General features: G+C 44.7%; 3 protein-coding genes across 7 annotated transcripts; 2 read left to right on the forward strand and 1 right to left on the reverse strand.

The window, feature by feature from the left end:
- Positions 1 to 9677: 9677 nt before the first annotated feature.
- Positions 9678 to 68041, forward strand: kcp (kielin cysteine rich BMP regulator; the record flags this gene model as incomplete). Its single annotated transcript, XM_084169260.1, has 60 exons — positions 9678 to 9774; positions 13013 to 13557; positions 13716 to 13788; positions 17296 to 17591; positions 17734 to 17902; positions 18616 to 18734; positions 21040 to 21835; positions 25506 to 25909; positions 26053 to 26781; positions 26869 to 27311; positions 27428 to 27616; positions 27856 to 27886; positions 29561 to 29654; positions 29767 to 29846; positions 30014 to 30099; positions 30187 to 30265; positions 30439 to 30538; positions 30631 to 30716; positions 30920 to 31013; positions 31128 to 31274; positions 31370 to 31476; positions 31569 to 31662; positions 31759 to 31932; positions 32054 to 32136; positions 36036 to 36129; positions 36224 to 36406; positions 36587 to 36757; positions 36891 to 37064; positions 37180 to 37262; positions 37632 to 37722; positions 37900 to 37982; positions 42989 to 43162; positions 43367 to 43546; positions 43718 to 43848; positions 43992 to 44158; positions 44279 to 44361; positions 44455 to 44548; positions 44663 to 44836; positions 45114 to 45196; positions 45305 to 45425; positions 56827 to 56909; positions 57227 to 57326; positions 57422 to 57510; positions 57612 to 57714; positions 57820 to 57962; positions 58286 to 58458; positions 58564 to 58675; positions 58778 to 58879; positions 58961 to 59133; positions 59248 to 59346; positions 59435 to 59628; positions 59759 to 59965; positions 60199 to 60292; positions 63682 to 63735; positions 64606 to 64725; positions 66264 to 66448; positions 66730 to 67004; positions 67573 to 67677; positions 67770 to 67831; positions 67939 to 68041. 60 exons carry the CDS (start codon positions 9678 to 9680, stop codon positions 68039 to 68041), a joined length of 9777 nt encoding a protein of 3258 aa, XP_084025386.1.
- Positions 68042 to 68337: 296 nt separating this feature from the next.
- Positions 68338 to 83460, reverse strand: LOC311134687 (dnaJ homolog subfamily A member 2-like). Its single transcript, XM_084168441.1, has 9 exons — positions 83245 to 83460; positions 82316 to 82375; positions 81539 to 81774; positions 81366 to 81446; positions 74892 to 75025; positions 74594 to 74790; positions 71185 to 71329; positions 70069 to 70196; positions 68338 to 69942 (listed from the first exon to the last, which is right to left on the reverse strand). Exons 1-9 carry the CDS (start codon positions 83320 to 83322, stop codon positions 69754 to 69756), a joined length of 1248 nt encoding a protein of 415 aa, XP_084024567.1. The 5' UTR covers positions 83323 to 83460; the 3' UTR covers positions 68338 to 69753.
- On the forward strand, positions 83423 to 107459 carry LOC311134686 (serine/threonine-protein phosphatase 6 regulatory subunit 2-like; the record flags this gene model as incomplete). Of its 5 annotated transcripts, XM_084168438.1 has the most annotated exons (26): positions 83423 to 83500; positions 83824 to 84040; positions 84345 to 84481; positions 84777 to 84915; positions 85038 to 85136; positions 85218 to 85404; positions 86368 to 86505; positions 86591 to 86656; positions 86735 to 86847; positions 86966 to 87079; positions 87221 to 87341; positions 89109 to 89300; positions 89379 to 89690; positions 89789 to 89853; positions 92068 to 92183; positions 92280 to 92365; positions 100437 to 100514; positions 100618 to 100715; positions 100802 to 100856; positions 101004 to 101128; positions 101476 to 101639; positions 101830 to 102151; positions 102248 to 102333; positions 102723 to 102945; positions 106974 to 107084; positions 107175 to 107459. In XM_084168438.1, the coding sequence occupies 23 exons, from the start codon at positions 84788 to 84790 to the stop codon at positions 107206 to 107208; spliced, it is 3033 nt and encodes a 1010-aa protein (XP_084024564.1). In that variant the 3' UTR covers positions 107209 to 107459. The 5 variants fall into 5 exon arrangements, with proteins under 5 accessions (XP_084024564.1, XP_084024565.1, XP_084024563.1 ...); XM_084168437.1 differs by having other exon boundaries at positions 83454 to 84040; XM_084168439.1 differs by lacking the exon at positions 84345 to 84481 and having other exon boundaries at positions 83451 to 84040.
- Between the last annotated feature and the right edge of the window lie 36720 nt (positions 107460 to 144179).

Genomic DNA, 144179 nt, shown 5'->3' on the forward strand with positions numbered 1-144179 from the left:
TTTTCTCCTTTGTTTTGTGGGTTATTGTTTCCGTGTTGCTGTTAGTCTGTATCAGTATTTGAACTTCACGTATCGTCATTTGTTGTTTTCTTCGTGGTTGCTTTAAATAATAAAGTCATCATGTTCACTCCACGCGCTGCGTATTGGTCCGCTCCTTCAGACGATCGTGACAGAATAACCCACCACAAAAGGACCAAGCAGCGTAACAAGCGGCAACAGGACCTACCTACACAGGAGTTATGGACGCCTCCTAAGGTCTGGACATGGGAAGAGTTATTGGACGGAAAGGATCCTTGGGCACAACCGGGAGAATATCGCCTCCCTCGTGAAGAGCTGGAGGCAGCCAAAGCCGAGAGGAGGTGGTACGAGGAGGCAGCGCGAAGGCGAGGCTGGAAGCCCGTGGAAGAGAGGCAACCCCAAGAAATTTTTGGGGGGGGGCACATGGCTTGGGCAGCTGGGCAGCAGGAGGCTGCCACAGGGAGAAAAGGAGAGAAGGCTAACGGAGTTCGGGAGCCATTGGCGAGTGGAAGGAGGGAAGTTGTTGTGGCACGGCATGAGAGACTGAAGTGTGTTCCCAGTCTGGTCCGGTCCGTTCTTGATCCCCAGTTAAGGCCAGTGGTGGGTGTTCCCGGTACGGACCGGTCTGTTCCTACTCCACGCACCAGGTCCACGATGTGCGTCGCCAGCCCGGCCCGGCCTGTTCCGGCCACTCGCACCAGGGATAAGGTGCGCGTCGCCAGCCCAGCCCGGCCTGTTCCTGCTCCACGCACGAATCCTACGGGGTGCGTCACCAGTCGGCCAGAGTCTGCCGTCTGCCCAACGGCGCCTGAACTGGCCGTCTGCCCAACGGCGCCTGAACTGCCTGTCGGCCCTATGGCGTCTGAACTGCCCGTCTGTCAAGCGCTGCATAAGCCGCCCGTCTGTACTGAGCCTGCAAAGCCGCCCGTCTGCCATGAGCCTTCAGAGCCGTCCGCCAGATCGGAGCCGCTAGTGCCTTCCGCCAGACAGGAGCCGCTAGAGCCTTCCGCCAGACAGAATCATACACCTGCTATGGAATCAGCAGGAGCCGACGCAGCCCATATCAGACTGGAAGCTCAGGTTCGGAACCAGAAAGAGCAGCTCCTGCAGATGGGAGCCGCCCTGCTGGAGGTGATGACTGCAATCCGAGGCTGGGGTCCGCCTCCACCGCCAGCCTCCCAGCCAGCACCATCAGCCAGCCATGAGCAGCCAGATCTGTCAACCAGCCATGAGCAGCCAGACCCGTCAGCCAGCCATGAGCAGCCAGACCCGTCAGCCAGCCATGAGCAGCCAGATCTGTCAACCAGCCATGAGCAGCCAGATCCGTCAGCCAGCCATGAGCAGCCAGATCCGTCAGCCAGCCATGAGCAGCCAGATCCGTCAGCCAGCCATGAGCAGCCAGATCCGTCAGCCAGCCATGAGCAGCCAGACCCGTCAGCCAGCCATGAGCAGCCAGATCCGTCAGCCAGCCATGAGCAGCCAGATCCGTCAGCCAGCCATGAGCAGCCAGATCCGTCAGCCAGCCATGAGCAGCCAGATCCGTCAGCCAGCCATGAGCAGCCAGATCCGTCAGCCAGCCATGAGCAGCCAGATCCGTCAGCCAGCCATGAGCAGCCAGATCCGTCAGCCAGCCATGAGCAGCCAGATCCGTCAGCCAGCCATGAGCAGCCAGACCCGTCAGCCAGCCATGAGCAGCCAGATCCGTCAGCCAGCCATGAGCAGCCAGATCCGTCAGCCAGCCATGAGCAGCCAGATCCGTCAGCCAGCCATGAGCAGCCAGATCCTTCAGCCAGCCATGGGCAGCCAGATCCGTCAGCCAGCCATGGGCAGCCAGATCCGTCAGCCAGCCATGAGCAGCCAGATCCGTCAGCCAGCCATGAGCAGCCAGATCCGTCAGCCAGCCATGAGCAGCCAGATCCGTCAGCCAGCCATGAGCAGCCAGATCCGTCAGCCAGCCATGAGCAGCCAGATCCGTCAGCCAGCCATGAGCAGCCAGATCCGTCAGCCAGCCATGAGCAGCCAGATCCGTCAGCCAGCCATGAGCAGCCAGATCCGTCAGCCAGCCATGAGCAGCCAGATCCGTCAGCCAGCCTGGATCCGCCAGAGCCGTCCCGCCAGGATCCGCCAGAGCCGTCCAGCCTGGATCCGCCAGAGCCGTCCCGCCAGGATCCGCCAGAGCCGTCCAGCCAGGATCCGCCAGAGCCGTCCAGCCAGGATCCGCCAGAGCCGTCCAGCCAGGATCCGCCAGAGCCGTCTAGCCAGGATCCGCCAGAGCCGTCCAGCAAGGATCCGCCAGAGCCGTCCAGCCAGGATCCGCCAGAGCCGTCCAGCCAGGATCCGCCAGAGCCGTCCAGCCAGGATCCGCCAGAGCCGTCCAGCCAGGATCCGCCAGAGCCGTCTAGCCAGGATCCGCCAGAGCCGTCCAGCAAGGATCCGCCAGAGCTGTCCAGCCAGGATCCGCCAGAGCCGTCCAGCCAGGATCCGCCAGAGCCGTCCAGCCGGGATCCGCCAGAGCCGACCAGCCGGGATCCGCCATTCAGCCTGGTACTGCCCCTTAGTCCGGTGCTGCCCCTTAGTCAGGTACTGTCCCTTAGCCCGGTGCTGCCCCGTAGTCCGGTGCTGCCCCTTAGTCCGGTGCTGCCCCTTGTCCCGGTGCTGCCCCTTATCCCGGTGCTGCCCCTTATCCCGGTGCTGCCCCTTAGGCCGATGCTGCCCCTTAGTCCGGTGTTGCCCCTTAGTCCAGGTGGGGTTAGTTGGAGGGTGGTCATTGGGAGGAGGCTACCGAAGCAGGTTGTGACTGTGGTGGGGTGGGGATCACGACCGGGGCCAGAGCCGCCACCGTGGACAGACGCCCACCCAGACCCTCCCCTAGTCCTGATGTTGGTGCGCCCGGAGTTCGCACCTTTAGGGGGGGGTACTGTGACACTCTGGCTCTATGGACTTTATAATTGAGCCAGGGTTGTTCATTTTCATGTGTTTGGGTGTATTTCATTTGGTGGTGTTGGGGATGGGTGAGTTTCATTTTGTTTGTGTCTATGGTGATTGGTCTATGACTCCCAATCGGAGGTAACGAGTGTCAGCTGTCGGCTCGTTATCTCTGATTGGGAGCCATATATATTCTGTGTGTTTTCTCCTTTGTTTTGTGGGTTATTGTTTCCGTGTTGCTGTTAGTCTGTATCAGTATTTGAACTTCACGTATCGTCATTTGTTGTTTTCTTCGTGGTTGCTTTAAATAATAAAGTCATCATGTTCACTCCACGCGCTGCGTATTGGTCCGCTCCTTCAGACGATCGTGACAATAACATATAAATGCCTAGTTCAACTGTCTTGTCCCATCAGAACCCAAAATATAAGCTTATTTTACTCCAATGTTTGTAAACAAAGTAAATGTAAACAACCACTGTATAGCCTAAAAACATGGTTAAAACTATAATTTTGATATCATGGATGGTCAGTCCTTGCATCCATAGCATAGTCTATGGATTTGAGAGTGGTTACATTTCTCCAGCCCCATCCCTCAACTTTTTACTGGAACTGTGTCGGTGAAAACACTTTGTTAATGTTTCAATTAAGGATTGCCACTTTAAACACGTTTAATAGGCCTAGAGTAATAGTGTTATTATATGGCGCAATCCTCTATCAGTGAGTTACTTTTGTGCCATTAATATCAAGCAAAAGTCGAGAACAAAATTCTTAGTATTGCAAACAGAAATAATGATATTGAAAGCAAAAAAAAATGTATGTGAAACATTATAAGGGAGCAGGAGAACCTATAAATTGGTTACAATAATTACAACAACTTTTCAAGCACCAAATTGAGGAAATGTCTGATTTTCAATGTAGGCTTATTTTGGTACTTGAATATCTGAGCTCCAAATTCAAGTAGGCTACTTCAAGCCCCTTGTATTGTTTAAAATAGCAGGTTTAACATGGAAAACATAATGTATTTGTCATGTTATTTCATTACCAGATCATATTGTGAATAAGCCCACTAGGCTATTTTTCTATGATAATGTGATTAAATATGCCTCCCTCTTTCTTGCAATTTTTAGGCTTTTTTTACCAGTTGCAAGTTTTGGCACATTCAATCCAGCAGCATAGCACCCTCCATCCCACTGCTGGTTTGCCTCTGAAGGTAAGCAGGGCCAGTCCTGGTCGTTATTCATGTGTTTTTTTTGTAAGGACACACACGCACTTCCATTCACTCTCTCTCACACACAGTTGGCGCGTCTGAAGGCTTCTCTTTAGTAGTTTCTTTAAATCCTCTGTAAGTGGGTTTCTCTTCAGCTTTCCCTGTCTGACAGACCACCTCACTTGTAACCTCCCCTGTCACCCTCCTCTCCCACCTCACCCCTAATCTCCCCCACCTCAGCCCCCCCTGAACCCCTCCCTTGCTTGACAGACAACCACCCCTCACCCTTCCTCTAACCCTCCTCTAACCCAACCTTCCTCTAATCCTGTTTTTTTTTGCTCTAATGCCAACGAACCTCCTTCCAGGTGGCCTAATTCTGGTGCCTATCAGGGTTAGGGTTAGGGAACACTGCATTCCAAATCAACAAACAGGAAACAAAAATGCCAACAAATAAATAATCCATGTGTAAATTTGAAATCACAGTGAAATGCCAGTCCCATTCCATTCAGATCATTAGTCTCTCCTAATAAGGGACCATTATCTAGTCTACTTGCCCTCTGAGAACCTAGAAACACAATCAGCAATACACTAACAACGTACCAGCAATACCACCCCACTATCCAACTACACACACACACACACATGCACTCTGTCACCCCTCTGCTCAAATATTACCCTGCCCACATGAGCCTCTAAAGTAAACACACACACACACCACCTTTACCTGTATTAACTGACCTGTAGGTGTTAGATCCTCAGTGGGTTCTGTTCTTAATGCCTAGAGAACACAACATACCTGCTGGACCGAAGGAACACACACAGCCTTCCACGCAGTCCCAGGGAGTGTGTGTCCTCACAGCGATAAACACAAACTAAGAAACATAAGCAGATACACAAGCAGACACCACCAAACGTACAGAAAGAAACAGGGACGCAAACGCACTCACACACACAGCACTTGAACTCTCACACACACAAAAATCACACACACACACACACACATACACAAACACACACACTAGACAGCAGCTTAAGAGGCGTTTCCTGAGGATAACTGTCGGCTCAGAGGCTAAACCCTGGGGGCAGGATTTACATGGTGACGGGCCGAGAGCCAGTCAGAGTACTTAGAGAGCACTAGCCAATCGAGGTGCCTAGAAAGAATGTACTAAAACAGCATGGTTAGAGACAGGGGTCAAAACTCACCTGACTATTCCCTTTTGACTATCTGCACATACTTCTCTGGAATCCCTGGTGGTTGAGTATGGTTTCCATCAGGCATTACAGGTCTGGGTTGTGGCGTGAATATAAAGATGTGGCCGATCAGACCTATTAATGATCTGGTCACAGTGGAGGTAAGGGACACACATCTTATAAGGGAGTTGTTTGAGCCAGTGTCTGTGTGATTATCAGGCTTTAGAGAGAACATGCTAATCAGGCCTGACAAGGGATTACCAATCATATATTGGCTTTTAACCCTGACATATCTCCCCACCCCCTTCTCAGAGAGAGAGAGCACTGTATTAATGTTTAATTTAATATCATCTTAATGTTGGGACACCAGACCAGTCACTTGTTGTGATGGCTGACTGTAGATCTCTTGCTCTGAATCGCCATGTCCAGGCCTGGATCAAACACTGTTTTTTTTTTACATTTTAGTCATTTAGCAGACACTCTTATCCAGAGCAACTTACAGTTAGTGAGTGCATACATTTTTCATACTTTTTTTTCATACTTTTTTCATACTGGCCCCACATGGGAATCGAACCCACAACCCTGGCGTTGCAAGCGCCATGCTCTACCAACTGAGCTACAGGAGGCCTGCCAGATACATGTCAGAGACTTTCACATACACTTAACTTGAACTTGCCCAGCATAATGGAACCAATGGAATAGTCCTGTCAAGTATCTAACATAATGACCAATGTCTGGGTTGGACATCACTGTCAGTGTTGATTTTATTACCTTCTGTTATGACATGATGTCACCACTAGATGTCGGGCGTATAGCTGTATTCAGAGGTAACAGTCTCTCTTGCTCTCTCGCTCTCTCTCTGTCTCCTCTGTGACCTCTCCACCAGCTGGTGTTTACTCAGGAGTTTCCTTATCCTCATTAAGAGGACATTAGAATAAGTGATCTGTCTGAACCACATAACCTGTAGCAGAGGAAACTGCTGTGACAGTGTAAAGTCAGTTGTCATAAGGTGACAGCACATCTGTTGTCTTTATTGTGACGTTTTATGGAACACACAAACCGGTGTGTGATCACTGTCCGTAACAGTCTGTCTGTCAGTCCGTCTGTTCGTCCATATGTGTGTGTGTGTTTGTGTGTGTGTGTTGTGTGAGAGAGAGAGTGTGTCATCTGTCACTCCGCCCTTAATGCTCCTCTCCGTGTGGTGTTACATTGAAACAGGTCCCCAAACAAACAATCCCCACATTCCAATTGTTCCACTGGTTCCTGCAGTATCCACAGTGACACACGACACAGACCCAGACCAGAGCTGACGACCTGCATAAAGCTAGCTAGCCCAGTGGTTCATGGAGGTCTTGTCTAGGATGTGGTTATGGCTGCATGGGGTAATCAGGTAGACCCACAGCTTTCAGATAGATCAGATGCTGGTCCCTGGAGGGGTACAACTGATAACAATACTTGTGTGTCTGTCTGATCAAACACCATCACTGGAACACATATCCATAACATGTTGAAACACCCACCTCACTGAGAGCATGTGTGTGCCTGTAGCAGTATTTGGGAGCACTATGGGTTCATTCTCTTCCAGAGTATTGTCTTTACTAATGAGAGAGCGAGAGAGAGGGAGGGGGAAAGAGAGAGTGTGGGAGAGGGAGGGAGGGAAGAGTGAGAGAGAGCGCTAAAGGAGGGCAGAGAGAGAGATATGACAGAAGAAAAGTCTGCAGATCAGTCTGTTCAGGCAGAATGTTGGAGGATGCAGGGTTTCAGTACTTCAGAGAAGAAACATGATGACATGAATCACTACATTCGTTTACACCCCTCTCACACCCCCATGCACACACGAACTCACACACACACACACACCGGTCCTTGGCTCCCCTCCAGTCTAAAAGACCGAGCCAGGTTTTAGGTCAACCTGAGCAGGAATCCACAACACTCAGCTGAAGGAGGATAATGTTTTTTTTTAAAGAGGGAGAAAAGAGGGGAGGTACAAAATAAGAAAAGTGTTGTCCCAGGGGCGGGGGCAGCGGAAGTGGGTCTTTGACACTATGAACAAAATAGAATTTCCTGGGCGGATAAAAGTATGGAAAGAGGGATAGATAGACGTATAGAGAGAGGAGTAAATAGAGGTAGTCCATTTAAAGAAGGATATAGAGACCAGAGCAGAGCAAGCCCCTGAGCTGCAGAGTTATTCCACTCCAGTAATTCCCAAACTGTGTTGTGTGCTGTCTGTCTCCCACATCAAGGCTTCAGAGTTATTTGTGATCCTAAAAACAGCCCAAACAAATGTCTAGCCAAATCCTAGACACCAATTATGAAATACTTTTCTCATTGAAAATGTTTATTGGGGGGGCTACTCTAATTCTTCTGCTCTGTGCGAGTTAACCCACACAGTGCTCAGTGTTGCAACTTTTGGTATGCTCATGGTATGGCTAGAAGTTTGAGAGAGTTTACCTTCAGGAGAAGTATGTGTATGTGTGTGAGAGAGAGAGAGGGGAGAGGATTAACGGACACGCCTGGTGCCCAAATTGAGGACTTGTATGTCGTGCAGCTGAGAGCCGAGTGAAAACTAATGGATACGGTTCAGTCAGTCGTCCTGGTGAGCCCTTCCCAGCTAGCTAGTTTATGCTGGCTAGTTGGCAACGACAACAGCGGTGGCGCTAGTTTCAAGTTGTACAGGATACACATGGTATACACGTCCAACGAAATGCTTACTTGCAGGTTACATATTCGAAAAGGTCCATTATCACACAATTTTGATCACAACGCATTTCGTGTGTATTACACGATATTCTTTCTTAATAACGCATTCGTGTACATTACAGAAATTCCCATTTGTTGTGGCTAATGTTAGCTAGGCTAGCTAGGTGGTTAAAATGAAAGTTATTGTTAAGGGTTAAGATTAGGGTTAGGTAACATGCTAGCTAAGTAGTTAAAGGGTTAAGGTTATGAGTTAGGTTAAAGAGTTAAGGTTAGGGGAAGGGTTAGCTAAAATGCAAAGTAGTTGCAAAGTAGCAAAAAAGTAGTAAGTAGCAAAGTTGCTAATTAGCTAAAATTGTTTGTGATGAGATTCAAACACGCAACCTTTGGGTTGCTAGACGTTCACATTCGAACACGCAACCTTTGGGTTGCTAGACGTTCGCGTTATACGCCCACCCATCCTCCGACCAACCTCCCTCCTATTGTTTCTGTTTTAAGTAATCTACTGTCTTTATCTGTGATTGAAATTCACTGTTTACTGCACACAAAGAAATACACTTTTTCGTGTGCCTGTCACGAATTTCCAATAATTTCACAATAATCTGTGATACTGGGTTGACAGTCTACCCACTGGGCACACACTGGTTGAATCGACATTGTTTCCACATTGAAATTACGTTGAACCAATGTGGAATAGACGTTGAATTTACGTCTGTGCCCAGTGGGTAGGCCTACTGGCTACTGCTGCTCAATGGGTAGAGTTTGCGCTGCCGGAAACACAACAACAAGGGGCACAGTGTGTCCTTAGGCCTGTGTCCTGCTTGCTGAGCACTGCTGTCCTACAGTAACTTAGAGGGAAGTACCCACTGGGCAAAAACTGGTTGAATCAACGTTGTTTCCACGTCATTTCAACAACCAAAAAAAATGTGATGACCTTGAACCAATGTGGAAAACTGATTGGATTTGAAAAAAATCATCAATTTAAGGGAGTTTCATCTTATTTTCTCCCAACTTTTAACCTACATCCAATGACATGGTGACTTTTCTGTTGTTGAATTCATGTTGAATTCACATTTGTTGCTTTTGTAGTCTGGTAAAAAGTGCATGAGTCACAACTTCGGCAGACAAGTTTTTAAATTCTAGACTCAAGCATAAACTAGTAATACTACCTAGCTGTGGAGGGCTCATTAGGACGTCTGACGAAACTGATTAAACCGAATCCGTTCGTCCCCACTCAACTCTCGCTGCCCGACATACTTCAAAAATGTTGGGCACCAGGCGTGTCCATATAGCCTCCGCTGAGATAGAGATCCTGCCTGCATCCAGATGTTTCGTGTTTCTGTGACGCGCATCGCTCGGTGACATCAGGGAAGAGGAGTTGAAGTCTAGGGGGACGCAGTTTAGAGAGACCGTGTTGGAATAAGGACATAACTTGTTTGCGCTTCTTTGTTTGTCAAATTAACGTCTCAAATGAACGGTTTTGAATGTCAAATTATCGCATTTAACTAGGCTATTTAAACTCATTGTCACTACTATGGAGTAACTTTTCGTGCGGATTTGAGGCGCGCAAAGTGTAAACTGAAGAGGAACTTTCTTTCTGCGGAGGTGTTCACACACTCTCACAACCAGCTGTGGGGGAATGGAGGTCCGCTGGCTGAAGACCCTGCTGTGTGTGTTGTTGAGTGTTTGTTCGTCCCTTCGAGCCCACCCTATAGATCATGATGACCATGAGAACGGTATGTGTATTCGATATTGGCGCCCGCAAAACTGGTTCTCAGAACAATGGTTAGGTTGCACTTTGTGTGTGTTTGTGTGTGCGTGTGTGTGACATGATTTGATGATCAGATTAAAAGTATGCCTGCCAGCATCTGTTTGTCATTGTATCACATTAATCAGTGACTGTGTTGAAATGTTAGACTACTTTTTGCATTAATTTAGGATCAGTGACATCGTAGGAACATTGACACTGGGTGTAGGCTGCACAGTCTCTATCTCCACCTCTCTGTCCCGATCTGGCACCACAGGGTCAAAAGTGATCTCGTGACCTGGTCAGGTAAATCTCTGGGTCCTATTCGTAGTCTATGAAAAAATAGTATTATTATAAATAGCTCCCTTTTTCATCTGTGCTATGACTATAGGGCAGGGCTTTTTCTTGTCGGGTCATATGAATTGTAAACACTCCTGGCCTAAGGTGGATGAAACCCTTTCAAACTACCACAAACCATGTTATTATTCATTCTGAATCTGATATCAAAAGAGCCAGAGACAACCACTTCAATGGACAACATACAGTACTGTGTAGTTTAGTGAACTACTATAGCATGGCTGAATGTTATGCAAAGAATGGTTACAATGTCACATTAACTCTATACATACACAATGTTAAGCAGTGGATTTGAAAAATAAAAAAGACAGACAGGTTTCAATGTAGAAAAGTCATCTAATTTTATGTCAGAAAACCTATTATTTGTTCATCTGACCACAGTGCTCTTCTACAATTATTAATTATGTAAGCTTTATGTGAGGCAGGGTTACATGTAACACTATACACAGTGGACATTGTAACAAGGCAGGGTTACATTTAACACTATACACTATGTGCACGTCATAAAACCACTAACCATGTGTTGTTGTGCTGGTCTCCATTTGGCCACATATTATCCATTATATTGACCAGATACTCTAGTGGTCACTCTAACAATGAAAATATATAGGCAGTCGGGAGGGGGAAAGATCAGGTGGGACCATTTTAGCTAATGTGTCCTATTTACAGTGCATTCGGAAAGTATTCAGACCCCTTGACTTTTTCAACATTTTGTTACATCACAGCCTTATTCTAAAATGTATTAAATCGTTTTTCCCCCTCATCAATCTACACACAATACCCCATAATGACAAAGCAAAAACTGGTTTTTAGAAACTTTTGCAAATTTATTAAAAATAAAAAACGGAAATATCACATTTACATAAGTATTCAGACCCTTTACTCAGTACTTTGTTGAAGCACCTTTGGCAGCGATTACAGCCTTGATTCTTCTTGGGTATGACGCTACAAGCTTGGCACACCTGTATTTGGGGAGTTTCTTCCATTCTTATCTGTAGATCCCCTCAAGCTCTGTCAAGTTGGATGGGGAGCATTGCTGCACAGCTATTTTCAGGTCTCTCCAGAGATCTATCAGGTTCAAGTCCGGGCTCTGGCTGGGCCATTCAAGGACATTCAGAGACTTGTCCCTAAGCCACTCCTGCATTGTCTTGGCTGTGTGCTTAGGGTTGTTGTCCTGTTGGAAGGTGAACCTTCGCCCCAGTCTGAGGTCCTGAGCGCTCTGGAGCAGGTTTTCATCAAGGATCTCTCTGTACTTTGCTCCGTTCATCTTTCCCTCGATCCTGACTAGTGTCCCAGTCCCTGCCGCTGAAAAACATCCCCACAGCATGATGCTGCCACCACTATGCTTCACCGTAGGGATGGTGCCAGGTTTCCTCCAGACGTGACGCTTGGCATTCAGGCCAAAGAGTTCAATCTTGGTTTCATCAGACCAGATAATCTTGTTTCTCATGGTCTGAGAGTCCTTTAGGTGCCTTTTGGCGAACTCCAAGCAGGCTGTCATGTGCCTTTTACTGAGGAGTGGCTTCCGTCTGGCCACTCTACCATAAAGGCCTGATTGGTGGAGTGCTGCAGAGATGGTTGTCCTTCTGGAAGGTTCTCCCATCTCCACAGAGGAACTCTGGAGCTCTGTTAGAGTGACCATATGGTTCTTGGTCACCTCCCTGACCAAGGCCCTTCTTCTTTGATTGCTCAGTTTGGCCAGCGGCCAGCTCTAGGAAGAGTCTTGGTGGTTCCAAACGTCTTCCATTTTAGAATGATGGAGGCCACTGTGTTCTTGGGGACCTTCTATGTTGCAGACATTTTTTGGTACCCTTCCCAGATCTGTGCCTTGACACAATCCTGTGTCGGAGCTCTATGGACAATTCCGTCGACCTCATGGCTTGGTTTTTGCTCTGACATGCACAGTCAACTGTGGGACCTTATATAGACAGGTGTGTGCCTTTCCAAATCATGTCCAATCAATTGAATTTACCACAGGTGCACTCCAAACAAGTTATAGAAACATCTCAAGGATGATCAATGGAAACAGGAAGCACCTGAGCTCAATTTCGAGTCTTATAGCAAAGACTCGAGTCTAATAGCAAAGTCTGAATACAGTGAGGGAAAAAAGTATTTGATCCCCTGCTGATTTTGTACGTTTGCCCACTGACAAAGAAATGATCAGTCTATAATTTTAATGGTAGGTTTATTTGAACAGTGAGAGACAAGAACAACAAAAAAATCCAGAAAAACGCATGTCAAAAATGTTATAAATTGATTTGCATTTTAATGAGGGAAATAAGTATTTGACCCCCTCTCAATCAGAAAGATTTCTGGCTCCCAGGTGTCTTTTATACAGGTAACGAGGTGAGATTAGGAGCACACTCTTAAAGGGATTGCTCCTAATCTCAGTTTGTTACCTGTATAAAAGACACCTGTCCACAGAAGCAATCAATCAATCAGATTCTAAACTCTCCACCATGGCCAAGACCAAAGAGCTCTCCAAGGATGTCAGGGACAAGATTGTAGACCTACACAAGGCTGGAATGGGCTACAAGACCATCGCCAAGCAGCTTGGTGAGAAGGTGACAACAGTTGATGCGATTATTCGCAAATGGAAAAAACACAAAAGAACTGTCAATCTCCCTCGGCCTGGGGCTCCATGCAAGATCTCACCTCGTGGAGTTGCAATGATCATGAGAACGGTGAGGAATCAGCCCAGAACTACAAGTACTAAGTAATTTTTTGCAGAGGGGTCAAATACTTATTTCCCTAATTCAAATGCAAATCAATTTATAACATTTTTGACATGCGTTTCATGTTCGTATTTTGATTGGCTCGCTTGCTGATCTGTCTGTCAGTTCTGATTCATTGTCTTGTCTGTCCCTCAGTGATTGACCTACTGGAGGCTCTCAACATGTCCCGCCCCTTAAAGGGTGTATCCAAAGTCCAGGGGGAGTGGCCTGGAACCCAGGCCTACAAACTCCGCCCCCGCTCACCTCACCTGACCCTTCCCAAACAATACTCCAACTACCTTGTTTCCTCACTGCAAGGCAGTCTGGGAATTCACCTGGTGGGACGTCAGGGCGCAGACTCCAGTGGCACTCTGCTCTCTTTCTCCTCCTCCTCCTTTTCCTCGCCCCTCCTCCAACTCTACTCCTCTACCCGCTCCAAATCTCTGCGTCTGGACCACCAGGCTGGCTCGGGAGGCCAGGGGCTTGCCAGCGTACTGTTCCCAGGAGGAAGTCCCTTCTCTGGGGGAGGCTGGGTGCGGTTGGCCCTGAACCTGGAAGCTGGCCATGTGTCTCTGTTTGTGGACTGTAGAGAGGCGGTGGTTATACAGAGAGACAAAGAGGAGAGAGTCAAACTACAGCTGCCCCCAGACCTAGTCATCACACTGGCCAGCACACAGGGTGACATGGAGAGCAAGTTCACTGTGAGTAAACACACTCACATACACATATTCACACGTACACACATGCAAGTATGCACTCCATAACGGTTTCTCTTTCTCTCTCTCTCTCTCTCTCACTCGCTCTCTCTCTCTCTCTCTCTCCCCCCCCCTTCTATCTCTCCATCACTCTCTCTTTATAGGGTTATGTGCAGACAGCTGAGATCTCTACCAGAGCGTATCAGAGGCGTCCGTGGCACTGTGACAACATTACAGGTAAAGGATTTTTAACCTGGCTATTGGTTTTATGGCTACTTTGCCATAAAGGCAAGTCCATGTCATTCTCTACGAATGAGGAACTGAGTATACTAATCTACAGTGCATTCGGAAAGTATTCAGACCCCTTGACTTTTTCCACATTTTGTTACGTTACAGCCTTATTCTAAAATGGATTAAATAAAAAATGTCCTCACAATACCCCATAATGACAAAGCAAAAACAGGTTTTTAGACATTTTAGCAAATGTATTACAAATAAAAAACAGAAATACCTTATTTACATAAGTATTCAGACCCTTTGCTATGTGACTCGAAATTGAGCTCAGTTGGATCCTGTTTCCATTGATCATCCTTGAGATGTTTCTACAACTTGATTGGAGTCCACCTGTGGTACATTCAATTGATTAGACATGATTTGGAAAGGCACACACCTATCTATACAATGCATTCGGAAAGTATTCAGACTCCTTCACTTTTTCTAAATTTTGTTACGTTACAGCCTTATTCTACAATTGATTCAATAGATTTTTCCCTCATCAATCTACACACAATACCACATAATGACAAAGCAAAAATAGCTAATTTATTAAAAATATGAAGCTTAAATATCACATTTACATAAATATTCAGACCCTTTACTTAGTACTTTGTTGAAGCACCTTTGGCAGCGATTACGGCCTCGAATCTTTTTGGGTATGATGCTACAAGCTTGGCACACCTGTATTTGGTGAGTTTCACCCATTCTTCTCTGCAGATCCTTTCAAAATCTGTCAGGTTGGATGGGGAGCGTCGCGGCACAGCTATTTTTAGGTCTCTCCAGAGATGTTAGATCAGGTTCAAGTCCGGGCTCTGGCTGAGCCACTCAAGGACATTCAGAGACTTGTCCCGAAGCCACTCCTGCGTTGTCTTGGCTGTGTGCTTAGGGTCGTTGTCCTATTGGAAGGTGAACCTTCGCCCCAGTCTGAGGTCCTGAGCGCTCTGGAGCAGGTTTTCATCAAGGATCTCTCTCTGTACTTTGCTCTGTTCATCTTTCCTTCGATCCTGACTAGTCTCCCAGTCCCTGCCGCTTAAAACATCCCCACAGCATGATGCTGCCACCACCATGCTTCACCGTAGGGATGGTGCCAGGTTTCCTCCAGACGTGACGCTTGGCATTCAGGCCAAAGAGTTCAATCTTGGTTTCATCATTTACATTTTTACATTTTCGTCATTTAGCAGACGCTCTTATCCAGAGCGACTTACAAATTGGTGCATTCACCTTATGATAGCCAGTGGGACAACCACTTTACAATATATCAATTTTGATTATTATAAAAAAAATGTTGGGGGGGTGGGGTAGGGGGAGGGTAGAAGGATTACTTTTATCCTATCCCAGGTATTCCTTAAAGAGGTGGGGTTTCAAGTGTCTCCGGAAGGTGGTGAGTGACTCCGCTGTCCTGACATCGTGAGGGAGCTTGTTCCACCATTGGGGTGCCAGAGCAGCGAACAGTTTTGACTGGGCTGAGCGGGAACTGTGCTTCCGCAGAGGTAGGGGGGCCAGCAGGCCAGAGGTGGATGAACGCAATGCCCTCATTTGGGTGTAGGGACTGATCAGAGCCTGAAGGTACGGAGGTGCCGTTCCCCTCACAGCTCCGTAGGCAAGCACCATGGTCTTGTAGCAGATGCGGGCTTCAACTGGAAGCCAGTGGAGTGTGCGGAGGAGCGAGGTGATGTGAGAGAACTTGGGAAGGTTGAACACCAGACGGGCTGCAACGTTCTGGATGAGTTGTAGGGGTTTAATGGCACAGGCAGGGAGCCCAGCCAACAGTGAGTTGCAGTAATCCAGACGGGAGATGACAAGTGCCTGGATTAGGACCTGTGCCGCTTCCTGTGTAAGGTAGAGTCGTACTCTGCGAATGTTGTAGAGTATGAACCTACAGGATCGGGTCACCGCTTTGATGTTAGCGGAGAACGACAGGGTGTTGTCCAGGGTCACGCCAAGGTTCTTTGCACTCTGGGAGGAGGACACAATGGAGTTGTCAACCATGATGGCGAGATCATGGAGCGGGCAGTCCTTCCCCGGGAGGAAGAGCAGCTCCGTCTTGCCGAGGTTCAGCTTGAGGTGGTGATCCGTCATCCACACTGATATGTCTGCCAGACATGCAGAGATGTGATTTGCCACCTGGTTATCAGAAGGGGGAAAGGAGAAGATTAATTGTGTGTCATCTGCGTAGCAATGATAGGAGAGACCATGTGAGGATATGACAGAGCCAAGTGACTTGGTGTATAGAGAGAATAGGAGAGGGCCTAGAACTGAGCCCTGGGGGACACCAGTGGTGAGGGCACGTGGTGCGGAGACAGATTCTCGCCACGCCACCTGGTAGGAGCGACCTGTGAGGTAGGACACAATCCAAGAGTGAGCCGTGCCGGAGATGCCCAACTCGGAGAGGGTGGAGAGGAGGATCTGATGGTTCACAGTATCAAAGGCAGCAGATAGGTCTAGAAGGATGAGAGCAGAGGAGAGAGAGTTAGCTTTAGCAGTGCGGAGAGCCTTCGTGACACAGAGAAGAGCAGTCTCAGTTGAATGACCAGTCTTGAAACCTGACTGGTATGGATCAAGAAGGTCATTCTGAGAGAGATAGCAAGAGAGTTGGCTAAAGACTGCACGCTCAAGAGTTTTGGAGAGAAAAGAAAGAATGGATACTGGTCTGTTGTTGACATCGGAGGGATCGAGTGTCGGTATTTTGAGAATGGGTGCAACTCTCGCTCTCTTGAAGACGGAAGGGACATAGCCAGTGGTCAAGGATGAGTTGATGAGCGAGGTGAGGTAAGGGAGAAGGTCTCCGGAAATGGTCTGGAGAAGAGAGGAGGGGATAGGGTCAAGCGAAAAGGTTGTTGAGCGGCAGGCCGTCACAAGTCGCAAGATTTCATCTGGAGAGAGAGAATCTTGTTTCTCATGGTCTTAGAGTTCTTTAGGTGCCTTTTGGCAAACTCCAAGCAGGCTGTCATGTGCCTTTTACTGAGGAGTGGCTTCTTCTGGCCACTCTACCATAATGGCGTGATTTGTGGAGTGCTGCGGAGATGGTTGTCCTTCTGGAAGGTTCTCCCATCTCCACAGAGGAACTCTGGAGCTCTGTCAGAGTGACCATCGGGTTCTTGGTCACTTCCCTGAACATGTTCGGTCCCCTCAAGGATAGTAAAAAATATGTTGTGTTTGTGCATGTGTGCTCGTGTGTGTGGCCGCTTGTGCGTGCTCGTGCGTGTGTATGCTCTCTGGACTCTGGGGACTAGTGTAGATATTATCTGTGATCGCCCGGCTACTTCCTATATGTTGTTTATTTATGAGTTCTAAGTTTAGAGTCTGACTGTTAATTCACATTTTCAGACTGATTAACTCTGTTTTTGTATTAGATCAACTGATTACTGGCTTCCTCCTCTCCCTCCGTATTTCACCCCCCCCCCCCCCCCCCCCCGCTCACTCTCTTTCTCGCTGTTCTTCTCCTCTCACCCTTCCCCTCTTTCTCAGATTCTCTGCCCAGCCCTCCCCGTGCCCAGCTTAATAGCTCTGCTCCAGTAGACAGTGTTGACAGTGGACCTGGGCTGGAACCTCAGCAGGATATAGCCAACGACCAGCCACATAACCCCTCTCCCCACCCCCATCATCCCCAGGGCGACCAGCCCCAGAGAGGTGGGGTGCTTCTGGGTCCTCCAGCAACCCAGGGGGTGAAACCTGTCTCTCAGACCCAGGGCGAGGATAGGCTGAGGGGGTTGGAGGAGAGGCTAGAAGGCCTGGAGCGCATGCTGGACATGGTCAAGGCCCAGGTAGCCACAGCAAAGTCATGTATTATAATGTGATGTTTATTTAAAGATTTCAATGGACAATTGAGGTATACTCATCATTATCCACGCAAGACTGACGATTGACTATGTATTTTTGTGTGTGTGTGTGTCTGTGTGTGTGTAGAATGTGGACCTGCAGGCTCGTGTGGAGTATCTGGAGGGGTGTGAGTGTGTGAGGCGTGGGTGTGTGTGGGAGGGGAGACAGGTGGAGGAGGGGCATCGCTGGGAGACGCACCGGAACACGTTCTGTACCTGCACCTCTGGACAGGTCACCTGCTCTGCTTCTACTGACGGTAGGTACCGTACTGCACACACACAAACACAGGCACACCAGTGTTTCCCACTAGTATTTTTTCCAGAAGCGGTGGCAAAGTTAGTGTGGGGGGAGTGGGGAATCTACACATTTTGCCATGGGGCAGAGATACATTTTCACAGTTGTAATGCTAGTTTCCTGCAATTCTACAGATTTTGTCATAGGGCTGAGAGAAGAAAATGCTTTTTTAAAGCTAATTTCCTGCAATTCTACACATTTTGCCATGGTTTCACACTGGGCACAGATGTCAATTCAACGTATTTCCACGTTGGTTCAACGTCATTTCATTGAAATGACGTGGAAACAACGTTGATTCAACCAGTGTGTGCCCTGTGGATTTTGCCATGTTATTATGCTATCTGAGTCACTCAAACATATAACTAAATCAATGCCATGACATTTTTTGAATTTTAAATTCTCCCTGGCTGTCTAGTTTTTATTTTGGTGATTATTATTCTCAAAGATGATCTTATTTAAAAATATATAGCTCCATGATATTTTCTACGTACAGTACTTTATATCTGGTTTTAGGATAATATTTTTTGGGAGTGGTGGCAACGATTTATGAGTATAGGGGAAACACTGTGCACGCACACACACATTCACACACATGCACAAGACACAACCAACACTCACCCACACAAGCATCCAAGGTGTGAAACAAACAGAGGCATTCATTGCTGCCCCCCCCAGAATCCCGCCCCTGTCGTAATGGGGGTGTGTGTGTCTCTTTGACCTCTGACCTTGCTGGGTTCCGCTGCCTCTGCCCCCCCTATACCACCGGGACATACTGTGAAACACAGCTGACACAGGTACTACCACATAGAATAGACATTTAAACTATTCTAGATTAGTGTATTAGATTAAACTAAACTTTACCATACTAGTGGAGTGTGTTGGTGTGATTCTTGTGTGATCCTTGTGGCTGCTTGGTTTATCTGACAGGTCAGAAGAACATTTGACAGGCTTGAGGTGGGTCAGAACTCTGACAGGTTTGGACACCACTTTATAGAGTTTTGTGTTTTCTAGAGTTGTGTGTGTTGTAGAGTTTTGCTGTGTCCTGCAGAGCTGTGCGTTTTCTAGAGTTGTGGGTGTGTGTGTACTGTAGAGCAGCGATTCCCAACTTTTTCCTTTCTGGGGAAATCACTGTCAAAAGCGCTTGAGGACCACCATTCACAGAGTCGCGATTTTTATTAAACATAAAATATCTTAGCAGTCAAATTTAGAGTTCATTTTTACAGCGAATGTAACAGATTAAATGCCTATTATTACAGATGGATGTTTGTTAAATAATTTGCATTGTGATAAGTAATGTAAAATTGTTTATAACATCATTATGTTATTATTTTTGGAAGAAAAACTAATTAAAACAATTGCGGCCCACCTGCAGTACCCCCGCAGACCACAAGTTAAAAACCACTGCTGTAGAGTTGTGTTGTAGAGTTGCTTGTGTAATGCAGAGCTGTGTTTTCTAGAGTTTTGCATTGCTGAGTAGTTAATGTTGTAGATTTTTCCTGAGATGTAAATAGCGTGTAGTGATCTGCTGTGGGGTAGTGCTGTGTAAGAGTTAGAGCTGTGTTGGTAAACAATCTGGGTTGAGTTTCCCAAAAGCTTCATAGCTAAAGTGGTACTTTTCTCTCAAGGACTGAGACCCAAGTTACTCTGAAAGCCGATTTATGGTCTATCCGAGGTCTGCAGTGGCCATACAACATTTACAGCTATGCGGCCTCCGCAGAAGTTAGAGCATTCATACTTCTTACTCTTCGGGGAGCTGTCATACGCATCCAATAAATTGGTCTGCACCGCACCATTCGTAGTGATTCAGGGCTAATCTCTATAGCCATCCAGCTAATTACGAGCAACTGGCTAAATGAAAAGACAAGACCGTACCTCTTCTGAGATGTTGGAGTCCGTGTCCCGGTGCTTGACATAGGTTGCCCAGCCAAGATAGCATGAGGTAAAAAGGCTGCACAGTTTTCCCACCTGCATCTCCATCCCAAATCTTCCAATTGCCCCCCAGCAAAATTAGCATAGATTTAGGCTATTGTTTATATGTGTATTTCACACTATGTTGAGGTAAAAATTGTATAATGCTTGTATGGATGTCAACCCCAATACATGTTCATGTCATCGTTATCAATCAGCTGCAGTACAGTTAAAAACAACTTTGACTACCACTTTTTCTAAACCTGAAAAGGGACAAGATCTAAATGTTATGGAGCGAAAACACCCAAATATATCCAAATGGGATTTTAGTAACCATATTATGGCCCTGTTACAATACATCAATCATGACGGATTTGACAAATATCCAATTTGTTAGATCAAATTTGTTGAATGTGCGCCAATCCAGCAGCCTTCTATCCCCCACTATCTGCATTCCATTGACCTCTTTACCGCATCTAGCCGCATTACCTCCCCAATCTCTTTCCAGGAGTTCAAACTCATTTTCGTGTCTTTGAAATCCCTACACGATTTCAAAGACACAAAATATGTATTTTATTTGTGAACTTGTTCTTATCAGTGGTGAGGGGAGGATGGCTCATAATAATGGCTGGAACAGAGTTCTCCATGTTTGTTCAAAGTTCTCCATGTTTGTTGTCAAGGAAGGTGTCAAGGAAGTGAGTTTGTGTTTATACAGGATGTACCATCCCCACCTACCATCAACCAATCATTTCAATGCGGAGCTATACGGTGCTATGTGGAGCCCTCTGCATTGTTACAACATTTGGGAGGCGCACGGCATCGCCATACGGAGCTCGATTTTGCCTCCGTAAGCCTCTGGATGCTTCGCAATTGTGTCACACCCGCCTTATGGAAACCTCCGGACTGCATTTCGGATCAAGCATAAATTGGCTTTTAAACAAAGTGCTTCATTCATTGTCAAAAATACATTTCGCAATTGTTACTCTCTCACGCCTGGTGCGGCTAGGTTGTTGAGAGAAAAACTTAACGTTAGCTATGAGGCTTTCCGGAAACTCACCCCTGCTTTGTAGTACTTCATGCCTAACATTAGACTAGCATTGTCCTGATGTTTAATGGAGAATGCTGCACTGGGTTAGGGAGGGTAAGAGGCACTGTGTGTGTGATTGTGTGTGTGTGTGTGTGTGTGTGTAGGCATGCTGGCAGCCCCGTCCAGAGGGCAGCTGTAGAGGTCAGAGTTCACCTCAGCGTCGCTGGTTCTTCAGCCCTGCCCACGGCCGCTGTGACCACTTCCTGTTCTGCACAGGAAACAGCAACAACAACTTCCTCTCCCTCGAGGCTTGCCAGGAGCAGTGCATGATGGGAGCCTGCTGCTTCCGCCTGCCCAAACCGAGTCCTCTCATTGGCTACGACAGCCAGGGCAACGGTCGCCAGGGAGATAACACAACCTCTGACCAGGAGCAGAGTGGGAGGGGCCAAAAGGAGGATGAGGCGTGGTTTGGAGAAATAACTGACAAGAGGACATTGGAGGAGGACGGATCTGAGCACTTTGGTTACCAGTGGATCAACCTGACCAAGCCAGACCAGCAGAGAGAAAGAAAGGAGGAGAGAGGGAGAGAGAAAAATGCTAGTGGGTTTGACTCTAGAGGGATGGATACTGATTTCACCTACAGCTGTGAGTACCTGTCTGTGTCGGCCTGTCAGGCCAGGGTCAGGGACCTCCACGGAGAGGGAGAGGCTGTGAGTTTCTCTCCCGGCCAGCGCTGCTCTGATGTGGACTGCGGCCACGCCGGTGGCTGCCTCTACCATAGCCTGCCACAGAGCTACGGGGAGAGGTTCAGGCATGGCTGTGAAGAGTGTTTGTGTAATCAAAGCGGAGCGGTGCAGTGTGGGTGTAGTCAACTGACACAGCGGAAGGAGATACGAGACCTGACCCTGAAAGAGAGACGTCAGTACCAACGAGCCATCAGGAGACTCTACGCACAGCCAGGTACACCTGTGTACAGCTAACTCCCAACTACATTTAGCTAGTTACACCTGTGTACAGCTAACTCCCAACTAGCTAGGTTCACCTGTGTACAGCTAACTCCCAACTAGCTAGGTACACCTGTGTACAGCTATAGTGAGCTCCAAAAGTATTGGGACAGCGACACATTATTTGCTGTTTTGGCTCTTTACTCCATCACTTTGGATTTGAAATGATACAATGACTATGAGGTTAAAGTGCAGACTGTCAGTTTAAATTTATTTTCATCCATATTGGTAGACTGTTTAGAAATTACTGCACTTTTTGTATCATGATGAGTGAGAACGTTACAGACACACACATATCATACCCCCCCAATTATGCTAACCTCCCCTGTTATTGTAATAGTGAGAGGTTAGCATGTAACAGGGGAGGTTAGCATTTTTGTGGGTGTGATAGTTGTGCATCTGTAACTTTCTCACTCATCATTATTCACGATTAATGTAGCATTATCCGTAATCATGGTAGCATCCACATTAATGTAGAAGTGTTTAGAAACAGATAGCTTAGTGGGTAAGAGCATTGTGTCAGTAACTGAAAGGTCACTGGTTCTAATCCCCGAGCCGACTAGGTGAAAAATCTGTCAATGTGCCCTTAAGCAAGGCACTTAACCCTAATTGCTCATGTAAGTCGCTCTGGATAAGAGCGTCTGCTAAATGACAAAAAATATATATATATATTCTATTCTTATTTAACAATAAAAGTTACTCCAAAATGACACAATACATTATTTACCATTCATTTATATTGGGCACAAAATAATCTGAAACATGACCAAAACAAACAGCAAATGCATCCAAGCTTGATGTAGCCATTGTGTGCTATGAATATGGGACCAAATACTTAACTTTTTACTACTTTAATACACATGTAAATGAATTTGTCCCAGTACTTTTTGTCGTCTAAAATGGGGGGACTATGTACCAAAAGTGCAGTTCTTTCTAAACGGTTCAACCGATATAGATGAAAATAACTTCAAATTAAAGCTGACAGTCTGCACATTAACCTCAGTCATTGTATCATTTACAATCCAAAGTGCTGGAGTACAGAGCCAACTACAAAAATTCACTGTCCCAATACTTTTGGATCTCACAACTAGCTAGGTGCACCTCAGGGTTTCCGTTAGCTAGGAATAACCGGCTTTTGGTCCCCCCCAAAAAATGAAAAGCTGATAAATAAAACTGCCGCCGGTCAAATTTGTTTTGCCTATTCATTGATGGAAATACCAGTCAATGGAAATACATTTAACCAGTCATGCTTATCGGTCTATAGGGTCATTTACATAATTTAGTGGAATTAAATTGGTGCGTCGTTATGTTTATCACACATGCACAGCATACAGATACAGAGCCTATGAGTGGAAAATCTGTCAGACAGTGCGAGCTGCTGCTACAGCTCCTCAAACAGCTCATTCGTTACTGCTAGAGTGAAACATGCTTTTATAAGCCCAATCATTGCGCAACAATTCTAAATTCAATCGCGTGTTAAAAACAGTTTTGATGGCCACGATTAAAAAGAGCTACTATTTACATTTCTCAACTGGTAATTGAAGCACGCTTCCCATTCGCTATTCAAGTGCAGACACAACGGTAGGCAGGCTTCAGCACATCACACACCAACTTACAATGTGCTAGAGGCAGTATGCATTTTGAACACATATACTTAATTGTTTGAAACCTGAACATTAATATTATGAGGCATGTCTTGCCTTTCTTCAAACTAAAATCTGACCATAGAAACGTGGAGGCAATTATTTTATAAAGACTTCCATATGCCGTTGACACCAGTAGCCTATTTGTCTCATGTTCTATTGGTTTTCAAATCAACTTTCTTTCATTGTCCGGTAGCCATAGACACAATCCTAGTCATATTAGCAACCAATGCTAGTTGTTGCATCTTTAGATCTCCTGTCTTTCTAAATTTCTAACAGATATTTTCATCTGTCACATAAAACCACTCACATGTGCAGTGAGCTTTTGACAACAGTGTTTTCCTGCAAATTGCATTATGTAAAGAACATTCGCGACTGAAAACAACAAGATAACTAATGTAAAATATACTGTGTCCATAAAGTATATATACTGTAGGTTCAGAACTTTTGTGAAACAGCAGAGATAGATGGGAGGGGTTGACGGTAACTGAAGGATGGGATTAAAAACAAACAAAAGATAACTATTGTAAAATACATTGTGTCCGTAAAATGTACAGTCGTGGTCAAAAGTTTTGAGACACAACTATTGGTCTTCACAAAGTTTGCTGCTTCAGTGTTTTTAGATATTTTTGTCAGATGTTACTATGGTATACTGAAGTATAATTACAAGCATTCCATAAGTGTCAAAGGCTTTTATTGACAATAACATTAAGTTTATGCAAAGAGTCAATATTTGCAGTGTTGACCCTTCTTTTTCAAGACCTCTGCAATCCGCCCTGGCATGCTGTCAATTAACTTCTGGACCACATCCTGACTGATGGCAGCCCATTCTTGCATAATCAATGCTTGGAGTTTGTCAGAATGTGTGTAACCTACTGCCTTGTGTGGATTGCTGCGCTTATAATATGAAGAAATAATAGTTTATCAACATTTTAAGCTAAACGATCTGATCCGTTGCATCAGCCTCATTGCTTTTTCAAGTTTTCTTTTATGTAGCCTAGGCCTACTGATTATATGATTTTGGGATCTATCGTCCCACAACTGTCCCAGAGTCTGTTTGGAATCGGCTATTTCTTTCTCATACAGAACAACAAGCTGACCAATAGAATAGGTAAACTTTTCTCCTATGGGGGATATTAGATCGACATAGGCTAGTGATTTTGCTGTTCGTTACTCATCGTGTTGGCTGAGGAAAAGTAAATGTGGCAGTTATTCTAACATCTTCAAAGTGCTCATCAGAATTCCGTAAGAAGGACACCGCCGTTGCATCTTCTAGTTGCATGTTCTGTTAAGATGAATAAACATAATCTAAATGTGATTTCTGTCATTCTGAGCATCGTGGGTGGACGTCCTAATCAGGTTACGCACCCAATGCATATGGGTCCGGTACAATTCTCAAATGTCTGTTAAATTTAAAATGCTGCCGGTCAAATGTCCGGCGCCACATCTTCCTAACGGAAACCCTGGTACACTTGTACAGCTAACTCCCTAGCTAGCTAGGTACACCTGTATAGCTAACTCCATACTACCCTGGTATATCTTTACAGCTTTTAAATTAAAATGCTGCCGGTCAAATGTCCGGCGTCACATCTTCCTAACGGAAACCCTGGTACACCTGTACAGCTAACTCCCTAGCAAGCTAGGTACACATGTATAGCTAACTCCCTACTAGCTAGGTACACCTGTATAGCTTACTCCCTACTAGCTATGTACACCTTTATAGCTAACTCCCTACTAGCCTGGTATACCTTTACAGCTAACACTAACTCTAATAACCAGCTGCACCTGTACAGCTTACTCTACTAGCTAGATACACTTGTATAGCTAACTCTACTAGCTAGATACACTGTACAGCTTACTCTACTAGCTAGATACACGTGTACAGCTAACTCTCTACTAGCCAGGTACACATGTACAGCTAACTGAGATTTGTTCTCTCTGATACCTTAGATCAGTCTTGTTTTCATGTTGGTTTTTGTGTAGGTGTATGGGACGGTTTCACCAAGCTGAGAGCTGAGTTCTCCCCTCAGGCTGGTGGCCACACCTACTTCCTGCCCTGGCAGCGCTACTTCCTGCGGGTGGTGGAGCAGGAGCTCCAGGCTGTGTCGTCATGCCAACTGGGTGTTCCGTACTTCGAGTGGACGGTCGACTCTGGTGATCTTTTGACCTCAGCTGTCTGGCAGGCCGAGATGTTTGGAGGGGACGGAGAGAGGGAGAGGGATGGCGAGAGGGAAAGGGATGAAGAGAGAGAGAGGGATGGAGCGAGTGAGGGGGATGGAGAGCAAGAGAGCAACTCTGTCTCAGGCTGTGTCCCCCACCACTCCTTCCAGGGCTTGTCTGCACGGTTCCGCTGGTCCCCCTGTCTACGACGGAGCTTCAACACCTCGGTTAGCCTCATGATTTTACAATTTTCCTCATGTTTAAGGCTGTATACACTATGAAAGGATTACTGTATGTCATTGCTAAAGGTCATTAAAGTGATCTTTATTTGTCTGTCATGTTTTCTTCTGATGTTGTCTCTTGGTCTCAGCAGGTGTCTGTGCCTGACGCGGTGAGCGTCCAGAGGCTACTGTCCCAAGGGAACTTCCTGTTGTTCTCCCAGGCTCTGCAGGGGCTGTCTGGGCTATTTAGGCTCTGGGTGGGGGGCCACATGGCCTCTCCTCTGGCCGCCTACGATCCCCTCTACCTCTCACACGCCGCTTTCATCGACAAGCTCTGGACACACTGGCAGGACAGGCACAGAGACGTGCACACTCACGAAGAAGCTCATAGGCACACTCACGTACACACACAGTACCCGGTGAGGCAGCGTCACGTGAAGATGAAGCCGTTCGGCATTGCTCCTGATGATGTGATGTCTTCACGGGAACAACTGTGTGTGGTGTACGTACCCATAACCCTCGGAGCTCCCTGTAATGTGACATCATCACTCCGTGCCGAAAGAGGGAAGGGCCGCCGCAGAGCAGCGAAAGACACTGCCAGCTATCACAGAAAGAGACAAGATACACACAACAACCATATACACAGCACCTATGATTACAACGCACAAGGCTATGATGGCTTTGACCACAGTGGTTACAATCGCAATGGATATGACAGACAAGGTTTCAACCGCATGGGCTGGGACCTGCTTGGTTATAGTAGGGATGGTTTGGACCGTGACCACATCGACAGAGAGGGCTATGACATTTCTGGATACAACCGCTATGGGTTTAACCGCCAAAATGTTACATGGTTCGGGATGCGCTGGGATGGATTGTTTATGAGGGAGGAAGAGAGAGAAGAGGAGAGTCAGGGGGAGAAAGAGAAGGAGAGTGAGGTGAGAGAAGAGGAGAGTGGAGAGAAGGAGGAGAGAGAACGAGAGAAGGTTATGTCAGAGCTCTTTAGCGACAGTGGCTACAGTGTTTATGGTTTTGACCCCTTTGGTTTGGACCGGGGTGGTTTTGATGCGTTTGGCTTTCGACCAGACGGTTACGATAAGGACAGCTGTAACTGGTTCTACAACGGACCGCACTACCTACGGTTCTACTACCACACCCAACAGCAGCTAATTTCAGCCAATCAACACACTCTTAACCACATTACAAGAATCTGCCCTCCAATCACAGCCCTGCCTCAGCACTGGCCTTTGCAGGATTGGATGGCTCTGGACCCAGAGGAGAGCCAAGCCCTGATTGGTCAGCTGGAGCGGGAGTGGGCGGGACAGAAGCGTTCTGATGACGACTACACCCACAAGATGATGTCACAGAGGGGACGTGGCATTTGGCTGCCGATCACCCCAGACAGCAGGTAACCATTGGTCAATTAGAGAGGTGATGTAAACAGTAGCCAATGAGTAGTGAGTAGATCGCTTTACAGTAGAAGTTGTTCTTGTATCTTCTCATAGGTTTGTGTGTGTGTTGTAGGTTTTGTTTTGAACTACACTGGTTCTCCGGTTGTCCTCTTGGCTCTGCCCCCATGACCTGCCCTGACCTCTGCCGTGAAGCACGTTGTCTTGGTAACCCGATGGCTGAGTGTCGTTTGCGGAACTGTGGCTCCTGCTTCACTGAGTGGCTTGACCCAACCACCGGAGCATACGTCATCTGCCAGGGCTGGTAACCAATGCTGACCGGCGCCCATGTCATTCAGCGTAGTGGAAGATGACTAGAAAATGCTTTTTTGTCATGAAAAACCAATGCAGTTCGACATTAGAGCCTTCATGAGGGGTTGTAGTGATAACCACGGCAAGTTACCAAGACTGGTTACCAAGTCTGGAGATAGGACACTTTTCTCTTGCTGGAATACACTTTGTGCTGGATTGGAACTAAAGCCTGCACACCCTGTATCTTTCCAGGACTAAGCTGGAACTAAAGCCCGCATTCCCTGTAGCACTTCCTTTGAACATTTAACTGAAGTAGGATATATTTAGACATCAGGAGGTGTAATCAATGTACCACACTGTATTCGATAAAGCGAGTGAATGTTTCTAGTGTTCTTTGTTGCTGCTTTACACTCTTCATCTATTAAGCTGTTTACCCACCACATGATATCCCCCCCCCCCCCCCCCCCCACACACACACAGTACCCCGGTATTCGTAAAATGTGTCATTGTTCTATCATGTTCTCTACATAAATGAAAAGGTTACTTTTCAAACAAGTTCCATCTCCACACACACACAAATACACACAGTAGGCCGGTATATGTGGAATGGGTCTCTGTTCTGTCATGTTCCCTATAGAAACGACCCTGTTGGAATGTACTGTAAACATGAAATTATGCCTTCAATCTCTCTGTCTCTCCCACCCTCTTTCTCTCTCCGTCTTCTCTTCATTTCTCTCTCTCTCTGTCCATCCCTCACACTCTCATTCCTACCTCTCTCTCTTTTCTCCTGTCTTAATCAGTCTTTTTTTTTCTTTCCCCCGCCTCTCTGTCTACTGTCTTTGTCTCCTCTGGTTTCTTTCCCCCTCTCTCTCTTAATTGTTTCTGATGGCATCCAGCCAACACACACACAGTCAGTCACTTTTATGCAGACACAAACACTCACTCATACACTCTTTGATCTTTCTGCGTTGGCCTGCATGCTCGGATGAGTGGCGGAAATGCTTCCTGGCACAGTTGGTGGGCAGCCTCACACACGCACGCACGCACGTACACACACACATACACACACACACACACACAAACTGTTACTCTGACAAGTCAATCGTGTGTTAATGTACTCACCGGGACAGTCTCTAACTCTGTACCACCGCAGGCCCCTCTGTTTATGGTCACAGCCGTAAAACATCTGTGTGTGTGTGTGTGTGCATGTGTGGGTGTCTATGTGTGTGCTATATGAGCAGCATTCTGTTGTGTCATTACTAAAGAGGAAAGCCAGATGTTCTCCTAACTGACCTGGAGAGGGAGGGAGAGGGAGGGAGGGAGGGGGAGGGAGAGGGAGGGAGGGAGGGAGGGGGAGAGAGAGGGAGGGAGAGAGAGGGAGGGAGGGAGGGAGGGAGGGAGGGGGGGGAGAGGGAGAGGGAGGGAGGGGGAGGGAGAGATAACACACACTCCAGTAACCAGGGTATTATTTCTTCTTAGATAGGTCTGATTGTTTGTCAGATTAGTAGATACAGCTGACAAATAGACTGCTCTGAACAGGAGACACTTCATGGAGAGTGCTGCCCTAGCTGTAGAGGTTTGTATAATTCATACACTCTGTCAGAAGAAATTGTGTGTTCTTATTACTGACATATGCATTTATTTGTGATGGGGTGTCTGTAGGTTGTATCCATACAGGCATCCGTTACCACCACAGAGCTAAATGGAGACCATCAGAAAACCCCTGTAGTCTCTGTTACTGTCTGGTGAGTCTCTCTCTCTCGCTCTTTTTCTCTCGCTCTTTCTCTCTCGTTCTTTCTCTCTCTCTCTTTTTCTCTCTCTCTCATCCTCTCTTTCTCCTTCTTTCTCTCTCTCTTTTGCTCTTTCTATTTCTCATAATCCTCTAGAGATGGCTTCATGTGCTGACAGGAATTTACTTTTACTGTAGATTAATTTCCTGACCTTTAACTTTTGCCAGGAGGGTGTTGTTAAATGTGAGACAGAGAGGTGTAGCCCTCCATGTCGGAACCCCGCCTCCCCACCACCCAATACCTGCTGCCCAGTCTGCCATGGTGAGACACCCGCTTTGCATGTGCGTGTGTGTGTGTGTGCGCGCGCATGTGTGTGTGTGTGTGTGTGTGGAATTGAGTATACAGTGACAGTGTGTGTTTATGTGTGTTTCAGGTTGTGGAATGAATGGCCAGGACTTCCTGAATGGAGCCCAGGTCCCTAGTGTAGACCGCTGTCAGGAGTGTGTGTGTGTGGTAAGACTTTGAGAGAGCTCTGTCTCTGTAAGTCGCTCTGGATAAGAGCGTCTGCTAAATGACTAAAATGTAAATGTAAATGTATGTCAAATATTTGTGCATACAGTATGTCTAAAACGGACCCTGAAGTGTGTGTGCGTGTTTCTCGTCTCTCTCTCTCTCCTCAGAATGGAGATGTCCACTGCTCGCCTCGACCCTGCCCCGCCGTTTCCTGTCCGAACTCTGTCCGTCGCCCCGGAGACTGTTGCCCACGGTAGCACACACATAAAGCCTCCAGTATCATAGCTGTAGTAGCACATGTAGTTAAAAATGCATCACCTTTCGCCTGTGTGTGTTATAGGTGTGAGCAGTGTGAGTATGACTCTCAGGTGTTGATGTTCCCCTCCAGGACAGATCCCTGTCTCCGCTGCCATTGCTCTGTGAGTACTGACTATGTGTGTGGATGTGTTCAAGTCGGGAATCAGTATGGCCACAACAAAAAAGTGACATATTGGAAGTATATGAATAGGCTGTTGAGGTGTCATTTGATGTGTTTCTCTCTCTCCTATAGGCTGGAAAGTTGTCATGTGATATGTTTCTCTCTTACCAATAGGCTGGAGAGGTGTCATGTGAGCGTATGGATGCATCATGTCCTCCTCTGCGTTGTAGCCACCCTGCCAAGCCTAGAGGACAGTGCTGTCCCACCTGTGATCGTGAGTTCAGCCGTCCGCAGTCTTCACACTCTATCTTCTAACCTTCACCACTATCTACCCCATCGGATCTCTTTGTGTGTGTGTCTTTGCAGAATGTGAGTACGAGAGGAGAGTCTACGTTAATGGTAACGTTTTTAACCCAGCTGGAAGTGGACCCTGTGTCCAGTGCAGCTGCAAGGTGGGTCTGAACACACACACAGATATACAGTGGGGGAAAAAAGTATTTAGTCAGCCACCAATTGTGCAAGTTCTCCCACTTAAAAAGATGAGAGAGGCCTATAATTTTCATTATAGGTACACGTCAACTATGACAGACACACACATTCATGCACATACTAATGAACAATATGTAAGTTCTCAGTGTGTGTGTGTGTGTATCAGGGTGGAAATGTGAGGTGCCAAGAGGAGAGGTGTCCTCCGGTCCAGTGTTCCAACCCCATCATCGACCCCCAGTTCTGCTGCCCCATCTGCAATGGTACCACACACAACTGAATATTATTTTGCAACAATAATAACTTCCTATACATACAGAGATAAAGACAGGAATATATCTTAACTTTATCAATCCTTCACCCCCCTCTCTCTATAGTGTGTGTGTTGGAGGGGTTGGAGTATGAGGAGGGTTCTCAGTGGCAGGCTGAGGGCTGCTCCAGCTGTACCTGTCTAAACGGAGAAGTGGTGTGTACACACACACACTGTCCCCCCACCGCCTGCACACACCCCACCAAGACCACCGGTAAGACTGTGTGAGTGTGCATGTCTGTCTGTGTGTATTTATTTGAAATGGCTATCTTTCTTTTCCATTCTATTGTCTTTTTCCTCTCTCTCTAGGTTCGTGCTGTGCAGAGTGTGAGCGCTGTACCTTCAACCAGCGTATCTATAGAAACAGACAAACCTTTACACACCCCGACCAGCCTTGTCATACCTGCACCTGTCTGGTGAGAGGACACACACACAGGCAAACATACACACAAACATAACATACTGCAACATAGAATTGCATAACATGGTCCTACCCCCCACTCCCCAGGAAGGTACAGTGCAGTGTGTGAGGAGAGCCTGTCCCCCCCTGAACTGTTCCAACACACACACACCGCATAGAGAGTGCTGCCCTAAATGCCCAGGTACTCTTCGCCTAAAACACACACACATATATTAACCTTGTAAATGCAAAACACATGGGTTTTCTAAGTGTATTTCTGCCTGTGTGTTTGTTCCAGACTGTTCCTTTGAGAATCGTGTGTTTGTGGACGGCGAGGTGTTCCCCAGCCCGGTGAGTGCGTGTGAGGAGTGTGTGTGTGTGTCAGGGAGGGTCAACTGCCACGCATCAGAATGCCCCCGGCCTCACTGCACCACCCCCCTCCCAGGGACCTGCTGCCAGAACAACTGTAACGGTACACACACACCCACACACACAGACACAGACATACACAGACATACACACACGTGGGCATACACACACACACATATGTATAGTGTCAAAACATGTCTAAGTAAATAACACCCTTTTTGCAGGGTGTAGCTACGCTGGGAAAGAGTACCCCAACGGACAAGAGTTCCCCCATCCCACTGACAACTGCAGGACCTGCCACTGTATAGTAAGAACACACACATCACCACCATCAATGTTGAGGGTTATCCGTAATCCAGTGTTTTGCCCATTCTAAAATTGCCATCCTACTGTAGCTCAAGGTTTGTGTGACAGTCCCGTGTGCCTACAACCATGAAACTGTTAAAATCAAATCAAATCAAATCGTATTTGTCACATGCGCCGAATACAACAGGTGAAATGCTTACTTACAAGCCCTTAACCAACAATGCAGTTTTAAGAAAAATAAGTGTTAAGTAAAAAATAGATAACTAAAAAATAAAAATAACAAGTAATTAAAGAGCAGCAGTAAAATAACAGTAGCGAGGCTATAAACAGGGGGTACCGGTGCAGAGTCAATGTGCAGTGGTTAGTCAATGTAATTGAGGTAATACAGTTGAAGTCGGTAATGTACAAACACCTTAGCCAAATAAATGTAAACTCAGTTTTTCACAATTCCTGACATTTAATCCTAGTAAAAAATGCCCTGTTTTAGGTCAGTTAGGATCACCACTTTATTTTAAGAATGTGAAATGTCAGAATAATAGTAGAGAATGATTTATTTAAGCATTCTTTCATCATATTCCCAGTGGGTCAGAAGTTTACATACACTCAATTAGTATTTGGTAGCATTGCCTTTAAATTGTTTAACTTGGGTCAAATGTTTCGGGTAGCCTTCCACAAGCTTCCCACAATAAGTTGGGTGAATTTTGTCCCTTTCCTCCTGACAGAGCTGGTGTAACTGAGTCAGGTTTGTAGGCCTCCTTGCTAGCACACGCTTTTTCAGTTCTGCCCACACATTTTCTATAGGATTGAGGTCAGGGCTTTGTGATGGCCACTCCAATACCTTGACTTTGTTGTCCTTAAGCCATTTTGCCACAACTTTGGAAGTATGCTTGGGGTCATTGTCCAGTTGGAAGACCCATTTGCGACCAAGCTTTAACTTCCTGACTGATGTCTTGAGATGTTGCTTCAATATATCCACATAATTTTCCTTCCTCATGATGCCATCTATTTTGTGAAGTGCACCAGTCCCTCCTGCAGCAAAGCACCCCCACAGAATGATGCTGCCACCCCCCCGTGCTCCACGGTTGGGATTGGTGTTCTTCGGCTTGCAAGCTACCCCCTTTTTCCTCCAAACATAACGATGGTCATTATGGCCAAACAGTTCAATTTTTCTTTCATCAGACCAGAGGACATTTCTGCAAAAAGTACGATATTTGTCCCCATGTGCAGTTGCAAACCGTAGTCTGGCTTTTTTATGGTGGTTTTGGAGCAGTCGCTTCTTCCTTGCTGAGTGGCCTTTCAGGTTATGTCGATATAGGACTCGTTTTACTGTGGATATAGATACTTTTGTACCTGTTTCCTCCAGCATCTTCACAAGGTCCTTTGCTGTTGTTCTGGGATTGATTTGCACTTTTCACACCAAAGTATATTCATCTCTAGGAGACAGAACGCGTCTCCTTCCTGAGCGGTTTGACGGCTGCGTGATCCCATGGTGTTTATACTTGCATACTATTGTTTGCACAGATGAACGTGGTACCTTCAGGCATTTGGAAATTGCTCCCAAGGATGAACCAGACTTGGGGAGGTCTACAATTTTTTTCTGAGGTCTTGGCTGATTTCTTTTGATTTATTCCCATGATGTCAAGCAAAGAGGCACTGAGTTTGAAGGTAGGCCTTGAAATACATCCATAGGTACGCCTCCAATTGACTCAAATGATGTCAATTAGCCTATCAGAAGCTTCTACAGCCATGACATCATTTTCTGGAATTGTCCAAGCTGTTTAAAAGCACAGTCAACTTAGTGTATGTAAACTTCTGACCCACTGGAATTGTGATACAGTGAATTATAAGTGAAATAATCTGTCCGTAAACAATTGTTGGAAAAATTACTTGTGTCATGCACAAAGTAGATGTCCTAACCGACTTGCCAAAACTATAATTTGTTAACAAGAAATTTGTGGAGTGGTTGAAAAAATAGTTTTAATGACTCCAACCTAAGTGTATGTAAACTTCCGACTTCAACTGTACAGTCGTTGTCAAAAGTTTGGAGAATGACACAAGTATTGGTCTTCACAAAGTTTGCTGCTTCAGTGTTTTTAGATATTTTTGTCAGATGTTACTATGGTATACTAAAGTATAATTACAAGCATTCCATGAGTGTCAAAGGCTTTTATTGACAATTACATTAAGTTTATGCAAAGAGTCAATATTTGCGGTGTTGACCCTTCTTTTTCAAGACCTCTGCAATCCACCCTGGCATGCTGTCAATTAACTTCTGGGCCACATCCTGACTGATGGCAGCCCATTCTTGCATAATCAATGCTTGGAGTTTGTCAGAATTTGTGGGTTTTTGTTTGTCCACCCGCCTCTTGAGGATTGACCACAAGTTCTCAATGGGATTAAGGTCTGGGGAGTTTCCTGGCCATGGACCCACAATTTTGATGTTTTGTTCCCCGAACCACTTAGTTATCACTTTTGCCTTGTGGCAAGGTGCTCCAGCATGCTGAAAAAGGCATTGGTCGTCACCAAACTGTTCTTGGATGGTTGGGAGAAGTTGCTCTCGCTGTGTTCTTAGGCAAAATTGTGAGTGAGCCCACTCCCTTGGCTGAGAAGCAACCCCACACATGAATGGTCTCAGGATGCTTTACTCTTGGCATGACACAGGACTGATGGTAGCGCTCACCTTGTCTTCTCTGGCAAGCTTTTTTCCGGATGCCCCAAACAATCGGAAAGGGGATTCATCAGAGAAAATGACTTTACCACAGTCCTCAGCAGTCCAATCCCTGTACCTTTTGCAGAATATCAGTCTGTCCCTGATGTTTTTCCTGGAGTGAAGTGGCTTCCTCTTAACACCAGGCCAACTGCCCTTCTTGACACCAGGCCATTCTCCAAAAGTCTTCGACTCACTGTGCGTGCAGATGCACTCACACCTACCTGCCTGCTGCCATTCCTGAGCAAGCTCTGCACTGGTGGTGCCCCAATCCCGCAGCTGAATCAACTTTAGGAGACGGTCCTGGCGCTTGCTGGACTTTTTTGGCCCTGAAGCCTTCTTCACAACAATTGAACCTCTCTCCTTGAAGTTCTTGATGATCCGATAAATTGTTGATTTAGGTGCAATCTTACTAGCAGCAATATCCTGGCCTGTGAAGCCCTTTTTGTGCAAAGCAATGAGGATGGCACGTGTTTCCTTGCAGGTAACCATGGTTAACAGAGGAAGAACAATGATTTCAAGCACCCTCCTTTGAGTCTGTTATTCTAACTCAATCAGCATGACAGAGTGATGTCCAGTCTTGTCCTCGTCAACACTCTCACCTGTGTTAACGAGAGAATCACTGACATGATGTCAGCTGGTCCTTTTGTGGCAGGGCTGAAATACAGTGGAAATGTTTTTTGGGGGATTAAGTTCATTTTCAGGGCAAAGAGGGACTTTGCAATTAATTGCAATTCATCTGATCACTCTTCATAACATTCTGGAGTATATGCAAATTGCCATCATAAAAACTGAGGCAGCAGACTTTGTGAAAATTTATATTTGTGTCATTCTCAAAACTTTTGACCTCGACTGTAGGTAGAGTTAAAGTGACTATGCACAGATAATAAACAGTTTAGCAGAAGCGTCAAAAGGGGGGGTTGAGCAGTTGCCATACGCTCTACCCTCTGTAGTGCCTTGCGATCGTAGGTCGAGCAGTTGCCATACCAGGCAGTGATGCAACCAGTCAGGATGCTCTCAATGGTGCATCTGTAGATCTTTTTGAGGATCTGAGGACCCATGCCAAATCTTTTCCGTCTCCTGAGGGGGAATAGGCTTTGTCATGCCCTCTTCATGACTGTCTTGGTGTGTTTGGACCATGATAGTTTGTTGGTGATGTGGACACCAAGGCCCATACCTTGTGTGTGTTGTAGAATGGTAACGTCCAGTGCTTGATGAGGAGGTGTCCACCGTTGGGGTGCTCCAACCCCAACCTGCTGCCTGGAGAATGCTGCCCCCAATGCCCAGGTACGCAACTACAGGCAGGGACAAAGATTGAGTAATTGAAATTAAAAGTAAATGTATTATTTTATGTCATAAATGATTCTATGTGTCTGTGCAGCCCCCCCTGCTGACTGTGTATATGAGGGTCGGCCCTACAGACACACTGAGCGTTTCTATGACCCCGCTGACCCCTGTCGATCATGCCTCTGCACCAATGGGACGTCTCGATGCCAGCGCAAGCCCTGCCCCCTTGCTCACTGCTCACACCCCATACAGCAGGAGTGCTGCAGGACCTGCGACGGTACGACACTTCTACATAACATGACATTATACTTCATACAGCCTGCATAGCATGACATTGCACTTCACACAGCCTACATAACATGACATTGCACTTCATACAGCCTACATAACATGACATTACACTTCATACAGCCTACATAACATGATATTACACATACAGCCCACGTGTGTGTTTCAGGCTGTCTGTATGAGGGTCGGGAGCGGGCCAACGGCGAGTCGTGGGGTGATGTGTCGGACCCGTGTGGAGTGTGTGTGTGTCGCGAGGGTTCCGTCCACTGTGAGAGGAAACGTTGCCCTGCTGTCAGCTGTCCCTACCCCATACAGAGAGAGTGCTGCCTAGCCTGTGATGGTGAGACACCTTGTGGGATACGGTGTGTGTGTCTTTGTGTGTTTGTCTGTGTCTGTTTGTCTAAATCAGTCCCTGATTAGAGGGGAATGATTAAAACCCTTCTCTCCACCCTTCTCTCGCTCTCTCTCTGCAGGCTGTATGTATGGGGGTAAGGAGTATCCTGATGGCTATGAGTTTCTCAGTGGAGAGGACCCGTGTCGAGTGTGTACGTGTTACGCAGGTGATGTGGTGTGTAGCCAGCTACCCTGCTACCAGGACTGCACACACCCCTACAAACCACCCGGCCAGTGCTGCGGAGAGTGTAACCGTGCGTACACACACACACCTCATACCCACACCATATCTCAGTGTTCCTCTAAGTAACATATTTACAATGTTTCTCCTTTAGACATGGTTTCTATGGCAATGTCTTCCTGTGACAGGTTGTTCCCATGGCAATGTGGTCCTCATCAGCAGCCAGTCCATCCCTGACCCCACTGACCCCTGCTCAGAGTGTACCTGCCAGGTAACACACTATTCAGTGTTTAATACACAATGGAAAGAAAGTATACCCAAACAAGCATCAGCTAAGCTTGAACAAAAAGGGATTCAGGTGCTCAACTGAGGGACTTGAAAATCCCCCAAATAAGTATTATCCCAGTACACTTCGACGGGTGACTGTCCAGGAAAATAAAGGAAAAGGAGCACTCTGTTTCTGCATAGATCTGATTATTTATTGACGGGACATACATTCAGGCTTACGTTTCGGCGTAATCGCCTTCATCAGACACCTATTTGTACTTTGTATGTGTAACTGTAACTTTATTTTTCTCTTTCTCTCGCTCTCCCTCCCGCTCTCTCTCCTCTCTATATCTCTCTCTCTCTCTGTCTGTAGGGTGGATCAGTGAGGTGTGTGAAGATGTTGTGTCCTCCAGCCTCCTGCTCTCATCCTGCCACCAGCCCCTGTGGCTGCCCCGTGTGTGACGGTACTCTACCCACTATAACATGTCTGTCTGTCTGTCTTTCTGTCTGACAGTGACATTAATGTTTTTGTTATGTGTGTATGTCTGCCTGCCTGTGTGTGTGTGTGTGTGTGTGTGTGTGTGTGTGTGTGTGTGTGTGTGTGTGTGTGTGTGTGTGTGTGTGTGTGTGTGTGTGTGTAGGCTGTGTGTTCAAGGGCGGAGCTTACGTTGATGGACAGGTCTTCCCTGGAACCAGAGGAACCTGTGATGACTGCACATGCTCAGTAAGTGGTCATGTGTCAGGGTCAGAGTTCAGGGTGGGGTCAAAGTTAAATGGCTGCGTTGCCTAATTCTCTGCAATCCTCTTTCTGCACATGTGCGAGATTCTCTACTTTACTACTCCTTCCGCTGCCGCAGCATATCAAACACAAGCAGGACTCAGACAGGCAGTCTATATAGCGATGTAATGCTCTTTTTTAAAATCATCATTGCAAACATTGCCTAAGCAGGAAGCAGACAGGGAGTCAAAGTATTAGTGTTCTTTTTTCAGTTTTTAACAGTTGTATGTTATTTGTGGTTAAAACGCAGATTGTTTTTGCCCCAAAGCAGTGTGTAGACTGCACTGTAAAGCCGGATAAGTTCTGGCTACTCATTGAGGAAACCGATTACCTAAACAAAAAATAGTTAAGAAAGTGAAACAGCTGAAGTGAGCAGTACTACCTTCATAGTTTTTTGATTAAGGTATACTTAAATTGAATGCCCCCACTAAGCCACGACTCCAATAATTTCCCAGTGTGCTTTGCCTTTTCGATTGAATTGTAGAGTTACCACCCATGACTGTATTTGTTCTTGACAGAGACATGGTTGTTGTATTCGTTCATTTAGTCCTGTGGCCTTCACCAAGTGAGTTCCTAGGTGAATATTATCAGTTTAATTTAACCATTACATATATCATAAGGCCTTATACAGTGGCCTGAAACTCATAGTTTACAGCCCACATCAGGCCTGCAAGTAGGGTTGCAACATTCCACAAACTTTCCCCAAAACTATTCCAGTAATCTTCCAACCAGGAGTTCTGGAAAACCTGGGAAATGTACCATAATTTTGCAACCCTAACTGTAAAACACATTATGCTGGCTTTCAGTAACGGGTGCAAAAATGCAATTATTGGATTAGTTTAGATTTTTTTTGTATCTTTGTGTAGCATAACATTTAATCAATCAATCACTCAATGTACAGTGGGGAAAAAAAGTATTTAGTCAGCCACCAATTGTGCAAGTTCTCCCACTTAAAAAGATGAGAGATGCCTGTAATTTTCATCATAGGTACACGTCAACTATGACAGACAAATTGAGGAAAAAAAATCCTGAAAATCACATTGTAGGATTTTTAATGAATTTATTTGCAAATTATGGTGGAAAATAAGTATTTGGTCACCTACAAACAAGAAAGATTTCTGGCTCTCACAGACCTGTAACTTCTTCTTTAAGAGGCTCCTCTGTCCTCCACTCGTTACCTGTATTAATGGCACCTGTTTGAACTTGTTATCAGTATAAAAGACACCTGTCCACAACCTCAAACAGTCACACTCCAAACTCCACTATGGCCAAGACCAAAGAGCTGTCAAAGGACACCAGAAACAAAATTGTAGACCTGCACCAGGCTGGGAAGACTAAATCTGCAATAGGTAAGCAGCTTGGTTTAAAGAAATCAACTGTGGGAGTAATTATTAGGAAATGGAAGACATACAAGACCACTGATAATCTCCCTCGATCTGGGGCTCCACGCAAGATCTCACCCCGTGGGGTCAAAATGATCACAAGAACGGTGAGCAAAAATCCCAGAACCACACGGGGGGACCTAGTGAATGACCTGCAGAGAGCTGGGAACAAAGTAACAAAGCCTACCATCAGTAACACACTACGCCGCCAGGGACTCAAATCCTGCAGTGCCAGACGTGTCCCCCTGCTTAAGCCAGTACATGTCCTGGCCCGTCTGAAGTTTGCTAGAGTGCATTTGGATGATCCAGAAGAGGATTGGGAGAATGTCATATGGTCAGATGAAACCAAAATATAACTTTTTGGTAAAAACTCAACTCGTCGTGTTTGGAGGACAAAGAATGCTGAGTTGCATCCAAAGAACACCATACCTACTGTGAAGCATGGGGGTGGAAACATCATGCTTTGGGGCTGTTTTTCTGCAAAGGGACCAGGACGACTGATCCGTGTAAAGGAAAGAATGAATGGGGCCATGTATCGGGAGATTTTGAGTGAAAACCTCCTTCCATCAGCAAGGGCATTGAAGATGAAACGTGGCTGGGTCTTTCAGCATGACAATGATCCCAAACACACCGCCCGGGCAACGAAGGAGTGGCTTCGTAAGAAGCATTTCAAGGTCCTGGAGTGGCCTAGCCAGTCTCCAGATCTCAACCCCATAGAAAATCTTTGGAGGGAGTTGAAAGTCCGTGTTGCCCAGCGACAGCCCCAAAACATCACTGCTCTAGAGGAGATCTGCATGGAGGAATGGGCCAAAATACCAGCAACAGTGTGTGAAAACCTTGTGAAGACTTACAGAAAACGTTTGACCTGTGTCATTGCCAACAAAGGGTATATAACAAAGTATTGAGAAACTTTTGTTATTGACCAAATACTTATTTTCCACCATAATTTGCAAATAAATTCATAAAAAATCCTACAATGTGATTTTCTGGATTTTTTTTTCTCAATTTGTCTGTCATAGTTGACGTGTACCTATGATGAAAATTACAGGCCTCTCTCATCTTTTTAAGTGGGAGAACTTGCACAATTGGTGGCTGACTAAATACTTTTTTTCCCCACTGTACATGCAAAACACAGATATTAAAAACAATTCCAAAAATATCAACCTGCAGTATAGCATGTTGTGAGAAAAGTTAATTTGTTATCATATCTTTACAAAATGTAGTTGGTGTGACTTCTCATTTAGTTTTGAGTCAGTACCACATAAACATTTCAAGTAATAATTACTTTTCATTGACTTTGAGTACAACTTACTACAAGTGTTTGAGTAAAAAATGCCTTGGGGTTTACAGTGTTGGTCCTGATTGTGCTACTGCAATATCCTTAGTTACAACAGAAAGAGAAAGTTGAAACCTACATCCTAAATTTGCCTACAAAATATATATATATATTTTTGGAATGTTCGTTCAAATCGCCTCAGATTTATGTCGGCTGATCAGAAATATGAGGCAGAGACGTAGGCTACATCAGGGTTTCCCAAACTCGGTCCTGGAGCCCCACCTGGGTGCATGTTTTGTTTTTTGTCCTAGCACTACATAGCTGATTCAATTAACCAATTCATAATCAAGCTTTAATTATTTGAATCCGCTCTGTAGTGCTAGGGCAAAAAACTAAACGTGCACCCAGGGGGGTTCCCATGACGAGTTTGGGAAATCCTGGGTTACATCATCATGTCGATCAAATTGGTTGATAGGAAGGGTTCAGAAGAGGGTGAGTAATGTGAAGGGAGGGTGATGTTTACAGTGAGGGAAAAAAGTACGTTTGCCCACTGACAAAGACATGATCAGTCTATAATTTTAATGGTAGGTTTATTTGAACAGTAAGAGACAGAATAACAACAAAAAATTCCAGAAAAACGCATGTCAAAAATGTTATAAATGGATTCGCATTATAATGAGGGAAATAATTATTTGACCCCTCTGCAAAACATGACTCAGTACTTGGTGGCAGAACCCATGTTGGCAATCACAGAGGTCAGACGTTTCTGTAGTTGGCCACCAGGTTTGCACACATCTCAGGAGGGATTTTGTTCCACTCCTCTTTGCAGATCTTCTCCAAGTCATTAAGGTTTCGAGGCTGACGTTTGGCAACTCGAACCTTCAGCTCCTTCCACAGATTTTCTATGGGATTAAGGTCTGGAGACTGGCTAGGCAACTCCAGGACTTTAATGTGCTTCTTCTTGAGCCACTCCTTTGTTGCCTTGGTCTTGGGTCATTGTCATGCTGGAATACCCATCCACGACCCATTTTCAATGCCCTGGCTGAGGGAAGGAGGTTCTCACCCAAGATTTGACGGTACATGGCCCCGTCCAACGTCCCTTTGATGCGGTGAAGTTGTCCTGTCCCCTTAGCAGAAAAACACCCCCAAAGCATAATGTTTCCACCTCCATGTTTGACGGTGGGGATGGTGTTCTTGGGGTCATAGGCAGCATTCCTCCTCCTCCAAACAAGGTGAGTTGAGTTGATGCCAAAGAGCTCGATTTTGGTCTCATCTGACCACAACACTTTCACCCAGTTCTCCTCTGAATCATTCAGATGTTCATTGGCAAACTTCAGACGGGGCTGTATATGTGCTTTCTTGAGCAGGGGCACCTTGCGGGTGCTGCAGGATTTCAGTCCTTCACGGCGTAGTGTGTTACCAATTGTTTTCTTGGTGACTATGGTCCCAGCTGCCTTGAGATCATTGACAAGATCCTCCCTTGTAGTTCTGGGCTGATTCCTCACCGTTCTCATGATCATTGCAACTCCACGAGGTGAAATCTTGCATGGAGCCCCAGGCCGAGGGAGGTTGACAGGTCTTTTGTGTTTCTTCCATTTGCGAATAATCGCACCAACTGTTGTCACCTTCTCACCAAGCTGCTTGGTGATGGTCTTGTAGCCCATTCCAGCCTTGTGTAGGTCTACAATCTTGTCCCTGACATCCTTGGAGAGCTCTTTGGTCTTGGCCATGGTGGAGAGTTTGGAATCTGATTGATTGATTGCTTCTGTGGACAGGTGTATTTTATACAGGTAACAAGCTGAGATTAGGAGCACTCCCTTTAAGAGTGTGCTCCCTATCTCAGCTCGTTACCTGTATAAAAGACACCTGGGAGCCAGAAATCTTTCTGATTGAGAGAGGGTCAAATACTTATATCCCACATTAAAATGCAAATCAATTTATAACATTTTTGACAAATGCGTTTTTCTGGATTTTTTTGTTGTTATTCTGTCTTTCACTGTTCAAATATACCTACTATTAAAATTATAGACTGATCATTTCTTTGTCAGTGGGCAAACGTACAAAATCAGCAGGGGATCAAATACTTTTTTCCCTCACTGTATGTAAAGTAACACACGCGCAGCCTCAGTCAAGAAGTTAGTGTGAAAAATAAAATAATAATTGCTCCATGTCAGTTAGACATCTGATCCAATTAAGTATTTGTGTGTTCATGTTTGCATTGATATGTGTGTGACGGCTGTTGATGCGTTTTCTTGTGTTTGTGTGCATTTACATTTGTGTGTATGTGTGTGTAGAGAGGAGAGGTAGTGTGTGTGAAGCGGAGTTGTCCTGCTGTGTCCTGTCCACACCCTGCGCTGGACGGTTGTGTGTGCGGTGTGTGTGATGGCTGTCGCTTCAACGGACGAGACTGTTCCAATGGAGAGCGCTTCCCGCACCCCTCAGACCACTGTCAACGCTGCACATGCCTGGTACACACATACACCACAAACTTCATACACACATACACTGTGTCTGTATGTGACCAACCTTCGATACTCCACTGAGATAAAACTTAAGGCTTAGACAGTAATGGGGGCTAACACAAATCTTCAGGTCTCTGGAGAGACACAATGTTATTACTGTATTTGCTCTAGTTTTGGTACATGTTTCTATGTGTATGTGACTGTGTGTAGAACGGTGGTGTGGTGTGTGTGTCAGGGTCGTGCCCGCCCGTGTTGTGTGCGCGCCCTGTGGTCCCTCAAGGGGAGTGCTGCCCCATCTGCAGAGGGGTGTGTCTTTACCAGGGGGAGGAGTTTCAGTCTGGGACTTCCTTCACCCCCCCCACTGACTCCTGCTCCACCTGCAGCTGTCTGGTGAGAATACAGCTTTAACTCTTCCCCCTGTCCCTCCCTCTATCTCTTTGAAGTGTCTGTCTATCCTCTTATATCACTGTTTCCCAGTTGTTCCATATTGTGCTATTCCATACCTCTGTCCCATCTTTCTCTCCCTCCATCTTTCTCGCTCTCTCCCCTCTCTCTCTCTAGAATGAAGTGGTGACGTGTCATAAAAAGCTGTGTCCTGTTCAATGTTCCCACCCCCTCCCCTCTGAATCATCCAATGGCTGCTGTCCACTGTGTGAGGCCTGCCTCTACGGGGGTGTGGTCTACTCTAACAGGTAGGTCTAATTCCACACACACACCCTCTGACGCCCACACACACACACACACACACTGTTACCCACTCACACACCTTCACTGTTACGTCTCGCTCCTGTGACAAGCTGGATGTCTGTAAACACTCTCCTCTCTCCCCTAACAGACAAACCTTCACCCCAGCAGCCACACCCCTCACCCCAGGGCTAGCCAATCCCTGTCAGCGCTGTACCTGTGTGAGGGGGAGTGTCACTTGCGTGCCCCTCCTCTGCCCCCCCACCTCCTGCCCCCAACCAATCACACTGCCAGGAGACTGCTGCCCCCAGTGTGCAGGTAAACCCACAAACTGAATGAAAACATGGAATATCTCATGTTTTCCATCCAACTATTTTGCAGGTTAGGGTGCATTAGAGAATGTTGCTATTAAAATCCCTGTGTGTTTGTTTCTCTCAGTGTGTGTATACCAGGGTGAGGAGTACAGTGAGGGACAGCAGTGGACTCCCAGCTCCAACTTCTGCACTACATGTGCCTGTCAGGTCAGACTATACCTCCTCTCTCTTTCCTGCGTGTGTGTTTGTGCAGGTGTCTGCGGCGTATGTGTGCGTATAATGTGTGTGTGTTTGTTCCAGACAGGGAAGGTGCAGTGTGTGGGTCCAGAGTGTCCTAAGCTGACCTGTATGCATCAGCTGACAGAACCAGGAACGTGCTGTCCTCGCTGCAGAGGTAACACACCAGCTTGGGCTTTGTAGTTGCCTTCCCATATATTTAACAAGTTATAGATTTACACAATTTAGCGCACTCTGTGGACGTAAAATGTTGTGTGTGTGTGTATCTCAGGGTGTGTGTATGACAGAGAGGAGCATGCTGAGGGCAGTAGCTGGTTTGCAGACTCTACTCCCTGTATGAGCTGTATGTGTGTGGACGGAGTGACCACCTGCTCGGAGGTCCGCTGTCTGTCCCCCTGCATCAACACCATCACTGTACCTGGGGAGTGCTGCCCTGTGTGTGCAGGTAACTATAATACACACACCCTGTTTACCTTCTGTGTTCCTCTGTTTAGTTCAGTGTCTCTGTGTGTGTTTGGTCAGACTGTGATCAGTGTCTCTCTTTGTGTTTGGTCAGACTGTGATCAGTGTCTCTGTTTGTGTTTGGTCAGACTGTGATCAGTGTCTCTGTTTGTGTTTGGTCAGACTGTGATCAGTGTCACTGTTTGTGTTTGGTCAGACTGTGATCAGTGTCTCTGTTTGTGTTTGGTCAGACTGTGATCAGTGTCTCTGTGTTTGGTCAGACTGTGTGTTTGAGGGCAGAGTGTACGGTCCAGGAGACAGCTTCCACCCTGCAGATGACCCCTGTCACATCTGCACCTGCGAGGTACTACACACACACACACACACACACACACACACACACACACACAGCCTTGAGTCTAGATACAGTATTGTAGCAGGTGATGGTGTTGTCATTGTTTCCTGTGTCCAGGTGATGCCGGATGGAGAGCAGCACCTGAGGTGTTACCGTAAGCAGTGTCCCAGCCTGGTGGACTGTCCTAAAAGCAACATTCTGTTCTCTGGACCAGAACCCTGCTGCCCTGTCTGCGCACGTCAGTACACATACACACACACCAGCTTACACACGCACACAAACTCACACACACACACTCTTTCACTCTCTCTCCCTCACTCTAAGACTTCCAGTAACCTGTGTTAGTGATGCGCGGGTTGACTCATAACGGGTTTAGGGTCATGAAATATTGTGTGGATGAAGGGTGGGTGGCGGGCTGGTTGAATAAAGAAAAACAATACCTTAAAAAAATCAGATGTATCAAATGTACAGTTGAAGTCGGAAGTTTACATACACCTTAGCCAAATACATTTAAAAACTCAGTTTTTCACAATTCCTAACATTTAATCCTAGTAAAACTTCCCTGTCTTAGGTCAGTTAGGATCACCACTTTATTTTAAGAATGTGAAATGTCAGAATAATAGTAGAGAATGATTTATTTCAGCTTTTATTTCTTTCATAATATTCCCAGTGGGTCAGAAATGTACATACACTCAATTAGTATTTGGTAGCATTGCCTTTAAATTGTTTAACTTGGGTCAAACATTTCGGGTAGCCTTCCACAAGCTTCCCACAATAAGTTGGGTGAATTTTGTCCCTTTCCTCCTGAGAGAGCTGGTGTAACTGAGTCAGGTTTGTAGGCCTCCTTGCTCGCACACGCTTTTTCAGTTCTGCCCACACATTTTCTATAGGATTGAGGTCAGGGCTTTGTGATGGCCACTCCAATACCTTGACTTTGTTGTCCTTAAACCATTTTGCCACAACTTCGGGAAGTATGCTTGGGGTCATTGTCCATTTGAAAGACCCATTTGCGACCAAGCTTTAACTTCCTGACTGATGTCTTGAGATGTTGCTTCAATATATCCACATAATTTTCCTTCCTCATGATGCCATCTATTTTGTGAAGTGCACCAGTCCCTCCTGCAGCAAAGCACCCCCACAGCATGATGCTGCCACCCCCGTGCTTCACGGTTGGGATGGTGTTCTTCGGCTTGCAAGCAACCCCCTTTTTCCTCCAAACATAACGATGGTCATTATGGCCAAACAGTTCAATTTTTGTTTCATCAGACCAGAGGACATTTCTCCAAAAAGTACGATCTTTGTCCCCATGTGCAGTTGCAAACCGTAGTCTGGCTGTTTTATGGCAGTTTTGGAGCAGTGGCTTCTTCCTTGCTGAGCGGCCTTTCAGGTTATGTCGATATAAGACTTGTTTTACTGTGGATATAGATAATTTTGTACCCGTTTCCTCCAGCATCTTCACAAGGTCCTTTGCTGTTGTTCTGGAATTGATTTGCACTTTTCGCACCAAAGTACGTTCATCTCTAGGAGACAGAACGTGTCTCCTTCCTGAGCGTTATGACGGCTGCGTGGTCCCATGGTGTTTATACTTGCGTACTATTGTTTGTACAGATGAACGTGGTACCTTCAGGTGTTTGGAAATTGCTCCCAAGGATGAACCAGACTTGTGGAGGTCTACAATTTTTTTTCTGAGGTCTTGGCTGATTTATTTTCATTTTCCCATGATGTCAAGCAGAGGCATTGAGTGTGAAGGTAGGCCTTGAAGTACATCCACAGGTACACCTCCAATTGACTCAAATGTTGTCAATTAGCCTATCTGTCACGAGAATTGTGTTATCTCAATGGTTGCAAGCTTTGAATAATTCCCAGAGGGTGTAAGGCTCTGGTTTAATAATGAATTAAACAAAGTCCCGTTCTGCATTAGGTCAGTCTTTTTATTCATGAGAGCTCTGGCGCTAAAAACACACACAGCATTTTATATGCCTTCACACAAAGGAACTTTGCTCCGCCCACCTTTAGGCAGCCTGTGACTTTCCGCAGTATAGCTTTCAGCTGTTTCTAGGTCCCCCCTTACTATGGAATGTTCGCCTCCAACAGTTTCTACCCATCTTCCCTATTAGTGGTTTTATTGTCTTATAACTCTAACACAGTTTACACATTTATACAGTATCGGGATGGAAACACTTTAGTCATAACTTTACACATACAAATCTTCTATCAATCCACCCTTTGACTACATTTTTCACACTCAGGATAAATGTATTTACAAGCATGATTAACCTCAGAGATTAGTTCTATTAACTACTTTCCAATCATAGGTCTTCTTTTTGAGATTTTCCTTATGACCTTCACACGTCAGACCCAATAAAAGTTGTATCTAATTGCAGGTTATCAGGGTCAAAGTCCTCGTTATACACCAAGCCTGGAGGATCGTTTTTCACATTCCACTGGTCAGAGTCTGGAGTCGGTCCATATCTCATCATCTGTTGAGACACTGCATCCTCCAACGCCTTACTGACCAACCCTCGGACACAGGGAATAAGACAACAACCACACAATACAAGCATACCCATACAGGCAATAACTGCCCCCAAAATTGTGGCTACTATGGTTTTCCATTTCCCAAACATTTCATCAAACCATCCGGTCACAGAGGTTTTGATTCCAGAATTCTCAGCCCACTCCTCGCTTAAAGCTGTTAACCCCATCAGAGCTCTTGCCACAGCAACGTCTGGTGCTGTTGTTGGGGATAAATGTGCAACAATGGCCCCCCACCATTCTACAGACACCGCCCTTTTCTGCCAGCAACATATCTAGAGCCAACCTATTTTGCCAAGTCATGAGCGAGGTGGCGGATAATTGATCTGAGATTCCCCTCACTGCATCTCTAGTCTGGTTCACAAACCGTTGTTGGCTGTAATATATATAATGTATCCAATCCACATTTTTATTGATTGTTACCCACCAAAAGAACGTTGTAGTAAATCCTTCCCCTACTTGATTCATAGCTTTGTATTCTTCTGGTAACCCCCTTGGTATCCCAATTGTATCCATCGAAATAGGGCTATTCTCCTTCTGGTCAAAACTCATCCTACGTCTGTTTAACCCTTTCCTTGGTTTCTGGTGACTAATTCTAACTGGCTGAACCAGTAGAACCGGGGCGCAGGTACCTACCCACCCTTTTGGCATTATCTGCCTTATACAGCCTTTACTGGTACACGCCCACCACACATTGGTTACAGGGGCTGTAAGGTTCAGAATTCTCTCCTGTGCTTCCGAACTGAAGTCAGTCACATTACTACTATTTCCAATTGACAATTCGTGATATCTTTGTTTCTCTTTACCCCCCATCTGGATGTCCAGTCCCGCCCGGTCTCATATCCCCGTCCCCAAGTGTATTTAAACACTTGAGTCCAGGAACAATCCGCCGTGGGGCCCGAACACAAATATGATGGGGGTATTATTCCATTCTGTTGCTTGTTGACATGTACCCCACCCGTTGGCTACGTCCCTAACCCTTATTTTGAATCCTACAGTCTGCCCTTCTCTGACACCTATTTTGTAGGTCACTCGTCCTTGACGGTCGGTATGTCGGGTCGTTTCTCTTTTACTTCTTATCAATGGTGGGGCATAGTATAATTGGTACCGGGAGGTGGTGGATCTTGATGTATCAGGAAGATTGTTAGGACTATGATGCAGCTCAGGGTCCCTCATATTCCCAAGAACCGCCACCCCTCTCCTGCCCTGTCTTTCTGCTTGATACCACCCCATACTCACACCCCTAAGAACACATTACAGTGATGATAGGTCGGGGTAGGAGATCTTCGTTATCAGAGGTGATCCCCGGACTCTATTGGTCCAGTTCTTCTCTCTAACTCTGCGTGTGTTCAATGGTGCTTGTATGTGCTCTCTCTGCTATTCTAATGGCAAAGGCGGTGACTAACAGAACCTGATAGGGGCCTTCCCAACGGGGCAGCTTCCAGTCTTTCTTCTTTAGGGATTGGATCCATACCCAGTCACCTGGTTGGATAGAGTGGGTCACCTTCTCCTTTCGTTCACCTGTGGGGCACAAAACCTTTGACATACGGGTGTGGTTAATAAACAACCTTCTCATGTGTTCGGCTAGGGTGTTCTCAGTTTCTATCGCCGCCTGCTCTGGTCCTCCTAACTCGGGCATTCTGTATGGTCTACCAAATACTTTCTCAAATGGCAATAACCCTTCTTTATCTGGAGTTATCCTGATCGTCATTAATACTATCGGTAGACATTGTACCCAATTTCTTCTTGTGCTCCTGTGTTTTCCTTAACCCCTCTCTAATCATACCGTTCATATTAGCATTTTCTTTCTAGACTGTATCCAAATAGATTTAGTCCTCTAGTTATCTTTAATCCTACCATCTACCATCATCCCCCCTGTTGACACATGGCTCTGCCCATGTGTCAATATTGCCACATCTCTAAACAATCACTTAGGTAAGATTGGTAAATTATCCTTATGCCATATCCCTTCTTTTGAGACTGCCCCTTGCTTCTTTATCGCTCCTTGCTTCTTTATCGCTCCGCCCACTTCCTTTGTCTATTATGGCGGCTAAATTCGACTTCCATTCAGTTCAGAATCAATATTAATACAAACAATCCCTTATCTTGTAAAAACACTCATGTTTAGTTTAAACTCTGTTCAACCCCGGCTCTCCCAGGCTTGACCTGAAGACTGATTGTTGGACATGACAGGTCCATACTTAAATCTTTCAAACATACACAAACCCCACCCCATCATGCTGTAATCAATCAAGAAGATAGCCAAGGAGAGACAAAGGTTTAGCCTGAACTCTGCTCAACCCTGGCCACTTATTCCACTCTGTTTGAGGAGAGAAGCAAAAGGCCACAGTCTGCTTTCAGTCACTGATAACGTAGGACAGCCATGGATTTAAGTAAGAGCGAGTAATTCGACCCTAGGTCAGATTCCCACTTCACCCATACACACACACAGTGAAATGACCCAATTAAGTTATTTGCCTAGCAACAAAGAATTCTAACTCTATGTTCGTGATTAACCCAGTTTTATCTCATAGTCCACTAAAAAATATTCCTCATCACCATGTTTCTGAGTCAAGACCACTGTCATATATCCCTCCCTACAGTCTACCGTTTGGGTAAAGGGCCTGTCATATCTAGGAAAAGCTAAGACTGTTTGGGAAGTGAGCAACTTTTTTATCTCTATAAATTGTTCCTACGCCTCGGAGTTCCAAATGATTTTCATCATGGGCTGCCATTACCTTCCCATAGATAAGATCACTTTCCCAATACTGTTAAGGTGAGGTATGGTTTCTGTTCTTGTTGCAGCGCTAATTCAATTATTGCCAATTCAATAACCTCACACGTATCGTTCTGTATTTCGTCTCGGCATTTATTCCTTAACTCATCCTTTTTTGTCTATATCTGGACAGCTAGTCCCTATCCTAAATTATTCTACCTAGATTTCTATTATTACTATCATCCTGGTCTCATTACTGAATCAATGACATAGGTAATAGCTGTTTCACATTAGATTGTGCCCTTTTCTGATAATGTTATTACTGCAGCCCATTGCATTAATTTAGTTTCAAATACCAACTTGTTGTTTAACAAATCTAGAATCTACATAAAGTTGGTGCTATCCCATCAGCATAATATTTAAAACTACCTACACTCCACTGGTCAAAGTAACGAAAACAAATGATTGTTTACTTGATCAACAACATAGGAAATATCTGTTTCCCTTCTATTGTTCATGTCACCTCTTTAAATGTCATATGTCATTCATTAGCCAATATAATCCCTTACTCCGCATGAGTAAGCCTTGCTATTTTATCCCATGCATCTATTAAAAACATTTGTTTGAGACTTTGTCTCCTACTCTCCACTTAACATAATAATATAGGAGACGTCCATCAATCCTGGAAAAAAGAAAACTCCCACTCAGAAGACACTAGATAATACCACGTTTCATTAAGTTCACTACACCTTCTACTATAAACCTTTAACCCCTTTCTAGTAATTTAATCATCACAACCTATGCATTGATGTTTTATAATATAAACCTATTGTTTAATAAATCCAGAACTTAGCCTAATAGTAACAACTATCTCCCATTGTTCAATTTACCACAAACAGATTATCGTTATTAGAAGTAATGAACTGTATGCATAACTCATTGCTGTTTAAACAAACTATAGAATGTAATAATATTAATAATAAAAATTATCAAAGAACGTTCCATATTCAACCCTCTAGATAAAGTGGGGGAAAAAAGTATTTAGTCAGCCACCGATTGTGCAAGTTCTCCCACTTAAAAAGATGAGAGAGGCCTGTAATTTTCATCATAGGTACATGTCAACTATGACAGACAAAATGAGAGAAAAAAATCAAGAAAACCACATTGTAGGATTTTTTATGAATTTATTTGCAAATTATGGTGGAAAATAAGTATTTGGTCAATAACAAAAGTTTCTCAATACTTTTATATACCCTTTGTTGGCAATGACACAGGTCAAACGTTTTCTGTAAGTCTTCACAAGGTTTTCACACACTGTTGCTGGTATTTTGGCCCATTCCTCCATGCAGATCTCCTCTAGAGCAGTGATGTTTTGGGGCTGTCGCTGGGCAACACGGACTTTCAACTCCCTCCAAAGATTTTCTATGGGGTTGAGATCTGGAGACTGGCTAGGCCACTCCAGGACCTTGAAATGCTTCTTACGAAGCCACTCCTTCGTTGCCCGGGCGGTGTGTTTGGGATCATTGTCATGCTGAAAGACCCAGCCACGTTTCATTTTCAATGCCCTTGCTGATGGAAGGAGGTTTTCACTCAAAATCTCACGATACATGGCCCCATTCATTCTTTCCTTTACACGGATCAGACGTCCTGGTCCCTTTGCAGAAAAACAGCACCAAAGCATGATGTTTCCACCCCCATGCTTCACAGTAGGTATGGTGTTCTTTGGATGCAACTCAGCATTCTTTGTCCTCCAAACACAACGAGTTGAGTTTTTACCAAAAAGTTATATTTTGGTTTCATCTGACCATATGACATTCTCCCAATCCTCTTCTGGATCATCCAAATGCACTCTAGCAAACTTCAGACGGGCCTGGTCATGTACTGGCTTAAGCAGGGGGACACGTCTGGCACTGCAGGATTTGAGTCCCTGGCGGCGTAGTGTGTTACTGATGGTAGGCTTTGTTACTTTGGTCCCAGCTCTCTGCAGGTCATTCACTAGGTCCCCCCGTGTGGTTCTGGGATTTTTGCTCACCGTTCTTGTGATCATTTTGACCCCACAGGGTGAGATCTTGCGTGGAGCCCCAGATCGAGGGAGATTATCAGTGGTCTTGTATGTCTTCCATTTCCTAATAATTGCTCCCACAGTTGATTTCTTCAAACCAAGCTGCTTACCTATTGCAGATTCAGTCTTCCCAGCCTGGTGCAGGTCTACAATTTTGTTTCTGGTGTCCTTTGACAGCTCTTTGGTCTTGGCCATAGTGGAGTTTGGAGTGTGACTGTTTGAGGTTGTGGACAGGTGTCTTTTATACTGATAACAAGTTCAAACGGGTGCCATTAATACAGGTAACGAGTGGAGGACAGAGGAGCCTCTTAAAGAAGAAGTTACAGGTCTGTGAGAGCCAGAAATCTTGCTTGTTTGTAGGTGACCAAATACTTATTTTCCACCATAATTTGTTAAAAATCCTACAATGTGATTATCTGGATTTTTTTTTCTCAATTTGTCTGTCATAGTTGACGTGTACCTATGATGAAAATTACAGGCCTCTCTCATCTTTTTAAGTGGGAGAACTTGCACAATTGGTGGCTGACTAAATACTTTTTTTCCCCACTGTATGTGCTTCACATTATCCCAATACGTCCTACATATCTCAATATAGCCCAACCATCACTACTTTCTTTCACCCTCTTACAAAATCTATTATTCTCTATCGCTAACTTTCCATATAACGGTACTTTAACAGATGACAAATTATTTTTAAATTATAGTCAAAACAAACAAAACATCTATTCACATCCACAACATTCACCATCGAAACACCGTTACCCATTGTTCCACAAAATCTGCGATCCTTGTAAAGCAAGGTAAACAACTACTTCCATGTCGCATAGCAAGTTAAGTCATGACTCTAAATGTCACTAGTTCGCAACACTAACTAGCTAGCCCTTTCATACCAAACATTCAACCCCCTATTACTTCCTTCTCCACAGCAACCACTGATCCTTGTAACAACATCAACCATCCTAAATTGCTGTAGTAACGTCATGTTTGGTTCAGTTTATCTATTACGATAGTATGTCCATAATACTTCTAACAAAGCTACATTATCCCTATTGTTTGTTTAATAATCCTATTCTCTGAGTTCCCCTCTCTTCCGAGCCTCAGAGTGCCACACCCTAGCAGTTTCTAGCCCCTCTACTCTGTTTCTTTAGATCAGTTCCACAGTTTACATGCATCTGTTTAATCATAAACTCTAACTTATCTACATCCCCGGTTGACTCCGGGACCTCCTTTGAGGATTTGCTTCCCATGCCGACTATCTAGTTATGTCCCTATAATCTAGTAATAATTCACTCAATAATTATTTTCCTTTGGACTTATTATTAGGTGCGACTTTTGAGCAAATGTTATGATCAACGTTTGTAATCAACCCTTTAAATTATTCAACCCGTAACCCAGTGTGTTTTAAGACCCCAGTTTCATGAAACGGATGGGACAACCATTCTTTCTCACGCAACCTATTTTACTCCCTTCCTTGAAACAATTAATTATCGCGACTTTCGATGGATCATTAGGTCTCACACGTATACAACCTTATATGATTATTAGTTAACACTATCGGTAACCCGGAGTTTGTAAGGCTCCAGTTTCATGAAATGGATAGAGTTACGGCAAATCTACAGTTGTTTATGACTTTTGACTTGTTTAATGTATCTATCTCACACAATGATAATTATCTCCCTTCCTGTTTATATTGTAAAGACTGTATCTTGTACAATCTCAATATTAACTAGTTTATATTGGTATTGGCCTATTACCTTGAGTCAATTGCGGACCCACTTCCTTCCTTCCTTCCTTTTTGATAAACGTCGAAAAAACGGTTTACCGAATGACGATCCCTTTTTGGATTATCGACGGATTACTACCCTCACTACAGCAGATTTAAACTGTAAATTTTTTCCCACTGCAGTTTCAAGATATCAATCCCCCAAAATAAATGAATAGAAATTACTGACCTTATCTTTGCAGCTGGGACATCAATTTTTGTTTAATCTCGTCACCGTTTCTGTCATCTATCAGTTTGCCATCGGCCTGTAATGAACCCCCAATATCAGAGGCCAGGTCTTTATCTATACAGATGTATCATCCGCCCATGCACGGTTTTCGGTGTTCCCCGGAACGACAGAAAACGGGTATTGAGATCCGGCTCGAAGGACCAATTGTCACGAGAATTTTGTTATCTCAATGGTTGCAAGCTTTGAATAATTCCCAGAGGGTGTAAGGCTCTGGTTTAATAATGAATTAAACAAAGTCCCGTTCTGCATTAGGTCAGTCTTTTTATTCATGAGAGCTCTGGCGCTAAAAACACACACAGCCTTTTTATATGCCTTCACACAAAGGAACTTTGCTCCGCCCACCTTTAGGCGGCCTGTGACTTTCCACAGTATAGCTTTCAGCAGTTTATAGGTTCCCCCTTACTATGGAATGTTCGCCTCCAACAGTTTCTACCCATCTTCCCTGTTAGTGGTTTTATTGTCTTATAACTCTAACACAGTTTACACATTTATACAGTATCGGGATGGAAACATCAGTCATTACTTTACACATACAAATTCTTCTATCACTATCAGAAGCTTCTAAAGCCATGCCATCATTTTCTGGAATTTTCCAAGCTGTTTAAAGGCACAGTCAACTTAGTGTATGTAAACTTCTGACCCACTGGAATTGTGATACAGTGAATTATAAGTGAAATAATCTGTAAACGATTGTTGGAAAAATTACTTGTGTCATGCACAAGTAACCGACTTGCCAAAACTATAGTTTGTTAACAAGAAATTTGTGGAGTGGTTGAAAAACAAGTTTTAATGACCAACCTAAATGTATGTAAACTTCCGACTTCAACTGTATATACTGTATAGGCTACATTGAGGTTTTTCTTTCATTCTTTTAGGCGATCTGTCATTAGTGCCTAAGCTTTAGGCCTAACTGTACGCGCGCCAAATAGCCTGCGCGCCAAATAGCCTGCGCGCCAAATAGCCTACACGCCAATCGCCAAATGCTTTTGGGAACGGGCAGAAAAAGTTAGCGTCAATCCACGGACACAAAAAGGACAATGTCAGAGTTCAATAAGAGAAATGCTGCAAAATGATGAGTTGAAAATAAAGAGAAGGGAGGGCCAGACAAGTAATGTTAGGAAAACATTTGGTGAAGTGGTAAAAGTGGATGATAGGAGTGCCGCGCTACAGTATGTTATGTGTGATGATTGTGAGGTGCTATACAAATTCGACAGTCACAAGACGGGGACTTCAAATAGGCCTATGGCACATCAAGGGAACTGTAGCCTACTGTTCAGATGGGTTAAATGGAAACTGAAATATGGACACTGACTGTAAGTCTATAACCTCTCACATAGCCTTAATATTAACTCCTGCAGAATTAAGCATTTCTTGCAGTAAAATGATACACCAAATGTAGGCAAATGTTTTACTCAGGAACAGGAGTGGAGAAATATTATTTATTTATTTCAGCATCTTGAGAGAATGTGAATGCACAATTAGATACCGTCTGTAGAGGTGCTATCTTTATCAGCATCATAAAAGCTGATAGTATTTCAACCACATACAATAATCATCCTAGCCAATCTGAAATCTTATCAAAAACATGTTGGGTCATTTTCACAGCTTTCTATTTCCTGACAACTGGTCAAACTGATGTCATTTGGAAATTTTGCACAGAAAATTGTTCAATTTTTTTTGGTTATTGCATGTTCTTAAACGTCTTTGCTCCACAAAAGAAGCAGAGATGACAGAGAACTTTACCGATGTCAACTAGATTGAAGCATTCATTCTATCGATTTATGACATTATTCTGGTGAGCAAAGATTTAGTCTTCTAGGGCAACATGCTTGTATAATGCATGTGGTCCTCTGTAGCTCAATTGGTAGAGCATGGCGCTTGTAATGCCAGGGTAGTGGGTTCGATCCCCGGGACCACCCATACGTAAAAATGTATGCACACATGACTGTAAGTCGCTTTGGATAAAAGCGTCTGCTAAATGGCATATTATTATAATGACAGAAGAGAAGCTGCATGTATCTAATTAAGTTGACTAACAAATAGCCTACCAATATGTTGGAAATTATAAGCAGAAATATATCTAAATCAGACAAAAAAAATCCTGCACCCCTTGTCAAATATTGTTCCGCCGTCTCTGACTGTAGCCTATAGCACATTTTTCTATATTTGTGAGTTAGGGTCGAGTGCGGTCCTCAGATTTTTTTATTTATCCCATATAGTTGGGCAGTTGCGGATGGGTTATTAGCAATTGCGGGCGGGTGAATAAACAGATGACCTGCGCATCACTAACGTGTGTGTGTGCGTGTGTGTGTAGAGCCCCTCAGTAACTGCACGGCCAATCTGATCGGTAACGAGGTCCTGGCTACAGACGACCCCTGCTTCACCTGCCAGTGCAAGGTACCATGGCAATGACCACTGACCTGTGTTTATGTCTGTTTAAAGCTATGTATTGTGTGTGGGAGTAGTGGTATAATAATATAAAGCTGTGTATTGTGTGTTGGACTGAGCTACAGTCCCCTGTAGCTCAGTTGGTAGAGCATGGCGCTTGCAATGCAAGGGTTGTGGGTTCGTTTCCCACGGGGGGCCAGTATGTAAATGTATGCACTCACTAACTGTAAGTCGCTCTGCATAAGAGCGTCTGCTAAATGGCTAAAATGTAAATGTAAATGATATACTGTATAACCTGTCTACCTGTGTGTTGTTGCGTTGGTCAGGACCTGACGTGGACATGTCTACACCAGAGCTGCCCCCCTCTCAGCTGCCCCCCTGAAGAACACCACACACCCCTTGACTCCTGCTGCCCCGTTTGTGACGGTACACGCTCAACCCTACCCCCTTTTTGTACACCTTAAACACCCAACCTTAACCTCGAAACCCTGTGTCATCAAGTGTGTGTGTTTTTCTTTCAGAGTGTGTTATTGAGGGTGAGAAAAGGCGTGTGTCTAATGGTGAGAGCTGGACAGACAGTGAGGATGAGTGTGTCACATGCACCTGTAATGTAAGTTACACAAACACACACAAATGCACACGCACGCTAACGCACTCACAGAATGGCACAAATGGCACAAATTTCCATTGTTGTATGTGTGTGTATTCTAGCTGGGTTACATTGAGTGCAGTATAGAGGAGTGTGTTCCTGTGGAGTGTGAGCAGGGCCTGGTCAGAATGAAGACTCCTGGAAAATGCTGTTACGAATGCCAAGGTACAACTTCTACAGTACTCGCTAACCAATATAAATAACTACGCAATATCACCACTACACAGCTAAACTGTTAATATACCACTACATAATGTGTGTGTGTTTCAGACTCGGGGGTTCAGTGTGTGTACCAGGGCTCTGTGTACCAGTCTAATGAACAGTGGGAAGTGGATGAGTGTACCAGCTGTACCTGTGTGTTTGGAGATGTACACTGTTACAGCCAACGCTGTCCTCCACTAGGCTGTGCAGCAGTAAGTATAACACACACTTGACTCTCAGTGTTCTGTCTGGTCTCTCAGTGTTCCATCTAGTCTCTCAGTGTTCAGTCTGGTCTCTGTGTTGCGTCTGACTCTGTGTTCCATCTGGTCTTTCAGTGTTCTCTCTGGTCTCTCAGTGTTCCGTCTGGTGTCTCAGTGTTCCATCTGACTCTGTGTTCCATCTGGTCTTTCAGTGTTCCGTCTGGCCTCTCAGTGTTCCGTCTAGCCTCTCAGCGTTCCATCTGGTCTCAGTGTTTTCTGTCTGGTCTTTCAGTGTTCTGTCTAACTCTGTGTTCCGTTTGACTCGTGTGTGACAGGATGAGGCTCCTGCTGTGATCCCAGGTGTGTGTTGTCCCCACTGCATACCACGGCCAGCCACCTGCGTAGTGTTTGGGGATCCCCACTACAGGACCTTCGATGGCCGCATGCTCCACTTCCAGGGGGCCTGTACTTACATACTGTCCCAGGACTGTGACGGAGGGGACTTTAGGTATAAAGCAAGGTTTTTTCTATTAACAAGATTTATGTCAAGCAAGGTTTGGTATTCGTTGATTCGTTGATTTGAACTAATTTGTGTACACCTGTGCGCGTCCAGTATCCATGCGACCAATGATGACCGTGGTCGAAAGGGAGTGTCCTGGACCAAAGAGGTGACTGTTTTCATAGGAGATGTGGTGGTGCAGCTACTCCAGGACTGGGTCGTTAGGGTGAGTGGGTTTCTGGTTGTAGATGTTCTAGCAGCGAGCCAATCAGAGCATGTGTATAAGAGGTGAGAGCCAATCTGAGCTGAGTTGTGTTTTTTATTCCAGGTGGACTACAAGGTTGTCACCCTGCCTTTCCTCAAGGAACCATACATCTACCTGGAGCGCCAGACAAATACCATCCTACTCAACACTAATATAGGACTAAAGGTACTAAAACTACTGTATCTATTTACTCTTAGTTGTCTAAACCCTTACCTGTGTTAACTCTTACATGTCTGAACTCCTCAGGTGTTGTGGAGTGGGCGGTCCCACCTGGAAGTGAGTGTTCCGGGTTCGTATAAAGGTCACACCTGTGGTCTCTGTGGCAACTTCAACAACTACCCCCAGGACGACCTACGAACCCCTGCAGGAAAAGTCAGTCAATCAGAGGCGGACTTTGGAAACAGCTGGAAGGTGAGTGAGTGTGTGTCTGTCTACTTTGTAGGTAAAGAGTGTTAACCACAACTCCTGTCAGCGCAGCCATACACAGACAGACAGAGACCCTGGTATCTCTATTTCCCCCTGTAGGTGGGTAGTGGTAACAGCAGCCTGTCGTCCTGTCGGCCTGGGGAGGATATCGACCCCTGTAAGGCAGCAGGCTACCAGGCCAGGAAGTCGGCTAATGCACGCTGCAGGTAACACACACACCAGACTTTTCAAATACATTAGCTGCGCTTGAGCTTGCCTGCTAGAATGATTGATTGATTGACCTTTGTTCCTCAGGGTTCTGAAGTCTGGGGTGTTCCAGGCCTGCCACCACCTGGTGGCTCCAGAGCCCTGGTACGCAGCGTGTGTCTATGACCTGTGTGCCTGCGGAGCCAACGCTGACGAGTGTCTGTGTGATTCCCTGGAGGCCTATGCAGCACAGTGCAGAGAGGCTGGGGCTAGACTGTCCTGGAGGAGCTCCTCACTGTGTGGTAAATACACACAAAACCACAGTATAACACATTATTTTACCACAGTGAAGGGCCCCATCTCTCTGTGTTGACATAATCTATCCCTCCGTCCCTTCCTGCCCACCCTCCCCATTTCTCTCTCTTTATCTAGCGGTGGGCTGTCCAGTGGAGCGTGGTTTCGTGTTTGATGAGTGTGGTCCCCCATGTTCAGTGACCTGTGTTAACCGTGACGTGCCACTAGGGGTGATAGAGAGCCACTGTTTTAAACCCTGTGTGCCCGGCTGCCAGTGTCCTGCTGGACTGGTACTACACAACAACCACTGTGTACCGCCAGAGACATGCCCCAAGATCATACATGGCAAGTCCTAACACACACATATTCCTAAGGGCTGCATGGACCTCTCCCAACTCTGACAGTGTGAATGAACTGTCTGAGGAGGCGCCTCACTCACCTGTGGACTTTGTTGTTGTTTTATTCTGTGAAGCTGAATGCATTTTCATCAACATTGTAATGAATGCACTGTATTTTATGACTGCACTGTTAAGAGTGTTTGTAAGTGTTTGTGATGTGACCACTCTGTGCCTCTGTAGCGCTCAGGATAGGGCTGCTGATACACTATGGTGCTCTGCAGGGATGTAGTGGGAAAACAACAAGGTGGTTAAACACCGTTGAGAAAATAAAAAGGTGGGTTAACAGTGTTAACATGTTGTTACACTCCACTACATCCCAGGTGCTTTTACTGTATAAACCTCATTCTCTGTTGTATCCACAGGGAATTATTTGAATATATTTGAATATATTATGTTTCTTTGTCACTTAATGTATGCATTATGTGTTATGCCGGACTACACAGCCTGACAATATTGGACACATTCCCTCCGCCATTTCACAACAAATAAAGATAACTATCCAACGTGTGGTTTTTGGGCGTGTTTGAAATCATTGTACAGGCCAGGGGAACTAATTGCTCCTAGGTGAGACCAGTAACACAGGTGTCACAGGTCTGATTGAGGCTGACAGACAACTTTCACTATTGTTTCCTGGTAACCGGATCCGGCTGTTGTCTGGGCGACTAACGTAACCGTGCCAATAGTGTGTATAATTCATCAGTCTACGGCGTAAACATGGAACAGGTAAGACACTGGCTTATTAGTATTGTGTGTGTGTAGCACGGATACACAATGTGTGATGTGTATCCGTGCTACACACACACAATACTAATAAGCCAGTGTCTTACCTAATAAGCCAGTGTCTCCCTCACGACGCCAGGACAGCGGAGTCACTCACCACCTTCCGGAGACATTTGAAACCCCACCTCTTTAAGGAATACCTGGGATAGGATAAAGTATTCCTTCTAACCCCCCCCCCCCCCCCCCCCCCCAAATTGTAAAGTGGTTATCCCACTGGCTATAGGGTGAACGCACCAATTTGTGAGTCGCTCTGGCTAAGAGCGTCTGCTAAATGACGTTAATGTGCCCTTGAGCAAGGCACTTAACCCTGATTGCTCCTGTAAGTCGCTCTGGTTAAGAGCGTCTGCTAAATGACTAAAATCTAAAATCTAAAATCATGTGTAGCCTACTGTGTGTTCTCTCCAGGTGTGATGGAGCAGTGTGTAGGTAGGCTTTACCAGTTTTTAGGTCATTCTCTGGGAGGACAGCTTTCTCCTCAGGATGTGTGTTCTGTTCCACAAGCTGTTACATGAACACACCGGCATGGAGGACGCACACACAGCTATACAGAAGGTGACACACACAAACAGCTCTAATTTACATTTACATTACATTTAAGTCATTTAGCAGACACTATTATCCAGAGCGACTTACATTATTACATTATTATTATTTTTATTTATTTTTCATACTGGCCCCCCGTGGGAATCAAACCCACAACCCTGGCGTTGCAAACGCCATGCTCTACCAACTGAGCTACATCCCTGCCGGCCATTCCCTCCCCTACCCTGGACGACGCTTTATCCTCTTTCAATTCAATACAGGCAAATCTGTGTTAACATTGCCAAACTGTATTGTTAAAACCTCAGTGACGGAAAGGTTTTAGACATTCTTCTGGAGATGAAGAGAGAGAAAGGAGAGATGAAGTATAGTAGCTGTCACAGCTGTGGGTGTGTGCATGGATCTGTGTCTGCTAAATCTGATTAGTTTCCAAAAGGTCAATGGGCGGAGTTTAACAGATGCACAACTTTTGAAATATTGTAAATAAAACTTTGTTATAAGTTGTAATGTTTTTAAATCATTATTGTGTTACAGTTGTCAAACAAATGTGACTATCTCTAAGGTACAACTGGTCTCCTGACTCTGAAGCAAAGAGTAAAATGTAGCAAGCTAGCAGCAACATGCTAAGCTAATCAGAGCATGCTAGCTAACTAAGCATTTAGCAACCTCTTTGCTACTCATGTTGGATTAATAAAGAGAGCTAGCTAGCTAGTAGGTGTCAAATATATAGTACAAGTAAGTCAGCTAACATTTTCTTTATTGAAATGTTAAGTTGAATAAGCTATATGAAAAAAAAAATTGGGAATGGACTGTTATGCTTCCCTGGGGGCAGAAATGTAAAATAAAATGAACTAGCTGGCTAAGCAGAACGCTACCTCTTACTAATGCTTAATCATAAAATAGAGCTAGCTAGCTAGGTCTCAAATATGGCAGTAAATAAGAAAATGATAAGAAGCAAAAATAATTGGTAAGGTTAAGCTTAAACTAGAAATTGGAATGCACTGTTTAAGTGCTGCTCCAGGGGCAGTAATGTTAGTTTGGGTGAAGATAACCGTAGAATATGATTTAGATAAGTCCATGGTTGCCCCTAGGGCAGTAAATACTTTTTTTGTATTACCTTTTGTGCTTGAAGTCTGCCCTTAGGGCACCTAAGTGACCTTAACCCAAATTAACATTACTGCCCCTGGGGAAGCATTTAAACAGTGCATTCCAATGGCTTCCCTGAGGGCTGTAAATACTTTTTTTAAATGACCTTTTGTGCTTGAAGTCTGCCCTAATGGCCTCAAGTGATCCTGACCCAAATATTTCTGCCCCCAGGACAGCATAGACAGTCTGTTCCAATTTTTAAGTTTATATCGCTTATTCAACTAAACTTTTGATAAAACAAATGTTAACTAACCTACTGACATATGAGACCTAACTTGCTAGCTATTTCTATTTTATAATTCAACATTAGTAAGAGATAGCTAGCTATCTGCTAGCCAACAAGCTCTGTTTAGCTTAGCATTTTTCGTTGCTGCCCCAGGGCAGCATAACTGTCCATCACGTTTTCTTAAGTTCATATAGCTTATTGAACTTAACATTTCAATAAAGTACATGTAAGCTGACTCAATTGTATATTTGACACCTATCTAGCTAGCTCTGTTTATTAACTCACCATGAGTAGCTAAGAGGTTAATAAATGCTTAGCTAGCTAGCTTGCTCTGATTAGCTTAGCATGTTGCTGCTATCTTGCTACATTTGAGTCTTTGCTTCAAGTCAGGAGACTAGTTGTATCTTAAGAGATATTGTCACATTTGTCTGACTACTATAACACAATGCTTTAAAAACATTACAACTTGTAACTCAAAGTTTTATTCAGGTTCTCAGTTCAAACCTCCGCCATGTTTTCAAAAGCATATATTTCAAACACAAAGTTTGAGCGTAAAACAACCTTGACTGGGGTGTGTTTCTGAACCTTGATTCTACAGATCTACTGGGACCGACAGTTGCTGAACACAGGAAAACCCAGAGACCTGTACCACACAGACACAAGACACACACATCGTACACCTCAAGCAAGCCCTGTACCACACCGCCGGTCATGCTCAGTACGACAGTGACGCACAGAACATACCCACAGAGAAAGAAAAGAGAGAGGAGAGAAAAGAGAGATAGAGACAGAGGTGTGTGTGAGTGGAGACCGAGGAGAGCAGCTAGACAGCGCTGGGCCAGGTAAGCTGTTTGTTTGTCTGTAAGACTGTCTCTCTCTCTGTCTCCCTCCCTCTCTCTTTCCCTTCCTCTATCTCTGTTTCTCTCTTTCACCCATAATCACACTGGGTGTGTGTCTGTCCCTGTCCCAAGGCTGGTGCAGGAGGGTGTGTGCGGAGCCCTGCCGTCTCTGAGCGGTGGTCAGAGGTCAGGGGTGAGAGGTCAGGCGTTGGGGTGTGTGTCTCTGTCAGAGCTCCTCCTACTGGTGGGAGTAAAGTATGACGCCGTCACACACACTCTACATTTACATTTACATTTTAGTCATTTAGCAGACGCTCTTATCCAGAGCGACTTACAGTTAGTGAGTTTTTTTTTTCATACTGGAATCGAACCCACAACCCTGGCGTTGCAAACGCCATACCACACAGAGATGCTGCAGGAACACCACAGTGAGACAAACACACACACACAAACACAGTATGTGTATACGCAGTACATCCCATCATGTTTCTGATATTTCAGGGCTGGTTGCCTGGGAGACGCTGTTGCTGTGCGAGCTTGAGGAGAGGGAGGACTGAGCTAGGTTTGCTATGGGAGGAGATTCAGGAGTCAGGTGACATGCTGAGTCAGTCTAACCCATCTGGAGCCTTCAGGATATACAGGTAACACACACACTTAGATGGTTTTAGGCTGTGCATAACAAAATGAGTTGATATAGAGGAGTAATTTAATTGAGTGGGAAACCTAAGGATAAGCAGCTGTGTGTGCAGGAGAAGGCTACCTCTCTGATCATGTGATGACATGATTAACAGGCGCAGTAAGGGCGTGTCTCTGAAGGGCTGTCCTGATTGGGTGAAACCCAGTGAGCAGTCTTGGTCGGCCATCACCCTCCTCACTGGAATACACGAGACAAATACACTCACAGCCCTGGCCAAGGAGGTACACACACAGAAACACACACACGCATACCTCAAATCCACAATAACTGCCCTGACCGAGAGGCAAACACATTTTCCAGGTCCTGCAATAAGCCAATCACAACCTTGACTGTGAGAATGTGTCCCTCTGCCCCTGCAGGCTGGACAGGGAGACCCTGCGGCTGATGGGTCTGTACGCCAGCCTGGCCACCATCAGAGCTCAGAGGGAGAAACTGTCCCATGGTGCACTGCTGGCAGCCAGACAGGACTGGGAGACATGGTGAGGCCTTCATGGCAACCACAATGGGAATAAGTCTCTGACTTTACTGTGTCAATGATTTCATACATCTGCCTTGTTTCCAGGTCCAGTATTAGCGGCTCCTGCAGTAGAGATCAGGCCCTGCTCTAGATGCAGGAGGATTGGCTGGAGTGGTGTTAAGCTCGCAGCCATTGGACTCTGGAGCAGTGGAAACGCGTTCTCTGGAGTGATGAATCACTATCTGGCAGCCCGACGGATGAATCTGGGTTTGGCGGATGCCAGGTGAACGCTACCTGCCCGAATGCATAGTGCCAACTGTAAAGTTTGGTGGAGGAGGAATAATGGTCTGGGGCTGTTTTACATGGTTCGGGCTAGGCCCCTTAGTTCCAGTGAAGGGAAATCTTAATGATACACCATACAATGACATTCTAAACGATTCTGTGCTTCCAACTTTGTGGCAACAGTTTCCTGTTTCAGCATGACAATGCCCCCATGGACAAGAAATACAGAAATGATTTGTTGAGATAGGTGTGGAAGAACTTGACTGGCCTGCACAGAGCCCTGACATCAACCCCATCTAACATTTTTGGGATGAATTGGAACGCTGACTGCGAGCCAGGCCTAATCGCCCAATATCAGTGCCTGACCTCACTAATGCTCTTGTGGCTGTATAGAACCAAGTCCCCGCAGCAATATTCAAACATCTAATTGACAGCCTTCCCAGAAGAGTGGAGGCTGTTATAGCAGCAAAAGGGGGTCCAACTCCATATTAATGCCCATGATTTTGGAATGAGATGTTATTTTGTGTATGTACTGTGCGCATTCGGAAAGTATTCAGACCCCTTCCCTTTTTCCACATTTTGTTACGTTATAGCCTTATTCTAAAATTGATTAAATATATAGTTTTTCTCATCAATCTACACACAATACCCCATAATGACAAAGTGAAAACACGTTTTTTAATTTGTGCAAATTAATTAAAAATACAAAACAGAAATACCTTATTTACATAAGTATTCAGACCCTTTGCTATGAGACTCGAAATTCAGCTCAGGTGCATCCTGTTTCCATTGATCATCCTTGAGATGTTTCTACAACTTGATTGGAGTCCACCTGTGATTGGACATGAATTGGAAAGGCACACACCTGTCTATATAAGGTCCCACAGTTGACAGTGCATGTCAGATCAAAAACCAAGCCATGAGGTTGAAGTCCGTAGAGCTCCGAGACAAGATTGTGTTGAGGCACAGATCTGGGGAAGGGTACAAAAAAATGTCTGCAGCACTGAAGGTCCACAACAACACAGTGGCCTCCATTCTTAAATGGAAGAAGTTTGGAACCAGCAAGACTCTTCCAAGAGCTGGCCACCCGGGCAAACTGAGCAATTGGGGGAGAAGGGCCTTGGTCAGGGAGACAACAACCAGAGGGAGACACAGAGCAGCTTACAGGAACCACAGTAAGATACCCTAAATTACCTCACACACAGATCTAGGATCAGAAACACTAAATCACACAGATCTGAACTCTGTATTCTTTGTGTATGTGTTGTGGTTCTGTAGGTCATGTCTACTGCAGCAGAGGAACAGGAAGTCAGTGTGCAGGACGAGGGTGGTCACTGTGACACACAACACTCCAGGATACACACACTACAACGACACAGCTGGAGACAGACAGTGTGAGGACACAGCCAGAGACAGAGACCAGGTGGAGGTTTTGGACTCGTCTCTGTTCCAGTCCAACTCAGGTTGAACAGCTCTCACCGCCTACAGACCAGCACCCCACTACTGGCCAGGTGGTCTATGTCTGGCTCTCTAAGATTCCGTCTGGCTCTCGGATTCTGTCTGGCTATCTAAGGTTTTGTCTGATAATACTGTAACTGTGTGATAACTCTGTGTGTTGTAGAAGGAGCTAGTGATGGAGCAGTCATAAAATACAGAAACTGATCTGGCCAGACACACCTCTGTCACACACACACTACCCCAAGAGTACACACACACACTGAGGAGCCTCTGACATGGAACATAGCCCAGCAGGAGGTTGAGGCTGAGAGGGGCCAGGGCAGTCCTCCTTTCAATGAGGAACACACTGATGACTTCACTGCTGTGGGTGCCAATGAGAGTACTTACCTGGGCTCTGTGGGAGCCAATGAGAGCGCTTACCTGGGGTCTGTGGGAGGGGAGAGGGAGGAAGTGACAGAGACAGAGCCCTGGGCCATGAGTGGACCTGCTCCCCCTAGATCAGACCAGGAGACCCACAAAACTCCACACACTACTCTAGAGGGAGACAGAACGATGTGGAGTGTGATGGAGAGAGGACATTGGAGCCATTCTCTGCGATGGAGAGGATGATGTGTAGCCTGGTGGACCTGCAGAGGAAGACGGAGCAGAAACAAAAGAGAGACAGAGACAACTACTGGGGAGGCCGGTAGCCTAGCTGTTAGAGTATGGGCCAGTAACCGAAAGGTCACTAGTTCGAAACCCCATTCCGACAAGGTGAAAAATCTGTGCCCTTCAGCAAGGCACTTAACCGTAATTGCTCCAGGATCGCCGTTGATTATGGTGACCCTGGCTGTGACCCCACTCTCTGAGGGTGTCTCAGGGGGAGTTGGGATATGCTAAACAAAAAACATGTTCAATTCACACATGCGTATTAATAAACACTTATCTTTATTACTGAGAGTGAGACAGAGGAGGGGGTGATCGAGAGACAGAGAAGGGATAGAATACACCGAGAGAGACAACTACTGAGAGTGGGAGAGAGAAAGAGGGAGAGGGACATGTCCTGAGAGTGGGTTTTAGGAAGAGAGCCACAACACAAGGGGAAAAAAGAGAGCAGCTTAGTTATAAAGAGAGATACTTCCTGTGTCAGGTCCAGGAGCGGCTGTCAATCATCCAGAACAGGAAGTCCCAGAAGGACCTGATGGGCCTCAGACAGACTGACAGACGCAGACACCTCACGCACAACCTGCCCCAGGTAACACACACGCACAACCTACCACATGTAATATACCCTTTTGTCAGGCATTGGAGGGTGGTGTATGATTCTGGGCTGTGTGTGTCTCTCAGGAGGATAAGCGCCAGCAGAAGATGGTGGTCAGACAAAGACTGGAGCGCTCTTATGTCATGCAGTACAAACGAGACAGATAACACACACAAGTAATATGTAAGAGATACAGGTAACAAGACTGGTGTCAATTTCCACCTCTTACTCATTCTTTATTCTCCCTCCTCCCAGGAATCCAGCAGGCTTTAAGGAGCTGCTGGGTCCAGTGGAACTCCACAGTGCAGAGACAGACAACACCCCTGACTCACTCAGGCTAGCCACCAACGCTAACTAATTATACAATCACTACCCATCTAGCGATGCCATTACTACACATCTATGTCACTAGAAATCTGATCGGTAAGTCCCGCTCCAGCTGTTCCTCCTCAATCTGTCAATCGCTATACTACTACCCACCCTGTTCACTAGCCATACTGGCTGCAGTTCAGTAATTATTTTAGTGTATGCATAAGATTCAGCTTTCCTCAATTAAATACAGTGGACTTCAAAGAGCTATACTTTTTTTTATTAAACCGTCATCAGCTTAAATACTGTAGCCTGCTGGTAAGTGTATGAATAGAGGCAGAGAGCTGATGGTGACAGAGTTTATTATACAGTTAAATTGTCATCCTGACAAACATGAACATCATCAACAATAATATCACTTACTTAATAAAGCCCCCGTCTGTTGGTCTGTAGTATGTCCCTCCAGTGGCCTATATCATATATACAGTGACAGTCACATGACTACATCTCTACAGTCTAAAGTAGCCTCCTATCCTCTCCATCTGCACTGATCTCAGAACTGGACAGGAGAAAGAAAATCCATGTGTGGCCTAGTAATGCCATAATGCTTTCACCTGGACCATGTTCAATAGGGCAGACTGTAGCAACATGTTTTGAAACTGGAAATGAAAGTGTTTTTTTATTGGACAAGTTCAAGTTGTTAAAAAAAAAAATCTAATTTGTGCCAACTGAACATGACCCTGCTGTCTTGTCCCATCAGTGCAGATGAAGGACAGGAATTTGGATAGGAGGGGAGGAGGCAGCTGAAAAGTATTGAGATGCGACCGTGCACAGGGGATGGGGTTGTGGCTGGTATTTACAGAGCTAAGGGAATGGAAGTTGAGATGGCATGTGACAGTTCTACTGGCATGGAGAGTTGTGTATAATACAGAGGTTAGGGGTCGAGGGTTAAAGGTGACATGGTCAAGGTGGGAGAAGTTCTTAACCAATTCAGGTGTTTTTATCTTTAATTGAGCGTAAACATGAGGTCTTCACTCACACTGCCGCTACACACAGAATACATACCGCTATGAGTAGAGAAGCCAGAACATTCTACACACAGAGCCTTGCCTGAGTTTAGAAAGAGGAATAGAGTATGCTACTCAGACAAAAGATCTGTGGTCACACGCACGCATGCGCAAAAGCACACAATCCTCACGCAGAAGAGAAACATGTTGTTTTCTGACTGAAAGGTAAATAATCCTAAAGATTCAAGCTATGTGATTGGTGGAAACAAATCTGAACCAGTAAGTCCCCAGGTAACTCATGATGAGAGGAATTTGAGCTTACAGGAAGTGATGCACTCGCTTCCTGTGTGGCTCAGCAGGCTGCCGTGTAGGCCAGGGGCTATGGTAGGCCTGTGGTTAAATGTCTTTCAGCATGCGCTGATGTGACTAAGACTAGACTACGACACTGATCCTGTTAGATAAATGAATTAATTTTACCAGACAATATATTCATTTTATACACAAGGTTCCCAAATGACAACGTTTCCAAAGACAGCTGTAGGGCCTAAAATCCTAGGATGTCAAATGGCCACCACACATCCAGCACAGCCTGCTGACCACACCCACACACTCTGATGGCGGAATGAAGAGGATGGAGGGTCCTGATGGGACCTGGGGGAGGGGCAGGGTGCAGTAGGGAGGTGCCCTTCCCTCACAACAGATGGGCACACAGACTGGAGAGAGAGGGTTGTCGGGGTGTGTGTGTTTATTCAGTCTACTGGTGGGCACACTGTACCCCTGGGCCGTGCGGCCCCCCCTCCTCATCAGAGCTGTCGTTGTAGGCCTCCCTCCTGGCCCCCGCTGACCCCTGACCTCTGACCTCACAGTCCTGGAGGTCAACCTCCTCTGCCTCCGACGAGATGACTGGTCCCTCCGCACGCGCAGGCAGCAGGTCCTCCAACTCCTACACACACAGGTAAAACACACATTCTGTATATTACACACACAAAGTAAAGGTTAAGACAATGTGTGATGCACGTCAGTGGTTAGACACCTTAGACGGGCTATTTGGTTCTCTGGAGGTACTCACGGTGAGTTTCTCAGGGCTGATCCAGTTGTTGTCAGGGAACTGGACATCAAACTTGATGAACAGATCTCCCTTCTCAAAGGGGTTCCTGTACTGAGGCATCCCCTCTCCCTTCACCACTCGGATACAACCTGACACACACACACACACACACACACACACAAACAATCATCAATGTAATGATACAGGGCGAACCAAATAGATCAAGTTAAAGAGCGACTGCCCCTAAAAAGAAACTTCTCGTTTTGAAAACGTCCTATTTGGCATCGATATTAGTCAGAAACATGTATTATCATGTCAAAATGTACTACAAAGTGTAAATTGGATCATTTGGATCATAAAGTCATTCTCAAAAAAATTGTATGTCATGGAATGAAGGGTACCGTAAGTGTTCCTTTGGTTGGGTTTATTTCAATCCTACCACAGCTGGCAGCACACAAGTAATCATCAATTTGGAGCGCAGCTGCATGCAACCCGATCGTAATGCCCATGGTCAATTTGGATTTGATATGCCTATGGGGCTAGTTAGGGACCATAAGTCAATTACACAATGTACATGGGACAATATTTTAAAATGTCAATAGCTCCAAATTTCAATGACTTAAAAACCTCAAACCATCTATTAATTGTAGAAATATTAATATACAAATATTGAACGCATTTAATGAGATAACGAAACGATGTGCAACATGACAATATTGTTTAATTTACATTTAGCTATTTATTGACGGTCCCTAACTAGCCCCAGAGTTAGGCTATACAATATCAAACCAACTTCGCCACTGTCGCACACCAGCCGGCTGAAGCTAATTGGCGAAAGAAGTTGGCTAGCACTAGCTAGCCTAGGCGACTTCAAGACACATGGTTAGACTGTTTCAAGTTATCTACAAGCGTGAGTGAATAACTGTGTACTGTTTTGGCATAGTGAATGTACAAACGCTTGCCACATCCGAACACACACACACACACATTAAACCCCCCCCCCAAAACAACTCTTGTTTGGCTTCAGTCATGGCAGCTGCATTTCTTAATGACCAAGCCGAAAAACTAGGCCAAATCAGGAAGTTCAGCCCCCCTTTAAACTTGAGGCGGTGTGTGTGTGTTGTGGTGTGTGTTTACCTGGGTCTATGACCTTGCCAGGGGGATATTTGACGGCTAGCTGGCGTCCGTCGAGGTGTGTGACCGCCAACTGAAAGCCACACAGAGCTTCCACCAGGCCGATACGCTGCGTCATGTGGAGGTCATGGCCATCACGACGGAACTCCTGCAGAACACACTCAATTAACATTTTCTCAGCACTTTGACCCAACCTCTCTGGGTGACAAGTGGGCGAAAGTGTTTCAGGAATGTCTCAAACTCAGGAGATGTGAATTGAGAACCACCTTCAGGAAGGAAGCTAAGACATTTAGTCACTGTTACTGTTACCGGCTACCACCCAGACTCTATGTACATAGTCATTGAACACTGGTCACTTTAATAAATGTTTACATACTGTAAATGTAAGTATGTAATGTTTTACCCAATTCATATGCATATACCGGTACTGTATTATAGTTAAGGCTCATCCTATACAACCACTGCTGTACACACCATTATATACACACACTGAACAAAAACATTAACGCAACATGCAACAATTTCAACGATTTTACTGAGTTACAGTTCATATAAGGAAATCAGTCAATTGAAATAAATAAATTAGTTCCTAATCTATGGATGTCACATGACTGGGCAGGGGCGCAGCCATGGGTATGCCTGGGCTCTATTACAGACAGAATTACTCCTTAGTTTCATCGGCTGTCGGGGTGGCTGGACTCAGACGATCCCACAGGTGAAGAAAACTGATGTGGAGTTCCTGGGCTGGCGTGGTTACACGTGGTCTGCGGTTGTGAGGCAGGTTGGAAGTACTGCCAAATTCTCTAAAATGACGTTGGAGGCGGCTTATTGTAGAGAAAAACATTAAATTCTCTGGCAACAGGTCTGGTGGACTTTCCTGCAGTAAGCATGCCAATTGCACACTCCCTCAAAACTTGAGACATCTGTGGCATTGTGTTGGGTGACAAAACTGTACATTTTAGAGTGGCCTTTTATTGTCCCCAGCAATAAATTTATCAGCTTCTTGATATGCCACACCTGTCAGGTGGATGGATTATCTTAGCAAAGGAGAAATGCTCACTAACAGGGATGTAACAAATTTGTGCACCAAATTTGTGAGCAATAAGCTTTATGCGCGTTTGGAAAATTTCTGGAATCTTTTATTTCAGCTCATGAAACCAACACTTTACATGTTGCGTTTTTATTTTTGTTCAGTATATATACACACACACACACACACAGTAAAAACACACACACTACACGGCCAAAAGTAAGTGGACACCGCTTCAAAATGGTGGATTTGGCTATTTCAGCCACACCCGTTGATGACAGGTGTATAAAATCGAGCATGCAGCCATGCAATCTCCTTAGACAAACATTGGCAGTAGAATGGTCTTACTGAAGAGCTCAGAGACATTCAACGTGGCACCGTCATAGGATGCCACTTTTCCAACAAGTCAGATCACCAATGACAAGCTCCGGCTAGAGTGGTGTAAAGCTCACCGCCATTGGACTCAGGAGCAGTGGAAACACGTTCTCTGGAGTGATGAATCACGCTTCACCATCTGGCAGTCCGACGGACGAATCTGGGTTTGGCGGATACCAGGAGAACGCTACCTGCCCGAATGCAATGTGCCAACTGTAAAGTTTGGTGTAGGAGGAATAATGGTCTGGGGCTGTTTTACATGGTTCGGGCTAGGCCCCTTAGTTCCAGTGAAGGGAAATCTTAACGCTACAGCATACAATGACATTCTAGACAATTCTGTGCTTCCAACTTTGTGGCAACAGTTTGTGGACGGCCCTTTCCTGTTTCAGCATGGCAATGCCCCCGTGCACAAAGCGAGGTCCATACAGAAATGGTTTGTCGAGATCGGTGTGTAAGAACTTGACTGGCCTGCAAAGAGCCCTGACCTCAACCCCATCGAACACCTTTAGGATGAATTGGAATGCCAACTGCGAGCCAGGCATAATCGCCCAACATCAGTGCCCGGCCTCACGAGTGCTGTTGTGGCTGAATGGAAGCAAGTCCCCGCAGCAATGTTCCAACTACTAGTTGAAAGCCTTACCAGAAGAGTGGAGGCTGTTAAAGCAGCAAAGGGGGGACCAACTCCATATTAATGCCCATGATTTTGGAATGAGATGTTTGACGAGCAGGTGTCCACATACTTGCCTTCGGAAAATATTCAGACCCCTTGACTTTTTCCACATTTTGTTAGGTTACAGCCTTATTCTAAAATTGATTAAATCGTTTTTTTCCCTCCTCAATCTACACACAATACCCCATAATGACAAAGTTCAAGTCACAGACACATCTCAACATCAACTATTCAGAGGGGACTGTGTGAATCAGGCCTTCATGGGCGAATTGCTGCAAAGAAACCACTACTAAAGGACACCAATAATAAGAAGAGACCTGCTTGGGCCAAGAAACACAAGCAATGGACATTAGACCGGTGGAAATTTGTCCTTTGGTCTGGAGTCCAAATTTGAGATTTTTGCCTCCAACCGCCGTGTCTTTGTGAGACGCAGTGTGGGTGAACGGATGATCTCTGCATGTGTAGTTCCGACCGTAAAGCATTAAGGAGGAGGTGTTATGGTGTGGGGTACTTTGCTGGTGACACTGTCTGTGATCTATTTAGAATTCAAGGCACACTTAACCAGCATGGCTACCACAGCATTCTGCAGCGATACGCCATCCCATCTGGTTTGGGCTTCGTCGGACTATCATTTGTTTTTTAACAGGACAATGACCCAACACACCTCCAGGCTGTGTAAGGGCTATTTTACCAAGAAGGAGAGTGATGGAGTGCTGCATCAGATGACCTGGCCTCCACAATCCCCCGACTTCAACCCAATTGAGATGGTTTGGGATGAGTCGAACGGCAGAGTGAAGGAAAAGCAGCCAACAAGTGCTCAGCATATGTGGGAACTCCTTCAAGACTGTTAGAAAAGCATTCCAGGTGAAGCTGGTTGAGAGAATGCCAAGAGTTTGAAAAGCTGTCATCAAGGCAATATATTTAGATTTGTTTAACACTTTTTTGGTTACTACATGATTCCATATGTGTTATTTCATAGTTTTGATGTCTTCACTATTATTCTACAATGTAGAAAATAGTAAAAATCAAGAAAAACCCTTGAATGAGTAGGTGTGTCTAAACTTTTGACTGGTACTGTATATATTTTTTTTTCTGACTGACATTGCTTGTTCTGATATTTCTATATTTTGGGGATTTGTGTGTATTGTTAGGTATACTGCATTGTTAGAGCTAGAAACATAAGCATTTAGCTGAAACTGCAATATCGGCAAAATGTGTGTTCGCAACCAGCAAAATTCTATTTTGAATTTCTTAACACTTCACTCAGTGGTTTCCTAAGCAGTTCGTTTAAGTCTTCAAGTACTCTCTGCTACAGTGTGTATGTGTGTGTGTTTTACCTCGTGCTCCTTCTCCTGTAGGACCAGTAGGATGTCTCCAGGCTCAGTGCCTGGGGCTTGGTCAGCCTCTCCAGTGAAGCTGATCTTCTGGCCATGCCTCATGCCTTTATCAACATGGACCTCCAACAGCTTGGTCTCCTTGTTCACCTTACGACCCTCACACTTCTTACAGCGGTCCTTCTCACTGATCACCTCCCCTACACAAACACAACAAACAGATTAGTTTCCTAGCAATTAAAAAAATAAATATGTATAGTGTATTGATAATTGCAGACTACGTGTGTGTGTGTGGTCCTACCCTCTCCGTTGCAGTCTGTGCAGACTGACTGCATCTGTTGGACCATGCCAGGAGCCAGCTGTCTGATCATGATCCTCATGCCTCTCCCTCTGCATGCCACACACTTCTGCACCGCCCCCGCCTTACCCCCCGCACTGGAGACGGACCAGAGAGAGGAGAGACAAGTATCACATTAAACAATATATCACATGTTAAACGGGCAATCAGCAATCCTGCCTATATTCATTTTTGGACTTATAAATTAATGACACGTACCCATTGATTCTTAAAGAATAGAACTTATAAATGCCTCATGAGCTTAGTTCAACTGTCATATCCTATCATAACCCAAAATATAACCTTGTTTTATAAACAAAGTAAACAAATGTTATATAGCTTCAAAACATTGTTAAAACTATAAATGTTTATATCATGAATGGTCAGTCCTGCATCCATAGCTCTGTCCATGAAAGATGATATTTATACTGAATAAAAATATAAACGCAACATGTAAAGTGTTGGTCCCATGTTTCATTAGCTGAAATAAAAGATCCCAGAAATGTTCAATACGCACAAAAACCTTACTTCTCTCAAATTTTGTGAGGAAATTTCTTTACATCCCTGTTAGTGAGCATTTCTCCTTTGCCAAGATAATCCAGCCATCCTGCCCTGCCTTGCCTTTCGAAAGCCAAGTTAACAAACCGACCATTTCCAATCCCACCGTACCTTCTCCGCTATGCAATCTGGTTTCCGAGCTGGTCATGGGTGCACCTCAGCCACGCTCAAGGTCCTAAGCGATATTATAACCGTGATCGATAAAAAAACTGTACTGTGCAGCCGTCTTCATCGACCTGGCCAAGGCTTTCGACTGTCAATCACCGCATTCTTATTGGCAGACTAAATAGCCTTGGTTTCTCAAATGACTGCCTCGCCTGGTTCACCAACTACTTCTCAGATAGAGTTCAATGTGTCAAATCGGAGGGCCTGTTGTCTGGACCTCTGGCAGTCTATGGGGGTGCCACAGGGTTCAATTCTCGGGCCGACTCTATTCTCTGTGTATATCAATGATGTCGCTCTTGCTGCTGGTGACTCTCAGATCCACCTCTATGCAGACGACACCATTTTGTATACATCTGGCCCTTCATTGGACACTGTGTTAACAAACCTCCAAACGAGCTTCAATGCCATACAACACTCCTTCCGTAGCCTCCAACTGCTCTTAAACGCTAGTAAAACTAAATGCATGCTCTTCAATCGAACGCTGCTTGCACCCGCTCGCCCAACTAGAATCACTACTCACGGCGGGTCTGATACAACTACAAATACCTAGGTGTCTGGTTAGACCGTAAACTCTCCTTCCAGACTCACATTAAGCATCTCCAATCCAAAGTTAAATCTAGAATCAGCTTCCTATTTCGCAACAAAGCCTCCTTCACTCATGCTGCCAAACATGCCCTCGTAAAACTGACTATCCTACCGATCCTTGACTTCGGCAATGTCATTTACAAAATAGCTTCCAACACTCTACTCAGAAAATTGGATGTAGTCTATCACAGTGCCATCCGTTTTGTCACCAAAGCCCCATATACTACCCATCATTGTGACCTGTGCCCTCTCGTTGGCTGGCCCTCACTACATATTCGTCGCCAAACCCACTGGCTCCAGGTCATCTATAAATCACTGCTAGGCAAATCCCTGCCTTATCTTAGCTCATTGGTCACCATAGCAACACCCACCCGTAGTATGCGCTTCAGCAGGTATATCTCACTGGTCATCCCCAAAGCCAACACCTCCTTTGGCCGCCATTCCTTCCAGTTCTGTTGGCAATGACTGGAACGAACTGCAAAAATCTCTGAAGCTGGAGACACTTATCTCCCTCACTAACTTTAAGCATCAGTTGTCAGAGCAGCTTACAAATCACTTCACCTGTACACAGCCCATCTGTAATTAGCCCACCCAACTACTTCATCCCCATATTGTTATTTATTTTGCTAATTTGCACCCCAGTATCTCTATTTGCACATCTATCACTCCAGTGTTAATACTAAATTGTAATTATTTTGCACTATGGCCTATTTTATTGCCTTACCTCCATAACTTACTACATTTGCACACACTGTATATAGATCTTCTATTGGTCTTTTTGACTGTACGTTTTGTTTATCCCATATGTAACTCTGTTGTTTTTAAATCGCACTGCTTTGCTTTATCTTGGCCAGGTCGCAGTTGTAAATGAGAACTTGTTCTCAACTGGCTTACCTGGTTAAATAAAGGTTAAATAAAAAATAAAATAAAAACCTGACAGGTGTGGCATATCAAGAAGCTGATTAAACAGCATGATCATCACAGGTGCACCTTGTGCTGGGGACAATAAAAGGCCACTAAAGTGTCCAGTTTTGTCACACAACACAATGCCACAGATGTCTCAAGTTGAGGGAGCATGCAACTGGCACGCTGACTGCAGGAATGTTCACCAGAGCTGCTGCTAGAGAATTGAATGTTAATTTCTCTACCATAAGCCACCTCCGTCATCATTTTAGAGAATTTGGCAGTACGTCCAACCGGCCTCACAACCGCAGACCAAGTGTAACCACGTCAGCGCAGGACCTCCACATCCTGGCTTCTTCACCTGCGGGATTGTCTGAGACCAGCCAACCGGACTACTGATGAAACTGTGGGTTTGAACAACCAATGAATTTCTGCACAAATTGTCAGAAACCGTCTCAGGGAAGCTCATCTGCATGCTCATCGTCCTCACCAGGGTCTTGACCTGACTGCAGTTCGGCATCGTAACCGACTTCTATGGGCAAATGCTCACCTTCGATTGCCACTGGCATCCTGGAGAAGTGTGCTCTTCACAGATTAATCCCGATTTCAACTGTACCATGCAAGTGGCACACAGTGATGTCGTGTGGGCGAGCGGTTCGCTGATGTCAGTGTTGTGAACAGAGTGCCCCATGGTGGCGGTGGGGTTATGGTATGGGCAGGCATATGCTATGGACAACGAACACAATTGCATTTTATTGATGGCAATTTGAATGCAGAGATATCGTGATGAGATCCTAAGGCCCATTGTCGTGCCATTCACCCGCCGCTATCACCTCATGTTTCAGCATGATAATGCACGGCCCCATGTCGAAAGGATCTGTACACAATTCCTGGAAGCTGAAAATGTCCCAGTTCTTCCAAGGCCTGCATACACACCCATTGAGCATGATTGGGATGCTCTGGTTCGACATGTATGACGTGTTCCAGTTCCCTTAACTTCGCACAGCCGTTGAAGAGTGGGACAACGTTCCACAGGCCACAATCAACAGCCTGATCTGGTCACACCAGATACTGACTGGTTTTCTGATCCACGCTCATACGCCCCTACCCCCCCACTTGGAAATCCCGCTCATCGCTCATGGAGCACCGCACCGCTACGGCGCTCCACGTCCTTTCCAACCACTCCGCTAAAAACCGCTCCGCGCTCACAGAAAGAAAAAAAAACACTGCCGCTCCAAATTCGCTCCATTCACTAAAATCACAATTTAACCAACACCCATCTATTTCTGTGACTACCTGGACCTACCATTTGGTTTTGAATTATTGAAACCAAACCATATGATTTTAATGAAAAGTATTTTAATAAACATGAAAAGGTGAAAGCAAGAAGCGCTCATAATTACAAATAGGCTACATGTCATATTAAACAGCATTTAAAACACTCTAAATAGGTCAGGAGCCAGACAGGGAGCATAAGAAGGAACAAAAATGAATTAATAATATAATAATAATATGCCATTTAGCAGACGCTTTTATCCAAAGCGACTTACAGTCATGCGTGCATACATTTTTTTTTGTGTATGGGTGGTCCCGGGGATCGAACCCACTACCTTGGCGTTACAAGCGCCGTGCTCTACCAGCTGAGCTACAGAGGACCACAGGAATTATTTAGACTATATTATTTCAAGGCTATAACCTACAAATAAATGCATTGTGAAGCATTAGCGAGTGCAACACAATAGGCTGGTAGGGACATAAAGCCCTCAATATCTAAACAACATTTTGTTGTATAAAAATAATTTTAGTCTATAAATAGTGCATATACAGTGCATTCGGAAAGTATTCAGACCCCTCGACTTTTTCCACATTTGTTACGTCACAGCCTTATTCTAAAATTGATTAAATTGTTTTCCTCAATCTACACACAATTCCCCATAATGACAAAGCAAAAAAAAGTTATAAATTTTTGTACATTTATTAAAAATAAAAAAACAGAAATACCTTATTCACGTAAGTATTAAGACGCTTTGCTATTACACTCGAAATTGAGCTCAGGTGCATCCGGTTTCCATTGATCATCCTACAACTTGATTGGAGTCCACATGGGGTAAATTCAATTGATTGGACATGATTTGAAAAGGCACACACCTGTCTATATAAGGTCCCACAGTTGACAGTGCATGTCAGAGCAAAAACCAAGCCTTGAGGTCGAAGGAATTGTCCGTAGAGCTCTGAGACAGGATTATGTCGAGGCACAGATTTAGGGAAGGGTACCAAAAAATGTCTGCAGCATTGAAGGTCCCCAAGAACACAATGGCCTCCATCATTCTTAAATGGAAGAAGTTTGGAACCACTAAGACTCTTCCTAGAGTTGGCCGCCCGGCCAAACTGAGCAATCATGGAAGAAGGGCCTTGGTCAGGGAGGTGACCAAGAACCCGATGGTCACTCTGACAGAGCTCCAGAGTTCCTCTGTGGAGATGGGAGAACCTTCCAGAAGGACAACCATCTCTGCAGCACTCCACCAATCAGGCCTTTATGGTAGAGTGGCCAGACAGAAGCCACTCCTTAGTAAAAAGGCACGACAGCCCGCTTGGAGTTTGCCAAAAGGCACCAAAATGACTCTCAGACCATGAGAAACAAGAGTCTCTGGTCTGATGAAACCAAGATTGAACTCTTTGGCCTGAATGCTAAGCGTCACATCTGGAGGAAACCTGGCACCATCCCTACGGTGAAGAATGGTGGTGGCAGCATCATGCTGTGGGGATATTTTTCTGCGAAAGGAACTGGGAGACTAGTCAGGATCGAGGGAAAGAAATGGAGCAAAGTACACAGATTCTTGATGAAAACCTGCTCCAGAGCGCTCAGGACCTCAGACTGGGGCGAAGGTTCACCTTCCAACAGGACAACGACCCTAAGCACATAGCAAAGACAACGCAGGAGTGGCTTCGGGACAAGTCTCTGAATGTCCTTGAGTGGCCCAGCCAGAGACCTGAAAATAGCTGTGCAGCGACGCTCCCCATCCAACCTGACAGAGCTTGAGAGGATCTGTAGAGAAGAATGGGAGAAACTCCCCAAATACAGGTGTGCCAAACTTGTAGCGTCATACCCAAGATGACTTGAGGCTATAATCGCTGCCAAAGGTGCTTCAACAAAGTACTGAGTAAAGGGTCTGAATACTTCATGTAAATGTGATATTTCCCTTTTTAATACATTTGCCAACATTTCTAAAAACCTGTTTTTGCTTTGTCATTATGGGGTAGTGTGTAGATTGATGAGGGGGAAAAACTATTTAATCAATTTTAGAATAAGGCTGTAACGTAACAAAGTGGAAAAAGTCAAGGCGTCTGAATATTTTCCCAATGCACGGTAGGCTGTGACTTACTTAGAATTAAATACAAATTAAACAAAAAATGCCTTATTAGTGCCTTTGAATTCATTTTTAGAAACAAGAGTTTGGCCAGTCTGTGGCTTCAGGCTCATGCGATGGTGCCTGGAGAGCATGCCAGCAGCGATACATGTATTTTCAGATTCAACAATGATTATTTAGTTGTGGACACTACATCACCGCACTCCCTCTCTTGGTCCTCATCTTTGTAAGTCACCTTGATTTTGCACCTGTGTGTTTTATCCGTTTCTTTATGAAAATATTTAGCGAACTCCACGACAGTAGCTAAAGCAAGGGGCTATAGCAGTACACAAGTAGACTACAAATGCATGCTGGGCCGGGCATGCCCAGAGCTCGTGATGTAATAATAATAATAATAATAATAATAATAATAATAATAATAATAATAATAATATGCCATTTAGCAGACGCTTTTATCCAAAGCGACTTACAGTCATGCGTGCATACATTTTTGTGTATGGGTGGTCCCGGGGATCGAACCCACTACCTTGGCGTTACAAGCGCCGTGCTCTACCAGCTGAGCGAAATTGGAGCGGACGAGTAGCCCGACACTCCAGCATTTGGGAATCTCGCTCTGCGCTCCAGTCTAATTGGGCATGCTCCGCTCTTCGCTCCGCTCACATACTGTATTCCCAGTCATGTAAAATCCATAGATTAGGACCTAATTCATTTATTTCCATTGACTAATTTCCTTATATGAACTGTAACTCAGTAAAATCGTTGAAATTGTTGCATTTATATTTTTGTTCAGTGTATTTCAAAAAGTGTAACTAACATTGATTTCCATGTCAATTACATTAAAGTGTGTGTGTAGACTCACCCATTGCAGGAAGCACACAGGACATTCTTGCTGAGTTGTAGTTTAGTTGTTTTACCATTGTAGAGGTCTTCCAGTGAAACTCTGTTAGACAGGTAGGCAGGGTTAGGTAAGGCATAACTAGCAATGTCTGGATAGAGGACCATAGATGTGAAGGGAGAGTAACTGTCACTCACTTGAGGGGGTGCACCATGTCCTCTCCTCTCCTGCGCCCCCCGTTGCGTCCTCCTCCTCCGCGTCCCTGCCCCCCCATGAAGCCAAACAGCCCACCTCCAAAGATGTGGGAGAAGATGTCATCCATGCCAGCCCCTCCACCACCTCCCTCCCGCAGCCCCTGCTCTCCATAACGGTCATACAGCTCCTTCTTCTCAGGATTGGTCAGCACCTCATACGCAAAACTGATCTCCTTAAACTGGGAGAGAAGGGGGGGGGGGGGGGCGGTAATCATTAGGGAGGGACCTGCCATTCTCTGTCATAACTACCCCCAGACATTCGACAACCCCAGGTGACATTTTCCGTACTGTTTACTTTAAATCCACATGAACAATCATCACATGTAGTTGTCTCACAGATCCTCTCCTCCCATCTCAATTGTCTAACATGGTTTCCTCTCCATCTGCACTGATGTTACACAGGACAGCTGATAGAGATGCAGAAGAAGATGCCGGTTGGGGCAGTGCTGCAGATGAAGCAGATGAGACCAGGAGAGAGGGTGCCTCAACAGACTAGCTGGTGCACTCTTACTCTGGAGAGGTGGCCATTTGAGTAATACCAAAGGCGATTGATACCAGTCTCTGTTACTGCTCAATACAGATAGGCCTTTGTGATGGTCCTACCATGGCTGGTGGTCGTGATGTCGCTTGATGAGCGTTATGTGCTGCTGTGATTCGTTTTGTGTGTGTGTGCTGTGTCATGTTGTGAATGTGTTGTTTGTGTAACTGCCTGTCTCTTACCTTGTCCCCGGCATCTGGGTTCTTATCAGGGTGAAACTCTTTGGCCAATTTGCGGTATGCCTGAACACAAGAGAGACAGACGTACATCATCAGTCACTGTCTGGGAGTGGGCTGTTGTAGGGCCAACATTTTCTAACTGCGTAGCTTTACCCTGCTGCTGCGGCAAGAGCAACACTTGGTGAATCTGAAAGTCTTCTAACGTTAGCTAACGAACAGGCTAACATCATCATCATCCTCTTCATGACTATCCCTAGTAAGATAGCAATCTGTAGTATCTGTCAAAAACATGACGACAGAGTGTAACTAACTTTAGACATTAGCTAACGTTAGCTAACAATAGATTCAGCTAACTAGCTAACATTACCAGACAAATTAGATAAATTACGATCTCATTATGTACTAGCTGGCTATAACTAGCTAACTAACAAATAACATACCTAGTACTTCTATATGGTTTTACTCTGCCAGCTTTGTTTTACTCACGTCAGCTAGCGCAGTATATTACGCTAACGTTAGCTAGCTACTGCAGCTAACGTTGCGTAGAAGTCTGCACTGCCTAGCAACGATCGGCCGCTGCCTGGGCTACTTTTCTATGCCTAGTTTCTCATGTATAAAATACATCTAACCAACTTTCTAACAGCTAGTTAACTAACTAGTCAGCTAGCTACCTTAGCTCGCGCTTTTCAATCAGAGAAAGACTATTGCTTTTCATTAGATATTTACAACAGAATATGCACTGGCTAGCTTGCACGATTAGCTAGTTGTCTAACTAACGTTAACTAGCGATAGGTTAACTAGCTAATTAGCTTAGCATCTGAACAGTGTTGGCAAGGCCACATCAACCCTGTTTTGCGGTCTTATAATTTTTCGCCACATTTTCTGTAGGCACGGATTGTGTATTATTTATTTACACAACACCAGTCACGTACCTTCTTTAGGTCGTTTTCTGAGGCGGAGGGTGAAACTCCGAGGATGTCGTATAGCTTGGTATCCACAACGTTGGCCATAATGCTAGCTAACGTTAGTCGGCTACAGACAGAAATACGTTCTACCGAGGAAAGGAAACGAGAAGAGAGGAGAGGAGAAGAGAAACAAGCCGGGTGGAAACGTCATAAGAAATGCGTCAACTTGGGTCAGTGCTGACAATCAGCTGATAGGCTCCAGAGAGCAGCAGAGATTTTGGAGGTATGAAGCGACAAACAGTCATATTTATTTGTATAATACTATCTCTAGGCTAGTAGTTGCAGTTGAGAATAACGCTGGCAAGTACCCTTCTGACTGTGTCACCTAGTTAGCATTTTACTAATACGTCAGGGGGATGCAGTCTGGGCTATGTTTTAATGGTGCTACCCATTTTTGGGGGGACTTGTCAAGAATATTCAAGCAGCGCAGTCTCATTGGCACAACGATACATTTGGCGTAGATTTGATTCCTCGTTCCCGCAACAGTGTCCGCCATTTTGATTTAAAATATGTATGAATCCTTTTCTGTCTTGCTCCAATCTTGAGGATAAAAGCAACAACTCATTTACTGGACCTGGGATTGTACTATAGCGGTTGGAAGGGTCAGGCAGCGTCTGGTGAGCTGACAAGGAAACACTCGACAGATTACTGACAGATTTGGTTAAATAACCTGGACGTGCATCACCAGTTGACTGGTTTGGAACATAAACAAACTGCTCAGCTAGCAGGCTAACAACACTGACGCCCTGGAGCTAAAGTCAAGGTAGGTGCTTGTCGAAACTTAGCTGAGAATTCTCAACTCCACGATATCGTGGAGATGACAATTCTCAGATAGTCGTAGCTGTGATATGGCAAGATTTCAATAATCAGCTTGACTACATACGCAGTCTAATTAACGTTAACTAGCTAACGTTAGCTAGCTAATATATGCTCAGACATTTGACAGTCATGGACAGCTAGCTAGCCACCTTGCTACGCAGCACTGCTTCCTAAAGATTGATTAGGAGAGTCAGAGCGGTGTGTGCTGGAACACACTGATTACTGTTCTCTCTATCTATCACGTTCAGGTTGCAGAGGTGGTGATGGAGTGTGAGTGTGTGTCAATGGTGTGGGTGTAATCATCCATGCAGATTCAAGACCATTCCTTCCTGCGTATTTGAGATAAATTACTTAAGAGGTCTGACCTAGGAAACACTTTACTAAGGTAAGAAGAAAACACTCACACGTGACATTATGCTCACTAAAAGTTGCAGTCTAGACTATCTGTTCACTTCAGGTTTAAAGTGCTTCCCCTGTAAACTGAGGGGGGGGGGGGGGGGTCTGGCAGTTCCCCCCCCCCCCCACCCCATCAATCATACCCCCTCCTTGCATCCTTCTTTAGCAAGACCACAGGAAAACTCATCACACACAAGACCAAACAGAAAAATGAAAGTTGCAAAACCTATGATACACAGTGAAGTTGGTGAGGATGTCTTTCTATTCACTGTGTCTCCTCCCAGCAGCGGCAGCCATGTTCTGGAAGTTTGACCTGCACACGTCGTCCCAGCTGGAGGCCCTGCTTGAGAAGGACGATGTCACGCTCACTGAGCTCATGGAGGAGGAGGACGTACTGCAGGAGTGCAAGGCCCAGAACCGCAGGTTAGCCTTTAGCATTAGTGCCTGCACATTGTTTATTAGCGCTAGCTTTAGCATTTCCAATAGGAAATGGTATAATGCTAATGCAAACAAGTGTATTTTGGCTCCTCCTCTCTGGGCCCCAGGCTGCTGGTCTTCCTGTCCCAGGACACCTGCATGCAGGAGCTGCTGCACCTCATAACCACAGAGCCCCCTGCTGGTCTGGAAGAGACAAAACGCTTCAAGTGAGTAGATGCACACACACGCAAGCGCGTACGTTCAGTCAGTCAGTGGGATAATTCACTGTGCGTGCGTGTGTGTTCCAGGCACCCTAACATAGCGTGTGAGCTCCTGACGAGTGATGTAGGGGTGATAAATGATAAGCTGGGAGGAGAGAAGTCCCTGCTGGACACCCTGTACTCCTTCCTGGAGCAGCCCCCTCCCCTCAACCCCCTCCTTGCATCCTTCTTCAGCAAGACCATCGGAAACCTCATCACACGCAAGACCGAACAGGTACAGTAACAAACACATCTCACACACAGTTAAAGGGATACTTCGGGGTTTAGGCAATCATACTTACCCAGAGTCAGACAAACTCATGGAGACCATTTTTATGTCTCTGTGTGCAGTTTGAAGGAAGTTGAAGGTATTATATCGTTAGCTTAGTGCATTTGTTGGAAGTCTCCAGGAACTACTAGCCAGCTCCTCTCAAAAGCAGGGAAATAGACCTTCTAACTACTCCTAAGCTGGGTGATTGGTCATTTATAGTCTTACAAAGTTATACATAGTAATCAATATTTTATACATTCGTACATTTCTGATAATCGTAAGAAACAAGATTCTATCCACTTCCTCATTCTGTCCCCTTGTTGCATAGAGATTGCAATGTTGTATCTGTCTCAGTGGCGCTGCCCATGCGCTCACAGATGCAATAATAGGACAGATACAACGTTGTGATCTCTATACATCTCTATTCGACACCCGAACAGAATGAGGAAGTGGATCGAATTTTGTTTCTTATGATTAGCTGTAAAATTAACACATTTATAAAATATTGACTTCTGTAGCTTTATAAGACTAAATGACCAACCACCCAGCTTTGGAGTAGTTAGGTCTATTTCCATGCTTTTGAGAGGACCTGGAGACTTCCAGCAATTGCGCTACGTTAACAATATGTTACCTTCAACTTTGTTCAAACTGCATGCAGAGACATAAAAATGGTATCAATGAGTTCGTCTGACTCTTGGCAAGTAGGAAAAAAGGCTTAATTGCCTAAACCCTGAAGTATCCCTTTTAATGGTTATAATCTGGTTGTGTTGTGGTCCGTTTCCTGCAGAGCAAGGAAGGTTTTTTCTCTCTAGTGTAGATAATAAAATTGGTTAGAATAATCTATATTGTTGTATGATGTTGAAAATAGGTTTTTAGTTGATGTGGTTGACAGGTGGTTGTATTATGGTTGCGTTGTGGTCTCTGTAGGTGATCTCCTTCCTGCGGGGAAAGGAGGGTTTCCTGGGTCTGGTTCTTAAACACATCAACACATCGGCCATGATGGACCTCCTGTTACGCCTCATCAGCTGTGTAGAGCCTGCTCCTCTCAGACAGGACACACTCAATGTATGTTTCTCACACACACACACACACACACACACACTCAGTGTGACGTAAAATATGTAATGGTGTGTTTGTGTTCCCTCTGCAGTGGTTGAATGAAGAGCGGCTGGCCCAGAGGCTCATAGAGCTCATTCACCCTGGGAAAGACAAGGAGGTGAGACACACACACACACACTATCTACTGATGACTAGAGTGCTGTCAGAGGAGTAACACCAGCCATGTGTGTTTCAGAGACAGTCAAATGCGTCCCAGACTGTGTGTGACATCATCCGTCTGAGCAGAGACCAGGCCAATCAGCTCCAAGAGAACTCTGAGGCCGACCCTCTGCTTGCCGTGCTGGAGTCGTAAGTCTCTCTCTCTCTCACACTCACACTCACACTCACACTCACACTCACACTCACAAACACTCACACACACACCCCTACCTACCTGTAATGTCCTCTGTCCTGTGTGTTCCTGCAGGCAGGAGTGTGTGGGTCAGCTGCTGGACAACATGTTTGTGGGAGAGGGCACTGAGAGCTGCATCGTCTACGGAACTCAAGTCCTTCTCACCTTACTGGAGATCAGGAGGCCGGGGTGCGTGTTCTATTCTCGCATGCCTAAAAAGCTTACCAAATGGGATGTATAGGAATTTGGTCACAGGCTAGCCCCTCTTTGACTCACAAATTTCCACAAATCCTAACTGTGTTTTTGGTATGTGGTGTGTGTGTGTTCCAGGGTGGAGGGTGTGTTGGATGTGTGTGTTCAGGGATATGAGAGGTGTGTCAACAGCAGCATCCTGCAGGCTGTCCAACCCCACCTCACACACTATCACCAACTACTGCTGGATCCTCCCAGGGTAAACTCGCACACACAGACACACACACAGGGTTGGGCGGTATCCAGATTTTCATATCGTCATACCGTCCTTTTCGCATCATGGGATTTACGGTATTACTGGCTTAGTACGCAAGGGGGCACCAAAAAATGCTAACAAAATTAGCACAAGTAATAGCGAATTTCCATGGAGGCTGCTAGCTTAATATGCTAACGAGCGCAAACGAAAATAGACTAATTGCAAAGACGGACAATCCAGCTCATAAAGTTATACATATATAGGTAGGAGCTACCGAATGTCATTTTTTGGGATTTTGGACATTTACAAGCGAATGTGAACAAGATATATTTATTGTGCAAATGAACAAAGTTTTGACTCATGCTTGTCTGAAGGAAGGACAGTACTAGCTCTGGAGCAGCATGTGTACAAGCTGTGTCTGTGTGGAGTCTGGAGTCGCTAGGGCAACGGGGCCTGCCTGCTCTGCTCGGAGGAGGGGAGGAGCAGACAGGCCTAGAATGGAGAGGAGAAAAAATGCAAGGGAATTAAGATGGCACTGGCAGCTGTACAGATAACTCATCCAAAGGGCTTTGACTTCTCAAACACAGCAGAAAGCTAATACAAAATGATACCCCATCCCCTTATTAATTAATCCACTTACTTACATAACTAGCAAATTAAACTTAGGGGTTGCTTTAACGCAGAATTCTGCGTTTTTCACGCATGACAAAAAGATAAAACACATAAGAAATATCGGGCATTCTATCAACAGACAGCGCTCTGACTGATGTGTAGCTACTTTTACGGGCACTTTTCTCAATGTAGCCAGACTAATTTTCTCAGGTAAAATGCAAGATTAACATAAAACAAAACATTAGGAAATGTAGCTGGCTACATTCTTTCCGGGGGCGGCAGGTAGCTTAGTGGTTAAGAGCGTTGTGTCAGTAACCGAAAGGTCACTGGTTCTAATCCCCGAGCCGACTAGGTGAAAAATGTCTGTGCCCTTGAGCAAGGCACTTAACCCTAATTGCTCCTGTAAGTCGCTCTGGATAAGAGCGTCTGCTAAATGACTAAAATGTAAAAAAATGATGGCCATGCATTGTTTTAGCAAAAAATACCTTGCTTTTTCATTGTAAGCTCATTTACTTGTGTGGCTGCCAGCCAAATAGCGTAGCACTTCTGTTGTCATCTGATGAAAATGAAGCTATTTTATGCCGAATGTGTTGCACTAATGTATTTTCTGTGAATGATAACTTTAGTTGCACATCCCTGATCACTCTTTTGAAGCAAAAAAAACACTTGACTTTCAATATAGAACGCGACCCCTGTCAATACACAGCTGGACTCACCTGCTCACGCTTTCTCACGTTGTGATATTTACAAATTAACAGGTGATGGCTCAACTGTTCTGTGGAACTAAGGTAAGCTTCATAATGTAAAATAATGTGACCGGTGAAATGAAGAACACGATCTGCTTTATCTCCTAACGTATTGCACAAGTTGACTGCAGGTATTTACTTAAGTAGCTACAAATATAAAAATGTATTGAAAAACTTCAAATAAATCGTTTTTAATGGTGTTGACGGTATTCCAAATACCCCGGTATACCGCGCAAGCCTACACGCACATGCACACTATCAACATACACAAATCCTGTATTCTCTGACTATGTCACCCATCCAGTCTTGCGGTGTTATGTGTTGTACAGTCTCGGAGCTGTAATGTCAGCTATTCAACACATCATAAAACTAAATTACACCTGTGTGTGTGTCTGTGTGCGCGTGTTTGTAGCGGACCCCCATGCTGACCAGTCTAGGTGTGTTGGAGGTGCCACTGGGTAACTGTCGTCTCCATGTGGCCAGACTGATGGCCTCCCTACTACAGACCACTAACACAAGTTATTACACCTGTTGTGAGGACACCATTTATAACAACACCGTCACAATGGAGCTCTGCAGACTCCAGACCATAAACCTTCTACTGGTGAGTACACACACGCACACCATGTCCTGGTTTGTATACATATTTTAACTGTTAACCTGTTTGTGTTGTGTGTTGCAGGACCTGTTCTTTAAGTACACCTGGAACAACTTCCTGCACTTCCAAGTGGAGCTGTGTGTGGCAGCCATCCTCAGCCACTCTGCCCAGGAGGAGAGACCCCAGGTTGGCCTGGTTATCCAGGAAAGGCCCTTGGTTCCCCTAGAGGACATGCCCCAGGCCAGCTTTGCGACCCAGGAAAAGCCCATGTTTCTCCAGGAGGAGAGGCCTCAGGCCAGCCTCCCAACCCAGGAAAAGCAGGCCTCGCCCGGCCCCAAACCCCCACTGCCCTCTGTTCCTCCTGACATCTCCACACATAACCCACTGGTGACCCATGTACGAGTCTCTGTCTCTGCGTGCCTGTGTTCCTCTGTAACATTCTCTCTCAAGGTCTCCCTCTCCCTCACGCTCGCTCTCTTTCTCTTCATCTGTAGTTGTTTCAGGACTGTCGTCTGGTTCAGAGGATATTGGAGGCCTGGGAGGAGAATGATAAGACTCAGTAAGACACTCAGGGCTCTATTTTCTGCTGGCACTAAGGAGGCACAAGTGTCAAACGCACATTAGTTTGCAATTTCGTCATGTAAAAACTGCCGCAGTGGCATTTTCCAGCCGTACGCCAGGTTCGACAATTTACCTGTCTAACATTAGCTCGCTTTCGCTGAGGTGGGAGGGGTGGCAATATTTGAGGTGTGTCCTTAAAAAGAAGCGCAAAAGTGACAATTTCATGTAGCGCTAATGGGAAGAACCACAAAAAGCAGGTCTTAAGGGTAACGCAATTGATAATGGCATGGATTTTGAGAGTGGAAGTGCAGCCTTACCAGGTGTATCTCGTATTTAGAAACATACTAAAACTATTGATTTCCCCACATTTCATTTAAAAACCAAGCATATCCTACCCTCCCCTTAATCAAAGTTGGTTTAGCAGCATTGTATAGGTGCATATTTTTATCCTGGCCATTAGCCAAGTAGCCTATGAATAAAGGCTTTTAAATGGTCTACTGAGAGTGCTTTGAAATATGAGGATTTTGCCATCATGCTATCCATCCCCATTTTCAAAGAGCGCCCTTCATCCTATTACCAAAAACACGCTCCTCCAAACTATTCAGTCCTCATCTAATGCCATATCAATGGCAGATGTTTTTGAGAATCTGCCTCGCACATAGGCAATGATACAATTGACAGGTGCCTAATATTTTGTATAGACGTGTGAATGTAATGCGTAAAGACATTCAGGCCTACGTGTGCACACCGTGCCATGGAACGAGAGAAGCGATTTATGATATCATGCTTCTGACCCCATCCTATTTAGAAATATTGTTGGTGTTTTAATAAACAGATTGCTTGTTTTCTGTTTCATATCAAGCCCTCCATAGGCTACCCTTACTCGAGGCTACCAAGGCTGGTTCAACAGCAATGCGTTGTCTTTTTTACCCTGGCCTTGCAAAGTAGCCTATCCATAAAAGGAGTTTAAAAGGTCTATTTGTCGGAGTGCCTTGAATTGAAAATATACTGCACATCCTAAAACATACAGTGAGGGGAAAAAAGTATTTGATCCCCTGCTGATTTTGTACGTTTTATACAGGTAACAAACTGAGATTAGGAGCACTCCCTTTAAGAGTGTGCTCCTAATCTCAGCTCGTTACCTGTATAAAAGACACCTGGGAGCCAGAAATCTTTCTGATTGAGAGGGGGTCAAATACTTATTTCCCTCATTAAAATACAAATCAATTTATAACATTTTTGACATGCGTATTTCTGGATTTTTTTGTTGTTATTCTGTCTCACTGTTCAAATTTAACCTACCATTAAAATTATAGACTGATCATTTCTTTGTCAGTGGGCAAAATCAGCAGGGGTTCAAATACTTTTCTCCCTCACTGTACACACACATTCCTACCTGCATACTTGATTTCGTTTTTCAAGTATCCATCTCCAAAGAGTGCCAATCTCTCATGCGGTGACCAAAGACTCACTTCTCCAGAGTTAATTAAATTATTCCGTCCTAAAATGCAGTATCAACGGTAGGCCTAGACTATATTTAGCATATTGAAAATGTGCCTCACACATAAAATGTATGGGAGCCTAGTATTTTTTATTTTAGGAGACGTGCAATGCATAAAGACAAGCAGGCTTGGCTAGGCTCGTTGAAGGGAATTGCAATGTTGAAAACATAGGCTGTTGAGCAAACACTGGCTGTTGTGTTTTTTACTGTTGCTATTACTTGTTACTGTAGCCTATGCTATTTAATAAACTGTAGTATCAATCCACAATGGGCCAGGATGAGAATACTCCAAATTGGAGTTGATGACAATGCAAATACCATCAATAACCTACAGAACTTGAAACAAAACGCATGCGATATTAAGCCAAGGAAGCCAAGCCCTCATCACACCGACAACTTGTTTATTCATGAAAACCCAGCCCTTTCGCGCCACCGCCAGCTATTGCGCTCATAATTCCCTCTGTGAAAATAGCAAAAAATATTTCTGACACACCCTGGACCTATTGCGCTACCGCCAGTGCTTAGATTTACCACTGCGTTAGGTTTGTTAAAAATAGAGCCCTCAAACTGTTAAAGTTCAACAGTTCAGCTGTTTTTGCTCCTGTTTTGTCATCTGTGATTGATGTGTAATAGTGTGTCACGAGTGTAGTGTTAACGTTTATAAATGTAATTGTGCGTGTTACATTTTGTCACGAACGTGTGTGTTCTCAGGGCAGAGGGGGGAATGAGGAGAGGCTACATGGGTCACCTGACAAGGATCGCCAATACTGTAGTCTGTAACATGGAGAAAGGACCAGTACACACCCAGATCAGCAGCCTCATTACAGGTAGGGCTGTGTGTGTTACTTAGGCCTACGGGCATAGCAAACCTATTGTAGAATAAATGTGTGTATGTGTGAAGCTCTCTACTGTCTGTGTTGCAGAGCTGCCTACGGATTGCAAGGGGCGCTGGGAGAGCTTTGTAGACCAGGCCCTGACAGAGACCAACAGGAAGAACACTGTAGACCTGGTACCCATACCTGCTCACACAAACGCACACCAGTGTTTCCCCTAGGTTTTTTTTTTTCAGCAGTGGTGGCAAGGTAGCCGGGGTTGGGGGGGGTGCATTGCTACAAGCGGGGGACTTCCAGTCATTAAGCCAACGACTATCCATCTAAAAGCGCGTCTCAGCAGATATATATTCCGACTTCAACTGTATATATACACATTTTACATTTTAGTCATTTAGCAGACGCTCTTATCCAGAGCGACTTACAGTTAGTGAGTGCATGCATTTTTCATATATATATATATATATATATATATATATATATATATATATATGAGCGCAATAGCTGGCGGTGGCACGAAAGGGCTGGGTTATATATATGAAAAATGCATGCACTCACTAACTGTAAGTCGCTCTGGATAAGAGCGTCTGCTAAATGACTAAAATGTGTATATATACAGTTGAAGTCGGAAGTTTACATACACTTAGGTTGGAGTCATTAAAACTCGTTTATCAACCACTCCACAAATGTCTTGTTAACAAACTATAGTTTTGGCAAGTCGGTTAGGACATCTACTTTGTGCATGACACAAGTACTTTTTCCAACAATTGTTTACAGACAGATTATTTCACTTATAATTCACTGTATCACAATTCCAGTGGGTCAGAAGTTTACATACACTAAGTTGACTGTGCCTTTAAACAGCTTGGAAAATTCCAGAAATGATGTCATGGCTTTACAAGCTTCTGATAAGCTAATTGACATAATTGGAGTCAATTGGAGGTGTACCTGTGGATGTATTTCAAGGCCTACCTTCAAACTCTGTGCCTCTTTGCTTGACATCATGGGAAAATCCAAAGAAATCAGCCAAGACCTCAGAAAAAATGTGTAGACCTCCACAAGTCTGGTTTATCCTTGGGAGCAATTTCCAAACGCCTGAAGGTACCACGTTCATCTGTACAAACAATAGTAAGCAAGTATAAACACCATGGGAGCGCGCAGCCGTCATACCGCTCAGGAAGGAGACGCACTCTGTCTCCTAGAGATGAACGTACTTTGGTGCGAAAAGTTCAAATCAATCACAGAACAACAGCAAATGACCTTGTGAAGATGCTGGAGGAAACAGGTACAAAAGTATCTACAGTGGGGAGAACAAGTATTTGATACACTGCCGATTTTGCAGGTTTTTCTACTTTCAAAGCATGTAGAGGTCTGTAATTTTTATCATAGGTACACTTCAACTGTGAGAGACGGGATCTAAAACAAAAATCCAGAAAATCACATTGTATGATTTTTAAGTAATTAATTTGCATTTTATTGCATGACGTAAGTATTTGATCACCTACCAACCAGTAAGAATTCCGGCTCTCACAGACCTGTTAGTTTTTCTTTAAGAAGCCCTCCTGTTCTCCACTCATTACCTGTATTAACTGCACCTGTTTGAACTCGTTACCTGTATAAAAGACACCTGTCCACACACTCAATCAAACAGACTCCAACCTCTCCACAATGGCCAAGACCAGAGAGCTGTGTAAGGACATCAGGGATAAAATTGTAGACCTGCACAAGGCTGGGATGGGCTACAGGACAATAGGCAAGCAGCTTTGTGAGAAGGCAACAACTGTTGGCGCAATTATTAGAAAATGGAAGACGTTCAATATGACAGTCAATCACCCTCGGTCTGGTGCTCCATGCAAGATCTCACCTTGTGGGGCATCAATGATCATGAGGAAGGTGAGGGATCAGCCCAGAACTACACGGCAGGACCTGGTCAATGACCTGAAGAGAGCTGGGACCACAGTCTCAAAGAAAACCATTAGTAACACACTACACCGTCATGGATTAAAATCCTGCAGCGCATGCAAGGTCCACCTGCTCAAGCCAGCGCATGTCCAGGCCCGTCTGAAGTTTGCCAATGACCATCTGGATGATCCAGAGGAGGAATGGGAGAAGGTCATGTGGTCTGATGAGACAAAAATAGAGCTTTTTGGTCTAAACTCCACTCGCCGTGTTTGGAGGAAGAAGAAGGATGAGTACAACCCCGAGAACACCATCCCAACCGTGAAGCATGGAGGTGGAAACATCATTCTTTGGGGATGCTTTTCTGCAAAGGCGACAGGACGACTGCACCATATTGAGGGGAGGATGGATGGGGCCATGTATCGCGAGATCTTGGCCAACAACCTCCTTCCCTCAGTAAGAGCATTGAAGATGGGTCGTGGCTGGGTCTTCCAGCATGACAACGACCCGAAACACACAGCCAGGGCAACTAAGGAGTGGCTCCGTAAGAAGCATCTCAAGGTCCTGGAGTGGCCTAGCCAGTCTCCAGACCTGAACCCAATAGAACATCTTTGGAGGGAGCTGAAAGTCTGTATTGCCCAGCGACAGCCCCGAAACCTGAAGGATCTGGAGAAGGTCTGTATGGAGGAGTGGGCCAAAATCCCTGCTGCAGTGTGTGCAAACCTGGTCAAGACCTACAGGAAACGTATGATCTCTGTAATTGCAAACAAAGGTTTCTGTACCAAATATTAAGTTCTGCTTTTCTGATGTATCAAATACTTATGTCATGCAATAAAATGCAAATTAATTACTTAAAAATCATACAATGTGATTTTCTCTCACAGTTGAAGTGTACCTATGATAAAAATTACAGACCTCTACATGCTTTGTAAGTAGGAAAACCTGCAAAATCAGCAGTGTATCAAATACTTGTTCTACCCACTGTATATCCACAGTAAAACAAGTCCTATATCGACATAACCTGAAAGGCTGCTCAGCAAGGAAAAAGCCACTGCTCCAAAACCGCCATTAAAAAGCCAGACTACGGTTTGCAACTGCACATGGGGACAAAGATCGTACTTTTTGGAGAAATGTACTCTGGTCTGATGAAACAAAAATAGAACTGTTTGGCCATAATGACCATCGTTATGTTTGGAGGAAAAAGGGGGTCGCTTGCAAGTCGAAGAACACCATCCCAACCGTGAAGCACGGGAGTGGCAGCATCATGCTGTGGGGATGCTTTGCTGCAGGAGGGACTGGTGCACTTCACAAAATAGATGGCATGATGAGGAAGGAAAATGATGTGGATATATTGAAGCAACATCTCAAGACATCAGTCAGGAAGTTAAAGCTTGGTCGCAAATGGGTCTTCCAAATGGACAATGACCCCAAGCATACTTCCAAAGTTGTGGCAAAATGGCTTAAGGACAACAAAGTCAAGGTATTGGAGTGGCCATCACAAAGCCCTGACCTCAATCCTATAGAACATTTGTGGGCAGAACTGTAAAGGTGTGTGCGAGCAAGGAGGCCTAAAACCCTGACTCAGTTACACCTGCTCTGTCAGGCGGAATGGGCCAAAATTCACCCAACTTATTGTGGGAAGCTTGTGGAAGGCTACCCAAAACGTTTGACCCAAGTTAAACAATTTAAAGGCAATGCTACCAAATACTAATTGAGTGTATGTAAACTTCTGACCCACTGGGAATGTGATGAAAGAAATAAAATCTGAAATAAATCATTCTCTCTACCATTATTCTGACATTTCACATTCTTAAAATAAAGTGGTGATCCTAACTGACCTAAGACAGGGAATGTTTACTAGGATTAAATGTCAGGAATTGTGAAAAACTGAGTTTAAATGTATTTGGCTAAGGTGTATGTAAACTTCCGACTTCAACTTTGTGTATATATGTATACATACATACATACATACATACATACATACATACATACATACATACATACATACATACATACATACATACATACATGCATACAGTGCATTCGGAAAGGATCCACATTTTGTTACGTTACAGCCTTATTCTAAAATGTATTAAAATAAATAAAAATCCTGATCGACACACAATATCCCATAATGACAAAGCGAAACGTTTTTTAGAAATTATTGCGAATTTATTAAAAACAGAAAACATTACTTATGTAAATAAGGTTTCACACCCTTTTGCTATGTGACTCGAAATTGAGCTCTGGTGCATCCTGTTTCCATTGATCATCCTTGAGATGTTTCTACAACTTGATTGGAGTCCACCTGTGGTAAATTCAATTGATTGAACTTGATTTTGAAAGGCACACACCTGATTATATAAGGTCCCACAGTTGACAGTGCATCTCAGAGCAAAAATCAAGCCTTGAGGTCGAAGTAATTTTCTGTAGTGCTCCGAGACAGGATTGTGTCAAGGTAAAACATTACTGCAGCATTGAAGGTCCCCGAGAAGACAGTGGCCTCCATCATTCTTAAATGGAAGAAGTCTGGAACCACCAAGACTCTTCCTGGAGTTAGCCGCCCGGCCAAACTGAGCAATCGGGGGAGAAGGGCCTTGGTCAGGGAGGTGACCAAGAACCCGATGGTCGCTGACAGAGCTCCAGAGTTCCTCTGTGAAGATGGGAGAACCTTCCAGAAGGACAACCATCTCTGCAGCACTCCACCAATCAGGCCTTTATGGTAGAGTGGCCAGATGGAAGCCACTCCTTAGTAAAAGGCATGGCAGCCCACTTGAGGTTTGCCAAAAGGCACCTAAAGGACTCTGACCATGAGAAACAAGGTTCGCTGGTCTGATGAAACCAAGATTGAATTATTTGGCCTGAATGCCAAGCATCACGTCTGGAGGAAACCTGGCACCATCCCTACGGTGAAGCATGGTGGTGGCAGCATCATGCTCCAGGGAAGTTTTTCAGCGGCAGGGACTGGGAGACTAGTCAGGATCGAGGGAAAGATGAACGGAGCAAAGTACAGAGAGATCCTTGATGAAAACCTGCTCCAGAGCGCTCAGGAACTCCAACTGGGTCGAAGGGTCGTTGTCCTGTTGGAAGGTGAACCTAAGCACACAGCCAAGACAACTCAGGAGTGGCTTCGGGACAAGTCTCTGAATGTCCTTGAGTGGCATAGCCAGAGCCCGGACTTGAACCCGATCAAACATCTCTGGAGAGACCTGAAAATAGCTGTGCAGCGACACTCCTCATCCAACCTGACAGAGCTTGAGAGGATATGCAGAGAAGAATGGGAGAAACTCCCCAAATACAGTTGTGCCAAGCTTGTAGCGTCATACCCAAGAAGACTCAAGGCTGTAATCGCTGCAAAAGTTGCCTTAACAAAGTACTGAGTAAAGGGTCTGAATATTTATGTAATTGTATTATTTCATTTTAGTATTTCTTAAACATTTGCAAACATTTCTAAAACCTGTTTTTGCTATGTTGTTATGGGGTATTGTGTGTAGATTGATGAAAAAAATTAATAATTTAATCAATTTTAGTATAAGGCTGTAACATAACAAAATGTGGAAAAAGTCGATGGGTCGGAGTACTTTCCGAATGCACTGTGTATGTGTGTATATTAAAATGTGTATATATAAATATGTGTTTTTGTTGCAGTGGTTGCAACAATTTAGCAGTTAAATTAATAAAGAGGAAACTCTGCGTACACACACCATCAAATATACTGAACAAAAATATAAACGCAACAATTTCAGTTCATATAAGGAAATCAGTCAATTGAAATAAATACATTTGGACCTAATCAATGTATTTCACTTGACTGGGCAGGAGCACAGCCATTGGTGGGCCTGGAAGGGCATAGACCCACCCACTTGGGAGTCAGGCCCACCCACTGGGGAGCCAGGCCCAGCCAATCCGAATGAGTTTTTCCCCACAAAAGGGCTTCATTACATACAGATACACTGTCCGGGTGGATGGTCTCAGATGATCCAGCAGGTGAGGAAGCCGGGTGTGGAGGTCCTGGGCTGGCGTGGTTACACGTGGTCTGCGAATGTGAGGCCGGTTGGACGTACTGCCAAAGTCTGTAAAACGATGACGGAGGCGTCTTATGGTAGAGAAATTAACATTAAATTATCTGGCAACAGCTCTGGTGGACATTCCTGCAGTAAGCATGCCAATTGTGCGCTCCCTCCAAACTTGAGACATCTGTGGCATTGTGTTGTGTGACAAAACTGCACATTTTAGTGGCCTTTTATTGTCCCCAGCACAAGATGTACCTGTGTAATGATCATGCTGTTTAATCAGCTTCTTGATATGCCACACCTGTCAGGTGGATGGATTATCTTGGCAAAGGAGAAATGTTCACTAACAAATCAAATCAAATTTTATTGGCCACATGCGCCGAATACAACAGGTGCAGACATTACAGTGAAATGCTTACTTACAGCCCTTAACCAACAGTGCATTTATTTTAAACAAAAAAGTAAGTGTTGAGAAAAAAAGACCAGAAGTAAAATAAAATAACAGTAGGGAGGGTATATATACAGGGGGGTACCGGTGCAGTGTCAATGTGCGGGGGCACCGGCTAGTTGAGGTAGTTGAAGTAATATGTACATGTGGGTAGAGTTAAAGTGACTATGTATAAATAATTAACAGAGTAGCAGCATCGTAAAAGGATGGGGTGTGGGGGGCAGTGCAAATAGTCCGGGTAGCCATGATTAGCTGTTCAGGAGTCTTATGGCTTGGGGGTAGAAGCTGTTGAGAAGTCTTTTGGACTTAGACTTGGCACTCCGGTACCGCTTGCCGTGCGGTAGCAGAAAGAACAGTCTATGACTAGGGTGGCTGGAGTCTTTGACAATTTTGAGGGCCTTCCTCTGACACCACCTGGTATAGAGGTCCTGGATGGCAGGAAGCTTGGCCCCAGTGATGTACTGGGCCGTACGCACTACCCTCTGTAGTGCCTTGCGGTCGGAGGCCAAGCTGTTGCCATACCAGGCGGTGATGCAACCAGTCAGGATGCTCTCGATGGTGCAGCTGTAGAATTTTTTGAGGATCTGAGGACCCATGCCAAATCTTTTCAGTCTCCTGAGGGGGAATAGGCTTTGTCGTGCCCTCTTCACGACTGTCTTGGTGTGTTTGGACCATGATAGTTCGTTGGTGATGTGGACACCAAGGAACTTGAAGCTCTCAACCTGTTCCACTACAGCCCCGTCGATGAGAATGGGGGCGTGCTCAGTCCTCTTTTTTTCCTGTAGTCCACAATCATCTCCTTTGTCTTGGTCACGTTGAGTGAGAGGTTGTTATCCTGGCACCACACGGCCAGGTCTCTGACCTCCTCCCTATAGGCTGTCTCATCGTTGTCGGTGATCAGGCCTACCACTGTTGTGTCGTCGGCAAACTTAATGATGGTGTTGGAGTCGTGCCTGGCCATGCAGTCATGGGTGAACAGGGAGTACAGGAGGGGACTGAGCACGCACCCCTGAGGGGCCCCCGTGTTGAGGATCAGTGTGGCAGATGTGTTGTTACCTACCCTTACCTCCTGGGGGCGGCCCGTCCATTTTTTACATTTACATTTTAGTCATTTAGCAGACGCTCTTATCCAGAGCGACTTACAGTTAGTGCATACATTTTTTTTTTTCATACCCCCTGTGGGAATCGAACCCACAACCCTGGCATTGCAAACGCCATGCTCTATCAACTGAGCTACATCCCTGCCGGCCATTCCCTCCCCTACCCTGGACGACGCTGGGCCAATTGCACGCCGCCCCATGGGTCTCCCGGTCGCGGCCGGCTACGACAGAGCCTGGTGGGAAAGGGCAGTGTGGAGTGCAATAGAGATTGCATCATCTGTGGATCTGTTGGGGCGGTATGCAAATTGGAGTGGGTCTAGGGTTTCTGGGATAATGCTGTTGATGTGAGCCATGACCAGCCTTTCAAAGCACTTCATGGCTACAGACGTCAGTGCTACGGGTCGGTAGTCATTTAGGCAGGTTATCTTAGAGACCTTGGGCACGGGGACTATGGTGGTCTGCTTGAAACATGTTGGTATTACAGACTCAGTCAGGGACATGTTGAAAATGTCAGTGAAGACACTTGCCAGTTGGTCAGCACATGCTCGGAGTACACGTCCTGGTAATCCGTCTGGCCCTGCGGCCTTGTGAATGTTGACCTGCTTAAAAGTCAGGGATGTAAACAAATTTGTGCACAACATTTGAGAGAAATAAGCTTTTTGTGCGTGTGGAATGATTCTGGGATCTTTTATTTCAGCTCATGAAATATGGGACCAACACTTTACATGTTGTGTTTCTAGTTTTGTTCAGTGTACATACACATGTAAAACCCCTGGCCTCTGTGTTCCAGGTGTCTCACAACCTGCGCTCCTCCAGTGAAGACGATGACAGACAGAGTCCCTTCCCCAAAGAGTTGTCACTGCAACAGGTACACACACACACACGTATTTACAGATAGTAATCTACTGCTCCTACTCTGTCCTGGTAGCTACCATAATCCAGTTCTGTTTTATATGGCTGCTATCTTCCAGACATTCTCAGACTACCAGATCCAGCAGATGACTGCTAACTTTGTGGATCAGTTTGGCTTCAATGACGACGAGTTCTCAGAACACGGCGACAACATCAAGTAAGACGCAAACATGCAACATCAAGTTAATCCTCTTAAGTGGGTCTGACTTGATTGTGACTGAGTGTGTATGTTCTGTGCTGCAGCGCCACCTTTGTCCGGATCACAGAGATCAACTTCAACGTGGACACAGAGGACACTGTGAGTGACTGAGTCAATAGCCTCTACCTCCTAGGTGCTTCCATTTTTGAAATTCACTGTTTGTCATTATCTAAACTGGTCTAAGAGTACAGTCATGCATGGAATCTATACGCATACATTGTTGTGCGTGTGTGCGTGCGCTCACAGGCTAAGACTGCAGCATTTGAGGCCTGCACTAAGGAGAAGATCCAGTTGTTTGATGACAGCGAGGAGGAAGACATCTGGGAGGAGAGAGAGATCAACTATACCACGCACACCAAGTCTAGGACCAGGTACACACAAACTCAGATTAACAATACAACACACCAGGACCAGGTACACACACACACACACATAGGCCTACAGATATGCTATCTTAATTTGAAGCTGCTTCTCACAGCAGGATTATACTTAATGGAAATGTTTGTATGGGTTGATACATTTTTCGTTAGGGAAAATCTAATCTGACATTTTAAAGTGGAAATTACAAACTTTAGAAGCCTTTTTAAACCATGAATACAATAGAATGTGCATTTCCTGCTGCTCAGGAAAATTATTTGTGACAACAGAGTGATCATATTTAGATAGCAGATCTATATGCAGACACACACAAGTAATGCTCCCTCTCTTGGTCTCTCAGGTTTGGGGGGCCGCATACGTCTGTTGGATCGGCTCAGAGTGATGGGGTGAGCGATACTCCTGATAGGTCAACAGGTTCTGACACAGATGAAGGTGAGGTGCCTAATGAGGTCACAGGTCAGACTGAACACAGCAAGAACATCAGCCAGACAGAGACTGCACAGAGTAAGAATGACTATTTGAACCCAGGTCTGTTTGTGTTTGAGTATTTCATGGGTTTGCTTTGGAGTGTTTTTGTGGTTGTGTGTAGTTATAATTTTCTTTGGTTGTGTGTTGCTGTGGTAGTATATATTTATCCTTCTGCCTGTTTTGTTTGTGTGTGTCTGGTGCTCAGCTCTGAGTTGTCTTTTCTCAGGCCCTGGCTGGGCGGCTAGTTTCGGGGAGGTGAACTTTAACTCCCCCTCATCTGGAGTGGACATGGACCCATGGGGTAGCCCCGCCCCCATGCCTGGAGTGGGTGTAGACCCATGGGGTAGCCCCGCCCCCAAGCCTGGAGTGGGTGTAGACCCATGGGGTAGCCCTGCCCCCAAGCCTGGAGTGGGTGTGGATCCATGGACTACCCCCGCCCCCAAGCCTGGAGTGGGCGTGGACGCATGGGGAAGCCCTGCCCCCCAGCCCGTAACTACAGAGGCTGAGAAGGGCTGGGCCAAATTCACTGATTTTCAGCCCTTTTGCTGGTGAGTGTAGCCACGTTTCAGCCTGTCTTTTTGAACCTTCTGCTGCTCATGTATAGGTTTATATTCTGACGTGTGTGTGTGTGTGTGTGTGTTCAGTTCAGAGACAGGTCTGAGGTGCACTTCTCCAGTGAACTCAGAGATCTGTGGGTCAGACAAAACCAAACCCAGCCAGGGAAAGAACCGTAAGTCTGTGTGTGTTCTTCCTGCATTGTGAGTTGTGTGTGTGTGTGTGTACACTGAGTGTATGAAATATTAGAAACACCTTCCTAATATTGAGTTGCACCCCTTTTGTCCTCAAAACAGCCTCAATTCGTCGGGGCATGGACTCCACAAGGTGTCGAAAGCGTACCCAATATACCCAATCCATGTCTCAATTTTCTCAAGACTTAAAAATCCTTCTTTAACCTGTCTCCTCCCCTTCATCTAACTGATTTGAAGTGGATTTAACAAGTGACATCAATAAGGGATAATAGCTGGTCAGTCTGTCATGGAAAGAGCAGGTGTTCTTAATGCAAAGTATGTTCACTTTGCAGAGCATGTTTGTATAACCGTGTGTGTGTTTTCTCTGCAGCGTGTGTGTGGAGTGTTTGTGTGGCGAGGAAGGCTCCCCTGGTAGCATCAGACACCTCTTCATCAGGAGGCTCAGACAGCGAGGAAGAGGAGGAAAAGACTGAATCTGTTACTATGGAGATGGTATCCAAGGAAATGGTCACTACAGAGACCATTGTCACAACCGCTGGACTGGAGACCATCAGACTTACCATGGATGCCAAGAACGAGAGAGCTGGCACCAGGTATATACTGTGTATTCGGAAAGAATTCAGACCCCTTCACTTTTTCCACATTTTGTTATGTGACAGCCTTATTCTAAAATGGATTAAAATAGTTTTTCCCCCCTCATTAATCTACACAAAACACCCCATAATTACAAACCAAAAACAGGTTTTTTGACATTTTTGAAAATGTATAAAAAATAAAAAACTGAAATCACATTTACATACGTTTTCAGACCCTTTACTCAGGACTTTGTTGAAGCGCCAAGGACATTCAGAGACTTGTCCCGAAGCCACTCCTGAGTTGTCTTGGCTGTGTGCTTAGGTTCATTGTCCTGGCTCCGTTCATCTTTCCCTCAATCCTGACTACTCCCCCAGTCCCTGCCGCTGAAAAACATTCCCACAGCATGATGCTGCCACCACCATGCTTCACCGTAGGGATGGTGTCAGGTTTCCTCCAGACGTGACACTTGGCATTCAGGCCAAATAGTTCAATCTTGGTTTCATCATACCAGATCATCTTGTTTCTCATGGTCTGAGAGTCCTTTAGGTGCCTTTTGGCAAACTCCAAGCGGGCTGTCATGTGCCTGAGGAGTGGCTTCCGTCTGGCCAGTCTACCAAAAAGGCCTGATTGGTGGAGTGCTGAAGAGATGGTTGTCCTTCGGGAAGGTTCTCCCATCGAGGCCACAGTGTTTTTGGGGACCTTCAATGGTGCAGAAATCCTTTGGTACCCTTCCCCAGAGCTGTGCCTCGACACAATCCTGTCTCTGAGCTCTACGGACAATTCTTTCGACCTCATGGCTTGGTTTTTGCTCTGACATGCACTGTCAATTGTGGGACCTTTCCAAATCATGCCCAATCAATTGAATTTACCACAGGTGGACTCCCTTGAGATGTTTCTACAACTTGATTGAAGTTCAATGGAAACATGATGCACCTGAGCTCACTTTCGATTCTCATAGCAAAGGGTCTGACACAATTTGTTTTATTTAATCCATTTTAGAATAAGGCTGTAACGTAACAAAATGTGGAAAAAGTGAAGGTCTGAATACTTTCCGAATGCACTGTACTCACACCCACTGTTTCTCTGTTTAGTAGTGCAGTATGTTCAGGGCCGGCGTTATGGGGGGGCCTTAGGGAGCCGTACCTCTTTGCCCTTCCAAATACAATATTGATCATTTATTTGACCGAGAAGTGCGCCAACAGAAAGACTCATCAATCTTAGTTTAAAGCATCCGAGTGAGCGAAACGGCGCCCCTCTGTCTTAGTTCGTGTAGACGATGTATCTGATGCTGTCTGGACCAAAAGAGTATGGCATGTCATACTATTTCTGGAGAGCATCAGATACATGGGCTACATATAGAGGTGCGCTGTTTCGCTCGCTCTGATGCTTTCTCCGGTGATATACATCTCCCGAGCGGCGCAGTGGTCTAAGGCACTGCATCGCAGTGCTAGCTGTGCCAGTAGAGATCCTGGTTCGAATCCAGGCTCTGTCGTAGCTGGCCGTGACCGGGAGACCCATGGGGCGGCGCACAATTGGCCCAGCGTTGTCCAGGGTAGGGGAGGGAATGGCCGGCAGGGATGTAGCTCAGTTGGTAGAGCATGGCGTTTGCAACGCCAGGGTTGTGGGTTCGATTCCCACGGGGGGCCAGTATGAAAAATAAAACAATTATGTATGCACTCACTAACTGTAAGTCGCTCTGGATAAGAGCGTCTGCTAAATGACTAAAATGTAAATGTAAATATAGTTTCAGCAGAGAGGAAGAAGCGAAGCGAGAGGGCTCACTCTTGCCAAAATCAGTCCAGAATAAGCCCAGTCCAGAATAAGCCCAATTCATTTATATGGGAATAATATACAGACCTAAGCTTGTCACCTGCCTTCCCGCCTTTGGTACAAAGACTCCCATTGTTAGGGTGGAGACATGGGCATCTCGTCATTATGTACAGATCTCTGGTTTCATCCTCTTGCGAATTGGAAAGGAAAGTTGGCGGGTGCACACTGCACTGTTAGGATGCTGGATTGCCCTAAAGTAAATTGATGTTTCGCCAAAATTATATAATTACTCCTGTCTAAATAAAATCATTCAAAATACTTCACCAGGGAGCATGACTTAGCCACAGAGGATAATTATCTTGTTATTATTATTTTAATTGCTGTGGATTGTTTAAAATCACAAGTGTGTTTGGGAAGCCTGCGATTTGGGTAGTGCGCGTGGTAATGGGTTTAGCTGATTGAGTTGCAGCTCTCAGTGAAAAGCATCTAAAATATGTGTGAAGATGTGTCTTGAGTATAATTTAAAATGTTGCATCAAGAAGAAGGGGAGGGGGGTGTGGCAAAGCTATGGTGAGTATCTCTCCAGAATGCATGCATATGTAGGAAAGTGATTGTCTTAACTCACCATGTACACCACTAATTTTTTCTTCAACTCATACAAGTCAACGAAGTCTGTTTTTTTAACATCCATTGTGAATGATAGTTCCTCAGTATCTGAAAAATATTTCCAACACTCCCAGCCTTGCTAATCACCAAGCGGTGTGAAAGAGCAAAATATCACGATCTAATGATCCCAGTGGAAACGTCATAAAAACAGCTTTCTGTCCCGAGCTCACTGGCGCAGGAAACTCTCCGGGCCCGGAATAGGCTAGTTGATACAATGTTGCAAGTTCGCTAGCGACAGCCTCTGGCCAGAACAAGTGATGAGTCATTTAGCCGATGCTCTTATCCAGAGGGACTTACAGGAGCAATTAGGGTTAAGTGCCTTGTTCATGGGCAAATTGACAGAGTTTTCACCTAGTCGGCTTGGGGATTCGAACCAGCAACCTTTTGGTTACTGGCCCAACGATCTTAACCGCTAGACTACCTGCCGCCCTACAATGTTGCACTTCACTAGCAATAGTTCAAGTCAAGACAGATAGAAAGGGAGGCGGAACAGAGAGATGAATGTGATTGAAAGAACCAGAATTTTCATCAGGATATTTTCTACTGTTTTTATTTGTCGGCTTTAGGCCTATGTATTTGACTTAGTTGACGATGGAAGTTATAGGCCTACTCCTGCATCTCTGAGTTCTATGCTCTCATTTCTTTAGCCGCCAGTGGATCACAGTGGATCAATATGTCCGTATGGCAGAGGCTATTGCTCTCCCAATAGTTGAATTTTAATTTTGAGATTTTTATGATTAACCACGTGAAAATGATTTTGAGAAACGAAAACGTTATTATCGAAATTTTACTGTTCCACGAATATACACATATAAAAATAATCATAACTGGCACGCAGATCGGTAGAAATGGTAGGATAAATTGTAAGCTTCCCCAAACTTGAAACTCACGAGCTGCCTATGGTCTTTACTATTACATCCATGAAAAAACGTGGTGCCGGGTCTGAATTTATTCCCCTCCCTGCCTTACTGTCCACACCACTCCTCTGATCTTACCTTCTCTCCTTCCCACCCTCCCAATACTCATTCTTTCCTAATCTGTCCTCCCAACTCTTTTCCTTTCCTACTCTCATCTTTCCCCCAGTCGTTTCTTCCTCTCCTCTACTCCCTCATTCCCTATCCTCTCTTATCCACTCCCCCATTTCCTCCCCTCGCCGCCTCATGTAGTGTATGAGGTCTACAACCACAGTGTGTTGCCTGTGGAGTTTGTAGCATTGGGAGTTTGTTACAAAGTGTACAACACTTTGCAGACCAAAAACCAACGACCTAGTGTGTGTTAGCCACAGGTGAATTCTGCTAATAAGGCATTGAACTTTGTGTGCAACTGCATGATAACTAACTGTATGTTTGTGACCTCTGACCTTTGGATGGGCATCCCTCCGTTCCTCTCTGACCCAATCACTATGCCTCTCTACTCTAGGTCTGTGCTGAGGTCTACTAGGGGCAAATCTGAATAGGCTCGAAAATCCTATATAGTGCACTACTTTTGGCCAGAACCACATAGGCCTGCCACATAGGGCTCTGTCTAATAATAGTGCCCTATACAAGAAATAGGCTGCGATTTGAGACACAACCAAGATGTTCTTAGTTGTGCCTTTCTACTTTTACAGTGAGGCTGACATGAAAGAGAAGGAAAAGGAGAAAGAGAGGGTGATGGGTAGAGGAGACCTGCTTAATGCCACCGCTGCTCCTCTCACAGATCGGCCTGCCACCGTCACAAAGTAAGTATGTGTCTGTCTGTCTGTCTGTCTGTCTGTCTGTGTTGTGTACCTGCTTCTTCACTGACACCACCCCCTCCACTCTCCCCACAGAGAGACACCCTCCTCAGCAAACGGACTGGCCTAGTACTGCGCTACCACGACACACACACCTCACACACATACACACTCCATTCCCTAGCTAACACAACCACACTCCACTTCCCAACAACACAATGCCATGCAACATCCTGTATTTGTGAGCAGTGCTGCCCTGTCATTGGTCCGTGTCGAGGACATCTACGGTGGATGAGAGGGACAAAAACCAGAAGAGAAAAGCCAGTTCAGAAACCAGACCACAGCTCCTAAACACAACAACTAATAAACAGGTTCATGTGATGTTTGTCTCTGCCCTTCTGCTGTAGTCTCTCCTACACACCTATCACATCACCACACGACACACTGGGACATGACGTGTGTGTGTATGCGCACGTTAGGGCTGCACAATTAAGCAAATTCACATCGACATCGCAATATTGACATGTGCAATGTCCATTCTCGACATCCAAAATTGCAAGCAATATTTTTAAACGCCTCTATGCCGCGCGTAAGGTCCGTTGTTATAGTTTACTCTGTCGTCCCTCTTCCCACACACACCAAGACTCTACCCCTGTCAATCAAGCAGCGCAGTTCCTCCTCCTCGGTCAAATGCAGTCAACAGATTGTTCTAACAAGAAAGATGCTTCTTTCCACTTTGCTTCTTAGTGTACATCATTGTGTTTCTATGATTCCAACAAGTGTTTTGATCTTTATCACGAGTCAAATCGCAATATTTGGTTAAATAAATCGCAATTCATTTTCTGGGGCTATCGTGCAGCCCTAGCGCACGTGCACACGCACGTGTGTGATCCAGCTATATGTAGTCAGCTGGGTGTTTTTGCACTTAACTTAAGCTCTTCGTTGAGTAGCGAGACGAGACACTCCACTCCCGCTGTAGTCACATCCTCAGCCCAGAGCAAAGTCTGAGGCTTGGGGAGAAGGGGAATGAGTAGTCCGTAAGATACTCAAAGCCAAAATGTGTTCTAAAAATGTTCCTAGTTTAATTGATTTGACTCAATCATTTCAACATAGAAAATCCAGACTGATTATGAAATTCAACCACTATCTTTCTCTCTCTGTGTGGACTATTACAGGTAGTGAAAATATTGATTGCTACTGTGCTGTCTATTCGTGTGCGTGCTTGTGTGGGGGTGTGGGGGTGTGTTTGTGGGAGATTTGGGATATATTCTCAGGTTAAAAGAGCAGTCCTGTGGATGTGATGAAAGCCTGTGTGATGTCACACAAAAACACACAGACTATATACACACACACACGAGACTAAAAACACACACACACACGAGACTATATACACACACACACAAGACTAAAAACACACACACGAGACTATATACACACGAGACTACACACACACACACACGACTATACACACACACACACACAAGACTATATGCACACACACACACACACAAGACTATATGCACACACACACAAGACTAAAAACACACACACACACACACACAGGACTATATACACACACACAAAACTATACACACACACACAAGACTATACACACACACAAGAGACTATATGCACACACACACACAAGAGACTAAAAACACACACACACACGAGACTATACACACACACACAAGACTATACACACAAGACTATACACACACACACAAGACTATACACACATGTGACTATACACACGAGACTACACACACACACGAGACTATACACACACACACACACAAGACTATACACACACACACAAGACTATACACACACAAGAGACTAAACACACACAAGAGACTAAACACACACACGAGACTATACACACACACAGACTATATACACACACACACGAGACTAAAAACACACACACACACGAGACTATATATACACACACACACACACACACAAGACTAAAAACACACACACGAGACTATATACACACGAGACTACACACACACACACGAGACTATACACACACACACACACGACTATACACACACACACACACACAAGACTATATGCACACACACACACACACACACACACACAAGACTATATGCACACACACACACACACACACAATACTAAAAACACACACACACACACAGGACTATATACACACACACGAAACTATACACACACACAAGACTATACACACACACAAGAGACTATATGCACACACACACACACAAGAGACTAAAAACACACACACAGACACAAGACTATACACACACACACACAATACTATACACACACAAGACTATGCACACACACACAAGACTATACACACACACAAGACTATACACACACACAAGACTATACACACACGAGACTATACACACAAGACTACACACACACACGAGACTATACACACACACACAAGACTATACACACACACACAAGACTATACACACATAAGAGACTAAACACACACAAGAGACTAAACACACACACAAGACTATACACACACAAGACTATACACACACACAAGACTATACACACACACAAGAGACTATATGCACACACACACACGAGACTATACACACACACACACGACTATACACACACACAAACAAGACTATATGCACACACACACACACACACACAAGACTATATGCACACACACACACACACACAAGACTAAAAACACACACACACACACAGGACTATATACACACACACGAAACTATACACACACACAAGACTATACACACACACAAGAGACTATGCACACACACACAAGAGACTAAAAACACACACACACACACACACACGAGACTATACACACACACACACAAGACTATACACACACAAGACTATACACACACACACAAGACTATACACACACAAGACTATACACACACGAGACTATACACACACACGAGACTACACACACACACGAGACTATACACACACACAAGACTATACACACACACACAAGACTATACACACATAAGAGACTAAACACACACACGAGACTATACACACACACAAGACTATACACACACACAAGACTATACACACACACAAGAGACTATATGCACACACACACACGAGACTAAAAACACACACACACGAGACTATATACACACACGAGACTAAAAACACACACACACGAGACTATATACACACACGAGACTATCCACACACACAAGAGACTATCCACACACACAAGAGACTATACACACACAAGAGACTATACACACACAAGACTATACACACACGAGACTACACACACACACGAGACTATACACACACACAAGACTATACACACACACACACAAGACTATACACACACAAGAGACTAAACACACACACACACACACAAGACTATATACACACACGAGACTACACCCACACACACGAGACTATACACACACACACAAGACTATACACACACACAAGACTAAAAACACACACACACGAGACTATATACACACGAGACTAAACACACACACACAAGAGACTATACACACACACACGAGTCTATACACACACGAGACTATACACACACACACAAGACTATACACACACACACACACACACAAGACTATACACACACACAAGACTATACACACACACAAGAGACTAAACACATTAAAACACAAGAGACTAAACACACACACACACACAAGAGACTAAACACACACACACACACAAGACTACACACACAAGACTATATTCACACACAATCACACACAAGACTAAAAACACACACGAGACTATATACACACGAGACTATACACACACACACAAAATACTATACACACACACAAGAGACTATATGCACACAAACACACGAGACTAAACACACACACACACAAGAGACTAAAAACACACACATGAGACTATGCACACACACACACAAGTCTATACACACACACACACACGAGACTATACACACACACACACAAACGCCTATACACACACAAACAAGAGACTATACACACACACACACACACAAGAGACTATGCACACACACACACACAAGATACTATGCACACACACACACAAGAGACTATACACACACACAAGCGACTACACACACACAAACAAGAGACCACACAAACAAGAGACTACACACACACGCACACAAACAAGAGACTATACACACACAAGACTATACACACACACGAGACTAAAAACACACACACAAGACTACACACACACACACAGGACTACACACACACAAGAATATACACACGAGACTATACACACACACACACACACACACACACACAGGACTACACACACACACACAAGACTATACACACACACAAGAGACTAACCACACACACACAAGAGACTATACACACACACACACACAAGACTATACACACACACACACAAGACTATATGCACACACAATACTATATGCACACACACGAGATACTATATGCACACACATAAGAGACTATACACACACACACACGAGACTATACACACAAACACAAGAGACTAAAAACACACACACACACGAGACTATATACCCACACAAGAGACTATACACACACACGAGACTATGCACACACACACACACGAGACTACACACACACACACAAGCGACTACACACACACGCACACAAACAAGAGACTATACACACACACACAAGCAAGAGACTATACACACACACACACACACACACACAAGAGACTATAGACACACACGACTATACACACAAGAGACTAAACACACACACACACGAAACTAAACACACACACACACACAAGACAACACACACACAAGACTATACACACACACACACAAGACTATATGCACACACACACACACGAGACTATACACACACACACAAGAGACTATGCACACACACACGAGACTATGCACACACACACACGAGACTACACACACACACACACACACAAGCGACTACACACACACGCACACAAACAAGAGACTATACACACACACACACACACACAAGAGACTATACACACACACACACACACAAGAGACTATACACACACACACAAGAGACTATACACACACACACACACACAAGAGACTATACACACAAGAGACTAAACACACACACACACACACAAGACTAAACACACACACACACACACACACAAGACAACACACACACACACACACACACACAAGACTATACACACACACAAGACTATATGCACACACACACACACACACAATACTATATGCACACACACACACACACACAAGACTAAAAACACACACACGAAACTATACACACACACACAAGACTATACACACACACAAGAGACTATATGCACACACACACACAAGAGACTAAAAACACACACACACGAGACTATACACACACACACACACACACACACACAAGACTATACACACACAAGACTATACACACACACAAGACTATACACACACAAGACTATACACACACAAGCGACTACACACACACAAGCGACTACACACACACACACACAAGCGACTACACACACAAGCGACTACACACACACACAAGAGACTATACACACACGAGACTAAAAACACACACACACACAAAAGACTATACACACACACACACAAACAGGAGACTATACACACACACACGAGACTGTATACACACACACAAGAGACTACACACACACACACAAGACTATACACACACGAGAATAAAAACACACACAAGACTACACACACACAAGACTATACACACAAACAAGAGACTATACACACGAGACTATACACACACACAAGAGACTATGCACACTCACACACACACACACACACGAGACTATATACACACACACACACACAGGACTACACACACACACACACAGGACTACACACACACACGAGACTATACACACACACAGACACGAGACTATACACACACACACACAGGACTACACACACACAGGACTACACACACACGAGACTATCCACACACACAAGAGACTATCCATACACACACAAGACTATAGAAACACACACACAAGACTATACACACACACAAGACTATACACACACGAGACTAAAAACACACACACAGGACTACACACACACACACACACACAGGGCTACACACACACACACACGAGACTATACACACACACAGGACTACACACACACACGAGACTATACACACACACAGACACGAGACTATACACACACACACACACACACACAGGACTACACACACACAGGACTACACACACACGAGACTATCCACACACACAAGAGACTATCCATACACACACAAGACTATAAAAACACACACACAAGACTATACACACACAAGACTAAACACACACGAGACTAAAAACACACACACAGGACTACACACACACACACACACACAGGACTACACACACACACACACGAGACTATACACACACACACGAGACTATACACACACACAGGACTACACACACACAGGACTACACACACACACAGGACTACACACACATACACACACACAAGACTATACACACACAGGACTACACAGGACTACACACACACAGGACTACACACACACACACACACACACACACACAAGACTATCCACACACACAGGACTACACACACGAGACTATACACACATACGAGACTATACACACACACACAAGACTATACACACACACACACACACACGAGACTATACACACACACACACGAGACTATACACACACACACAAGAGACTAAAAACACACACACACACGAGACTATATACACACACAAGAGACTATACACACACACACGAGACTATGCACACACACACGAGACTACACACACACACACAAGCGACTACACACACACACACGCACACAAACAAGAGACTATACACACACACAAGCAAGAGACTATTAACACACACACACACAAGAGACTATAGACACACACGACTATACACACAAGAGACTAAACACACACACACGAGACTAAACACACACACACACAGGACTATACACACACACACAATACTATATGCACACACACACACGAGACTATACACACACACAAGAGACTATGCACACACAAACGAGACTATGCACACACACACACGAGACTACACACACACAAGCGACTACACACACACGCACACAAACAAGAGACTATACACACACACACACACACAAGAGACTATACACACACACAAGAGACTATACACACACACACACACACACACACACACAAGAGACTATACACACACACACACACACACACAAGAGACTATACCCACACGACTATACACACAAGAGACTAAACACACACACACACGAGACTAAACACACACACACAAGACAACACACACACAAGACTATACACACACACACACACAATACTATATGCACACACACACACACACACACACACAATACTATATGCACACACACACACACAAGACTAAAAACACACACACAAGACTATATACACACACACGAAACTATACACACACACAAGACTATACACACACACAAGAGATTATATGCACACACACAAGAGACTAAAAACACACACACACGAGACTATACACACACACACACACACACACAAGACTATACACATACACACAGGACTATACACACACAAGCGACTACACACACACAAGCGACTACACACACACACACACACAAGCGACTACACACACAAGCGACTACACACACACACACACACACACAAGAGACTATACACACACGAGACTAAAAACACACACACACACAAGAGACTATACACACACACACAAACAGGAGACTATACACACACGAGACTGTATACACACACACAAGAGACTAAACACACACACACAAGACTATACACACATGAGAATAAAAACACACACAAGACTACACACACACGAGACTATACACACACACACGAGACTATACACACACACACACGAGACTACACACACACGAGACTATCCACACACACACACACACACACACAAGAGACTATCCACACACACGAGACTATACACACACACAAGAGACTATATACACACACGAGACTATACACACACACACACGAGACTATACACACAAGAGACTATATACACACACAAGAGACTAAACACACACACACACACGACTATACACACACACACACGACTATATGCACAAACACACACACACACACGAGACTATATGCACACACACGAGACTATACACACACAAGACTATACACACACAAGACTATACACACACACACTAGACTATACACACACACAAGACTATACACACACACAAGACTATACACACACACCAGAGACTATACACACACACACACACACCAGAGACTATACACTCACACACACGAGACTATACACTCACACACACGAGACTATACACACACGAGACTATACACACACACACGAGACTATACACACACACACACACACGAGACTATACACACACAAGAGACTATACACACACACACAAACAAGAGATTATACACACACACAAACAAGAGACTATACACACACACAAGAGACTGTATACACACACACACGAGACTACACACACACACACGACTATACACACACACACAAGACTATACACACACACGAGACTATACACACACACACAAACAAGAGACTATACACACACACACAAACAAGAGACTATACACACACACACACACACGAGACTATACACACACACAAGACTATACACACACACGAGACTATACACACGAGACTATATAAACACACACACACACACAAGACTATATACACACACACACAAGACTATATACACACACACACACAAGACTATACGCACACACACACACAAGAGACTATACACACACACACGAGACTATACACACACACACACACGAGACTATACACACACACACACACACGAGACTATACACACACACACAAACACACAATACTATATGCACACACACACACACACACACACAATACTATATGCACACACACACACAAGACTAAAAACACACACACAAGACTATATACACACACACGAAACTATACACACACACACAAGACTATACACACACACAAGAGACTATATGCACACACACACACAAGAGACTAAAAACACACACACACGAGACTATACACACACACACACACACACACACAAGACTATACACATACACACAAGACTATACACACACAAGCGACTACACACACACAAGCGACTACACACACACACACACACAAGCGACTACACACACAAGCGACTACACACACACACACACACACACACACAAGAGACTATACACACACGAGACTAAAAACACACACACACAAGAGACTATACACACACACACAAACAGGAGACTATACACAGACGAGACTGTATACACACACACAAGAGACTAAACACACACACACAAGACTATACACACATGAGAATAAAAACACACACAAGAGACTAAACACACACACACGAGACTATACACACACACACGAGACTATACACACACACACACACACGAGACTACACACACACACGAGACTATCCACACACACACACACACACACAAGAGACTATCCACACACACGAGACTATACACACACACAAGAGACTATATACACATACGAGACTATACACACACACACACACACACGACTATATGCACAAACACACACACACACACACACACACGAGACTATATGCACACACACGAGACTATACACACACAAGACTATACACACACAAGACTATACACACACACACTAGACTATACACACACAAGACTATACACACACACAAGACTATACACACACACCAGAGACTATACACACACACACACACACACACACACACACCAGAGACTATACACTCACACACACGAGACTATACACTCACACACACGAGACTATACACACACGAGACTATACACACACACACGAGACTATACACACACACACGAGACTATACACACACAAGAGACTATACACACACACACAAACAAGAGATTATCCACACACACAAGAGACTATCCACACACACACAAGACTATACACACACGAGACTAAAAACACACACACACACGAGACTATACACACACACACGAGACTATACACACACACACACACACGACTATACACACACACACACAAGACTATACACACAAACAAGAGACTATACACACGAGACTATACACACACAAGAGACTATGCACACACACACACACACACACGAGACTATACACACACACACAGGACTACACACACACACACACACACACAGGACTACACACACACACGAGACTATACACACACACAGACACGAGACTATACACACACACACACACAGGACTACACACACACACACAGGACTACACACACACGAGACTATCCACACACACAAGAGACTATCCATACACACACAAGACTATAGAAACACACACACAAGACTATACACACACAAGACTATACACACACGAGACTAAAAACACACACACAGGACTACACACACACACACACACACAGGACTACACACACACACACACGAGACTATACACACAAGACTATCCACACACAAGACTATAGAAACACACACACAAGACTATACACACACGAGACTAAAAACACACACACAGGACTACACACACACAGGACTACACACACACACACGAGACTATACACACACACAGGACTACACACACGAGACTATACACATACGAGACTATACACACACACGAGACTATACACACACACACACACACACACACACGAGACTATACACACACACGAGACTATCCACACACACACACACACGAGACTATCCACACACACACACGAGACTATCCACACACACACACGAGACTATCCACACACACACACGAGACTATCCACACACACACACGAGACTATCCACACACACACGACTATAGAAACACACACACAAGACTATACACACACACACAAGTGACTATACACACACACAGACGAGACTATACACACACACAAACACGAGACTATACACACACACAAGACTATACACACACGAGACTATATACACACACACACAAACCTAAACATACACACACACACACAAGACTATACACACACACACAAGAGACTATCCACACACACAAGAGACTATCCACACACACACAAGACTATACACACACGAGACTAAAAACACACACACACGAGACTATACACACACACACACAAGACTATACACACAAACAAGAGACTATACACACGAGACTATACACACACAAGAGACTATGCACACACACACACACACGAGACTATACACACACACACACACAGGACTACACACACACACACAGGACTACACACACACAAGACTATACACACACACAGACACGAGACTATACACACACACACACACACACAGGACTACACACACACGAGACTATCCACACACACAAGAGACTATCCATACACACACAAGACTATAGAAACACACACACAAGACTATACACACACAAGACTATACACACACGAGACTAAAAACACACACACAGGACTACACACACACACACACACACACACAGGACTACACACACACACACACGAGACTATACACACAAGACTATCCACACACAAGACTATAGAAACACACACACAAGACTATACACACACGAGACTAAAAACACACACACAGGACTACACACACACAGGACTACACACACACACACGAGACTATACACACACACAGGACTACACACACGAGACTATACACACATACGAGACTATACACACACACGAGACTATACACACACACACACACACACGAGACTATACACACACACACACACACACACACACACACGAGACTATACACACACACACACACACACGAGACTATCCACACACACACACACGAGACTATCCACACACACACACGAGACTATCCACACACACACGACTATAGAAACACACACACAAGACTATACACACACACACAAGTGACTATACACACACACAGACGAGACTATACACACACACAAACACGAGACTATACACACACACACACAAACAAGAGACTATACACACACACAAGACTATACACACACGAGACTATATACACACACACACAAACCTAAACATACACACACACACACACAAGACTATACACACACACACACAAGACTACACACACACACACACGAGACTATACACACAAGACTATACACACACACACACACACAATACTATACACACAATACTCACACACACACAATACTATACACACACACACAAGACTACACACACAAGACTATACACACACACACACTGTTATGAGAATTTCTATCCCAATGTTTCAAAAATGAACTTATTACTCAGTCTGTATCCTAGAGGTTGTAAATCTATAATAATCAGACCAAGCAGCCCAGCATACAATCATCAGGGTTTATTCATGAGAACGTTCTGAAACAAAATGGTCGTACAATACTTTTATATGCACACGTCATACGGAAATCCCACCCCTCTGTGGGCGGGCTGTAGTTTTCCACTTTAAAACTGCTCTCCTGACCATCAGTTCACACACATACATTTACATTTTAGTCATTTAGCAGACACTCTTATCCAGAGCGACTTACAGTTAGTGAATACATATTTTTTTATACTGGCCCCCCATGGGAATCGAACCCACAACCCTGGCGTTGCAAACGCCATGCTCTATCAACTGAGCTACATCCCTGCCGGCCATTCCCTCCCCTACCCTGGACGACGCTGGGCCAATTGTGCGACGCTCATGAGTCTCCCGGTCGCGGCCGGCTGCGACAGAGCCTGGATTTGAACCAGGATCTCTAGTGGCACAGTTAGCACTGCGATGCAGTGCCTTAGACCACTGCGCCACTCAGGAGTACATACATACACACACACACACACATGCATACACACACACACACATGCATACACACACATATGCTGCATTCCTTAGTTATCGCCGTCCTCACAATATCCTGCACCATATTTCATACTCCTTAAAAGCCTAACAGTTTCTCTCCTCCCTAAATTGGGAGGCCTCTTTATCTTGGTTTCTCAGTTGTCTGTAGACAGTTCTCCTTGTCCTTTGTTGTCTGGCCTAACTCTTACTCACATTGCTAAATAGTAACACAATGTCATAATCTTTACTGGTCCTACACTCACACATTACCAGGTAGTAGATTCTAACACATCTCACACAGTTTCGGAGTATAATAATTAGTCACTACTAAGAAAGTACTAATCACTTAAAACAAGAACATTTCACAACTATATTTAAGGGTGGAACATTTAGTCATTACTTTTAACCTGTATATATTTTAATTTCTATATCACACACACACAAGACTATACAGACACAAGAGACTATACACATACACGAGATCATACACACACACACACAAGAGACTATATACACACACACACAAGACTATACACACACACGAGAATATACACACACGAGAATATACACACACAAGAGACTATAAACACACATACACGAGATCATACACACACACACACAAGAGACTATATACACACACACACAAGACTATACACACACACGAGAATATACACACACGAGAATATACACACACAAGAGACTATAAACACACATACACGAGATCATACACACACACAAGAGATCATACACACACACAAGAGACTATACACACACACACACACACACAAGACTATATATACACACACACACGAGACTATACACACACACACACACACGAGACTATATATACACACACACACGAGACTATACACACACACACACACACACACAAGACTATATATACACACACACACACAAGAGACTATACACACTCACATACACTAGATCATACACACACACACAAGACTATACACACACCCACAAACGGGACTATATATACACACACACACACGAGACTATACACACACACACACAAATATATACACACACACACGAGACTATACATACTCACATACACAAGATCATACACACACACACAAGACTATACACACACACACAAGACTATATATACAAACACACACACAAGACTATACACACACACACACGAGACTATACACACACACACACACGAGACTATACACACACACGAGACTATACACACACACGAGACTATACACACACACACATGAGATCATACACACACACAAGAGACTATATACACTCACACACACAAGACTATACACACACAAGACTATACCCACACACACACACAAGAGACTATACACACACACACACAAGACTATACACAAACACACACACACACACACATGAGATCATACACACACACAAGAGACTATATACACTCACACGCACAAGACTATACACACACACACAAGACTATACCCACACACACGAGACTATACACAAACACACACATACATGAGATCATACACACACACACGCACACACAAACAAGAGACTATACACACTCACACACACAAGACTATACACCAGGGTTCTTCATTTCCGGTCCTGGAGGGCCGAAACACTTCTGTTTTTTATTTCTACCTGGTAGTTAATTGCACTCACCTTGTGTCCCAGGTCTGAATTAGCCCCTGATTAGAAGGAGAGGATGGAAAACAGAGGTGTTTCGGCCCTCCAGGACCGGAATTGAAGAACCCTGCTATACACACACACACACAAGACTATACCCACACACACGAGACTATACACAAACGAGACTATACACACACACACAAGACTATACACACACACACACACAAGACTATACACACACACACACAATACTATACACACACACACAAGATACTATACACACACAAGAGACTATACACACATACGAGACTATATACACACACACACGAGACTATACACACACACACACACACACACACGAGACTATACACACACACACGAGACTATACACACACGAGAATATACACACACAAGAGACTACACACACACACAAGAGACTATACACACACAAGAGACTATACACACACAAGAGACTATACACACACAAGAGACTATACACACACAAGAGACTATACACACACAAGAGACTACACACACACAAGAGACTACACACACACACACACACACACACACACACACACAAAGCGTGAGGCATACACACACACACAACTGCCTGAGCACACAAACACAGTCACACCCTTCCATATCACCCCTCCACAGAGCTGTGTAAATGTAATATTGTGACATTTGAACCTGTATTATGTTGTGGTATAATGTAAACGTATTATGTAAACAGTATATAAATAAACATCTATTTTTGGTATCAATTCAGATGTATCGGAAAGCGGTTTGCTGTGTGTGTGTGCGTGTGCGTCTGCCTGCCTGTGTGTGTTATAATGTTGAAATGAGGCAATAATGACATCTGTGTTTTGGTTTTTACCCCAGAATCAGACCCTGTAACCCTGCTACATGCTTTCTCCTGTGTGTGTGTGTGTGTGTGTGTGTGTGTCTGCACATGTATGATGTTTATGTTTGATAAATTGGAAATGTCTTCCATAACTAGTTGTGTGTACAGGGTTATATCATACCTTCACCCCAACACCACACTGCATCTGACCCATATGTGTGGGTGTGGGTGTGCTCTCTGTAGTCAGAAGTCTTTTGTAAAGGGCTCTGATGCTGGTGGTTCATTTCTGTATAAGTAATAGGTCTGTTATTGTTGTTAAACCTAGCCTGTACAATCAGATGATCAAACTAATAAATATGTCAACCATCAATACTGGCTTCTGAAGGTCATTGCTTAATGTGCTGATATGATTTATGAGTGTGGCACACACAAGCAGCAGCAGCCAGCACAAATACAGTATGTTTACCTTTAGTTCAGGTGAGTAGAGTGGTTGGGTTTCACTTGCCATCCAAAACACAAAAACATTATACACACACTGTTATTTAGGTTAGAAAGATTCAATAACCCCTCTACTTCCACACACAGCCACTCGCAGTTAAGCAGGCTGTCTCTGTCTTCCTGTTACTCTTCCTCTCCGTCTCACACTCAGTGCTGCTCTGCTCTGTTACGAAGCACCGCCACAACGCGTAGGCTACAATAAGTCAAGTTTTCCCAGGAAGCTGTGAAGCGCTGGGGAAGCTTTGAAGCCAGCTGTAGACTATTGCATGATTGTGTTTGTCTTCTATTAAATGTGTATGTTTACTGCTTTTCATTAAATCATGTATGGCTACAAATATTGTATATAGATTCCTTCATATGGGCAGAATATTGTAGCCTAGGCCTATATACATTTGTTCATATGGGCAGAATATTGTATATACATTTATTAATGTGGTTATATAAAGGCTGAAGGTCAATATCTAGTTTCTACAATGTATTTTCGTTTTATCTATTTTTTACACCATCCATTAACACCAACTATTCACTATAAAACCTTTTATTTATCAACAAAAAAGCTTCCCAAAATACAAAAAAATATGTTCGGGCAAAACTAAATAGGCCTAAAACATTTTATTTCAAATAACCAAAAAATACAACAAAAATAAGAGTAGGTTACATGACAAGGTTACATCACCATAAAAACAAGTTCAGGAACAAATCTTCCAAGAATGTGCTTAATGTTCTGGTCTCGTAAGGATTTTGGAGTCATTGAAAGGGTTGAAATTGATGTGTCATGGAGTGTCCAAGTAGGCTAGGTGCTCATTTTTCTCAGATTAATTTAGCAGTATTTTGTCATTTTGGTCATTTGTGTGGTATTAAAAAATATAATTGTAATGTATCCAGTCATGTAGAATTGTAGGAAATTATTTTAGAACAGGCTATGTTTTTCTCAGACCCGCAAATAAGATTTACGGGTCCCTGTCAGCCCCTGGTCTTCAGGGCTGAGCCCCTGGTTATGAAACTCTGGTGAGGTCCTTGTTGCTTGTTCTGACCTCTAAGAATAATGAATGCTGAGGGTAGCAATGCAAGGTCTTTTTAAGCAGAATATTTGGACTATTAGCATATGAACGACTTGCAATTAGATTGCTGGACAATCAAAGCCATCCATCTAAGCCATTTATTCAGATCTGGTAGTTCGAAGAGGATAGTTTCAAAGGTAATGGACTGGGCCTAGTTATTGTTCATTAGCGCATACATTTGCATTCATTCTATTAAATCTCTTAAAATAGCCTATACTCATCTTGTGCAATGTATAGCCTACTGTACTGTTTGTCTGTCTGGACTATCTACCTGTCTTGGTGAGAATCTTAAGTCAATAATAGTTAACAATTATCAAGACATGAGGTGAGTATCATTTGGATTTAAAAGATGCCCTTGCCTTCAAGTTGAACCTCGGGTAGAGCTTTAGTATAATAGCCTATAGAGTCAACTCAAAATATGGTAAAATATGAAATAGCCTACATTTTCCATATCATAATGAGACTAAATGAAATGACATAGGCCAAATGGATTTGGTGATATTTTCCTATATTAAATTGACTTATTAGGCTGTTTAAAATGTAGGGGGAAAGGCAGACATTTTATATAAACATTGGATTTCTGTGTGTTCGGATTTTTCGTTATTTAGCCCTCTGAAAACGCTCACCAGGAAGCACACAATGTCATGACTCGTGTTTTGTCCTTAATTTTATTTTAAATCAAATGACCACAGGTCATAAACCTGAATTACAACAAACAAATAATGACAATATATTATTCAAATATATAATGTAAATATTATTCAAATAATATAATAATAATAATGTAAATAATGAAAATCAAATAAGCCTACAACACCATCAAAAATGTGGCTAATCTGGCTTAAACAGCATTGACTACATCACCCAGAATGCCCAGCACGCACAGCGACTCCGCCGTTGCCACGGATGCTGCCACAGGACACAAAACCCATGCCACCACATGCCTCGTCCAAAGGACCCACACATGCACAAACGCAACACAACGCGGCGCTCTACCATGGATCACCGAACCAAACCACCGCTATCACCACCGCCACCAGAAACCAGCAGAGTGCTCTGAACAATCAGCACAACGCAAATGGCTGATAATGATAGCCTAATACTATACAGCATCTGGGTCGCTGAGCTACCGCACCCAGCGAGCTACAAGTTACTCTCGGCCAACTAACACCGACACAGTGAGGTAAACGTTCAGTGCTCAAACATATAAGTGACTTAAACATTAATGCTAGACTGTGAGTAGTTCGCAGTTACATACCAACGGGCTGTGTGCTCCTGATGATTGTCTGCCGTGAAATGATTACCAGGTGCCATAATTTAAGTCTCTAGTGAAGCTGCGTATGCGCACATAACGTAACATATCCGAGCATCTAAGAAACTTTAAAGAAATCACTCGTTCCCCATTTAATTGAACACATCAGACCCATTTGCTTCTCTTTTATCTATTTATATATATATATATATACAGTGGGGAAAAAAAGTATTTAGTCAGCCACCAATTGTGCAAGTTCTCCCACTTAAAAAGATGAGAGAGGCCTGTAATTTTCATCAACTATGACAGACAAAATGAGAAAAAAAAATCCAGAAAATCACATTGTAGGATTTTTAATGAATTTATTTGCAAATTATGGTGGAAAATAAGTATTTGGTCAATAACAAACGTTTCTCAATACTTTGTTATATACCCTTTGTTGGCAATGACACAGGTCAAACGTTTTTTGTAAGTCTTCACAAGGTTTTCACACACTGTTGCTGCTATTTTGGCCCATTCCTCCATGCAGATCTCCTCTAGAGCAGTGATGTTTTGGGGCTGTCGCTGGGCAACACAGACTTTCAACTCCCTCCAAAGATTTTCTATGGGGTTGAGATCAGGAGACTGGCTAGGCCACTCCAGGACCTTGAAATGCTTCTTACGAAGCCACTCCTTCGTTGCCCGGGCGGTGTGTTTGGGATCATTGTCTTGCTGAAAGACCCAGCCACGTTTCATCTTCAATGCCCTTGCTGATGGAAGGAGGTTTTCACTCAAAATCTCACGATACATGGCCCCATTCATTCTTTCCTTTACACGGATCAGTCGTCCTGGTCCCTTTGCAGAAAAACAGCCCCAAAGCATGATGTTTCCACCCCCATGCTTCACAGTAGGTATGGTGTTCTTTGGATGCAACTCAGCATTCTTTGTCTTCCAAACACGACGAGCTGAGTTTTTACCAAAAAGTTCTATTTTGGTTTCATCTGACATTCTCCCAATCCTCTTCTGGATCATCCAAATGCACTCTAGCAAACTTCAGACGGGCCTGGACATGTACTGGCTTAAGCAGGGGGACACGTCTTGCACTGCAGGATTTGAGTCCCTGGCGGCGTAGTGTGTTACTGATGGTAGGCTTTGTTACTTTGGTCCCAGCTCTCTGCACGTCATTCACTAGGTCCCCCTGTGTGGTTCTGGGATTTTTGCTCACCATTCTTGTGATCATTTTGACCTCACGGGGTGAGATCTTGCGTGGAGCCCCAGATCGAGGGAGGTTATCAGTGGTCTTGTATGTCTTCCATTTCCTAATAATTGCTCCCACAGTTGATTTCTTCAAACCAAGCTGCTTACCTATTGCAGATTCAGTCTTCCCAGCCTGGTGCAGGTCTACAATTTTGTTTCTGGTGTCCTTTGACAGCTCTTTGGTCTTGGCCATAGTGGAGTTTGGAGTGTGACTGTTTGAGGTTGTGGACAGGTGTCTTTTATACTGATAACAAGTTCAAACAGGTGCCATTAATACAGGTAACGAGTGGAGGACAGAGGAGCCTCTTAAAGAAGAAGTTACAGGTCTGTGAGAGCCAGAAATCTTGCTTGTTTGTAGATGACCAAATACTTATTTTCCACCATAATTTGCAAATAAATTCATTAAAAATCCTTCAATGTGATTTTCTGGAATTTTTTTTCTCATTTTGTTTGTCATAGCTGACGTGTACCTATGATGAAAATTACAGGCCTCTCTCATCTTTTTAAGTGGGAGAACTTGCACAATTGGTGGCTGACTAAATACTTTTTTTCCCCACTGTATATTGTTTTTCCCCTATTTTTTCCTTTCCTGAGTGAGCTAGAAGTCTCAACACTGTGTCTGAAATTTCATAATCATTTTCGTTTTCAGACGTTTTTCTTTGGTAGGCCTACACGTGTCTCTCCTCACTCAGAAAGCCTGCTCACTGATGTCAATACCAAAGCTTATAATTGTGACTTCATTAAATTGGAATGATGTGAATAATGATAGTGATGATGATGGTGAGAGCCCAGTATAGCCTAACCCTTTAATCATAGGCTATTGTTACTTTGTGTCTCTAAAATCACAATGTTTAAATTTCTAGTCATGTCAGTCTTTTTTAATTAAAACGTCCAAATGTCGGTCTTGTACTAGATACATTTTTTTTACGCATGGAGTGTTCTATTTTCATAACTGATCAAAATCCGGTATGCTTTAGCCCAGTGTTTCTCAACCCTGGTCCTCGAGTACCCCCAACAGTACACAGTTTAATTGTAGCCCTTGACAAACACACCTCATTCAACTCATTGAATCATTAGTTGACAAGTTGAATCAGGTATGCTTGTCCAAGGTTACAATAAAAATGTGTACTGTTGGGGGTACTCAAGGACCAGGGTTAGGAAACACTGACGGGAGAGGACAAGTGCCTGGATTAGGACATGCGCCGCTTCTTGTGTGAGGGAGGGTCATAATCTATGGATGTTGTAAAGCATGAACCTGCAGGAGCGAGTCACTGCTTTGATGTTTGCAGAGAACTACAGTGCATTCGGAAAGTATTCAGACCCCTTCCCTTTTTCCACATTTTCTTACGTTACAGCCTTATTCTAAAATGGATTACATTGTTTTTTTCCCTCATCAATCTACACACAATACCCCATAATGACAAAACAAAAACAGGTAACATTTTTGCACATTTATTACAAATAAAAAACGGAAATATCACATTTACATAAGCATTCAGACCCTTTACTCAGTACTTTGTTGAAGCATCTTTGGCAGCGATTACAGCCTCGAGTCTTCTTGGGTATGACACTACAAGCTTGGCACACCTGTATTTGTGGAGTTTCTCCCATTCTCTGCAGATCCTCTCAAGCTCTGTCAGGTTGGATGGGGAGCGTCGCTTCACAGCTATTTTCAGGTGTCTCCAGAGATGTTCGATCGGGTTCAATCCGGGCTCTGGCTGGGCCACTCAAGGACATTCAGAGACTTGTCCTGAAACCACTCCTGCGTTGTCTTGGCTGTGTGCTTAGGGTCGTTGCCCTGTTGGAAGGTGAACCTTCACCCCATTCTGAGGTCCTGAGCGCTCTGGAGCAGGTTTTCATCAAGGATCTCTCTTGTACTTATATAAAGAAGGTATTTCTGTTTTTTATTTGTAATACATTTGCAAAACTTCATCATTATGGGGTATTGTGTGTATATTGATGAGACATTATTATTTTTTTAAAATCAATTTTAGAATAAGGCTGTAATGTAACAAAATGTGGAAAAAGTGAAGGGGTCTGAATACCTTCCAAATACACTGTATGAGTGTATATGAATGTGAGTGTCTGTGTGAGAGCATGTGTGGGTGTGTTTTATATTGAGTGTGTAGAAGCGTGTGTGAGGAACAGCCCGGCCCCTGATGGGAAGAGGTGTCGCTGGCTACCCAGAGGTCTTAGTTCCCAGCCATGGGGAGCTGCCAGAGTCACCGCTCTGCTGCGGAGACAGACAAAGTACCCCAGCCCTCTGACATCACGAACATGTAAATATCTCTTCCCCTCCTGTCTCTCCATATATCCATTCCCTCCTCTCTCCCTCTCTTCCTCTCTCTATTTTTCCCTCCTCTTCTCTCTTCTCATCCCTTCCTCTCATATTATGGTTCTATGCTAGTTCATAGACTGAGTTTGTTAATAGGGCTGGCAGCAGGTTGAACTCTCTGGTAATTAGTTAGCAGGCTTACAGTGGAGTCTACCTATAAACACACCACATGCTTTGGGTTAATTTGCATGTGTGTGTATACAGGTTGGTAGGGAGTGTAGTCTAAATGAGAGGACAATTGCTGCTCCGTTCTTTATTTTACTCTTATTATTATCTATCCTGATGCCTAGTCACTTCATCCTGCCTTCATGTACATATCTACATCAAATACCTTGTACCTCTGCACATTGATCTGGTACTGGTACTCCCTGTACAGTATATAGCTCCATTCTTGTGTATTTTATTGTATTCCTCTTGTGTTACTATTTTATTTTTAAAAGCTTTATTGTTGGGAAGGGCTCATAAGCAAGCATTTCACGGTAAAGTCTACACCAGTTGTGTTCGGCGCATGTGACAAATACAATTTGATTTGATTTAGAATAGGGAGGAAGTTGACAGAGCATTTCCCTCTTAGCCTGGTGGAACCAGCCTGATTGCTGCATTCACCTCTAGTTGGCTCTATATTGATTCCCAGTGAGAATAGAGATCAGTCAGTCTGTGATTTTCCCTCCATCTGTACCATCCCTTGATGCTGTTTAAAAGCAAAATATGAAGACTCCTAGATACATTCTTCTGACGTAGAAGCCTTAACCTTTAATCCTACCATCCTTCTGTCATCATTCACTCTCTCTTGATCTCGCTGTCTCCCTAACACTCGCTCTCTTTCTCCTGTGGACAAAGGCAATGCTGTTTGGCCAATAAAACACACACACACACACACACACTTCTGCTCCATCGCAACCCCAGCATGGACTGAAACTCCTCAAGGAGCCCACAATGTTTCTGTTATCAGAGTAACCAAGGTTACACACTTTCTCACGTACACACACAGAGATCAAGGTTGAGAGTATTATCGTTGCTTTCACTTTGACTGTGTGGTGATATAGTCAGTGGAAAATGTTGATAGTGTAGTACAGGGGAAAACTTGGACCTGCTTTGCATGAAGTCAAATCCCTCTCTGGCTTCAGCCCCTACTTTGTAGTCTCCAGAACAGACACACTAACAGACATACTGACCAATATCAAAATACTTTAAAAGTCTCTGTGATTATAATGGATTATAACTTATTATAAACTGGGTGGTTTGAGTCCTGACTGCTGATTGGCTGAAAGCCGTGGAATATCAGACCTTGTACCACGGGTATGACAAAAATATATATTTTTACTCTTTTATTTACGTTGGTTACCAGTTTATAATAGTAATAAGGCACCTCAGGGGAGTGTGGTATATGGCTAATATACCACGGCTAATGGCTGTATCCAGGCACTCCGCGTTGCGTCGTGCTTAAGAACAGCCCTTAGCCGTGGTATATTGGCCATATACCACACCTCCTCAAGCATTATTGCTTAAGTATAACTCTCTCTCACTGTATCAGCTCCTCAACCCGCCCCTCCTCATCTCTGATTTGTTACACTGAACAGGCGTTTCTGTAATGACCAGACATAGCTCATGAAACCCCATTACACAGGCACATAATTAATTCACTGAATTGCCCATGAGCACTGGAGATGAGACTGCAGCAACAGTTGTGTGTGTGTGTGTGTGTGTGTGTGTGTGCGCGTGCGTGCGTGTTGTAGTAAACCAGAGAGTCCAGACTACAGCAAACTGTGCAATCAATAATATATTAGCCATTTCTGAGACTCACTTAGATAATTCATTTGATACAGCAGTAGCAATACAAGGATATAACATCCATAGAAGAGACAAGAATGCTTATGGGGGAGGTGTTGCTATATATATATATTCAGAGCAATATCCCTGTAATGCTTAGAGAAGATCTTATGTTAAGTGTTATTGAAGTGTTGCGGTTGCAGGTTCACCTGGCACATCTAAAGCCTTTTATTTTGGGGTGTTGCTATAGGCCACCAAGAGCTAACAGTCAGTATCTAAATAATATGTGTGAAATGCTTGATAGTGTATGTGATGTAAACAGAGGTTTACTTTCTTGAGGACCTGAATATTGACTGGTTTTCATCAAGCTGTCTGCTCAAGAGGAAGCTTCTCTCTGTAACCAGTGCCTGTATTCTGGTTCAGGTCATTAATCAACCTACCAGGGGGTGTACAAACACTACAGGAACAAGATCATCCACATGAATTGATCACATTTTTACTAATACTGTAGAACTTTGTTCTAAAGCTGTATCCATACTCATTGGATGCAGTGATCACAATATTGTGGCTATAGCCAGGAAAGACAAAGTTCCAAAAGCTGGGCCTAAAATAGTGTATAAGAGATCATACAAAATATTTTTGCTGTGACTCTAATATGGATGTTGTTAAAAATATTTGTTGGTCTGATGTGATTAATAAGGAGCATCCAGACGCTGCACTTGATTAATTTATGAAATTGCTTCTTCCAATTATTGATAAACATGCATCTGTTGAGAAACTGACTGTTAGAACTGTTAAGGCTCCATGGATTGATGAGGAATTGAAAAACTGTATGGTTGAAAGAGATGGGGCAGAAGGAGTGGCTAATAAGTCTGGCTGTACATCTGACTTGCTGCAAATTGAGAAATGATGTGACTAAACTCAACAAAAAGAAGAAGAAACTCTATTATGAAGCCAAGATCAATGACATAAAGAATGATGGGGTAAAAAATATTTTGAGTACTATAAATGAAATTATGGGCAGAAAGACAAATCTTTCATCGAATCAGATGGCTTATTCATCACAAAACCATTTGATGCTGCTAATTACTTTAATGATCACTTAGTTGTCAAAGTGGGCAAACTTAAAAAGCTAGTGTGGGAGAGGTGGAAAAATTGTTAGTGATCAATAATGACAAACCTCCTAGCATTGACAACTTAGATGGAAAGCTACTGAGGATGGTAGCTGACTCTATAGCCACTCCTATCTGTCATATCTTTAATCTGAGGCTAGAGGAAATATTTGTCCTCAGGCCTGGAGGGAAGCCAAAGTCATTCCGCTATCTAAGAGTGGTAAAGCGGCCTTCACTGGTTCTAACAGCAGATCTATCGGCTTGCTGCCAGCCCTTAGCAAACCTTTGGAAAAAATAGTGTATGATCAAATACAATGCTATTTCTCTGTAAACAAATTAACAACACTTTCAGCATGCTTATAGAGAAGGGCACTCAACATGTACTGCACTGATGATTGGTTGAAATAAATGGATAATAAGAAGATTGTGGGAGCTGTACTGTTAGATTTCAGTGCAGCCTTTGATATTATAGACCATAACTTGTTGTTGAGAAAACTTATGTGTTATGTCTTTTCAACCTCTGCCATATCGTGGATTCAGAGCTATCTATCTAATAGAACTCAGTGGTTTTTCTTTAATGGAAGTCTCTCTAATATCAAACATGTAAAGTGTGGTGTACAGCAGGGCAGCTCTCTAGGCCCTCTACTCTTTTCTATTTTTACTAATGACCTGCCACTGGCATTAAACAAAGCATGTGTGTCCATGTATGCTGATGATTTAACCATATACGCATCAGCAACCACAGCTAATGAAGTCACTGAAACCCTTAACAAAGAGTTGCAGTCTGTTTTGAAATGAGTGGCCACTAATGAACTGGTCCTGAACATCTCTAAAACTAAGAGGATTGTATTTGGTACAAATCATTCCCTAAGTTCTAGACCTCAGCTGAATCTGGTAATGAGTGATGTGGCTGTTGAACAAGTTAAGGAGACTAAATTACTTGGGGTTAACTTAGATTGTAAACTGTCATGGTCAAAACATATAGATTCAGTGATTGGAAAGATGGGGAGAACTCTGTCTGTAATAAAGAAATGCTCAGCTTTTCTGACACCACACAGCAAGTCCTGCAGGCTCTAGTTTTATCTTATCTTGATTATTGTCCAGTCATATGGTCAAGTGCTGCAAAGAAATACCTAGTTAAGCTGCAGCTGGCCTAGAACATAGCCACACATCTTGCTCTTCATTGTAATCAGAGGGCTAATATTGATACTATGCATGCCAGTCTCTCTTGGCTAAGAGTTGAGGAAAGACTGCCTGCATCACTTTTTATAAGAAACATTAATATGTTGGAAATTCCAAATTGTTTGCATAGTGAACTTACACACAGTACTGACACACACACTTACCCCACCAGACATGCCACCAGGGGTCTTTTCACAGTCCACAGGTCCAGAACAAGTTCAAGGAAACCTACAGTATTATACAGAGCCATGAGTGTATGGAACTCCCTTCCATCTTATATAGCGCAAGTGAACAGCAAACCTGGTTTCATAAAACAAATAAAGGTACACCTCACGGCACAACGCCTCTCCCCATGTGACCTACTTGTTGTTGTGTGTATGTACTCACATGTATGTGTAACTAATAGATGCACACTACATGTAAATGTTTTGAAATGTATGTAAATTGTATAGTCTTTTGTCTGTAATGTCTTTTCGTTATGTGTCAGACCCCAGTAAGACTATCTGTCACCACTGGCGTGGACTAATTGGGATCCTAATAAATCAAATCAAAACGTATGCATGCTAACACACACCCAAAGACTAGAGGTTAAATTGGAAATTCAGAAATGGGGGAACCCTATTTAGGAGGGTTAGGATTAGAGTTAAGCCAGGGTTGAACATAAAGCGAGTTAGGATTATACCAAGTTTAAGGTTATGCAAATTTAAGGGATAGGTCTGTGGTTAGGGTTAGGGTTAGGGTTGAACCGGGATGTGGACATGGAGCTACGGTTAGGATTGTGGTTGAGGGTTAGGGTCAAATCGGGATGAGGACATGAAGCTAGGGTTAGGGTTGAGGTCAGGGTTAGGGTTGAACCAGGATGTGGACATGAAGTTAGGGTTATGCCAAGATTAGGATTAGGCTTATGCCAATTTTGTCATAAGCCTCATTTAGCATAACCCTAACCCTAATCTTGGCATATCCCTAATCCTAACTTCATGTCCACATCCTGGTTCAACCCTAACCTCAACCACAACCCTACCCTAATATTGGCATAACCCTAATATTGGCGTGACTATAACCTTAAAGGAAAATTCCAACCCAAAACAATATTTTGGTATTTATTTCATTAGTCCATATAGTCCCATATACAGTTGAAGTCGGACGTTTACATACACTTAGGTTGGAGTCATTAAAACTCGTTTTTCAACCACTCCACAAATTTCTTGTTAACAAACTATAGTTTTGGCAAGTTAGTTAGGACATCTACTTTGTGCATGACACAAGTAATTTTTCCAACAATTGCTTACAGACAGATTATTTCACTTATAATTCACTGTATCACAATTCCAGTGGGTCAGAAGTTTACATACACTAAGTTGACTGTGCCTTTAAACAGCTTGGAAAATTCCAGAAAATTATGTTATGGCTTTAGAAGCTTCTGATAGGCTAATTGACATAATTTGAGTCAATTGGAGGTGTACCTGTGGATGTATTTCAAGGCCTACCTTCAAACTCAGTGCCTCTTTTTGCTTGACATCATGGGAAAATCAAAAGAAATCAGGCAAGACCTCAGAAAAAAATTTGTAGACCTCCACAAGTCTGGTTCATCCTTGAGAGCAATTTCCAAACGCCTGAAGGTACCACGTTCATCTGTACAAACAATAGTACACAAGTATAAACACCATGGGACCATGCAGCCGTCATACCGCTCAGAAAGGAGACGCGTTCTGTCTCCTAGAGATGAACGTACTTTGGTGCGAAATGTGCAAATAAATCCCAGAACAACAGCAAAGGACCTTGTGAAGATGCTGGAGGAAATGGGTACAAAAGTACAGTGGGGAAAAAAAGTATTTAGTCAGCCACCAATTGTGCAAGTTCTCCCACTTAAAAAGATGAGAGAGGCCTGTAATTTTCATCATAGGTACACGTCAACTATGACAGACAAAATGAGGAAAAAAACATTGTAGGATTTTTAATGAATTTATTTGCAAATTATGGTGGAAAATAAGTATTTGGTCAATAACAAAAGTTTCTCAATACTTTGTTATATACCCTTTGTTGGCAATGACACAGGTCAAACGTTTTCTGTAAGTCTTCACAAGGTTTTCACACACTGTTGCTGGTATTTTGGCCCATTCCTCCATGCAGATCTCCTCTATCAAATCAAATCAAATTTTATTGGTCACATGCGCCGAATACAACAGGTGCAGACATTACAGTGAAATGCTTACTTACAGCCCTTAACCAACAGTGCATTTATTTTAAACAAAAAAGTAAGAATAAAACAACAACAAAAAAGTGTTGAGAAAAAAGAGCAGAAGTAAAAAATAAAGTGACAGTAGGGAGGCTATATATACAATAGAATAAAGTGACAGTAGGGAGGCTATATATACAGGGGGGTACCGTTGCATAGTCAATGTGCGGGGGCACCGGCTAGTTGAGGTAGTTGAGGTAATATGTACATGTGGGTAGAGTTAAAGTGACTATGCATAAATACTTAACAGAGTAGCAGCAGCGTAAAAAGGATGGGGTGGGGGGGCAGTGCAAATAGTCCGGGTAGCCATGATTAGCTGTTCAGGAGTCTTATGGCTTGGGGGTAGAAGCTGTTGAGAAGTCTTTTGGACCTAGACTTGGCACTCCGGTACCGCTTGCCGTGCGGTAGCAGAGAGAACAGTCTATGACTAGGGTGACTGGAGTCTTTGACAATTTTGAGGGCCTTCCTCTGACACCGCCTGGTATAGAGGTCCTGGATGGCAGGGAGCTTTGCCCCAGTGATGTACTGGGCCGTAGAGCAGTGATGTTTTGGGGCTGTCGCTGGGCAACACGGACTTTCAACTCCCTCCAAAGATTTTCTATGGGGTTGAGATCTGGAGACTGGCTAGGCCACTCCAGGACCTTGAAATGCTTCTTACGAAGCCACTCCTTCGTTGCCCGGGCGGTGTGTTTGGGATCATTGTCATGCTGAAAGACCCAGCCACGTTTAATCTTCAATGCCCTTGCTGATGGAAGGAGGTTTTCACTCAAAATCTCACGATACATGGCCCCATTCATTCTTTCCTTTACACGGATCAGTCGTCCTGGTCCCTTTGCAGAAAAACAGCCCCAAAGCATGATGTTTCCACACCCATGCTTCACAGTAGGTATGGTGTTCTTTGGATGCAACTCAGAATTCTTTGTCCTCCAAACACAACGAGTTGAGTTTTTACCAAAAAGTTATATTTTGGTTTCATCTGACATTCTCCCAATCCTCTTCTGGATCATCCAAATGCTCTCTAGCAAACTTCAGACGGGCCTGGACATGTACTGGTTTAAGCAGGGGGACACGTCTGGCACTGCAGGATTTGAGTCCCTGGCGGCGTAGTGTGCTTTGTTACTTTGGTCCCAGCTCTCTGCAGGTCATTCACTAGGTCCCCCCGTGTGGTTCTGGGATTTTTGCTCACCGTTCTTGTGATCATTTTGACCCCACTGGGTGAGATCTTGGGAGATTATCAGTGGTCTTGTATGTCTTCCATTTCCTAATAATTGCTCCCATAGTTGATTTCTTCAAACCAAGCTGCTTACCTATTGCAGATTCAGTCTTCCCAGCCTGGTGCAGGTCTACAATTTTGTTTCTGGTGTCCTTTGACAGCTCTTTGGTCTTGGCCATAGTGGAGTTTGGAGTGTGACTGTTTGAGGTTGTGGACAGGTGTCTTTAATACTGATAACAAGTTCAAACAGGTGCCATTAATACAGGTAACGAGTGGAGGACAGAGGAGCCTCTTAAAGAAGAAGTTACAGGTCTGTGAGAGCCAGAAATCTTGCTTGTTTGTAGGTGACCAAATACTTATTTTCCACCATAATTTGCAAATAAATTCATAAAAAATCCTACAATGATAATTTTGTCTGTCATAGTTGACGTGTACCTATGATGAAATTACAGGCCTCTCTCATCTTTTTAAGTGGGAGAACTTGCACAATTGGTGGCTGACTAAATACTTTTTTCCCCCACTGTATCTATATCCTGTCACGCTCTGGCTCCGGGACTCTGTATATTGAGCCAGGGTGTGTTTATTCATTGGGTGTATTTCTATGTTGGTATTTCTGTTGGGTTCATTTCTATGTTTGAGATAATGACTCCCAATCAGGGGCAACGAGTGTCAGCTGTGGGCTGGTTGTCTCTGATTGGGAGCCATATTTAATCTGTATGTTTTCCTTTGGGTGTTGTGGGTTTTTGTTCCTTATGCGGTCAGTGTAACCGTGGACTTCACGAGTCGTGTTTTGTTTGTAATTTAGATACTTTAATATAATAAAGTCATGTTCGTTTCACACGCTGCGCCTTGGTCTACTCTCCTTTACGACGATCGTGACAGAAAAACCCACCGTACCAGGACCAAGCAGCGTGTCCAGGAGCCAAGGGTCTGGACATGGGAGGAGATTTTGGATGGTAAAGGGTCTTGGACTTGGGAGGAAATCCTGGATGGGATGGATCGCCGGCCATGGAGTAAAACAGTGGAGAGGCGACTGAGAGAGGAGCAACGGCGTCAGCAGGGCCATCGTCGGAGGGACGAGAGGCAACCCCAAAAAGTTTTTGGGGGGGGGGCACATGGCTTGGGCGGCTGGGCAGCAGGAGGCTGCCACAGGGAGACGTGGAGAGAAGGCTACCGGATTACGGGAGCCATTGGCGAGTAGAGGGAGGGAAGTAGTTGAGGCACGGCGTGAGAGACTGAGGTGTGTTACCAGTCCGGTCCGGCCCGTTCCTGATCCCCGGTTAAGGCCAGTGGTGTGTGTTCCCAGTACGGACCGGCCTGTTCCTGCTCCACGCACAAAACCTACGGTGTGCGTCGCCAGCCCAGCCCGGCCTGTTCCTGCTCTACGCACAAAGCCTACGGGGTGCGTCGCCAGCCCAGCCCGGCCTGTTCCTGCTCTACGCACAAAGCCTACGGGGTGCGTCGCCAGCCCAGCCCGGCCTGTTCCTGCTCCACGCACACAACCTACGGTGTGCGTCGCCAGCCCAGCCCGGCCTGTTCCTGCTCCACGCACAAAACCTACGGTGTGCGTCGCCAGCCCAGCCCGGCCTGTTCCTGCTCTACGCACAAAGCCTACGGGGTGCGTCGCCAGCCCAGCCCGGCCTGTTCCTGCTCCACGCACAAAACCTACGGTGTGCGTCGCCAGCCCAGCCCGGCCTGTTCCTGCTCCACGCACAAAACCTACGGTGTGCGTCGCCAGCCCAGCCCGGCCTGTTCCTGCTCCACGCACAAAACCTACGGTGTGCGTCGCCAGCCCGGTCCGGCCTGTTCCTGCCACCCGCACCAAGTCTACGGTGCGCGTCGCCAGCCCGACCCGGCCTGTTCCTGCTCCACGCACCAAGTCTACGGTGTGCGTCGACGGCCCTGCCCGGCCTGTTCCTGCTCCACGCACCAAGTCTACGGTGTGCGTCGACAGCCCTGCCCGGCCTGTTCCTGCTCCGCGCACCAAGTCTACGGTGTGCGTCGACAGCCCTGCCCGGCCGGTTCCTGCTCCACGCACCAAGTCTACGGTGTGCGTCGACAGCCCTGCCCGGCCTGTTCCTGCTCCGCGCACCAAGTCTACGGTGTGCGTCGTCAGCCCTGTCCGGCCCAGTCCTGCTCCCCGCACCAAGTCTGTGGTGCGTTTCGTCAGCCCTGTCCGGCCCGTTCCTGCTCCCCGCACCAAGTCGGTGGTGCGTTTCGTCAGCCCTGTCCGGCCCGTTCCTGCTCTCTGCACCAAGTCTGTGGTGCGCGTCGCCAGCCCAGTCCGGCCCATCCAAGCTTCCCGCACCAAGCCAGTGGTGTGCGGCGTCAGCCCTGTCCGGCCCGTTCCTGCTCTCCGCACCAAGTCAGGGGTGCGCTTCGTCAGCCCGGTCCGGCCTGTCCCTGCTCCACGCGCCAGGCCTACGGTGTGCGTCGTCAGCCTGGTAAGGCCTGTTCGTCCTCCACGCACCAAGCCAGGGGCGCGTGTCGTCAGTCCGGCTCCGGCCAACGGGGCTAGACAGGACCAGGGGTACTTTTGGGGGTTGGAAAGGAGGTGGGGATCAAGGCCGGAGCCAGAGCCACCGCCGAGGAGGTATGCCCACCCAGCCCTCCCTTGTTTGGCCCTTATTGAGGCGCGGTCGCAGTCCGCGCCTTTAGGGGGGGGTACTGTCACGCTCTGGCTCCGGGACTCTGTATATTGAGCCAGGGTGTGTTTATTCATTGGGTGTATTTCTATGTTGGTATTTCTGTTGGGTTCATTTCTATGTTTGAGATAATGACTCCCAATCAGGGGCAACGAGTGTCAGCTGTGGGCTGGTTGTCTCTGATTGGGAGCCATATTTAATCTGTATGTTTTCCTTTGGGTGTTGTGGGTTTTTGTTCCTTATGCGGTCAGTGTAACCGTGGACTTCACGAGTCGTGTTTTGTTTGTAATTTAGATACTTTAATATAATAAAGTCATGTTCGTTTCACACGCTGCGCCTTGGTCTACTCTCCTTTACGACGATCGTGACATATCCACAGTAAAACGAGTCCTATATCGACATAACCTGAAAGGCCGCTCAGCAAGGAAAAAGCCACTGCTCCAAAACCGCCATAAAAAAGCCAGACTGCGGTTGGCAACTGCACATGGGGACAAAGATTGTACTTTTTTGAGAAATGTCCTCTGGTCTGATGAAACAAAAATAGAACTGTTTGGCCATAATGTCCATCGTTATGTTTGGATGAAAAAGGGGTGGATTGCAAGCCGAAGAACACCATCCCAACCGTGAAGCACAGGGGTGACAGAATCATGCTGTGGGGGTGCTTTGCTGCAGGAGGGACTGGCGCACATCACAAAATAGATGGCATCATGAGGAAGGAAGATTATGTGGATACAGTGGGGAAAAAAAGTATTTAGTCAGCCACCAAATGTGCAAGTTCTCCCACTTAAAAAGATGAGAGAGGCCTGTAATTTTCATCATAGGTACACGTCAACTATGACAGACAAATTGAGGAAAAAAAATCCAGAAAATCACATTGTAGGATTTTTTATGAATTTATTTGCAAATTATGGTGGAAAATAAGTATTTGGTCACCTACAAACAAGCAAGATTTCTGGCTCTCACAGACCTGTAACTTCTTCTTTAAGAGGCTCCTCTGTCCTCCACTTGTTACCTGTATTAATGGCACCTGTTTGAACTTGTTATCAGTATAAAAGACACCTGTTCACAACCTCAAACAGTCACACTCCAAACTCCACTATGGCGAAGACCAAAGAGCTGTCAAAGGACACCAGAAACAAAATTGTAGACCTGCAACAGGCTGGGAAGACTGAATCTGCAATAGGTAAGCAGCTTGGTTTGAAGAAATCAACTGTGGGAGCAATTATTAGGAAATGGAAGACATACAAGACCACTGATAATCTCCCTCGATCTGGGGCTCCACGCAAGATCTCACCCCGTGGGGTCAAAATGATCACAAGAACGGTGAGCAAAAATCCCAGAACCACACGGGGGGACCTAGTGAATGACCTGCAGAGAGCTGGGACCAAAGTAACAAAGCCTACCATCAGTAACACACTACGCCGCCAGGGACTCAAATCCTGCAGTGCAAGACGTGTCCCCCTGCTTAAGCCAGTACATGTCCAGTTCCGTCTGAAGTTTGCTAGAGTGCATTTGGATGATCCAGAAGAGGATTGGGAGAATGTCATATGAAACCAAAATATAACTTTTTGGTAAAAACTCAACTCGTCGTGTTTGGAGGACAAAGAATGCTGAGTTGCATCCAAAGAACACCATACCTACTGTGAAGCATGGGGGTGGAAACATCATGCTTTGGGGCTGTTTTTCTGCAAAGGGACCAGGACGACTGATCCGTGTAAAGGAAAGAATTAATGGGGCCATGTATCGTGAGATTTTGAGTGAAAACCTCCTTCCATCAGCAAGGGCATAGAAGATTAAACATGGCTGGGTCTTTCAGCATGACAATGATCCCAAACACACCGCCCGGGCAACGAAGGAGTGGCTTCGTACGAAGCATTTCAAGGTCCTGGAGTGGCCTAGCCAGTCTCCAGATCTCAACCCCATAGAACATCTTTGGAGGGAGTTGAAAGTCTGTGTTGCCCAGCGACAGCCCCAAAACATCACTGCTCTACAGGAGATCTGCATGGAGGAATGGGCCAAAATACCAGCAACAGTGTGTGACAACCTTGTGAAGACTTACAGAAAACGTTTGACCTGTGTCATTGCCAACAAAGGGTATATAACAAATTATTGAGAAACTTTTGTTATTGACCAAATACTTATTTTCCACCATAATTTGCAAATAAATTCATAAAAAATCCTACAATGTGATTTTCTGGATTTTGTTCCTCACTTTGTCTGTCCTAGTTGACTTGTACCTATGATGAAAATTACAGGCCTCTTTCATCTTTTTAAGTGGGAGAACTTGCACAATTGGTGGCTGACTAAATACTTTTTTTCCCCACTGTATATTGAAGCAACATCTCAAGACATCAGTCAGGAAGTTAAAGCTTGGTCGCAAATGGGTCTTCCAAATGGACAATGACCCCAAGCATACTTCCAAAGTTGTGGCAAAATGGCTTAAGGACAACAAAGTCAAGGTATTGGAGTGGCCATCACAAAGCCCTGACCTCAATCCTATAGACAATTTGTGGGCAGAACTGAAAAAGTGTGTGCGAGCAAGGAATGGGCCAAAATTCACCCAACTTATTGTGGGAAGCTTGTGGAAGGCTACCCGAATTGTTTGACCCAAGTTAAACAATGTAAAGGCAATGCTACCAAATACGAATTGAGTGTATGTAAACTTCTGACCCACTGGGAATGAGATGAAAGAATTTATTCTCTCTACTATTATTCTGACATTTCACATTCTTAAAATAAAGTGGTGATCCTAACTGACCTAAGACAGGGAATTTTTACTAGGATTAAATGTCAGGAATTGTGAAAAACTGAGTTTAAATGTACACTGCTCAAAAAAATAAAGGGAACACTAAAATAACACATCCTAGATCTGAATGAATGAAACAATCTTATTAAATACTTTTTTCTTTACATAGTTGAATGTGCTGACAACAAAATCACACAAAAATGATAAATGGAAATAAAATGTATCAACCCATGGAGGTCTGGATTTGGAGACACCCTCAAAATTAAAGTGGAAAACCACACTACAGGCTGATCCAACTTTGATGTAATGTCCTTAAAAGAAGTCAAAATGAGGCTCAGTAGTGTGTGTGGCCTCCACGTGCCTGTATGACCTCCCTACATCGCCTGGGCATGCTCCTGATGAGGTGGCAGATGGTCTCTTGAGGGATCTCCTCCCAGACCTGGACTAAAGCATCCGCCAACTCTTGGACAGTCTGTGGTGCAACGTGGCGTTGGTGGATGGAGCGAGACATGATGTCCCAGATGTGCTCAATTGGATTCAGGTCTGGGGAACGGGCGGTCCATAGCATCAATGCCTTCCTCTTGCAGGAACTGCTGACACACTCCAGCCACATGAGGTCTAGCATTGTCTTGCATTAGGAGGAACCCAGGGCCAACCGCACCAGCATATGGTCTCACAAGGGGTCTGAGGATCTCATCTCGGTACCTAATGGCAGTCAGGCTACCTCTGGCGAGCACATGGAGGGCTGTGCGGCCCCCCAAAGAAATGCCATCCCACACCATGACTGACCCACCGCCAAACCGGTCATGCTGGAGGATGTTGCAGGCAGCAGAATGTTCTCCACGGCGTCTCCAGACTCTGTCACGTCTGTCACATGTGCTCAGTGTGAACCTGCTTTCATCTGTGAAGAGCACAGGGCGCCAGTGGCGAATTTGCCAATCTTGGTGTTCTCTGGCAAATGCCAAACGTCCTGCACGGTGTTGGGCTGTAAGCACAACCCCCACCTGTGGACGTCGGGCCCTCATACCACCCTCATGGAGTCTGTTTCTGACTGTTTGAGCAGACACATGCACATTTGTGGCCTGCTGGAGGTCATTTTGCAGGGCTCTGGCAGTGCTCCTCCTGCTCCTCCTTGCACAAAGGCAGAGGTAGCAGTCCTGCTGCTGGGTTGTTGCCCTCCTACGGCCTCCTCCACGTCTCCTGATGTACTGGCCTGTCTCCTGGTAGCGCCTCCATGCTCTGGACACTACGCTGACAGACACAACAAACCTTCTTGCCACAGCTCGCATTGATGTGCCATCCTGGATGAGCTGCACTACCTGAGCCACTTGTGTGGGTTGTAGACTCCGTCTCATGCTACCTCTAGAGTGAAAGCACCGCCAGCATTCAAAAGTGACCAAAACATCAGCCAGAAAGCATAGGAACTGAGAAGTGGTCTGTGGTCACCACCTACAAAACCAGTCCTTTATTGGGTGTGTCTTGCTAATTGCCTATAATTTCCACCTCTTGTCTATTCCATTTGCACAACAGCATGTGAAATGTATTGTCAATCAGTGTTGCTTCCTAAGTGGACAGTTTGATTTCACAGAAGTGTGATTGACTTGGAGTTACATTGTGTTGTTTAAGTGTTCCCTTTATTTTTTTGAGCAGTGTATTTGGCTAAGGTGTAGAGTCAGGGAAAAAAGTATTTGATCCCCTGCTGATTTTGTACGTTTTCCCACTGACAAAGAAATGATCAGTCTATAATTTTAATGGTAGGTTTATTTGAACAGTGAGAGACAGAATAACAACAAAAAAATCCAGAAAAACGCATGTCAAAAATGTTATAAATTGATTTGCATTTTAATGAGGGAAATAAGTATTTGACCCCCTCTCAATCAGAAAGATTTCTGGCTCCCAGGTGTCTGTTATACAGGTAACGAGCTAAGATTAGGAGCACACTCTTAAAGGGAGTGCTCCTAATCTCAGTTTGTTACCTGTATAAAAGACACCTGTCCACAGAAGCAATCAGTCAATCAGATTCCAAACTCTCCACCATGGCCAAGACCAAAGAGCTCTCCAAGGATGTCAGGGACAAGATATTGTAGACCTACACAAGGCTGGAATGGGCTACAAGACCATCGCCAAGCAGCTTGGTGAGAAGGTGACAACAGGTGTGATTATTCGCAAATGGAAGAAACACAAAAGAACTGTCAATCTCCCTCGGCCTGGGGCTCCATGCAAGATCTCCCCTCGTGGAGTTGCAATGATCATGAGAACGGTGAGGAATCAGCCCAGAACTACACGGGAGGATCTTGTCAATGATCTCAAGGCAGCTGGGACCATAGTCACCAAGAAAACAATTGGTAACACAGTACGCCGTGAAGGACTGAAATCCTGCAGCGCCCGCAAGGTCCCCCTGCTCAAGAAAGCACATATACAGGGCCGTCTGAAGTTTGCCAATGAACATCTGAATGATTCAGAGGAGAACT

Source organism: Coregonus lavaretus (assembly GCF_964263955.1).
Source record: "Coregonus lavaretus genome assembly, chromosome: 9".
Lineage (NCBI taxonomy): Eukaryota > Metazoa > Chordata > Actinopteri > Salmoniformes > Salmonidae > Coregonus > Coregonus lavaretus.

Coding starts and splice junctions, on each gene's coding strand:
- LOC311134687 (XM_084168441.1), bottom strand. CDS start 83,322: ATGGCCAACGTTGTGGATACCAAGCTATACGACATCCTCGGAGTTTCA. Junction 82,376..83,244: donor CAGAAAACGACCTAAAGAAG/GTACGTGACTGG, acceptor TCTTGTGTTCAG/GCATACCGCAAATTGGCCAA. Junction 81,447..81,538: donor GACATGGTGCACCCCCTCAA/GTGAGTGACAGT, acceptor CCTGTCTAACAG/AGTTTCACTGGAAGACCTCT.